Source organism: Brachycentrus maculatus, unplaced genomic scaffold (assembly GCF_059751285.1).
Source record: "Brachycentrus maculatus isolate JH-2025_06_01 unplaced genomic scaffold, ASM5975128v1 h1tg000479l, whole genome shotgun sequence".
In the NCBI taxonomy this organism is placed as follows: Eukaryota; Metazoa; Arthropoda; class Insecta; order Trichoptera; family Brachycentridae; genus Brachycentrus; species Brachycentrus maculatus.
In genome coordinates, this window is record NW_028281226.1 from 2,051 (window position 1) to 141,519 (window position 139,469).

At 30.6% G+C, this 139,469-nt stretch overlaps 1 protein-coding gene across 1 annotated transcript; it reads right to left on the reverse strand.

The window, feature by feature from the left end:
* Positions 1-10,990: 10,990 nt before the first annotated feature.
* LOC148302095 (uncharacterized) lies at positions 10,991-113,423 on the reverse strand. Its single transcript, XM_088272171.1, has 5 exons — positions 113,233-113,423; positions 82,117-82,328; positions 33,522-33,624; positions 29,054-29,175; positions 10,991-11,175 (listed from the first exon to the last, which is right to left on the reverse strand). The coding sequence occupies exons 2-5, from the start codon at positions 82,160-82,162 to the stop codon at positions 10,991-10,993; spliced, it is 456 nt and encodes a 151-aa protein (XP_088128297.1). The 5' UTR covers positions 82,163-82,328; positions 113,233-113,423.
* Between the last annotated feature and the right edge of the window lie 26,046 nt (positions 113,424-139,469).

Here is a 139,469-nt window from a genome sequence, read left to right on the forward strand (position 1 = left end):
TCAGGAATGATAACGAATGGAAAGCGTTCTCTCTAGAAAAGTGTATAGAAAGTTAGTACAAGACATTTGGTAAGGAGATATGATGGACAGTTAGCCGATGTATCAAGTGACTATCACCGGTTCCTACTAGCCCATGCTAAGGTCTTTGTCTCTCTCGCAGGACGACCGGCAGCTCCCCGCAGGCCAAGTCGCCGGGGGGCGACCGTGGCGGCGCGGGCGCGTCCGGCGCCGGAGCCGCGGGCGCCGGCGCCGGCAGCGGCGGCGGGACGCCGGCCGCCCGCCGCGGCCAGACGCAGCAGCCGGCCGCCGGCTCGGCCAAGGGCGGCCAGGAGCCGCATCCTTCGGTGAGTACACCAGGCTTGTGTTTATTTGCATAGATTGGCAGTGACAGGGATATTGAAAGCTTTTAAATGTTCCTGGTTCCAACTCTAATGTATGGAAGTGAAACATGGAGTTGGCAAAAGAAGGATGAAAGTAGACTGAATGCAGTCAAAATGCAATCTCTCAGAAGAATGTGCGACAAAACGATGTATGATAGATGTGCGAATAGTGAAATAAGGAAGGAATGCAAAGCTGAGATAAGCATTATCGATAAAATTAAGAAAGGTGTGTTGAGATGGTTTGGACATGTAGAACGAATGAGTGAGGAAAGAACGGTAAAACAAATTTATGAGGCAATTGTTAGTGGGAAAAGAAGCAGAGGAAGACCGAGAAAAACATGGCACGATCAGGTATGCCAAATACTTGGAAGTGGTCAGGTTAGGAGTCGTAACAATCGGCGGGTATGTATGAGGAGATGCGTGAACGTGGAAGAGGCGAAGAATATTTGCAGGGATGGAGTGGTGTGGCGTTCTATTCTCTCTGCCTCCCCTGCGGGGAAGCGGTGTGATGGTTAGTTAGTTAATTAGTTAAAAATGCTTTGCAAGAGGTCTGTCAGGAGGCCTAGATGCTTCTGTATCAGATCTGGAAATGCGGTGGGACAGCTTTCAATGTAGTACACCCAACCAATTGCCAAACTTCTCCAATTAGTAGTTATTTTTGAATTTTGACATCTCATCAAAGTTGAAAAAGAATATGAAACTCTGGGTATTTTATTCCATATTCTTTTTCATATATCGTAGTCGTACAGGAGAAAGTGACCAAGTGCATTTGATTACAAAAACGTGATCATTTTCTATTTGATATCTTACTAGCTTAATATTTCCCAAAAGCGATTTTAAACTTGGAAATATAATATATTGACTTGTTTAAAATGACAAACTGCATTGATGTTTATTTTCTTGGCAAACAAAAGTGACTTAAATGGCCCTCCTGAACTATTTATATTTCTACATTTTGAGTGTGTCCAAATACTTGTTCACAAAATCTGGATTATCTCCAATTACAGGAGTTATTTTCATATTATTTTTTGACAACTCATCAAAGATAAAGAAGAATATGGAAGTCTGGGCATTTGTGGGGCTGACGACCGTCATAGGCTGGTTTAAGTGTTCACTTTACATACGTGTAACATTCACCAATTCTACCCATTATTGACAACCACACTACTCAAATTCTTGGATGTTCTATATATATGAACAAATTTAGAAACCTTGTTCTTGAATCACTAGAACTTCACTAAAGACATTTATTGTTGTGTAAAGTGATCACTAAACCAGCCTATGACGGTCGTCAGCCCCGTAAATGCCCAGACTTCCATATTCTTCTTCATCTTTGATGAGATGTCAAAAAATAATATTTATATTTCGTTAGTTGGTCACTTTCTCCTGTACGACTACGACATGTTGAAATGTCAAATCTTAAATTTATTTTGATGTATTTTCATATTGGTATTTTTACCAATTTGAAATATTGAACTAAAATTATGGAAGACTTAAATGAGCTGAAGTCGTAGCCTGAAAGCGATCCCCCTGAAAGAACACTTCCTCGTTTGTATTTCCTGTAACCTTGGGCTAGGCGCTTAGGGTTAAACCCTTTTAAGGCAATACATCATGTTACAACCCTGAATAAATTCAGCCCATTCGGTCACAAATACATAGATCCTCCAAATAATCATGATTGGCTATAAATACCCCCATTTGGGGTGAATATTTATTCATTTCCATAGCGTGCGTAAGATGTCGGAAAAAACTTTTGAAAAGGCCAACGTAGTAACCATGTAAACAGTTTATTGCGACCACTCAAGTTTAAGGAAACCAATTATTTATTTTATTTATTTATTTCATAGATACATACATTTTTTCACTATATGTATAACGGCCCTTTAGGCATGGCCTGTGTTGAGCCGAAATACTTACATATTAATACAATTTTTTTTTCTTACACTAGATGTCTTTCGAGGAAGATCCATAGCAGTCACCTGGTTTACAATACATCCAGGTTCTCTACGTCCTATGTGCCCAAACCATCTCAATTGCCTTTCCTCTACCTTACTATTGATGCCTGTTACAGCCAGGCTTCCACGAATGCGTGAATTCTTTATTTTGTCTCTAAGGGACACTCCAGCTGACCACCTAAGCATTCGCATTTCAGCAGTTTCTAGTTGCCTAGAGTAGGCTTTATACATCGTCCAGCATTTGGAGCCAAAGAAGATTGCGGGTGTGACAATTTTTAATTGTAATATGTTATTATATGTTTGATTAGATATAAAATTAAATAATTAACAAATACAATTATTTAGGGTCTGCCTCCGTAGTGTAATGGTCAGCACGCTCGGCTGCCGTTCTTGAGGTCCCGGGTCCGATTCCCAGGGGGGGTCAAATAAATTCAAGTGATTTTTTCACTGTAATATTTATTCAATATTACCCTGGACTGGTACCTGAAGCGGAGGCCTGATCACCTTTCCTTCATCTGTAAACGATCAAGACAACACTGCGTTATATGAAGCAGTGCCCTATGCACCATTGGGGTGCGGATAAGGGTTTTAAAATTATTATTTATTTATTATTATTTAGGGTGTAGTTCAATGTTATCAAACCTTTTCTTGTGTCCACATCGCAAGTAAGGTAAAAGGGTGGTTTTATTATAATTAAGAAGGGTGTATCGTTGTTGCATTGGCTTATTTCAAACAACCCTTTTCGTATATGCGATATTTTACTAGTCGCTGACTCATAATTCCATAAATCGTCGATTTAGGACGGAGCTTATCCCGAGTGTTCTCATTATCGAATTTTAATAACCCATTAATATGGAAAATTTACTCGCTTCTCCATATTTGAGGTTTAAATTCGGATATTTAATCCATATTTTATAAACGTGTCTAAATAAATCTTTTGAGGGTGGAAACAGGGGCGCGAAGTACGTGATATTTATTTGGGGGCTATTTTAACACAGAATTTATTTTCATAAATTACGAAGATTATTACGTAGATTAAAATTGAATGTGAGATTCGCATGAAATTAAGTTATATTTTGATGTCTCAACAAGAAGGGCTTGTGAATTGTCATAGGCTGGTTAAGAGATCACTTTACACGCGTGTAACATTCGTCATTAACATAAAATACTTACGTAATCACTTTTAATTTATATATTATTTCGAGAAATAAAAATACTTTGTGTTCTGATCCACTCACATTTTTATTAACCAACTAGTTTCGGCAACAACCTGTTGCCCTTTTCAGGGTTACATTTATTACTATTATTTATTAGTAATAAATGTAACCCTGAAGAAGGCAACAGGTTGTTGCCGAACTAGTTGGATAATAAAAATGTGAGTGGATCTGAACACAAAGTATTTTTATTTCTTGAAATAATATATCAATATGATCCACAAAGTTAATGCTTTCAATATTCAAAACTTTTAATTTAGATGAAATATGAGACGTGCATGAAATTAAGTTACATTTTGATATCTGAACATTGAGGAACGGTTTATGACCTGTTATAGGCTGGTTAAGTGAACACTTAACACAAGTGTAACATTCACCATTCTACTCATGATTGACAACCACTCCAAACTAATCAAATTTTTGTAACTTCCACATATATTGTAAATCTTTTTACGTTTTATATGTCAGTTCAATGTAGCCATCTATGGTTGATTTGATAAAGGTTTTCCATTTCAGAGATCATTTAATAAAGATTTAGACACACCCAATGCTCTTTGTATGGTCTTAAAATTTGCTTCATTCATAAAAGAAAAAACAGAATGTTACATATTACAACTCTTTTATACGGAAGTGAAGCATGGAGTTGAAAAAATAAGGATCAAAGTAGACTGAAAGCAGTTGAAATGCAATCTCTTAGACGTATGTGCGGCAAAACGATGTGTGATAGATGTTCGAATGATGAAATAAGGAAATAATGTAAGGCTGAGATAAGCACTATCGATAAAATTAAGAAAGGTGTGTTGAGATGGTTTGGACATGTGGAGCGTATGAGTGAAGAAAGAACGGTTAAACAAATTTATGAGGCGAATGTAGCTGGAAATAGAAGCAGAGGACGACCGAGGAAAACTTGGCACAATCAGGTATGTCAAATACTTGAAAGCGGCCGGGTCAGGAGTCGTAATAATCGTCGGGTATGTATGAGGAGATGCATGAATGTAGAAGAGGCAAAGAATGTTTGCAAAGACAGAGTGGTGTGGCGTTCGATTCTCTCTGCCTACCCCTGCGGAAAAGCGGCGTGATGGTTAGTTAGGTAGTTAGTTTTTTTAGGTTTAGAGCATTGCGCAGTTCTCTCTCTAAATTAATGTATTAGACATAAAATATTGCGAATCCGACCATTATTTTCGATGTACTATTAAAATATGTATATCGAATTTACTATTGCATCACTCAAACGCTTTGATGGAGCGCATTTTATTTATAAATTTAACTTGTTCATAAAAATAAAAAAAAAATTAATCAACTGCATTCTAACATACTCGTAATACAAAACATGGAAAATATTCAATGAAGTTGAAAATATTACTTTTTTTTAATTAAAAACTAACTAACCATCACGCCACTACTTTGTAGAGGTAGGTAGAGAGAAAATAACGCCAAACCAATTTTCACCTTTTCCACATTCATGCATCTCATCCATACCCTACTTATTTATTTACTATTAATTATTATTTATTTACTAGTGCTTACTACTTGTTATTTTATTTTTTTAAATTATGATTTTATATTATTTTTTGACATCTCATCAAAGATGAAGAAGAATATGGAAGTCTGGGCATTTACGGGGCTTACGACCGTCATAGGCTGGTTTGAGTGATCACTTTACACACGTGTAACATTCACCAATTCTACCCATTATTGACAACCACACTACTCAAATTCTTGGAAGTTCTATATATATGAACCAATTTAGAAACCTTGTTCATGAATCACTAGGACTTCACTAGAGACATCTATTGGTGAGATGTAAAGAAGCTTTTTACTAAGCAGAAACTCATATATTAGTATGTGAGATCCGAATCCTGGATTATAATCACACACATGAGAAACGCCAGAAAATACCATTTTCATTTTTATTATTAAGCTTATAATTTGACCAGATAATTTATTTACAATGTAAATAAATTATGATTTTATGTTATAAGACTATTTGTTACAAAACTTTTCGTTTCTTATTAGTGTACTCATTAATGTATTTTTTATTTTTATATTAGATACTGTATATATGTATTATCTTTAAGGCTTCAGCCGTTCAATAAATAAATAAATAAATATCCGCCAATTATCCCTTCCTTAACCACTTCACCACTTAACCACTTCCAATTATTTTAAAAACTCAATCAAACCAGGTTTTCTTAGCTCTTCCCCTTCTTTTATTATCAACTTTATTCACCCCATAAAATTTTGTCTTATAATTTTTTTCTTCACTCATTTGATTCACTTACCCAAACTACAATTATCTCAACACACTTCTCTTAATTTTATCGATAATGCTCATCTTTCCCTTGCTTCCTTCCTTATATCACCATTCGAATATCTGTCGTCATACATCGTTTTGCTCATATTTTGAGTAGATAGATACTACTTTCTTCCTTCTTTTGCTAGTTCCATGTTTCATTTCCATTTATAAGGGGTGTAATCAGTACTCCATTGTATACTTCCAGTTAAGCTTTTTGCAAATATATATTTTTATTAAAACACTCTCCTTATCATGCATCGTTTGCTTTGTGTAATACCACTTTTATTAACTAAATTCTGTGGACCATTCATTCTGTTACCAGCATTCAATTTCCTGTCTATATCAATCTTTCAAACTCTAGAAAACATACCTACTTCCTAAATATACGAGATTTAACCTGTTCCAAAATCTCCACATTTTCGACTATTTTCCATTCAGATATTTGTACATCAATTTCTTTCAAACCATGACATTGGTATCAGTATTATAGAATAATTTATACTTAATAAATTTTATTTTATTTAAACATATTATAACTAATTATCACGCCGCTTTCCCGCAGGGATAGGTAGAAATAATATAACGTCTTTATACACAATCATCGCCTTTTCAACATTCAAACATCTTCTCATACACACACGCCGATTATTCCAACTCCTGACATGACCACTTTCAAGTATTTAAAATGTTTTAACTTATACAAAACCTCATATTTCTTTTAAATGTTCTCTTTTAAGCCTCATATCTCGTATCTCTTTCAATAATATTTTTGTTTAAATTTAAAACAAGAAATTGCATGCCACGTGTTTATCTTTCTCACATTTGCATTCTTTTAAGTTGTTTTCACGTTTTATGAATATTTTGTTTATGCACTCTACGACCCAGATAGCGCCGTATTAATTGGATCACACGAGTCTCGGCGGGAAGAAAAGTTGGTGAAGGCATATGAAAAGAAAAGGTAGAAAATGTACGCCGAGTGAATATAAACAACTTGACATTTTAGTTTTTCATTTGCAGTGGAGTTATGAATGCGGAAAAATAGAAAATATTTTTTAATCAAATGAAATGTGAGGAGAACCAACATGTTCACTTGAATTCATATGAAAGAACTGTAATATCATTTTATTTGGTATAAATAGCGAATGTGGGTTGAGTTAAATTTAGTATTCATACTCTGCGTGTAGTTAATGCTATGGTTCATCAAATTAACCTTTCCTATACATCCGAAATTATATGAGATCCGAAGCGGGGTACCAAAAAACCCCCGTTCATATTTGTATGGAAATCGTAGAGTCACAGATTCTACATCCTTTCCAGCGCGCAGCCGAGTGCCGACTGAGCGAGAGAATAAGCGAGAGGCCAGAAATCGAATCAATTGAAAGCTGAGTTTTCTTACCTTTTGGTAATATCACATTTATAAGAGTGAAAGAAAGTACATAGTTATTTTCCACATATATTTTATTTGACCAGTGACCGGGTTTCGTCGTTACTGACATCATCAGACTGGTGGGAGGAAAGACAAAATTTCATGTTTTATACACAACTGGCAGGGGTTGAAAACCATATTTTTTTTATCAAACTTTCTGACAAAATGAATTTAAATTGAGTGAATTTATGGAATCTAAAAAAATCCTGAAAAATATAATAACGCAAGCTTTTAATAATGGAAATAAATTATAATTTATTTTATTCGATATGTAAGGTGGTGGGTCAGATGATATGGAGGCGGGTAGAAAAATATTGTGATATTCAGTCATATCATCCATCAGCTCACAATTTATGAAAAACTCGTAACTAACGAGTAATAAACAACAATTGTTAAATGTGCATTCGGAAAAACGAAAATAACGTGTTCAATAGATTTCAAAACAGATATTAAAAATCAATAATTCAATAAATATTATTTACATCCTAAAGGGACTTGTTCCCATTTGCAGTACCTTTCATTAGCCCTAATGGGTAGAGGTATGTAACTCCGAGTTCCCGTTCCATTGCTCTAAATATAATTTTTGATAAGGGTAAGAAACAGAAGAAGAAAATAAACAATTTTAAACATGAATTCCTATTTCGGTGAAAAAAGACTTTCTTGTTTAATAATATTTATTTCTTATTTTAATGTATGATGTATTTTTTTACACGTGTTTCAAGTTGGCAAAAAAGTTTCACAAAGCAAAAATATTATTTAATTGCCATTTTGTAATACCCGTATTACTCAGAATTTTGTTTACTCAAAGATTGTTTTTTGGAACAATTTTCAAAGGAATAAAATATTTAACGGGAAGTCAAATAAATAAAAACAAGATGCTACTCTGACATTTAATCGTTTATTTTAGTACCTGCTCAAATTGTAAAATTTACATCTACAAGTTGTGGCGAATCAGAGTCGAAACACATGACTAAATTATAACTTATACATTCGTTGACATGATTGTATTTATATTTCATATCCCCAATAGATGTCTCCAGTGAAATTCTAGTGATTCAAGCACTATGTTTCGAAATTGAACTATACACAAAGATGTTTCAAGAATTTGAGAAGTGTGGTTGTCAATCGCTGGTAGAATTGGTGAATGTTACACGTGTGTAAAGTGATCATTTAAACCAGCCTATGACGGTCGTAAGTAAATGTCGGTCGTAAATAAAAAAATAACGGTCATAAATGCCCAGAATTCCATATTCTTCCTCATCTATGTTGAGATGTCAAAGAATAATTTATGAAATGATGTAATTGACAAAAAATCGTTGATTAAATTAAAGCATTAATATATTTTTTTACAAAAATTATATTAATTATATATCACTCACCGAGATTTTTGTCTAATGGTTTCGAGACGAACTCGTCTCTTCGTCAGGACAATCATTACGATAGCATGCAAACAATACTACACGTCACTGCCAGAGTGACGTGTACTATTGTTTGCATGCTGATTTTATGATTGTCCTGACGAAGAGATGGGTACGTCTCGAAACCGGTAGACAAAACATCTCGGTAAGTGGCCATATACTAATATTACGAAAACTTTTGTAAAAAATATAAAAGTAAAAATTACTAACCACCAAGAAAATGCTTTAAATATTAATAAATTGAGAATAAATTAAAACACGGTTGTATTAAAATGCAACATATGGTAATCTAAGAATGAAAATAAAGAAAAAAAATAGAACAAATTGTATAATCAACAAACATAACTAACAAGTGTAAGTACCTCTCCAAGCACAAGAGCTCAGTCTCTTTATTGGAGAGAACTTCGTTTTTAATTATAACATTGAAAGTAGAAATGTTTAGAAAATTAATTAAAATTATTTTAAAGAGTTGTGTTACCATATTGAATAATATTTTTTTAAATATATTTTTCAGTCTTCTGGAGTGCATTTTATATTGTTTATCGCAAAATTTCGGGTTTGGAAAAAAATTATGATTTACATATAAAAATTAAATACTAAGTAACACAAGTCCACCTCCGTAGCGCAGTGGTCAGCGCGTTTGGCTACCGTGCTGGGGGTCCCGAGCTCGATTCCCAGGGGGCTCAAAATAAATATATGGCCGATTTTCACTCTCATATTTATTTAATATTACCCTGGACTGGTACAAGAAGTGCAGGGCTGATCACCTTACCTTCATGCAATTAACGATCAAGATTAACACGGCATCGCTACGATGCAGTGCCCTTTGCACCATTGGGTGCGGATAAGGGTAAGGAGGAAGTAAGACAACGTTTCTTTTTTATTAATGTAAACACGACTAGTTTCGAGAATAACAGATGTTCTCGAAACTAGTCGTTTTAAGATTAATAAACTCAAAAAGTGGTAAATTTATAATATTAAAATCATGTTTATGCATGTGTACATTAATTATGTTCTTGTAATTGACAACCTCAGTAGATAACTTTATCTTATAATAGAAATATAAAGTTTTGACTAAATTACGGTTAAAGTTTTGATGGTGTTCGATATACTGTGACCCTTCATATATTGATTTATCGTAGGCTTCATTCAATATCTTTGATGTTTAATCATTCTATAGAAGAGATGAGAACAACGTTATTTATACATCCAATAATTACAACGATAAGATTATTATAATAAAACGTTATTCTTCCATCTTTCTCGACTTTCTGCCATCTTATTTTTTATATTGTTATTAACATTTGTTTGTGTTTGTGTATACATGCGTTTATATTTATATCTTTTTTATTTTACATGTCCGCCTCCGTAGTGTAATGGTCAGCACGCTCGGCTACCGTTCTGGAGGTCCCGAATTTGATTCCCAAGGGGGGTAAAATAAATACAAGAGATTTTTTTTCACTGTAATATTTATTCAATATTACCATGGACTGGTACCTGAAGCGGAGGGCTGATCACCTTTTCTTCATGTGTAAACGATCAAGATAACACTGCGTTAATATGACACAGTGCCCTATGCACCATTGGGGTGCGGATAAGGGATTTATATTATTATTATTATTATTATTTTACATTATTTAATATAAAACTTTTTTTTTCCTTTTTTTTTCAAATTATATTATTATGTTATTTTATTTATATGCCATATGAATTTTAGATGGTTATGCACTTCACTTTTTAAAATTTTTAGTTATGATTTAAAACAGGTTTTCAGACATAAATATTCACTTAAAAAACAGATTACAAAATTAAGCAAGAAAATACGTAATCTGAAAACATGAAAATCAACTCAAAGTAAGTAAAAAGTAAACATTTGTATTTTTCATTATTCCTAAATATGTCTCACCTGTACTTTGCAAACCTATTATTTGCAATAAAATATTATACATATATTATAAATATTTTCAGCAAAATAAAAAATAAAAACAAATTAAAAACATGAAAATAAGTCTAAACAAATATAAAAGAAACCTTTGTCTCTGTTAAAATTTCATAATATGTCTCACCCTGTACCAGGAAAATCTACTATTATTTATTGTATTTAGTAACATATTAAATATAGTTGACACATTTGATTTTAAAACAACTAAGTGAAAAGTTTAAATAATGAATGAAAATTGTTGGGACACACTTAGATAAAAAAACTTTTATATGAAGCAGGTGGGAAAATGTATTAACAAAGTTATTTAATTATTCTGGATTCAAAACCTTTTGCCTCATTATATTACGAACTAAATGTACTCACCTGTTTCTGACGTTTCGCATCACACGAGTGTTGGAATTTTCCGATTGGACGCAGACAGCCACCGGGTCCAAACTTTTCTCGCCAAAAGGAATAACCGCTTCCGGTGGGACTCGCTCCATTTCCAACCCTTTCCGGTTTTTTATTTCCGTTTTCAGTGCCGATACGACAACTTTGGGCACGGCTGAAAAAAATAATAATGTTAGCGTTTGTGTAATTTATGTCCTTTTAATGTGTTTCCGTTTTAGGATCTAGGCAAAGGAGACATTAAAATATGGCGGAAACGGATGAATAAAATATGTAGGTACGTTTTTGGCTTATGCTAGTCCTTAGAACCGTTTTAGTGTGGTCGTTAAGGTGGGCATCCCGTAATAAAAATATTTCGGTAGTTTTTTGTCGTGTTCATTAAAAATTAAGCGTTATTTCATCGCAAGGAAACATCACGAAAACATCGTGACGTAGGTACATGTATGACTGTTAAATTGGGGTTAGAGATTCGATTGTTTGCGATGAAAATGAAAAAGGTAATTTTATTAATTTATTTGGCAATTACATTTTGGTAATATCAATCCATTATTTATTTTAGTTTTACTTGATAAATACCACTATTTTTTTAAAAATCTATTGTGACACGTGTTTCGATGTATTTTGCATCATTTTCAATAATTGTTATTGAAAATGATTTGTATATTAAAACGATGCTGAATGCATGGGAACATGTGTCACATATATGTATTTAAAGAAATAATGGTATTTACTATGTAAAATTTAAGTAAAAAATTAAGAATTAGAAGATTTATTTGCAATTTTCTATGTTATGTTTATTCTCAAATTGTTCTTGATTCTCGATTTAGTGTTTTTTTCCTCTTATTTCCCTATTCTTATTTTCTCCCTGCAGAAAAGCCTTAAAAACACTCACCCAATGGTGTATAGGGCAGTACATTGCAAAGATACAATACTATAGGGTGACATTCAAAAATATTTAAGTGATTTTATTTCTTTCTGTCCTCTTTTACATATGTTTATACTTTACTGCCATATTCACTATATTCCTTTTTAACTAAAAGTGAATAAATCTCTTAGAAACATACACATAAAAATATACAAAATTTCTTTCAATTATTGATTCGACAGTCTCATTGTGGTACTATGGTTACTACATTGTGGTAACTACCTATCGCCTTTCATTTAAATTTTACTTGATTAATAAAACTTTTCAATTAAATGTATTGTGATACTTGTTTTGATTGTAACATGATGCAGAACGGATTGAAACGCATGTTTAAATAAGTTGTAATAAATAGCAGTTTTTACCAAGTAAAAACAAATTATTATTTTAACTACTTCAAAGTATACCCCATCAGATCGAAGGGATGTTACTACAATCGATATGGTTTTTTTACGAATCTCTTTGAGTTAAGTTTTGCTAGCCATTTTTCCAGGGAAATTCAAAAATGTTCTATAAATAGAGACGGAATAACCCCATCTCCCGTTCGGATGATAAACAAACTCCACACCATCGAAAATATCGGATGACAATGAGGTGTAAATAATGTCACACGATACTTTTGCCGTAAGCCGGGGGATATTTTTCTCTCTCGTTTCTAACGGAACTTTTAGTAGACGACTTGTGCATATACAATGTACATATATATGCATATGAACAAAAACCATGTGTTATTTAACCTATGATAAATCGTAAACCTTTTGAACACAAAATATTTTTCAGTGTAATCGATTGTAAGGCGATTAACGTAGACTCACTTAATAAATTTAACCATTGATTTTTCTCCCATTAAATGTACCCAAAGAACAGAAATCAAAACATCGTAAATTCAGTATAATTTGTGTTTCAGTCTTTTTAACCTTAATCTCAAAATCAGTAATGGAAATTACTCATCGGGAATATTATATATGTGACTTTTGTATGCAATTTGTTTTAAAATAAATATGCAGTGTTAGCTCGATCGTTAAACACATGAATGAATGGTGACTAGTCCTGCGCTTCATGTTCCAATCCAGGGCAGTGATAATTATATTATTAATACCCTGGATTATATATAAAAACAAAACGATAAATGTTTCATCTCAAGTTAAGATACTTATAATAAAGAAAATTATTTATGTGCAGAGTATAACATACAAGTGTCAACTAAATGATTTAGTTTGTGGAGAATGAAAAAAAAAAGCTTTCATTAGAACCATGTACCTACTAGTTTATTCATGTTATTCCATGTATTAGTTTCAACAATACAGGCAACAATGACATTTAGTGAATATTAGCTTGAAAAATCACATATTATTTTGAACTTCCTTGGAATCGATCGCAGGACCTCCATTATGGTAGACATATGCGCTGATCACTACATGAGTAAGCAAACCTTTGAATGATACTTATTATTATATTGACTTTGTATTGTTGTTAAATACTTTGTATATTTATTTTTTACTGTACTGATTTAAAGTTTATTATTATATTGATTTTACGGCTCTTGAAATATAAACAGAATAAACTGCTAAACTGTTTTACTACATACTATACAAAAAAAACTTCATATAATTCATGCATTGAATTGATTCGTTGTTTCTAATTCGCATGAGATAAATGTGATTAATCATATATGTACGAGTTCCAAAATTTGAGTAGTGTGGCTGTCCATCATGTGTAGAATGATGAATATTGGACGCATCTAAAGTAATTACTTTAACACCCTATTACAGAACATAATCCCTGTAAATACCCAGACTTCCATATTCTTCTTTATTTTTGTAGAAATTTCAAAATGTAAAAAATAACTCCAAATCTATGAACGAGTATTTGGACAGTCTCAAAATGTTGTTTTGTATTTTTACTTTATATTCCTACTTTAAAAATCGTTAAATTAAATTATTTTAAATTAAAATAATGTTGTTTTGAGACTTAAATAAATAAACACGTTTTTACAGCTTTTAAAACAAGCTTTAAAAATGATAAACATACGGTATTAAAATTAATTTAATGAATACACTGAAATCTGTATACCAGGAAAACAGCATATTAAAGAAGGTAAATCCATTTTCTGAAAGCCCATGCATTTATGAAAGGATGGTGGTATGGAAGCACGGGGAAGGATAGAGGGTGGGATAGGGATGTAGTGCACTCTGCCTTTTCTCACCTGGGTAACTCTCTTATGAGTTCCCTTAGAGATTTCAACCCTGACGTGATCCATATCGCGAGATATGAGACGTTGTGCATTTGCGGGTCGCCTTTTTGAACCGGCTTTATAATATTCAAATTTGACAGACTGCAGCCTTGTATCGTGAATATTTTTCAGCGAATTTCAAAGAATATAAAATCTCCTGAAGGTTTTAGACGATTTAAAGCTTTCGTTTAAAACTTTCAGAATCAAGAGAAAATGAAATAACATGGTAGAAATTTACGTAAACAAGAAATAAAGAAAATTATTTTAAAAGTTCAATTGTGTGTATATGTATGTTAAACAATAACTAAAAAAGTTGATTTTTAACCTTATACCGCAACATTGTAAAGATAAAAGAACTTTTAAGGAAAATATTTTGTTAATTTGGTTCCTAAAATTACTACATAGAAGGATCGCTGAGTTGAGATCGCTGAAGTTGATAAATGCTGACGGGCGACGACAAAAATATTTTCAAGTTTTGTAAACTGTTAATAATTATATTATCATTAGAAACAATATTTACCATTTCAAAAAATACATTTCATCATTCATTTCAAAATATTTATTATTCAATATTTAAATTAGTAAATGTACTGCAGATTTTAACTTTTTATCATTTAGAATATTAGTTACCCTAGTGAGATGATATTTAAAAATATGTATGACAAAAAACAACAAAATTTAGAGAAAAATTACGAAAATCCAAAATTTAGAGAAAAACTACGAAAACAACATACTTAAAACTACAATAAAATAAATTTTGTAGATCATTGTTTACGCGCACTTAAAATCAATCATTCGTATTGTTAAAAAATAAAATGTTAAAAAAAAAACATAATTCGGAAGTCAGTTTGTGTTAATGTTTTCATGCTTGTATCCATTTCAACATGGAAAATACCACTTTTTATTATTGACAAAGTATTTTTTTTTAATAAAAATCAAAAATTTTGTATGATCACTTATAAATACGCAATAAAAGTCATTCGAATCATATTTAAAATCTGTCGCATACATTTTGCAAAATCACCTTAAGGGGACTATGATCCTTCAACCCTTATCAACTTAAGTAATGATAAAAATATAGTGTACTGAAATATACAATATGATAAATAGGTTAAGATGCGATTCCAAAATTCTGGTTGAGATTTCCGATCAGGGCTTGGTATGTAAAATTTTACCAACCGGAGACACCGGATTCAATAAACCGGAGTCGACTATAATATCCTATTAAAGATCGCTTTAATTCCTATCCCGAAACCATGTAGGGTAAACCACCCATTTATTGACACCTTATGGAGTTTCCATACTTTGTTACTGAATAAGATTATAAAAGATGCTTACTTTTAACTGTATCATTACTAAAATTAATTGATAGATTTATATTATCCACTGACACTTCGTGATGGAATTGCATTTTTAATTTATTATTAGATTAAAACCAATATTTTTAGCTTTTCCACTTTTTTATTTGACCAGCGACCGGGTTTCGTCGTTACCGACGTTTCGTCGTTACCAGTCTGATGATGTCGGTAACGACGAAACCCGGTCGCTGGTCAAATAAAAAAGTGGAAAAGCTAAAAATATTGGTTTTAATCTAATAATAAATTAAAATTAATTGCTTATAAAAAAAAATATCCACATCAATAAACTTTCCAAAAAATGTAAAACTGTCATATGTCCTATTATTGACACTGTTATCGTAATATTGATACGGTGTTAACCATATATTGATACTGACGCACATAACTAGTATTTTATGTGTTTTAATTTAAATCTGTGGATAAATGTATTGAATAAAACATTGGCTTTTAAGATTCTTTTGAGTTTCTTATTTTTTTTACATATAAATATTTTATACAGAAATAATATAAATTTTTTGTAATATGAAAAGTATAAAAAGGGACAGTAGTGTTAAGACAGCATTATGTTAAAAACATAATGCTGTCTTAAATAAATACTTAATTTTATTAATTTTTTGGGGTAAAATGTTGTTATGTTATTGAAATTGTGAATATGTCAATAAATGGTTAAGTGTTAAGATTAGGGTGCTTTACCCTATATTCGCTTGAATCTGCGAATTAGAGCGACACGTACGAATTTGCAATTTTGCAAGAATCTTATTAACCTGAGTGGAGGCGGTGGCGTTGTTCCGTTTCGGTATGATACAACGCTCAGCCCTATTTCCGATTTAAAGAACCGCAAATAAATCGAGATACGAATCTCTCGATTTGTTCGCGGTTTCTCGGAGTTAACCTCAATATTTTCCCAGTCGTACCCCAAACATTACAGTAATTTTAGATGAAAGATATACAAAATGTAATACTTCTTCCATTTTTAAGCCTGTTTATTCATTTTCTGAAACAAATGCTATGGTTTTAAAGAACGATCCACATAATAAAGGTCATATCTAAATTTAGTAAACAAAAAATTGATATCTTTTGAGTTTGCTAAATACGTTTCAGGGATTTATTATTAGGCATTACATTTTTCTTCATATTTTATAATAATTTTTATGTTATTGTAAAGATGTACAAAATAAAATACTTCATTTCTTATTAGGCTTGTATACTCGTATTCATTTCATGAAATAATTGTAATCATTTTATAGAACGAATTTATAAAATAATACAAAATTAAGGTAATATCAAAATTTAATGTTAAATCTTCGGATATTGATATCTTTTAGCTCTCTAAATACATTTCAGGGAGAAAATCCTTGATTTTGAATTTCTGAGTTTTCAATTTCGTTATTATTTGTATTTTTGTTTTAAATTAATGATAATGAAAATGTTATTTTTCGTCTTCTTCTTTGTGTGTCATGTCAGGTCTTTTCGATGCCAATTATCATCTGAGAGTATGTTTTTTCTTAATAACACCTAAACTGATTCTGATCCCTGTCCAATCTCGTATATTCCAGAGCCAGATATGCCTTTTGCTCACACTTTATCATCCCTCTGTTACGTGCAATAGCTCTTAGTTCTCTCCTTTTGTAAGATACCCCATAAAGGACACCTTCCGGACCCTGATATCAGTCAGCAACTGTCGTTCTACTCTTGTTCTTTGGAGCACATTTGAGTTTCTGACCATATCAGTGCATGAATTGCGTAGCATTCTACGATACAAGCACATTTCGAATGCCTAAAATATTTTATTGTACTAATCTTGAAGGTCTACGATACAATTCCGTATGGAAAGATTGAACAAACAATTTTTCGACATCTCATCAAAGATGAAGAAGAATATGGAAGTCTAGGCATTTACGAGGCTGACGACCGTCATAGACTGGTTTATGTGATCACTTTACACACGTGTAACATTCACCAATTCTACCTATTATTGACAACCACACTACCCAAATTCTTGGAAGTTCTATATATATTATATAAACCAATTTTGAAACATTGTTCTTGAATCACGAGAACTTCACTAGAGAGATCTATCGGTGAGATCAAAAAAATAAATCCTATAATTTGATAAAATCTAGATTAGTGAACAAGTATTTGGACACACTCAAAATGTTGTATATTGAACAAACATAAAACCACAAATGTAAGTTTGTTCAATATTTTTAATTTCTAGGTGCTTTGAAATTTTTTTCTCAACGTTCCATTAGAATACGTGCGTGTTTTAGAATATTATACCTGTGTTACATATTTTCAGTGTGATGGTGAAAAACATATTTTTGATTGTAATCGCAGCACCATCTTTTGATCGTAACATCAACACACGTTGAACTAAACATTAATAATAGAGGACAAGGTTTTTTTGTCAGCTGTTGTCACTTTAAACAGGTTTTTCAATATTTCAACATTGTTGTTTATACGAAATATGATTTTTTTAATTGAAAATACTGTGCTTTAAAGTGTGTTTTACTCTCATTTCATATTTTGATAACCCTTTTGTTTTTTTGTTGTTGTTAAAATTGCAAAAAGGAGTAAATAAAACATTAACAACATTCTTAAAAGACACTTACATTTTTCATAAACCTATTCGGTCTACATGCAGTATGAATTTCCATGCCTTGCGGGCACTGAGCTTTCCGAGTACAATCTGAATACGTAAAAAAAGCTCTGAGTAGCGTCCACTTGACTTTTCCGAGAGAAACGTACAAATATACGAAGCATAGCAAATACGACGAGCTTTGACTAACTTCTCAAACCCGTTTTGCTTTAAATACTCCAGAGAATATGTGCAAACAATTTCAACCTGAATAGAAGTACGAAAACTTTTTTTTTCAAATATGGTTAGTCGCAATGTATCTTTTTAGGATACAAATACAATCATGATTCGTACTCTTTTAGTTTCAAGACGTACATCATATTTAACTACACGTGACGTTACTTCTTCAATGACAGCTTTGTCGATTTTTTTATCTAGTATCATCCCATTTTTTTAGGAAAATATGATGTTTTTACTAACATGATAAAAAACTGGCTTCTGTACAACACATTTGAATTTTGTGTTTAATAAACTGTAAGTATATTACAAATCTACATGAAAATATTTTTAAACCTGTTTAGTTGTTTTTTATATTTATTTTGGAAGTCTTTCACTCTCATTTTTATTTGATTGACCAGTACAAATGTTTTTTTTACTGTAATGAAATGTATATATATATTAATATATATATATATATATATATATATATATATATATATATATATATATTATTAATATATATATATATATATATATATATATATATATATATATATATATATATATATATATATATATATATATATATTTATATATAAACATATATATATATATATATATATATATATATATATATATATATATATATATATATATATATATATATATATATATATATATATATATTTAAATTTATTTTGCGAACGGCTATAATCAAACTCATGTTGCCAATTTCATATTTGTCTACCCAACTAAGCCATGGCGCTTTTCATTATTGATTCAATATTATAAAAAATGTACCCGGAGGACAGGAGCGCAGGAGATCGTGGCGTGCGAGGGACAGTTTTGAAAATGTTGTATTAGGGACGTTTATCCCAAGAGGAGCTAGTTAGAGTGACAGCGACTTAACTTTGTAAGGCGAATGTTTTAAGGTACAATCTTCTGAACGGTCTAAGATATTTGGAATTATAGGTGACAAACGTGACTCATATTAAAAGGGACGTAAGAAAAAGATAAATACATTTTTTTTTATTTAAAAAAAAATAATTCGTTTAAAAACTAAACAATAAACTAAGTTAGTAACCAACACAGGGTTTTCCTACAAGGGTAGGTAGAGAGAATAGAACGCCACACCAATCTGTCTTTGCAAACAATATTTTTCTTTTCCACATTCATGCATCTTCTCATTAATATTTGTGGATTATTCCGACACTACCTAACCTGACCACTTTCAAGTATTTGAAACACTTGATCATGCTTAAATTCTCTGGATCTTCCTTAATTTCTGTAGCTTACTAAGCTGGCCTTATAAATTCGTTTCAAAACAATAAATAACTCTTTAATTGTGTTTTAAGTGACTAAGTGAAGAAGAAAAGAAAGATAAAAAATAACACCTTCTTAGTTTTTTCCTCCCTTAGTTTTTTCCTCTACCTCATTCCCTAAACTCCCTTTTTCCTTTGCTGTCCTTATTTCATTAACTTGTAATTTATATATTTTTTATTATTATTTTCAAGTACTATCAACCTCAGATTACAAACAGCTATATATGGTATTAAACGTTTTAATCAATATCACTAGTCTGTTTTTGGTTGGTTGAAAGATATTGCTTTTTGACAATAAGCCCGCTAATTTACTTATTTATTTCCTGTTCATGAAGTATAAATAAATTAATAATTGTTACACAAGGTGAATTGAAGTGAAGATTTATCATTCATCAGTGTAATACTACATTAAACATAACTCGATTTTAATTTTTTTGTCACAAAGTGAACGATGGATGATATACAGAGTATTTTATTACCATACCACAAAGGTAAAAAAAGAAAATAAATTTGCTTTGGACGTACATTTCAAATTACTAAATATTTTCTTTCTTGCATCACGTTTTCCCTGAACCTGTCATAAAACATCCCCTGTGTGAGGGTTGGCGTGATACGAAGGTAACATATTCCACTCCCCACGGACCGGAAATGTTTTGTCACGCGAGCTTCAGGATGTTCGGATTAATTTGTCTGGTGGAAGATGGAAATATTATTGAAATCCCGAGCAATTGTTTCAGGTTTTTTACCTTCATCCTTTCAATGCTGAAAAAAATTCATATTCCGACGAGCGCTTCGAGAAAATTGAAAAATTTCAATGCCAGGATTGCAGCCTGCAGAGCATCGTGAAGGAATCGTTGCCAAGAAATAATATGGGGAGGTAGTCGCAAACCTGTTTTACAATATCTGTCATATTGAATTTATCGCGGTCGAGAGCTTTATTATAAAAACTTAATCTTAAAATAGATGAATCTTAAAATAGATGAAAAAAAAAGTCTGGGTATTCATAGGGCCAACAACATGTCGTTGGGTAGTTTAAGTGACATTCTACCCATGATTGACGGTAAAAAAAAATATATTTCAGAAGTTATATTTATGCTTAAATTCAATAGATCTTTTGTAAGCTACTTCTTAGACTCTATGCTTAAAATTAGATAAAACTTAATGCAAGGTTAACATTTCAGCAATGATGAATTTTTGATTTCTCAACATAGATGAAGAAGAATATGGAAGTCTGGGTATTTACAGGGCTTACGACCGTCATTGGCTTGGTTAAGTGATCACTTTACACATGTGTAACATGATCTTACACTCTTTTTATCATTCATCGTTTACTTCGTGTAATACGACATTAATAATTTTATTTTTATTATTAAGCTTATAATTTGACCAGATAATTTATTTACAACATTTTGAGTGTGTCCAAATACTTGTTCACAAAATCTGGATTATCTCCAATTACAGGAGTTATATTCATATTATTTTTTGACATCTCATAATTTTATTATACAAAATATAAACCAATTTCACATCTTCTCACAAATTCATGATTCATCCCTTAAAGATTTATTTTCTTATGATTTTAAATACAACGAAACACGAGTTACTTTATATTTATTCCCATGAATTTGTATTTACAAATTTTAAAATAAATTCTAACCCTTATCTGCACCCAAAGGTGCATAGGGCACTGCATCGTAGCGACGCAGTGTTATCTTGATCGTAAATTGCATGAAGGCAAGGTGATCAGCCCTGCGCTTCTTGTACCAGTCCACGGTGATATTAAATAAATATGAGAGTGAAAATCGGCCATATTTATTTTGACCCTCCTGGGAATCGAACTCGGGACCTCCAGCACGCCAGCCAAACGCGCTGACCACCGCGCCGCGGAGGTGGACAGACAGGTTTTTTTTTTTTTTTAATAAATACATCACTTATAATGTAAAATCGAAATTGAAAAAAAAATGTATGGTTATTTACTTCACGTACATATTTATTACGTATATGTATGTAATACGTAATAAATAATAGCGAAAAGTTAATGTTAATGATTTTAGGATGCAGGTATAGAATCCATTATTGACTTAACGATTGTCCCTTAAAGAATTGTTTCCCTTAAGGAATTAACCCCTTAATATAGTTCCCTTGTCAATTAAACTAAAAGCAGTTTGTTTCATTTTTTTTTAAGTATAAAACTAGCAAAACAAAATTTATACCATGACAATATTTAAACACCAAGAAACCGTTTTTAATCTCCCAACTATTCCAATACTGCAGTATTTATTCCGTCTTTACCATTGTTGAAACGTTCGATTATTATTATTGGAAACCTCCTTGCTTTTCTGGAGTATTTTCTACTTTGAAGGAAAAATGTATTTTTAAAGAGGTCCTTTGTGCGATTCCTGAATAAGAAACTCGCCAATTTATGTTTTTTTTTTCCTCAGCCAAGTTCATCTTTTCATCTAAATTTCAATGGTGAAAACTGAAATTTACACAGTACTTCAAAAAAAGTCTTTTCACTATACACAGTCAAGAGAAATTAAAAGAAATACATTATTTTACATTAAATTGAATTATTTTCCCAACTTTTTATTATTTTACCTTCTATTATCACCCTAGGGGTGAAAAGGGCATCTGATTAGATCGAAATAGAGTTAATTCTATTGTTGAATAAAATGAAATCATAGTGACAGATTTTTTAACGATTTGAAATCAATCGTATGGGAAAATTTATCAACACATTCTCAAGTACGATATTTTATTTTTTTACATAACTTCGATATTACCATATTTTCAGTTCTTATTACAATTTATTAATTTCAAAATGGCTTCGAATTCTACCTACGGCTAATAAAACACTGCTTATCGTCTTTTTTTATATTTATTTTATAAATAATATATATAGCCTAAGTGATAGTTGGTTTAGTCTTAATGATTAAATTTTTTACAATCTCATAGAATTCTTGAGTAAAAAATTCTTAGCAAAAACACTAGCTTTTATATTTTCAGTTGAAAACCTCTCCTTTTTATATTGTTTTTGGTTTACAAAATAATCGACAAAATAAACCCCATCCCTTCTATTCCCTTTCATATCCTTAACTGGATTAAAAATTTAATCGGTTATTTCATATAAATTTCAATATTCTTCTTCCAAGAAATTTCAATAACTAATTTGAATATTTTACGCAAGTTGTATGGAAAACGTTTTAAACTTTCTACGCAGAATATAATTCTGCAATAAATCAATGAAGGATCAATATTGTCAGAGCTTTAGAAATTTAACTCCATTATTAATTAACCTTCTCCTAACATAGCCCAGTTACTTGACATCATCCGAAAAATCCATGAAATAACATTAATTTATATTTAAAAGTATTTAATTTTTTGGTCAATATTAGAAAAGTTTGTTGGTAGTAAGAAACCAAGTTAGTTTGTCCGCCTCCACACTGTTGTGGTAAGGGTGTATGTTTACCGTACATAAGGTTCCAGGTTTTATTCCCATTGGAAGGGGGACAAAATTAAATGTAAGTTATTTTTAAGTCAGATATTTATTTAACATTTTTCCTGGACTAGAAGCACAGGGTTTATAATTTTTTAATCAAGATAACACTGTTTCTCGAGTATACAGTGCCTTATTATGTATTACATATTAGTACGATTATTTTCATAACATTTTGAGTAAGACCAAATAGTTGTTCACAAACCTGGGTTTAGTTCACTAAATAATAAGTCTACAACATTTTGAGTGTGTCCAAATACTTGTTCACAAAATCTGAGATAATATAAGAGTTTCTGCTTAATAAAAAGCTTCTTTACATCTCACCAATAGATGTCTCTAGTGAAGTTCTAGTGATTCAAGAACAAGGTTTTTAAATTGGTTCATATATATAGAACTTCCAAGAATTTGAGTAGTGTAAAGTGATCACTTAAACCAGCCTATGACGGTCGTCAGCCCCGTAAACGCCCAGACTTCCATATTCTTCTTCATCTTTGATGAGATGTCAAAAAAATAATATAAATAATAAGTCGTTCTTAAGAAATATAATCTTCATATATTGCATTTACGAAGTGTCAAGAAATTAAATTAAATTAACAAATATTCTTTTTTTAAAGTTGAGTATTTTAAATGTTTGTATGCACTCGTAAAAAATGTATTTTATAATTTTGACATCTTAATATAGATGAGGAAGAAAATGGAAATCTGGGTATTTACGGAGCTTATGACCAAGTCTTATATTGGTTAAGTGATCACTTTCAATTCGCACAACATTTACCGTTCTACCCATGCTTGACAGTCACACTACTCGATAAAATCGAGCACATTTATTTATTATTAATCTCGTGACACTGTACATATGAGTTCACTGGAACCATCTTTGATTGGATTGCAAAAGATTTCGTTTTCAATTTAAAATATAAAAATAAAAAAATTATCAGAACAACCCTCCATACCTTAATGAATATAAAAAAAAATTATAAAATATTTTAATGATTTTTCAAATTTACATATCAACTGGACTATATTAATTTCTCCTATCTTTATGCGCAAGACTCCATGTCGAGAGCAATCGTAAATCAAGAATCGGCATAATAAGTTACCCTGTTAGACTAATTTTCCCCGAACGATTTCGCAGGGACCCGTATAAGTAATAAGGGTCTTTGTGATTATAAAACAAAAATTGGGAAAAGTAATAAATTACAGTGCCAGCCGGAGCATTTATGCTACGTTTTGATACCGGCCTATTACATAAATCATCTATGTTTCGATACACTACGGCTGCGCTCAAAAATGTGTTTTATGACGCTATAAATATGTCAAATCATACATTTAGTTTTATTGTTACACCGAAACACGTTATTCTACTTAAGTTTTTGCATCGTAGAGAACATTCGCAATTATAGCAGGTAAAATGTATTGTACATTTCGCTCACTCCTTTCAAAAACGTCATATATCAAAAAACTTTAAAACAAAGTTTTAAAATATAGTAAATGTTTTTAAAATCAAGCCACTTATTGAACTTTTTACTGTGCAACAGATCTTCTAAGGTAAAAGTGTTTTTTTTTTCATTTGAAAAATATTTGAGATATTAAAAAAAATAATTAAACAGTACCTCTTCTTCAAAATGCAACACAACACTTTCTGCCCTCTAGCAGGTACATATTAAGTTAAAAATATGCCGCTTTTGCTGGTATATAGTACATTTTCTGGGCATTCTGAAAACATAGACAACTGAAAATTTATGATTTTTGATATACATATGACGTTGTTGATATATAAGAAGTGAGTGATTGGTGTATTCATATTGAAATTTAGTTATGAAACGGTTACGAGTATAGTTGCTATACAGCAGGATGTTTTATTCATCATGGTACCAACCTAAAATCAACTAAAATGAACCATTTATATTATTTACCGAAATTAGCCATTTCTAATATATGTATATAAATCAAAATATAAATGTTGGTTGGTTCAAAATCTTAAATATCTTAAAAGAATTCACCAATTGTTTCGAGTTTTTGATACAACGTTCCATTCCAATACACACATGTTTTTATACAAGTATGTTTTAACTGTGACAGGTAAAATAGTGTTTTTACTTCAATGGCAATGCGATCTGTTGAACATCACTGCAAGAGACGGAGTAAATACATTGTTTATGGCAGATAGCGTGCTTTTTGTCAGCTTCTATCCACATACACTTACACCCATACATGTATGGTACACTTGTGAGAGGATTTTTTACTCGTGACAAGCGAAAATATGTTTTTTTTAATAAAGTTTTTTTCCGTGGCCATTACATTTGTAGAACAATGTTTTGTATTGCGTATGTTGCTCTTATATTCAACAGATCGCACTGCCACTGTAACCAAAAAAAAAATTCAAAATGTATATTCTTAAAAAAAGGTAAAAACACATTTAATACGCGCATGTTCCAATTCAAGTGTCAAAATTTCAAATCAATCGGTCAATAACTTGAGAAGATTTCAAATTTTAAGAAATTAAAAAAAAATTACAAAGATATTTAAAATTATACGTATTACATTTCCATTCGAAAAACTAAAAATTGAGAGAGTTTTTTCGCCCATTTTTTACACCCAAGACCACGGACAAGAAAACATAGGGCTTTCAAGTAAGTCAGGGCCAGTTTACTTTCAAAAAGCACCAAACTGGTTCATACATTTTAAAATACAACAACCATAACTATGAAAAATAGCCGAAAATTCCGCAACTTATCTTTCATATTCAGGAAATTAAAATTCAGCAACCTTAGTAATTATGAAATAAAACGCGATGAATACTTTAAGTTATGAAGAAGATTCGCCCCGGAAACGTCTAGGATTAAATTCAATTTGAATTATAATTTTTCGACGTTTCCTTCTGGTTTATAAAACCAAGCTTAATATCTAAAGAACCTACGTGCCTTCTTAATATAAAAAAAGCTTGGAGATAATTAAAAGTTACAGCTAGATAAATCATAAATGATGGAGAAAAATACAGTATTAGATGGGGAAAGATTATGGGGGTATGGTAGAATTACAGTAAGGCGTGTCTAGAATATGTATTATTCTGAAATACCTCAGTTTACTGAAAAAAAAGTGAGATAGTGTATTTTTTCACTGTTTCCGTTTTGACTAATACCACGATTCAAATCTTAAATATTAATTAATGTTTTATTTTAGGTTAAATGTTTGATAAATATCTCTCGATAAATGTCTTTGACATATGAAAGATGCTTCATCTCAAGTAAAGAAACCTAATAATATAAAGTAAATATTTGATTGGTTACATCAATCGCTGCTAAAATTACTTTTCCAAACTATTTGCCATTTTTAAATTCTCGGGACCTACTCTAGATCTGAAGATATTCGTTTTCTGTATTTTTATTTATTTTTTTATTTTTTTATCAAGGAACTGTCAATGTCTTTGTTAAGATAAGCTTAGAAAAGATAAGCTTTGGATTAAGCTATCTTTTAGTTATTTTCTCTTTTCTTCATAGATTTTGTAGCTATCTTTTTTTTATTATTCTCATTTGCGAAACATTTTTTAGATGATCAAAAAAAAGAGAAAGGATTTGGTATATTTAAACCTAGAGCATCTCGTTAAATAAAAATAATGATAGTTTTAGATAATTTATTTTGTAATATAAGTAAAATACTACCTTAAAGACGACTTACTGTGATATTGTATAAAACATTGTCTGTTTATAATTTTGACATCTCATCAAAGATGAAGAAAAATATCGAAGTCTGGGCATTTACGGGGCTTACGACCAGCATACACTACTGCCAAATAAATAATTTTAACAATGTACACAGCTATTTTACCTCTAGTGTATTTTAATTTTTTTTAATTATATATACTGACTAATAAATAATTTAAAAAAAAACTACAGGTAAAATAACTCTCAAAGTATAGGAAGGTCTAATGTATAAACCAATTTTAAAATATTATTCTTGAATCACTACAAATTCACTAGTTACATCTATTGGTGACATGGAAAAAACTTTTTATTGAGCAGACATTGTTTGCTCTTCTTGCAGACGAATCCTGCAATATTTCGGGCATCTGGCCAGAAAATCTTGACAGAGAATCTTGTGGTAAACAGTGTGGAGAGTTGAAGACAAGAGAGAAAGATCACTTTTTTGGCAGAGTAACAACACACCGACTATTTTTTGGGGAAGACTTTCGGGAGTACAGGTTGTCGAGAATATAGGAATACTGTTAAAACAATCCATGATTATCATGGTCACCATTCATGGGGCAGTAACTAAGAATAAGAGCCTACTTTGCGCTTTTATGTAAATTTACGCTTTAAAAATAAAGAAATAACATCCATTATTTGGAACATATTTAAGGGAAGATTGAAAATTTAGTACCCCCGCGCTATCAACACCTGGCGGCTCGGAAAATTCTTTTGTGCATTTTCGCTACGTGTAATAGGAACAGAATTGTGCTAAAGTGATTTCTTATTGAAAATGCTAGTCTTGCGGAAAATACAGCCCGATGGCGGAATGGATATAAAACCAATATCCAACAGAATATAGTGACACCTAACTCGAACAAAGAACATAAAATGTATCGTAAACGTGAATTATGATAAAATCGTTTTTTTTTTGTATAAACCCTCGTATGATTTTTGAACGCCATTTTCCCACACACAGAAAAATATTGTATAAATTGCTGATTTCAAAATTTTCATTTAGTTTTTATGTGTAGAAGTCTTTGTTCACAAATTCTGGGTTTGTCTGTTCTTTCCACATACCTAGTTGTTTTTTTTGATAATCCTAACTTCAATGAAAGATAATATGAAAGTCTGGGTATAAGTCCATTTTTTTTAAAAGGAATAACCCGCAAAGCGTCTATTTTAGCTTATGCTTGTCTGCAGGTAGGATAGTAAGGATAGGGAAGGTTAATGTTAAAAATACATTACAAATACCCAGACCAATTATTTAGTGGTTTAAGTGGTTAATTTATACTTGTGTAACATTCACCATTCTAACCTCGATTTAACTCAAACTCGATCTACTTAATAACAGATTGTTACCCATATTAATGCAATATCTCATATCAATAGCATTCCTCATCTTTGTTGAGATACCAAAAAATATTGATAACATTATTTTTCACATTGATTTAATAATCCATATTCAATTTAAACTTCACTCAGGAAATCCCCCATTTCTTAAAAATCTTTTACATATCGCTCACTCCTTTCAAGAACGTCATAAATCATACAACTTGATTTGTCAGGAGAACGTTTTCAAAGATTAAAAATATAATACAATGTAAGCCACTTATTGAACTTTTTACTGTGCAACAGATCCTTTTAGGTGAAACCTGGAGATTTTTTCTCCTCTTGAAAAATATTTAGTATATTTAAAAAAATAATCAAGCAATACCTTTTCTTCAAAATGCAAAAAAAAAAAACACGTTCTACCCTGTAGCGGGTAAATATTAATAAAAAAATATACCTCTTTTGCTAGGATATAGTACATTTTCTGGGTATTCCGAAAACATGCACAACTGAAAATTGACGATTTTTGATTTATGACGTTCTTGAAAGGAGTGAGCGACATGACACATGTTTCGATGGATTTCGTATAATTTTAAAACAACGAAAAAGATGCAAAATGCATCGAAACACGTGTTAAAAGATTTTTTTAAATAATGGCATTAACCACGAGAGTATATTATTTATTTGATGTTATGATTCATGCGACAACAATACATTTAATGCATATTTTTTGTAAGATAAATAACATAAACTTCCTTTTTTTACCATACCACCTTGTTTAAGTTTCTATTATGGAACAAAAATATTGTTGTTGTTTCCGAATTCGAAACAAGGCCTTTTAAATTATTTTTCGTCGTGAAAACAACCCTTAAAATGGAAAGGTACTCACCATCTTTTTCAATCAATTTTCTCGTGTCGACAAATGTGTAGTAACAAAAATACATTTTTCCATCCGGTGTGTGTTCGTCAATGGTTGATACTTCCAATTTGTTATCGCTCGTCTCTTGAACCCTGAAAATAAAAAATGTAAATAAAATAATGTCGTAGTAAAATGTCATAATAAATAACTTTAAATTGTCAATAAATAAACTGTACTGTCTACAGGATTTGACATTCAAAATATTTTTTTTCGTCTTCTTAAACTGATGTTAAAGTTTTTCTCTTCTTCTTCTTCTTTCTTCTTGTAGATCCGAGGATATGTTTGTTCCATCATCCGTCTGTTGCGAAATGGACTGGATTATATGGTTTTTCAAAAGATATCGTTATGTTGACTGTTATGCGAGAAAGACGGCTTTAACTCCAGACATTGGAATTTTCATTTTATCTTGAGATTACAGTTAACATAAGTTTATTAATGTAATTATAATGATTCTAATCACCATGTGTTTCTTTTTAGAGTCCCTATTTAGTCACAATAAGACATTTTTATGTTAATTAAAAATCTGATAAATAAACTTAAAACCGCATTATTTAAAAATATCTTTGATTTTATTGAAATGTTTGAGGGTGTCTGTCATTTCCCTATAAAAAGTTGGCTCTTGATTTTACATGATGGAAATAACTTAAGAATCAATAATTATAATTTAGTTTTTTTTTTCATTACAATGATATTCCTCGAACTGATGTAATAATATATAAACAAAAAACATTTTCAACTTTTTTGAACAGAAAATAAACAGGAAGCATATCTGCTGAGAAAATTTGTTTCGTTGGTAAATTTATAATGAAATACAACAAAAATATTTTCTGGAAATTTTTAATTATTTCAAGCAATGTTTAAGGAATGAAATGCGTTTTTTCCGAAACGCTGAATATTATTTTTAATACATTTTCCACATAATTGGACAAATTAATTAAAATGGTTTAGATTCTCGAACAATCTCGATTGAAATACCAGAAGTTGAAAAAAAACCTTTAATTTATTTCGTCCTTTATCAAAGCATAATATTGGTACCCTTCTGACGTCATATTGAATCAAGCTACGTAAATATAAACATCAAAATATGTTTCTTTAATGTTCGTTTGTACGCGGTGAATTGATTAAATCATTATGATATATTTTAACTCAAGGGACTCGTCCATATTATTATTATTAAACTACATCCGCTCCCATATTAAACTATATCCATTCCCAACTCACTCAAGACAAGAGTGTTTAACCAATGCGTTCTACCCGTCCTAACCTATGGCGCGGAAACAATAACTCTGACCAAGCAATCCTCCCATAAGTTGCAAGTTGCACAGAGGAGCATGGAGCGAATTATGCTTGGAATAACATAAGAGACAAAAAAAGGAACGATTGGATCCGACGCCAGACACAGGTCTGTGACGTGGTAGAGCGAATTGCTTGGCTGAAGTGGAAATGGGCCGGTCACATAGCCAGAATGACCGACGACAGATGGACGAAACGCGTTCTGGTGTGGAGACCGAGGAACCAGAGGCCTCAAGGACGTCCACCGATGAGATGGGTGGACGACATCAGGAAGTTTGCTGGAAGACAGTGGATGGGGACGGCGCAGGATCGGGAGGAGTGGAGGTGGAAGGGGGAGGCCTTTGTCCAGCAGTGGACCTCAACATATCCGCTCCCTAGAAGGAGCATATGGAGTCTATAAACGGTCTTCAGGCTTTTTTATAGGCTGCCAGCTCCCTTGCATCCTCCCAATTCAGATCCGCGTTCCGAAGTTCTGGCGAGAACTGCTGACGAATTGTCAGTAGTTGTCGTTCTAGGCGGCGTGAACCTGATGCCTTGTAAAAAAGGCAAGCTTGATTAAGGCTCTCAGGAGGCATGCGGATTACATGGCCAAGCCAACTGAATCGCCTTTTCTCGATGACAGTTGTGACTATTTTTTCTGCGTCCTACGCCTTATCTCTTCAATCGTAACAAAGTCAAACCACCGCACGCCTAAAATTCTCCGCAGAAACCTATTCTCAAAGTTCAGTACACGGCTGGTCTGGGCCCTTGTAAGGTTCCATGTTTCACAGCCGTATAAGCCTTATAAGCTTGTCCATATTAGCAGTGCACAACTTCTAAAAGTTACCACGGGCATGAATATATAGTCCTGAGTTTCTTAGTCGGGGACCCTTTACTTATTTTATAATCCTATAGTACCCACTATTCCTCATATCTTAGTCATACAGGAGAAAGTGACCAAGTGCAATGTTTAACAAAAACGTGATCATTGACTATTTGCTATCTTTTTAGCTTAATATTGCCCTGAAAAATCCCAAAGGATTTTAAACTTAGAAGTATAATATTGACTTAGTAATATATTGACTTAGTAACAATGACTAACTGCATTGATGTTTATTTTCTTGCCAAACAAAAGTGACTTAAATGGCCTTCCTGAACATTTTCTGAACGTTTTGGTAGTTGGTCACTTTCTCCTGTACGACTACGATATATTTCCTTTCCAATAAAGAGGTAATGTCCTTGTCATTGAGCTTTTTCACGTTCGTCATCTGCTTGCTTCCTATGAATGCATCTCTCTTTATACCCATTAATCTGGAGAAATAGAAACATGCAATATATAAATTATTCGATAGCAAGTAATGTGCATATTAATATCAACAAAAGCTATCAATCCGCTGCTATAGTAGAATGGTAAGTGTGTTGAAATGAAACAATCTTTATTTCATTTAATTTCGTTTCTTTGCACATACAATGGATGTAATATATATTTGTATGTGAATGGGCGAAATAAATAGTAAAACTTCTTAGACGGTGATTCGATAATCAGTAATTGGACTAGAATGGAAAGGCATCACGTTTATTGGGCACATTTTGTGACGAGAGAGAGAAGAAAGATGTGATATTGTGAGAAGAAGAAAGAGATCTATACATCCTGATGCCACGGTAGAACAAAAGAAATCGACATGTACACAAACTATACAAAACAATAAAATAAGATAGTGTCGTTAGTAACGTTATGCAAACGTTATAGATGTACACGTCAGACGCTATATATGAACAGCTAAGTTATCTCGCGTTGTGTAAGTAACTTTTATCATTGTGTTTTGTGATTATTTTCATTTGTGTCCTGTGATTGTTTTATTTTTGTTAATTAATTAATAATTTTATTAATTAACTTGTATTTTTTAGATCCACAAAAAACATTCACGATTATATCTGCAAATTATTATAAGAGGACTATTAATTTCGGTAAGTGAACACAAATATCGTTTCTATGTATTTTAGCATGCACTGTTGATTTCAAATTAAAATCAAATCAAGGGGTAAAATATAAAGGGATGGGAAACGTTGGTATGCTTACAAGCTACATATACCTAATTTATGTATAGGCGGGCGAAGAACGTTTTTTATAACAAAAAAGAAATCCCCAGTCTCCAATCATAAATAAACAAGAAAATTTTCAGTATTAAGGAAAATGCTTACTTATTAAAAAATATTTCTCTTTTTCTTAAATTTAGTATAAGTAAATGGTATTACATCTTGAATATTACAAATAGTATGTTACAATATCAGAATGTTTTACATTAACCTCTCCGTCCGTATAGCCCAAACCGTGGGGTCATAAAATACAGGTCAGATAGCGTGCGGCCCCACGTCTGGACATAGTGATTATTTCAATTTCACAATATTTAATATGCATGGCATGTGTTGAAAATATTGTCTTTCAATTTAAAATTAATAAATCCAAATATTTTGATGACAAAGAGAGATGATGATCACGACCCTCAGCAGTGAAGACAGCAACGCAAAATAAGATCCTCTAAAACCATCTCACTCTTGTTGTGCCTAACTGCTGGTGGAGGAGGATTCCATGCCATCAGCCTCGATCGAAATGTGAGACGTCTATCAGCCAAGTCATCTTAAATGCACAGCTCTTTTTTAATTATGTTATGTATTTATTATTACTTCTTTATTATACATCTCCTTAGAGTAAACAAAACATTTATTTTTATATTCTCTCAGAATTTAATTCTTTCAGACTTTTTTCATTCTTTATACATTCAGGCATCTCATCATACATTTTCTAACCCTTATTCATTAAACAATTTTGCGACTCAGTTTTTTCAACAATGGCAGTCTTATTTTATCCTTATTTCTAGTAATGCTCATGACAATTTTTGTTTGAAACTATTTTATTCTTAAAATATTTTGGTAATTTATCGTTAAAAAATTATGTATAAAGATCAGCATATTAAATTTTAGTCTCTTTTTCATAGATAACCAGTTAAGTTCTCCTCTCTTTTTTTCTATATTATTACATCTTTTTTACTTAAGAACTCTTATCATAGCTTATTTTGTATTATTTCTATTTTTTTAAATTTCCTTCATTTGCTAAAATAATACTGTTGAGCAGAAATTTATATGTGGAATAATGATTGTAACTCACCCATGATATTCGTTGGCATCGGAACAGATGATCTCCAGTCTGAAGTCACTATTTATCAGCTGCTCTTCTGTTGATGAGATCAACAACGTTGCTAATAAAATATCTGAAACAAAAATAATTTACCATGTTATTGAAAACATTCAATTTTCCCAACACGCTTCTGCTACCCTTAAAATAAAAGGTCGAAGTAATGAATTTCAAAAACACAAATATTTTAATTTGTTAAGTATTATTTTTCGATATTTCATCAAAGATGAAGAAGAATATGTAAGTCTGGGCATTTACGGGGCTGACGACCGCCATCGGCTGGTTTACGCGTGTGTAAAGTGATCACTTTACACACGCGTAACACACACCAATCTACCCATTATTGATAACTATACTACTCAAATTCTTGGAAGTTCTACATATATGAGCCAATATTGAAACATTGTTCTTGAATCAATAGAGCTTCACTAGAGACATCTATTGGTGAGATGAAAATTAATTTTTTATTGAGTAGAAACTCTTATATTAGTATGTGAGGTCCGAATCCTGGATGATAATCATATACATGAGAAATGCCTGAAAATATCATTTTTTTATTTTTTTATTTTAGCTTATAATCTGACCAGTTAATTTATTTACAACATTTTGAGTCTGCAAACCTACCCCATACGTACATACATTTCAATATACGACGAAAAGGTTAGATGGTATATTTTTTATTCTATATAAATATTAATATAATATTAAATTGAAAAATATGAAACAAGGCACCTTAAGGGAATTACAAACCATATAAAATACTTTCTTGTAATGGGTAAGGATTCGGTCAAATGCTATTCAGAAATATATGAAATCTTCCAGGAATATACTATAGACCTTTAAATTCTATATTTTTATGGTTTTACGGTATAATTTAAGAATATTTTTATAAACGATTGACAATAATGGTTTGTTAAAACCTGAATGTGACCACTCTTATCTCAAATTTGAAAGGCAATCCAATCAAATCCATGTAAAAAATTAATTTTTCGTTCATTCAAAATCTTTAATTTCTTAAAGTAATCTACCGTTTTGTTGAAATTTTAATACAACGTTTTATTCAAATAAGCGAATTTTACTTGGTTTATACAACTGTCTTTGTTGTGACTCGCGTTTTGATGTATCCGCATCATTTTCGTTAAAACGGTGTTTGATAATGATGCGGAATGTGGAAAAAACGTGGTATTTACCTGGTGAAATTGAAATAATAAATGAAGTTATATTGCTAACATAAAGATGAGCTTTTAATTGTTTTTTTATAACGATTATAAAATCACAAAAAACGAAGCTTTAAGATTGATAATTTAATTATTTGGACAGTCTACGTCTGTATTTTCTTATCATGGATAATATTGTTATAAAGCTGCACGCGTTCTAGCAGTCGGACAGAATGCAATATTCATTTTAGAACTGTGGTCGTTCATTTCATGAACAAACCAACTCCATTAAATTCTCATTAGGTTCCTTGTGTACGCTAAGTAGAACTAATGTGTCTGCGGACAACTACTACGGAAACTAATCCGTTTGTGCATTCTTTACAAGCTTTTCTGGAATCAATTTTCTCAAGTCTTATTTTAAAACATATCATGAAGAAACACGTACCTTCATATAAAATGCTAGCTCTCCTAACATAACGTTTATACTGAATCGACGGGTGATATAACAACCATTGTCATAGATATTTGTGTGTGTGTGTGTGCGTGTGTGTGTGTGTTAATGTGATATTGTGTTTTATAAGTGCATTTGTTCCAGGAATATATCGTTTAAAGAATTTCGTAACATGTGTATCATAGCCAATCTTATATTTTATTTGATTCCAAAAAACATGTGTTATGTACCTACACTTTGCAATTTTTTTAGCTAAGAATATATTTATAAAAAAATATATATTCAACAGTAATAAAAATCTTTATCTTAAATACTTTAAGTAAATATTTACAATATAAATTACCGAACGCTGTAATATTTTCACCAATGTAGCATATAAAAATACACTTTTGACAGTTTTCAATCAATTACAGTTAAGGAGTTCATCTAGTTAGAATAAATATTACTCAGATACAAAATTTATTAATAACGGTTCATAATTATGTAACGTTATTATATTTAATTTTTGTTGGCATGTACTTTTTCTGTATTTTTGAAATAAATATTAACTTTGTGCGTACAAAAGAAAAAAAGAAATATAAATTATCATGTTAGGATCGTGAGTAAATTTCAGATTGCTGGATATCTAGAATGAGCCACAAATTTACAGAATCCTTAGTTTTAGAATTATATTTTCTAATTTATTGTGAAAGAATAGGGATAACAATAAAATGTGGATCTAGAAAGATCTAGTTTTCTTTTTTGGGATTACTACGATATAATAAATAATGGTTATGGTATATTATGCTTTCAATTTTTACTCATTTTAATTTATACATATTAACGTATTTTTAATTACATATATAACTTTCTTATCACTGGGATGTCTCGAACTATGGACACATTTCATGGTTAAGAAAAAAAAATTGCCAACCAACACGCTGATTCCCTGTGGTAGGCAGAATGAATTGAAGGCCACACTGATCTGATTTCGCAAATAATCTTTGCTCGTTCTACAAAAATGTATCTTCTCACATATACCCGCTGACTAATCTGACTCCTGACATGTGGACTACTTCTAAGTATTTGAAATTTTTGATTCTGCCAAATTCGTGTTCCTCTGTTAACATTTCCAACTTCATTCGCCTCATAAATTTGTTTCGCTGTTCTTTCTTCACTCATTCCCCATACTTAATTCTGTCGCTAATGCTTATCTTACTCTTTGCATCTTTTATCATATCACAATTCGAGCATCTATCACAAATTGTTTTGGCCCACGTTCGTTAGAGAGATCGCATTGTTTATACTAGGAGCAACAAACAAAAAAACCTAAGAGAACAGGTGATTTTTCTGTTATGTATTACGATATGATATGATTATATTGATTGATTTGCCAGACACTTTGTGCTAAAATCTATTCATTATTATTTTAAGTTTTACTAAGTAAAAACTACTGTTTCATAGTGGCATTTACAAAGTAAAACTTAATATAAAAATATATGATAGCTGAAGCCAAAATTTAGAGTCTCAATATTAATTTTCGATTTCATTTTGATGAAGTTATAATTTAATTATTTTCTAGATGTTATTAACCTCGAAGTGAATCTCAACTCAAAAACTAACTTGTAATATTAATATTGAAAAATAAAAACCAAATGTTTAGGATTTTTCTCCGAATTAATTTTTGACAAACGTCAGAGGCAGGAGGAGTCTTCAAAGAAAAATAATGCTGAACATAATTGAAAAATAAAGCGCCCTAGAGAAAGAAGGAGTTCTTTTATAAAATTACCATTCCTGGAGTTTCCTAGTAAGCTGACGGTTTATATTGGACGGAACAAAGGAATGATACGAGCTGCACCTAGGGATGCGACAAACTAAGACTCATTTTTTCTTTACTTATAAAAATATATAAGCATTAGTTCCTTGTACGGATATGAAGAGTCGAAACCTACGTGCCTTTTGATGTCAGATACGTACTGAGATATTATTTGAATCCTAAAAGATCATAGGTACTTGAAGAGAGAGATTTAAGGCTCTAATAATAATCCAGTTCCTTGAAAGCAAACAATTTTACAAAAGATAATTGGATATTTGTATGTATATCAATTTGTTTTTTATTTTGTCAATCCCTTATTCGTAAGAAATACTTATGAGCATTACACTAATTTGAAATGATTCTTGGCTTATGAAAGAAAATCGACTTTTTGTATAAATCTGTATTATCTCCGTATATATATATATATATATATATATATATATATATATATATATATATATATATATATATATATATATATATATATATATATATATATATATATATATATATATATATATATATATATACATATTCTAATATCTTAATTAACATCCATCAAGCCACTTTTCCGTAGGGGTAGGCAGAGAGAATATGGTTGACTTCCGTACTACTCTCTCTTTGCAAATATTCTTCACCTAATCCTCATTAATGCACATCTTTATGCATTCCTGGCTGATAATTCCAACTTCTTACCTGACCGCAAGTATACAAAAACTTGATCTAGCTGCTCCTACCCAAATAACTCCATGATTTTTTCGACATTGTCTCCAATATATTATGACAATGTCGAAACATTTTATCGAATAACATCTGGTAAAAAAAAAGTACTTGCACAACATGCAAGATCCGAAACTCGGATTATTTTAAATATTGAGAGACGCCTGAAAACATGATTTTTTTGCAAGTTATATATTTTATTGGATAGTTTTATATTTTATTTTATCATTTTTTGGTGTGTAAAATACTTGTTCACAAATCTGGGTTTCTCTAGTAAGGAGTTATTCTTACATCTGGACATCCCAAAGATAGAAGAAGATATTCTTCCATATTTTTGTTGTTGTTAAGATTTAAAAATGTAAATAGTGTAATATTTGGGATTGAACATAATAACTTTATATTCTAAACGCAATTTGTTCCTGATTGTCTGGGAAAATCTAAAAAGCTGAGCGATAAAATACATTTTATTTTCACTGCGAATGACATTGAGATATAAAGGAATTGCTATTTGTGAATATTTTGATGAAGGATTTTCACGTTACACAAATAGATTTAAAATTGAACAAACACTGCCGATATTCTTCAAATATTAAAAATATTGAAAAAAACCTTTTACGTTTCCAGATTTGTGAAAATGTTTACACAATTCGGTAAAGAAGGTGGAAATTTAATTGAATTTCGGTTTAAATCAAATTTTGTTTGCCGATTGGGAGAAAATTGGATAATACCTACCCACCCAATTTTTTTATATTTCGTTATGATTACTTCTAGAAAGCACAATTTTATAAAAAAATCTTAAAGGTACTTTATTAGCCAAAATATGACTTATTCATATGATTGACTGCTCTAGCACGATTTGTTTTTACTACCAATCAACTAAACAATATTGAAATATGAGTTTTATTTATTGTTTCGGCATTAACTTTGTGGTAAGACATGTTACAATAATTAAAGAAAACACTTTGTTTTTTACCACTTGGGTTTTATTATAGACTACATGTTTCTATAATAAAACTCAAGTGGTAAAAAACAAAGTGTTTTCTTTAATTATTGAAATATGAGTTCATTTATATAAATGACATAATGAGTGTTTTTGCCTTTCATCACTTTACGCACGTGTTACATTCACCAATTCTATCCATTATTGACAACCACACTACTCAATTTTTTGCAAGTTCCATATATATATATATATATATATATATATATATATATATATATATATATATATATATATATATATATATATATATATATATATATATATATATATATATATATATATATATATATATATATATATATATATATATATATATATATATATATATATATATATATATATATATATATATATATATATGAACTAACTTTGAAACATTGTTCTTGAAGCACTAGAACTTCACTTGAGACATTTTTTGGTGAGATGAAAAGAAGCTTTTCATTGAGCAGAAACTCTTTTATCAAGTATGTGAGGTCCGAATCCTGGATTAAAATCACATTCATTAGAAACGCCAGAAAATGTCATTTTCTTTTTTATTATTTTAGCTTAAAATTTGATCGGTTAATTAATTTATTATTTTTAATTAATTGACTAGATAATTAATTTAAAAAATCATAAATGAGTTGTTTTTTATCACTTTAATTTATCTTAACGACTAGTTTCGGAAGCTACAAATGCTTCCACCTACGCATCCATACTGAATATAAACTATATTACATAAAGTGGTAAAAAAATAAGCGTTTTCATTTACTATTTCATAATAATTCATGTTTTGAGAAATTTTAGAAAAAAAATAAATTTACCCGATTTTTCAAACAAATCGTTATATGGTTTTTTTTCTCAAAAGCATACCGCTTACGACGCTAACGCTGAATAATATTCGTTCTCGAAAATTCTTTCAAAAGCTTTTCGCGAAAAACGTATCGTTCAGAATCTTCACAAAATTTTTGGATAACCTTCAGATTATTTAAAAAGAAAAAGATTCATTTTCCATACGTTTATCAGAGTATATAGGTCCATTGAAAACGGTTGTCATCTTTAAAGAGGTTGGATGATAATATATTCCGCTCTCTCCTAATAAATCATATATTGGAAATCCTTTTCCCCGCAAACAATTCAAAAGCTTTCTTTATGAGCCTCGTATATATCGAGATTTCCTAAGGATGAAATGCGGATCATTTGAATGAGAGTATACTGTAGGATCGGGGGTGCGTACCTACGCCAGCCTGCGTGTATTGTAATAAAATGTACCACCTAAATTGAAAAATACGAGTTTTATTATTGAAACGAACTGGAATTCAAAGGTAGATAAAACGTACGTCCCTGATTTATGTATTTAAATAGGAATATATTGTGTCAACGTAAAGTACCGTAATTTAAGGATAAAAAGAATTTTAAATTATTTCAACATATTTAATTTTAAGGTAAGGCGAAATATAACCGTTTTTATTAATCAATGATTAGGTACCTACATATGTATATTTTCATAATTATTGATAACTAGTTCTACTCCCTTAAGGATTTCTATGACTTTATCTGTATAAACAGAAAAGAAAGAAAGGGGACAGCATACAATTTCTAATATTTTAATTTTAGTTTTACTTGGTAAATGCCACCATTTATTAAAATCTATTGTGACGTGTGTTTCGATGCATTTTGTACCATTTTCAAACACCATATTTGAATGTTAAGTACCATAAAGTGACTGCCGAATCAATAAATGAAATTTATGTGATAAATTTTACATTTCTTGTGGGTTTATAATATTTAATCAGCTCTCAAGAAACACTCTGTCTACTATAAGTCATGTTTAGTTTTGTATGTATTGACGTTACATTCAACAGATAATGTTGCCATTGAAGTAAAAAAACTATTAAAGAAACATGTTTTTACCTGTCACAAGTAAAAACATCTTAAGCAGAAATTTAAATTCAACGTTGTGTTAAAATTACATGGCTTTAAAGAATAGCTTTAGACGATATACGATTTTGTGCAAACCAATATTTATATAATTAATATTTGAAGCACTAACTTTGTGATCTTCTATTTTATGATTTAAATGTAACTTTGTTTTAAAATCACTGTAAAATTTTAAGTGATTTTAAAACAAAGTTCAATTTTAATTATAAACCAATATTTATTTTATTATTTTAATTGCTATACAAATATATACACGCATGTATTTAAATGGAAAGTTGCGTCAATATTTCAAACTAATCGATGGATAACTTTTGGAGACTTAAAATTTTTAACAAACGAACATCAAATTCACTTTTATTAACACAAGTATAGAATGTATTTTATTTTTTATATCATAAAATATATTGGATAGTTAAAAAAATACTTCTGGGATATGTCATGAATGTTTCCCGTTACTTTCTTTTTTATCTGTATAAAAGGGTGAATGGACCCTTAACGATAACTTTATCAAACGTTTGGAAGCTTTTGAGACGTGAATTTATTAGGAAGATCTCAAAATATATAAGCTAGGTTGATACATTTTTACATAACCATATGCTAATAAATAGAATATTATTAAGTAGAATTTTGATTTGGAAATTGAAATATTCATGTATGTTATGAGATAATAAGTTTTAAACGCTGCAACGAGACTAATTTTTAAAAATTTTAAATTCACTTACATTACCCCATTATTTCGCTAACTGCACTGGTTACGGTTTCCCGAAAGGGTTGAGTATAATCTCTGTATACTCATGTATAAATCAGGACATAACATGGCTGTATAGTATTTCAAAGAGCTATGTACTTCAGACGAATTGGTTGATAGGCGTCTTACGCTTCGATCAGCTACAACAAATGTTATGGGTAAAGTGATTTACCAGATCGCAACCAGCGCCTCTAAATTTGGCGAAGGTATTTTTGCTGTAGTGGGGCCGATGATGTAAAATACTCTTCCAACAGTGATTAAAAACAGTAAGAGTGAGATGATCTTTAGAAAGAAATACTAAAAACACATTTATTTACCAACTAATTTCCTCAATCTCCTTTACCCCAATAAAATCACAATCAAGCGCCCTAGAGGTAGTATTTTTCGAAAATGGTGATACATAAATTGTGTAAAATTATTTTTATTAATAATATTGCATATGAACGTGTCTCAAAATAGAAGAGCATATTTTAATTAAATACGAAGGGTAGATGGAAGTCTGAGCATCGCAAGGTACTATCAAAACATTATCATCTGTTAAGTGAAAATTCAAAATCTAGTTAATAAAATAAATATATTCACAATATTTTTTGATGTGTTCAAATCCTTGTTCATAAAACTGGATTTCTCCACTAAGGAGTTATTTTTACACTTTGACATTTCAACATACAAGTAGATGAAGGAGAATATAAAATTCTGGGTATTTCCAAGATTGTCAGTTAATTGATAATTATGCCTAGTTTAAGGTAATCTCAAAAAATAGAAATTAGGAAAAAATTAATGAAGATCTAACTATAAATTTATTTTTATTTATTTATTCAATAAAGTTACATTTTTAATACAATGTCACAAAATTTTTATACATTTATAAATATTGCAAGCTTATAATTTTAGTTTTGCTGTGCCCCTCCAAAAAAGAGACAGCTCTTGTGCTTAGAGATGGGTTTACACTCAATAAATAACCAATAAAATTTGCCTTCAAATCCGCCTTTGAAAATATTCCGATTGTGATTCCTTTATCATCTTTTTCTCTCTTTCAAATTATAATAAAAAAAAATAAAAAAAACTAACTAATCATCACGCCGCTTCCCCGCAGGGGTAGGCAGAGAGAGTAGAGCGCCACACCACTCTGTCCTTGCAAACATTCTTCGCCTCTTCCACGTTCATGCATCTCCTCATACATACCCGCCGATTGTTACGACTCCTAACCTGACCACTTTCAAGTATTTGGCATACCTGATCGTGCCATGTTTTTCTCGGTCTTCCTCTGCTTCTTTTCCCGCTAACATTCGCCTCATAAATTAATATATAATAATATGTATAAAAATTTGAGGTTATATATAAACAAGATACCATAGCGATTTCACTTTAATCCATAGTTGACCTGATAATTGAATAGTTATTCTGAAATCGGTAGTCGTGAAGTAGAGTTTTAAGTGGTCTTAGACAGAGTTGACAAAGACTGACAAGGAGAGTGTTGAAATAAAGATTTGTTACATTAATTAAAAATGAAATCCACGTTCTTCTTATTTAATTTTTTTCGGATGGTATTTTTTTTTCGTGCTAGTAACGCCAGTTACGTCACTGTGCGTATGTATTAAGTGGTTGATTATTATGCATGAACGGCGTTCAGAATTAATGTGGACAAATTTAAAATGATAAACATTTAATAAAATTATACCTAGCTTCGAACATAAAACAATATCACACGGAGGCGTATATTGTACATATGTTTACATGGTTTTTATGTTTTACCATAACTATAAAAGCTTCCCAAGTTTCACAGAACTCGGTACAAGAATGCCGTTTGACCAAAATTTACGAAACATATTTCGCAATTGTTATTTTTTATTAGAAAAATTGTAGGAAACAGTAGGCATTCTTTTATGGGGCAGTCAAAAACATACCCTTTCGGTGAAATTTAAGCGACAGCATTATATAGCTTACTGCTTCCGCATAAAAAGCTCATAAAATTGCTTGTCCGTGCCTATACAGTGTATTCTTTCCTAGGAACATATGTCGTATATATTAAATATATATATGTTGGATCTCAAATATAGAAAATATATTCCACGTTTACATCTGCTATGCATTGCTCTATGCATCATTGTTTTTTTTTTAGATAGGAGCTTGCATTTTTTATTTACCTTGCTTATTATGTACCTACAAGGTTTAAAGACCATTTTAGTGGATTGTTCTTCTAGCATAAGAAATGTCCTATTTTAATATCTATTAGGAACAAAAGAGATTATCTGCAATAGGGCTAATCAGGAATTTCTTAGCATTTGCTCATTGCTGGGAAAAAAATAACTTAAAACTCCTCAGAAGCCGGACTGTTGACTGTCGTCAGCAGGCCTTCCATTCCACTAGAAGAAGCTTCTGAATTTTGTTTCCTATCATGGTTTATGGTACTAATGTTCTGCACTATTTTTATCACGTATGTTTTACTTTTTATGATACCACCTCTCGTGGCAGTTCCTCATGAACAATCGCGGATCCTCAATCCTGCATCCTGATCCTAGATCCTAGATTCTAGATCATTGGGTATGGATAGGATAAAAACAATAATCAATTAACTGTTTTATTATTACCACTTTATTTGATTGCCATGTGAATCTTAGGGTCAACGTTTTTATTAAACACGATTAAAAAAATAATAATAAGATAATTAGCAAGTTAATAATTGAGAGAGTTTGAATGATGGATGAACAAAATAATGGATTTGGGGTGTGCAAGGTGCTTTTGGGAGTGGACAAGGTTGCAACTTTTTGCTCTACGAATATGATAGGGAGAACAGAATGAGATAGTAGAAAAAGACTTGGCTCGCCTCGGAACCTAAAATTTGATGGTGTCAAAAGTCTGCGTAATCGAAGGGCTTGTATGACTAGATGTATGGATGTTAAGGAATCTAGAAGTGTATGTCAGGATAGAAGAGTGTGGCGTTCCGTCTTTTTTGCTCATCCCTGCGTGGAAACGGTGCGATGTTAGTAATAGTAGTTATATTATTTCCTACATGTAAATGAACATTGTTTTTATTTGAAAAGAAAAATGGATTGTATTTTCGAGAACAGTTACTTTTTTCTATTTCAAACGATGGTATTATAATATTCTTAATCAGAAACTGTTATTATGATTTAACGAAAATCTATAAAAAATTCCATTCTTTCTTGTTAATTCTTTAATCTTTTCAATATTTTAAAAGCTAAATTTTTATAACTTCCACTAATGCTTACGTTTGACTAAATATCTTCTACACAACACATTACTTTACGTATTATTGTATTCCTTTCCCAAATACATCGTTCACTTTCTTAATAACAGTTCCATTATCACTCCCTTCCTCTGTATATATTCCCTTCTTTTATTGTTTATTCTTTTTCTCCATCTTATCTATTATTTCTAGATTTATTGTCCATTCAGTCTCGATAAATCGGAAAAGAACGAACCCGAAACCTTTCTTATTTCTTCTCGTAAGATTAATGTACCTAATTTATTTCGGTAGAAATTTGGCTCGGCAAAAGATACCGAATTGAATAATATGTGACGCAAAATTAATTAAAGTCAATAAATGTGACTACTATTGAAACTCGGGTTCTAGTTGACTGATGCCAAATAAATCGTTTGAATTGTAATTACTTTGGTATTAATCAGTTAACTGAGGTTTGAATAATACCGTAATAAATTGTTCCACTTTTTTTTTATTCATTTGCGTAGTAAAATATTTCAAAATGACTGCTTCTGTCAGGATTTAATAATGATAGATATTTCATTGCTTGACTACCTTTTATCAATATTTTATATCTAGTATTATTACAATCGGTTTAAATAAAGACATTATTTGTAATATTTTTATGAAATTAGTGGTCTTTTCATAGAGACATTATTTTAATAAATTAGTGGTTATTTTATAAAAACAATTATTTTCATAGAAAATGAAATATTTTAAAAACTATAAAAAGATAATGTCTTTTAAATTTCTTTTTTTTTTAAAATTTTTAAAGCAAAAATAAAATGAATGAGAAACTATCATTTCTGTTAAGTTTGAGGCTCGAATCAATTTTATGAAAATATAACGTTATTTTATTTTTTTGGCTATTTATCGTAGATTTCCACAAATTTACGTAAAACATCCAGAAATTGAACCTTATATTAGATATTTTCAAATAAAACGTAAGGAATTCTCTTTGCATAAGACCGTAGACTAGGTTTCCCGCGAAATTCCAATTTCTCTCGAGGTCCATTTTCAAAAAATAATTTATGCTATATCAATCGCTTTTTTTCGAGCGAGGTCAAATATTTGGCATTCTTTATCGCTTTAAAAGAGGGCTTTGTTATATTCAATAGAACCTTATTTAATGTTCGGATGCGCGTTTGGTTGGAAAAATCGAATAGGATCACAGAGCGTTTGGGCTTAGCCATAAAAAGAACGAAATTTATGCCACAGGACCATTTCAGTTATTATCTCCAGATGAATAAATCTTTTATTCTATGGCGCGAACGACGAAGAAAAATCATTTGCACATAAAAAAAACTAAACCTGAAATGAAAATGGGCTGAAAAACAATATCTGATTAAAAAAATACTATTGAAATTTAAAATAACGATTTCACTAGATTTAAAAATTCACCATATCAATAAACGCATAAATTTAATCATTTGAGGCTTCATCGAGAGTTTTTTTATACCAAAAACAATTTCAGTTAACTTTTGAAAAATTTGAGCATTTAAATAGATTTTTCCACTCTTGTTATGGTTTTTAAATTTGAAACTGTTATTTTTTTAATTCCAATTTGAAATTCCAGAAAAATGAAACTTAATATATCGATTATTATATTATATAATGTCTTATAAAATAACGTTATATTTATGGTAAAATATTTTAACATTAACAGAATCCATACAATTAAAAATGAGCTCATATTTGTCAACTGAAATGTTTTTGGTATATATTTTTCTAATGCAACGTCTAGTTACATTTTATATAGATTTTATCTCTATTTAAGAGTTAATAAATGTATAAAATAAACATATTGTGATATTTTTCTTAGTATTGGATCTTAATATTACAAAAAATCAGGTTGACATCATACGTAGTTGACAAAAAATGGAAAAAGGAGAGATTTGTTTTTTTAAAACTAACATTGAATTAATCGTGCGCCTCGCGGAAATTAAATAGGGTGTCGCAGATTTTCCAGCGAACGTTACAGAAGAAAAATGGTTATCTATTCATCTGGATATCATATTAACGGTTCATAATACCGTTTTGTTCCAAACAAATGAGTCTCCCTGAGCTCCAACTCCTCCGTGATTAAAAATTCCCTGAAACGCTTCAATAATAAATGTTTTATCATAAATAAATCCAATCTCTGTCAGGTTTAATCATGACGTACGATCGACCATTTTGATTCTAAAATATTAAACACACACAGTGTAAAACTCGCTCAAATAACAACACACAGTATGTACGAGTATTCTGTACCAAATCGTATTAATTAATTATTCGAATGTCAAACAGAGAGGGCTTTGTTCGCCTTTCACATACATAGCAACAAATTCACTGGTGTTTTGTTGAACTGATAAAGTGTGAATTCTCACTTTTTGCGATAAAGGAATTCGTGGGATGAATTTTAAAAATATGTGTTCAATTTACCGAGTAGATTTATCGCTGTATCGGTATTGTTTCATTTTGGCGTTATTTGAGTCAACTTGATTAATACCAACATTCGTTTTGCATATTGTTGATTTTGTTGATTAAAATAAAAGTCGAACGACAAACACTGAAAGGTTAATGTTATAAACATAACCCATCCATACTTTCAGACTACAATAACTCAAAAAATTATGTTTTAAATTAAGTACCATCCATAAATACCTACAATATAAAATAAATATTCAAAACATTAAAAAAATAATAATTATAGATTTATAAGGTAACGATTTTTAATTTTTTTTTGTAAATTTTAATATAAATATATATATATATATATATATATATATATATATATATATATATATATATATACATATATATATATATATATATATATATATATATATATATATATATATATATATATATATATATATATATATATATATATATATATATATATATATATATATATATATATATATATATATATATATATATATATATATATATATATATATATATATATATATATATATATATATATATATATATATATATATATATATATATATATATATATATATATATATATATATATATATATATATATATATATATATATATATTTATATATATATCTATATATATATATATATATATATATATATATATATATATATATATATATATATATATATATATATATATATATATATATATATATATATATATATATATATATATATTTTATTTATTTTTTTTAAATGATACACATTATATCTCAATACAGACAAAAGTAAAAATAATATTAAAGTCAAAGCATTCACATTATAACTTTGGATGGATTAAATGATTATTATATTATATACTTTGAAACTTTTACAATCCTGGCCATTAGTGAACATCCATATTCCATTTAATATTGAAAGATGCATATATGCATTGTCATAAGATTACCTTTGTATGCTGGGTTTAATTTTGATAGATATAGAATTTTGGCTGACGGTGGTGCCCTAAGTTGAAATTTTGTAATACCTACATAGTTTATTTGGTATATTAAAGGGTGTTAAAAAAATAGATTTTAAATATACATATACAAATTGTGCTTATAATTATGAATTAATAATTTAAAATAATCAATCATATTAATTAATTAATAATAAGTAACCGATATATGTCTTCTGTATATTAAAAACATTGTTTTTGTTGTGGTATGGCAACATACACTCTCCTTTTCATTCATCGTTCACTTTGTTAAATACCACTTAAATAAACGCTAATTCCTTACTAATTAGTCATGAATTAGTATTTTTTAGAGTGGTATTACACTAACTGAACGATGAATGATAATGAGAGATTTATAACCGATAAATGATTCACGAATAAAATATATATTTTTATAGACATGTAAGGCATAAAAAAATGTAACTAGGTCTGCTTATTGAATATGTCTTTCGTACTGTATATTAAACCAAGTGGGGCGATTAGCGGCACAGCCTTCCGTAACAAAGTAAGCGCACAAGTCCAGATCAAAGCCTTCCGCTCTCGGAAAATAATTGCATATTTGCTACAAAGTTATGAAGTCGAGAGCCAGTCAAAGGGGTACAATTTTACGGCGGGAATTTTTCCATCCGCCGGACATACAATTTCATGAGCCACTTAACTTTTAACTGCCAGGGGTGGAGTGTTCCGGGGAGATAGCTGGTGGGGAACGGCGAGGCCGTGTTGGTGTCCGATCGTACACTGTTCTGGCCCATACCTCCTGCTCTATTCTGAACTCCTGGCCCCGGATCACTAAACGCGACACCTGCCATTTTATATTTTCACGTAGAAACTTTATGTATTCTTCAATATAATGGAATTTTACATACTCACATTATAGAAAAACGGTTAAATGACTTGATAATACCATAATTTTTACTAGCTATAAATATTTATAGTTGTGTGATAAGTTAGTACATTTTTCATATCTTTTGGAAAATGAATGAACAAAAAGATGATTAAATCTATCTTTTATGGCAGTGTGTATTGCGTAAAACACATACAATTTAAAAATACTCGTACGTTTACAATTAAATTAAATTGTTAATGAATACAGTATTTGTCCTTCTCTAGAGTGCAGTATAAAAATAGTCTTTGCTAAACAATAGCTTTATCAATCTTACAAAGATGGCTGTTATGAACTTATACGTACTGTGTCATGAGATTGATCAGCACATCTAGGAGTTCCGAAAATTTTAGTAGTGTCGTTGTCAATCATGAGAAGAATAGTGCATATTGCACTTGTGTAAAGCGATCACTTTACCAGCTTATGACTGGTCATAAACCTTGTAAATACCCTGAATATATTTTTTTTCATCTACACATGTTGAGATATCACAATGATCAAATACTGTATTTGCAAGTGCATACAAATATTTAGAAATACTGTAAATTTTTAAAAAAACAATACAAATTTGTTGTAACCACTTTTTTATTTTATTATTATTACACTTTAACCAACCGGTTTCAACAAGAACATTGTCATCATCAGGGTTTATTAAATTCTAAAACATTAAAATACTCATAGTTAATTACATTCCCTTACCAAAAACTTCCGCACACTTCGTACACCATATGAAAATATGATTTAAAAAATATTAAAAACAAAGTAGTTTAACTTTATAAAGTTTATAAAATGTGCCACAAAGTATCTGCGAAAAACATTCTTTTTGTTTTTATTTTATTTAATGATTCGGCATTATGTAACTTTGTGGAATGTTGATAACTTTTATTTTTATTTTAAAAGTTTAACTGTTAATATTTGTTTCTTTTTTTAAATTTCTAGACACTTCACAAATGCAATATCTATAGCAACAGAACATTTTTTTAAGAATGACTTATTATTTCATTTCAGTTTAAATCAACATCAAATTGTTCTTCTTCATCAATACTGAGGTATTAAAAATCTTTCATTTTCCCTAACTAGGAAACCATGAGTCGCGAGAATAAGTCGTGGTGCCATTAAATACTGCGCCGTATATCGAGTTTAATCAGACAAAGGGTTGTGGAGTGGTAATCCCGATAGATACTTAAACGGTACAACCGTGGGATTGTGTATCAATTAATGGTTCTGAAGTACCGACGAAATATACGTTAAAGACCGGGTTCGTTTCAGATACGCTATTTAAAATTAAATTTTTAATTGGATTCGGCTGCCAAACGTTCGACCATATAATGCGTTTTACAACAAATCGTCATTACATTTACTTTTGCTTACAAAAAACTAATTTTGACATTAAAAACAACAAATGCGTTATAATATAGATACATATAATTGTTTATGAATTTAAAAGGTCTACATAATATTTTTTTTAAAAACATTTCATTTTATATTATCCATTCCAAAATAATGATTACATACAATTACAACATTTTGAGTGTGTCCAAATACTTGTTCACAAAATCTGGATTATCTCCAATTACAGGAGTTATTTTCATATTATTTTTTGACATCTCGTCAAAGATGAAGAAAAATATGGAAGTCTGGGCATTTACGGGACTTACGACCGTCATAGGCTGGTTTAAGTGATCACTTTACACACGTGTAACATTCACCAATTCTACCCATTATTGACAACCACACCATAGGCTGGTTATGGCTATGACGGTCGTAAGCCCCGTAAATGCCCAGACTTCCATGTTCTTCTTCATCTTTGATGAGATGTCAAAAAATAATATAAAAATAACTCCTGTAATTGGAGATAATCCAGATTTTGTGAACAAGTATTTGGACACACTCAAAATGTTGTAAATAAATTATCTGGTCAAATTATAAGCTTAATAATAAAAATGAAAATGGTATTTTCTGGCGTTTCTCATGTGTGTGATTATAATCCAGGATTCGGATCTCACATACTAATATAAGAGTTTCTGCTTAATAAAAAAGCTTCTTTACATCTCACCAATAGATGTCTCTAGTGAAGTTCTAGTGATTCAAGAACAAAGTTTCTAAATTGGTTCATATATATAGAACTTCCAAGAATTTGAGTAGTGTGGTTGTCAATAATGGATAGAATTGGTGAATGTTACACGTATGTAAAGTGATCACTTAAACCAGCCTATGACGGTCGTAAGCCCCGTAAATGCCCAGACTTCCATATTCTTCTTCATCTTTGATGAGATGTCAAAAAATAATATTACATACAATATTTTGAGTAAGTCTATAGTTATTTTCACAAATCTGGGTCTCTTGGGAAGTATTTATATTGACATTTCAACATTTTGTAAGGTTATTTAGTTAATAAAAAGCTTTCTCAACCATAAATGGTATCGAGAACTCAAATGATGTAGAACGTGTTAATTTTAGAGAATTAATAAATTCCGTTTGAATAGTGTGGATTTCAATCATGGGTAGATTGGCGAATTACAGGTGTGTAAAATAATCATTTAAACCAGCCTATAACAGGTAGGAAGTGTTGAGATGATTTGGACATGTGAAAGGTATGAGTGAGGAAAGAACGGTTAAACAAATTTATGAGGCAAATGTAGTTAGAAATAGAAACAAAGGAAGACCGAGGAAAACTTGGCACAATCAGGTATGTCAAATACTTGAAAGCGACCGGGTGTGGATTTATATATATATATATATATATATATATATATATATATATATATATATATATATATATATATATATAAACGGTATATTTTCCGTTATTTCAAGAATATATCAAAGAGTTCTGAAGGTGATGTGTACGAAATTCCTTTTGTATGGTATTTTAAGTAAAATCCCCAGACTTTATCGTACAAATAAAAAATAATACAGATTACATAAATATTTTTTTCTTAAAATACTAAACAAAGAGAATGTGAAGATTGTGTGCGCTGTACCTTCAAAATTCTCCGATATTCTCCCTAAAAGGCGGAACAGATATCTTCGCATCGTGGATGCTGCGACAAATTTTCTAGTTTTATGACCTGATAAAGAATGCTTTGTGTTTCCTTTCAACAATTCCGCCGGCCTTCCATTGGCAGCCCCTGGCGGCGGTCCCAGTGGACATCCACAACTATACCGGTCAGCGAGCAAAGCCCATTCCCATTATTTATGTGCCCAGTTGCATTCCTCTCGGTGCACTTTTGCCCGCGTCTACAGTGCTTGAGGCGCTGCCGAACAGTTCCCGGGGTGACTGAATAATGAAAATAGTTTAGGAAACCGAACAGCGTTATTTTTGCAGCATATTCAAGCACTGTCCTCGTACAATTTTAACTAATTATGTATATTTACTTATTGATTTAATTCAACCCCATAGTAAAGTACACTTTTCCGTTTAATCATAACTTCTTTCACTATGTTATATATATATATATATATATATATATATATATATATATATATATATATATATATATATATATATATATATATATATATATATATATATATATATATATATATATATATATATATATATATATATATATATATATATATATATATATATAATATATATATATATATATATATATATATACATATATACATATATATATATATATATATATATATTATATATATATATATATATATATATATATATATATATATATATATATATATATATATATATATATATATATATCCAAGCTATACTTTTATTTCTAGTTCTATATTTCTTGTAATATTATATTTTCTTGTTTATTTATTATTATTTTAATTTATTGCATAATAAATATGACTGTATTGCATAATAGATTGAAAACACTTTTGCTTTTTAGTAAGATTTTTCCCCAAAGCAATATCATAAAATCTTCAATATATATATTTTTTTAAGTACATTATATTGTTCTTAAAGTTTTGTTCTGACATTAATTAAGTGTAACTGCATTTTATATAATGAAATATTTTATTTTTAGATTTTATATAATGCAATTTACAGAAGATGTTACGTGGTAAATGGAAAGGTTTAATATCATTGAAAAAAAACGCAAGGTAGGTACTAGTTGATTTTTCAATTAATTTTTCAAATTCATTCAATTCACCGTTTCAGTTAAAATATGCGTTAGTAAAAAATACCGTTTGATGTTATAAAATAAAACAACAACCATATTTTTTTACTCATATATTTTATTTGACCAGTGACCAAGTTTTATTTTTGATAACATCACCAGTCTGATGATATTGGTTACGACGAAACCTGGTCACAGTTTAAATAGAATAAAGGTAGAAGAAATCATAAATAATAGTTTCTATTTAATTGTACGTATATTTTACAATATCGCTAATATAACAAGAATAGTTCAAATTAGAAACTACTGAGACATTCGCAATAAAACCGTCAATAAGTTTTTTTTAAAATACATAATTATACTGTACATTCATGATGTTTAAGGATTTTTTCTCAGTTATAATAATTGTTTCGATATCCATAATGTTGTAAGGTAAGGAGACGTGGATTATAGAGTTAAAGAAAGGATAGAGAAGTAACGCTATGGGGATGTAGTACTAGAGAAGGATGCTGCATGAATATTATAAAATAAAAATCCCACAAATATCTGTATCTCTATCAACACTTTAACCTTCTAATACTAGATTTGTGACGTAGTGAGGAAAACAATCCATCGAACGATTCGTTGTCCAAACCAAAGTTGCGTGATCGCTCTCCCATACGATAAACGGATGAAATAAAGCTAACATATTCTGTCTTGAATTAATGAGCAAGATAGAACTTGCAGCGTGTTCGAGAAAGTTTTGTCTACAATGAGGACAGATGTTTGGCCACGACACGGAAAGATGAATAATTGACTTGAAAATGCGATTTCACCTCATTAATATTAAAATATATGTAACTTAATTTCAAAACATTATTTTGGCATCAAAGAAAAAAAATTCGAGGGTAGAGAAAATATTTAATTCTGCTTTTAACAATAATTTGCATTTTAAAAAATACGACTTTGATGATTTTGTCCAAATACTTGTTTACAAATCCAGATTATGTATCTCCGATTATATGAGATATTTTTCATATTTTTGTATGTAACACGTGTGTAAAGTTATCACTTAAACCAGCCTATGAAGGACGTAAGCCTTCTAAATGCCCAGACTTCCATATCCTTCTTCATCTTTGTTGAGATGTAAAAATAATATTTAAAAAATACATCGAGGTTAATCAAATAATTGATTTATGAAATAAATCAATAATTTTAAATTATTTACTGACGTCTCATCAAAGATCAAGAAGAATATGGAAGTCTGGGCATTTACGGGGCTGACGACCGTCATAGGCTGGTTTAAGTGATCACTTTACACACGTGTTACATTCACCAATTGGAGATAATCCAGATTTTGAGAACAAGTAATTGGACATATTCAAAATGTTGTAAATAGTTTTTATAGTACAGAACGTTGGTTAACTATTAAAAACATTTTTGTATGCTTTATATCTAAAATGCACTTCAATAACTGCATAATTGTGAGACCGGAACAAAAGAGGATGAATCAAATGATTGTAAAAATACGAGCTTTTATCGTATAAAAGCGCTTTCTGTTAAAGCTGAAACTTTTTGAATAAGCCGCTGCGCGCATCAGAAATGTTCCTAGTTTTTCCCGTCTCGTAGTTCGCAATACACTTTCCGGGCGCTTTTGGAATTACGAAATATGAAGCAACAAAATATGATTGCATACTTTATGGGTTTTAAATTTTCATTAATTTCAGTTGGAACGACTCTTGTGAAATTTTCAATAGAATGATAGCAATTAAAAGGGTACGAAAGGATATTTCGAGTGACTTGAAAGGGTAATTGAGTAAAAATTTATATCCTTGATGAAATAAATGGGGTTTTCAACACTGTGAAACTGGTTATAAATTTAGTTTGTGACACCGAGCAAGGGGTAGGGCTATACCAACTTAACGCACCATTGGACAAAAGAATTAAAGTATTTTGGAATAAATGCTGATATTTCTAAAGGAAAGCAAGCGATTTAAGATGTTAAATAAATGTTTGTATCGCTGTACCGAATTTATACTGAGGGTTAAGAAATTCAAATATAAGATATAAGGATATATCCTTATTTTTAAAGTGAGTTATATTTTGATTTAAATAGCTAATAACAGTTTTTAGTACCAACTTTATACTCATAATTTTCATTAGTATATATTCAAAACCCTGTTCATTTATATAAAAGTTACTTAAGGGAAAAACTATGAGACCCTAATTATCTTAAAAGGTATATGTTTATCAATAATATGTACATTGAATGCATCACTGGTTCATAAAATATGTTTATTAATCCGTTTTAGTGTAATACTCTGTTTTACGATATAATTATGTAATAAACTTTTGACGGTATTATTAATTCTTTGCGTATAAAACTCCTCTATCCTCCTTCGAAGCATAATGTTTAGCGCGTTTAGCCACAAACATTAGTGTTTTTGCAAACTATACTTATTTAGAATGATACCTGAAGTGCATTAGTCACATTGCATTTATGTAAGTAACGATTTACTGTTAATACAGTGCTTTGTAATATTTACCACTAGGTTCAAACAAGGGTTAGAAGAAAAAAAAAACATATTAAATAATTTTATACTAAGTACAAATTGATAGTCAAGAATCAGTGTTTTTAGAGTGGTATTACACAGAGTGAATGATGAATGATAAGGAGAGTGTTAATTTTATGCTATTTACAAAGTTTAGAGTTTTGATAAAAAAATGTGTTCCCAATTTCGCAGTTTAAAATATTAATTGTGTAGATATTTTATTTAATATACGTTCAAAAGTAAAAAGGAAGTACTGTAACTTTCAAGAAGTCCCTGTATCCACGTTATATGTATATTCTTTATTAGTTCGTAATGATAAGAATTATAATTCTACGTGCACCAAAGCGTTATGGTTTAAAAGCGTGAATTTCCCAACTTAAGTCATATTGAACTCCGCAAACCTCAGCTTCTAGAGAAGGGATGAGGGTAGGTGGTCGCAGTACGTACTGTGGTAAGAATAAGTTTAGGAAGTTATTCGACACTTTGATCCAGATAGAGTTGTTATATGGAACATTGTTTCTCGGGTCAAATAAGTGTATGCGTGTTCAATGAACAATACACGCAAGGGATGAATATTATATGACGCTAAGCAGGGAACGGGAATATATTACTGAACTGAACTGAACAATATTGAAAACTTTACAATGGAGATTTATATCTGATGGTTTCCTGATAAGATTGAGTAAAGTCAGTTGTTTGAAAATTTGTAAGCAATTGTGTAATAAAACATGCCAACATTTATCTCTAACAACTGCTTTACAGAATTTAGGAATTTCGTTAAGAACTTTACACACATACACTCTTCCCTTATACATTTAATTTAATTTCTTAAACTAAAAATAATTTTAATAAATGAATGTTTTAAGCTTTGTCCGCATATATTGTTGCACATGACTCTGCACCCTATATAAGCTGTTTTTCTTTGATCGTTAAATTCATAAACAAAAGATGATCAAGTACCCTGCGCTTTAGGTACCATTCCAGAGTAATATTTTTGTTTTGAACTTTGTAATATTAATAATTTAATTAATGTGGTGTTTTCTTCCTTCTTATAAATAATTGTTTTCTAAAATTAGTTATTTTTTAGTTATACAGCTAAAACAAATTCTTTAATTAAAAATCCGGTTTCACCAAGAAACGTCAGTAGAAAACATTTAATCAACCTCAAATATACTTTGTTAAGAATTTTGAGATTCAGGTTATGAGCAGTTTGAAAAATTATTTTTTAAATGTTATAATAAACAAAAAAAATAGAAAAATTCATGATGATTACAATGCGCAATGAAATACGAGTATGTATTTGGGGCATATACAAACCAGAAAATAAATTATATTTTAGTATATATTTAAAAAATGTGGACTTCGATGTAACTTAGTTATAGTAATTACCCCACGAGGAAAATAAAAACTAGACTTTATTTTTTTGACATCTTAACAAAGATGAAGAAGAATTTACAGGACTTACAACCTTACAGGACATTTACAGGACTTACAACCGTCATAGGCTTGGTTAAGTGATCACATGTTTTAAGTGATCACTTAACCAAGCCTATGACTCAAAAGTTGTAAAAAAAACAAAACATTTGGTCGAAATAAGAAATTGCTACAACGGTTTACCTTTAAGACATTTTACACCATAAAAGCATTTATTCGCTTTTCCTAATAATTTCCCCAAACTTTTACATTAATAAAATAAACGCGTAGTTCTGATAAGAATCCGAAATGTTTATAGAAATATATTCCAACTTTGGGTTATTAATAGGATTGTCGCTAAAGGTAAGAAAGGACTTTTACCTAACAGTTATTCTAACGAGTTTGAACATTACGTCCACGTTAAGTTTGGAAAACTTCTGAAATTCACAGTTAGAGAGATACTCCAACCACCGAATTCCAGGCTGTTATATCTGACTGTTTAAAAGCCTTAACCCAGATAAGGTAATTCTCAATTACTCCTCTCAATATAATAATATAATAAAACTGGAAATTAGATTTTGATTTTATTTTATGGTAACCAGAAGAGCTTTTATTTGCCTAATTTGTTGAGGGGAGAAAAGAGAAAATAATTTCAGTTCTTCGTTTTCTTTATGCGTTCTAGGAACTCACCGGCATATTAATCACAACAAATAATTAGGAATTTTTATAGTTACCTATTTGATATTTATAAAACTTTATTTTTACCATTTCGTTGATCTTATTCGTTGAAAGTAAGTTTTTTGCCTCACACGTGACCTAATATGATTTTGTATATAAAGGTAGGTACACATAAACTTTTATATTCGTAATATGCTAATAAAGAAAATTCGTATTTAAAAAAAAATAAAACTACTTTGTTTTAACATTTTTTTATTGGTACACTTTTTCCAACCGGTTTCGTCAAGAACCTTGTCATCATAAGAGTTTATGTACTAATTCTAAAACATTGAAATACCATAGTTAGGTTATAGTTCATCACCCTTCCCTTACGATACCAAATACTTCCACGCACTCCGTACACCATTTCAAAATGTGATTTTTTTTAATGTAATTTTATAATGTTTATAAAATGTGCCCAAAGAATCTGCGAAAAAAATTCAAGAAGTATTCGTCTCATACTGACACTTAAAAATAGTATCTAGAAGAGAACTTTTTTGTTTTTCGTTTTATTATGCGTTTTAAGCTGATGGGATTCTTTTCACATTTATATAAAGCATAAATTGGAAATCTTCTTCCATCAACTGAAATTAATACAAGCTCCAATATAAAATTTTACATTTTAATTAAAGTTTCACTTTGTAAATACCATTATTTATTTCAATGTGTTGTGACGCGTGTTTCGATGAATTCCGCATTTTTAAACACTGTTGTTCAATACGGATTCCAACACAGGTCCTTCCACGCGGTAGCTACTAGTCCAATATTATGGCAGATCTGTTTATGTTAAGAATGTATAAAAACATTATTTAAAACACAAAGTTTAATTTCAAAGTGAAACTGAAATATGCTCTACTTGTCAATAATATTCTGTTTATAAAATGGTTTTGATCAAATATTGGTTAACCTCAAAATGAGGAGAATTTCATTAGTCGGAAGGAAATCCTTGTACGGAACTACCTTTGCAATAATAAGAGAGGATTCCTTGCTTATAAAATACCAAACGAATTGCCCTCATATTGACTTCCCTCTCAAAGTGAACTACGAAAATACCTTTTGATATAAATTCAAGTACACTTTGAAATAAATTCTCAAATTTTGATATTTAAGTGGGATATCGTTACGTAGATTGAAAACGAACAAATAAGTTATATGTTTCGTGTCATTATATTTTGATTCATCATAATATATTTTTAATATATTCCCATCCTCATTATTACCTATTCCCTTTTACGTAATATGTTATCATATTAAATAATTGCTTATCTCTCTCTTCGCATTTTTTTGTAATTTTTTTGCAATATTTAATAATAATAATAATAATAAAACCCTTATCCGCACCCCAATGGTGCATAGGGCACTGCTTCATAGAAACGCAGTGTTATCTTGATCGTTTACACATGAAGGAAAGGTGATCAGCCCTCCGCTTCAGGTACCAGTCCAGGGTAATATTAAATAAATATTACAGTGAAAAAATCACTTATATTTATTTGACCCCCCCTGGGAATCGAACCCGGGACCTCCAGAACAGTATCCAAGCGTGCTGACCATTACACTACGGAGGTGGACAAAATAATCATAATTACGAATAAAAAAATACAATAAAGATGTGCTGGGTTTTCCTTTGCCAATTGCGCATATAACATTTTTTTAAATAAAATTATACGAATTTTTTTTTTTATGTCATGCAATCAAATAAGATATGGCCAAAGGATTCGATCTACTTAAGATCTACCCACCTCCGTATTACAATTATGTATAACTCTGTTGTATGCAGTTTCGTTGTTAAATGACTTTGTGGATAATGGAAGCAGATTGTACAACTGTATTGTATAATATTCAAAGTTCATTTGACCAAAAAAGGTATGTTAGGTTTTATTTTATATGTTTCAACAAAGTGTGTTAATGATGATTTTGTGGGAGTTGCTTTATTGTGGTTTGCGTAAGTGATTCTTAAATGCATGTGAAAGCGCAAAAGTAAAATATTAAAATATCCCAAATATTTTTTTAAATATGTAAAATATGTTTTACTAATAAATTCATGTTTATTGATAGGTGACATATTTTATTTTTATTAACTAACCATCACGTTACTTTCCGTAGGAAAAGGCAGAAACAATAAAACATCTCACCAATTTGTCATTGCACGTAGTCCTCGCCTCTTCTACATTCTTGCATCTTCACATACAAACATGCCGATTATTCTAAATCCTGACATGACAACTTTCAAGTATTTGAAATACTTGATTATGCCAAGTTTTCCTCGGCCATCATTTGCTTCGCTTACAAACCGCATTCGCCTCATATTTAAAACTATCCTTATCATTCATCGTTCACTTTATGTAATGTCACTTTAATAAACACTAATTAATGACTACCGGTTTCGGAATTATCATTCAATCATAAGGTCATTAAAATGAAATTCTTGCGGTCTGACATTAACACAAAAATACAATTTTGAAAGAGAAAAAAAAGACAAATGAATCACAATGGAAATATTTTTTCCAAGTGGCCTTGAAGTTAAATTACACAAAGTGAACGATAATCGATAAGGAGAGAGTTATTATTATAATTTTTTTAATTTAAATATTTGTGTTTTAACCATTTACAAAAATACTTCAATTTAATATTATTTTTGTGGTCTAAGTAGCTCATTATTAGAAATAGGTATCGAATTGTATTAGAGTAGTTTCGAACCAAAAACTACCATACAACAAAGTTAAAAATGCAGTTAATATACAAAATATACGCTACATATATTTTTTATCCAACTCATGAAATTATTCCTCAAAAAAAATATTTTTCAAACTATCTTAATTATTGAAAAATCAAAACTTGATTCTCTCTTTATTCATAAAGCTATCTTTGAATATTTATTACCAGTCTTGAAAACTTCTAAACTCATAAACAAATTAGTTCTCTATTAGTTAGTGTTTTATGTGTATTTTCTCCGAAATCAACTACAATTCAATCAATAATATAAAGCAATATCTCGAGCGAAGAGACTCCCGAAAGTTCCTAAACTAAGACTATCTGTCTAAGAGCCATAAAACCGGTAGTGACCTTTTGTTCGGCAATTTAACGACCCGGCAAGGGGGCAGTAGGAAACAGATATTTGTGCTTCCCAGTTGGCTGCGATGCCGATATTTGTATGCAGGATTAAACAATATAATATTTAAATGTACGTAGCTTCCGGACAATACGTATCCCAATGTTTCCTTGTATAAATTAATGAAAAAACAACATAATTTCTTCCAGAAGTCTTTATTGAAACTCAATATAATGTATTAACCCAGGCATAGGCTATGCTTTCCTGGGATTTTAGTATTTATCTTAAAGTTTATTTTTTATGTCCGCCTCCGAAGTTTAATGGTTAGCCTGTTTAGCGTACTTGAAGTCCCGGGTTAGATTCCCAGAAGAGGAGGTGATTTTTTTAAAATAAAGTAACTGGTCAAATTATAAGCTTAAATAATAAAAATGAAAAAGATAACTTCTGGTGTTTCTCATGTACGTGATTATTATCCAGAATTTGGATATCACATACTAATAAAAGAGTTTCTGCTCAGTAAAAAACCTTCTTTTCATCTCACCAGTAGATGGCTCTAGTGAAGTTCTAACGATTCAAGAACAACGTTTCGAAATTGGTTCATATACAATATATATAGAATTTCCAAGACTTTGAGTAGTGTGGTTGTCAATAATGGGTAGAATTGGTGAATATTACACGTGTGTAAAGTGATTACTTAAACCAGTCTATGACGGTTGTGAGCCCCGTAAATGCCGAGATTTCCATATTCTTCTTCATCTTGGATGAGTTGTCAAAAAATATTATGAAAATAAATATTAATGATATTACACTCCAATATTTATGAAATTAACTCTGCGTCAATACGAAGCAGTGCCCTGTGCACCATTGGGTTTGGATAACGGTTAAAAGTATTTTGTATTCTACCAGACTATATATATACTAGAGTACATTTATTAAAACTTACTAAAGGATTATTAATATCTGTTAAAAATGGCTCAATCACGCTTTTTTCCTTTATATTTAATATTATTTTTACCTCCGTGGTTAGTTTTGCCATTCCCAGAGAGGTCAAAATAAAAAATAAAATGTGTGTGAATATTCAATTACATTTATATCACTTATATTTATATCACTAATATTTATTTAATAGATGGCTGAACTGACTCCTGACGTGTGATACTGAATAACTTCAAAATTTTAACGATCAAGATAACATTGGGTGCAAAAAATCGATTGGAATTTTTATTTTATTTATCTGCAAGTTATCTTTTCGCCAATCTTATGATTTTTTTTAAATTTTCAAATACACTACACAAATCGAAAAAATTACCAAAACAATACATAAACCTTTTTTTTAATTAAAGAAAGCTTGGCCATAGTAAAACTGGTACATTTACCGTACTACGAGGTATAATCACATTACATTTAAGAAGGAACAACGAAGCGATAAAATTCAAACTTAGTTATCTGCACGGGACCTACATAATATACGCGTTGTAGGTTTTGTAATAGTGAGTACAGGTGTACCACTTACAACATAGGTACACGAACGTACATTATACATGTTTGCATAATACATATTACAATTACGGGATTTTCAGCCTTAGTTCTGTCATTTAAAATCCCAATTTTTTTAAATCTTAACACTTGAAATTTTATTTTGTTGTTACATTTTATGTAGTTATAAGTGTGTGAATAGTGATATGGTAGTGACGTGTAGTATCATTTGAGTGTTTCATAAACATTGTGGAATGAAACATATGAGGAATCTGTACTTTCTTTTCTATTTAACCAGACAAAGCCACAGTTTTGCTTTTCTGGGTACAGATAGTTGTTGATAAAAAATAAGATATTTGAAACGATAACAATGTGTCCTTTGACTGCTAAAAATAGCACTTTTTTCCAATGATCCTTATTTTAGCAGATACAAAACGATATTTACCTGACTTAAATACATATATTATTCCAGTTTAAGGGTATGTAAATACATATACGATATTCATCGGGTATATATCGGTAACCTTATTTTAATAATTCACATCCTTATTAGAATATTTAAGAGGGTTTTCATTAAAAGAAAATGTCAGAAAGGGATGAATTCAACGGCACGATCACGTAATGTTGAATATAAACATTATTTAAACAAGGGTTGAAATAATGATATTAAAAGGCACCGAAATCGTTAAAAATAAAATTTGACTTTTCTGTATTTTTCAACACCCAAAAATAATATTTAATACCTGAAAAAATGTTGCCCAGTAAATTTAAATTATATCCCATTTTCAGAATCTCATCTTGAAATTAATCGGAGTTTTCCCGGTGGAGTCTTTCATTATACGGGAGCGTTCTCTCTAGAGACTGATGAAGAAAAATACTCATATTTTATAAATTTAATTACATGTTCCTTTTAGAATTTACTGGATGCGGTGTATTTATGCTCCATTCACAATATCCTGGCTGTAACAGTGTTGGGGTCCGCGCGAGCCGGTAATATTGGATAGCTGGAAAGTTCGCTGAAATCCCATTACACTCCGGTTGACAGGTGAAATGAGGCAACCGTGATGAGTGTGTCATATACAGGAACGATCTGACATGTAGGAACTTTAGTGTAAAGTAAGTACAGTGTATGTGTGAGCGTGTAGGGACAGGCTTGGGAAAATTCATTAAAAAAATATACAATTTAATGACGAAATATTATATATCGATTCCTTTCAACAACGTCATATATTTACAACATTTTGAGTGTGTCCAAATACTTGTTCACAAAATATGGATTATCTCCAATTACAGGAGTAATTCAATTCCAAGTGTGGTTGTCAATCATGGGTAGAATTAGTGAATTTTACACGTGTGTAAAGTGTTCACTTAAACCAGCCTATGACGGTCGTCAGGCCCGTAAATGCCCAGACTTCCATATTCTTCTTCATCTTTGATGAGATGTTAAAAATAACGTAATTTTTCATAAAACTAGGTTTTTCAGGAGATCGTTTTTAAACCTTTCAGGACAACTGGTTACTGCTGCCAACCACAAATTTAAAATAAATTGTCTAAGCGACTACGGGTTTCTAATTAAAACCATAGTGCAATATGCGTTGCCTATGTAACAGAAATAGTGCTTATATAGAATTCATGTTAGTATCATTGTCTTGGAGCTGTTTTCGACTGTTCACTGTGGAGATGTGCACATTTCGGGATATTTAAAGTATATGTGTATCTTGGTTTATCAATTTTGTTAAAAAATATAATAAAGTGTTTTAAAAATAAATATCAAGCCACTTATTGAACTTTTTACTGTATAATAGATCTTTTTAAGTAAAACATGAATGTTTATCCTCCATTTGAAAAATATTAAGTGTATTTAAAACAATAATTAAACAAAACCTTTTCTTCAAAATGCAAAACCAACACTTTCTGCCCTGTAGCGGGTAAATATTAAGTTAAAAATATGAAGCTTTTGCTGGGATATAGTACATTTTCGGGGCATTCTGAAAACATGCACAACTGAAAATCGTCGATTTTTTATATATGACGTTGTTGAAAGGAGTGAGCGATATGTAAAATATTATTAGTGTATCCAAATACTTGTTCACAAATCTGGATCATCTCCTATTATAGGATTTATTTATCATATAATCTTTTGATATCTCAACATAGATAAAGAAGAATATGGAAATCTGGGTATTTACGGGGCTTTCGGCCTTCATAGGCTTGTTTAAGTGATCACTCTACCGCAAATGCCCAGACATCTTTTATGAGATGAAACAAAAAAAGTATTGCTATCTTTAGAAAAAGTTTTTAGCGACACTGTGTCAATGATCGATTTTACAACCTGAAAATATTATTATTGGAAATACCGGAATGTCACTTTAACCCCTACCGCATAAAGCAATGTTATTTAAATTATCAAAAGTTAAATTTCCTTGTGCCAACCCTGCCTTCGGAAAATTGAACTCCAGGCGCTGAAATTGAAATATATAACTTTGCCATCAGTACGGAAACAATTCAAATTTTGTCAACGCAAGTAATTAGTGTTTCTCAACTTGGACTTTTTAAACAAAACACTTCTGAAATATTGGCGGGGGAAGTGAGCTTCAGGACAAATTATGTTTGCTATTAACAGTTGAGAGAATTTACCTCATAAAGGTTCTGTTTACCTATCATTTTAGATTCCAAAAGAACCTTTAATTCGACCAAGTTTCATCACACTGGCAACTGGTTAGGAATTAAAAGGTAGAGGTAGTAACGGAATAAACACATCAATCGTGTTCTTTATTACAACATCTTAATTGTAACAATTTTCTCATTTTTCTAACCGCACCCGATGGTGCATAGGGCACTGCATCATATAAACGCAGTCGTATCTTGATCGTTAACACACGAAGGAAAGGTGATCAGTCGTCCGCTTCAGGTACTTACCAGGCCAGGGTAATATTGAATAAATTTAAGAGTAAAAAAAAAACACTTATATTTATTTAACACCCTCTTGAAAATCGAGCCCGGGACCTCCAGTACGATAGCCGAGCGTGTTGACCATTACACTACGAAGGCGCTTATCATTTTTTTTTAATTATTCCTGAAAACCTCAATGCATCTTTATATCTAAATATTCATAAAAATAATAATTATCCCATACTAAACAATATGACAACGACTAGAACTTCTCCCTATTGTCCAAGTTCTCATTGATAAAAAAATCTTAGTGAATATATTTTTTCAAAAGAAATAATTACCTTTCAAAGCCCCAAAGACACTAAACTTAGGGTAAGATTCACAAGCGGTATTTAAAAGTGATGCGCAATGCATTGTAATACGCTTTACCATAGACTTTAAGAAATAGTGGTATTAACCAAGTAATTTTTAAAATTAAGATGGATAGATATCACCACAAAGTAACTGCTGAATGTTTAAAAAAAGTTAAATAATTTTGAAAAGGTTTTATTTTTACTTTAAAGACGTAAAAGAATCACTTCTGATGATTTCAAATGGAAGCCAATTGCTAGAGGCATTCTTCAATTCCGAATGTACTAGCTATTATTATTATCTAGAAAGCTCATTACGAATTGTCTACCGGCGCTACTTGCCCTCCAGTTGGGGCAGGCAAAACTCTGCAGCTAGGAGATCCCGTCTCTAGACGTCTCGAGCCTAAATGAGAGTGCTGAGCAAAAACGGAAACGCTTATATCACCCGTATGAATATCGTGAGGGCAGTACGAGTGGGTAGGGTGGAAGGCATTTCAGCGTGTTTCCCGCCCATTCGATCTGTAAATTACCAGGAAACCCGCCCGAGGAAGTGCCAGGGCGGCCGCGGCATCCGCCACCCGCCCCACTTGTCGCCGCGCTGCCACATCTCCACATACCACCCTTCTCTGCACCACTCCCACCCTATAGTATACACCACCCTACTCTACACCACCGTCTCTCTGCTTCACTTCCCTTTCTGCCGACTCGACACCTTTGTGCAAACACTCTCATTTCTTTTACTTTGATTGCATTTCAGACATTGTTGATAAGCTCTCCCGAGCCACAATGAAATTTGAAAATATTAAAATCTCGGTAAGGAAGTTCTTAAATGCATTTAAGCTAATTAAAATATTACACTCGCCTTATCATTCATCGTTCACTTCGTGGAATACCATTTTATTTAACACTAATTCGTGACTAACGCTTTCAGTGTAACCATTTCATCATAAGCTCATTAAAATGAAATTGTTAAAGTCTGACATTTTTAGAAAAATTAAATGATGAATGAGAGAAAGAAGATAAATGAATATCATTATAAAAATGTAACTTTGTTTCAAAACCACTGTAAATATTTTATTATAACTTGATTATAATGTCTACCGGTTTCGAAGCTAACCGCTTCTTTATCAAGACTGATTAATACTAATAAATGAATTACAATTGAAATATTTTTAAGAGTGGACTTGAATTTCAAATTAGTTGGTTGTCTATTATGGGCAAGTCTTTTAAAGTGTTATATTATCATACCACAAAGTTAACAATGCTTTGAATTTACAAAATATAATTAAAACGTCACTGAATTGTTATCAGAACCATTACTTACGGAAAAGTTTAAAATTATTTTTTATTATCAAAATATTATTATATATCAGTCTCCGTGGTGTAATTATTAGCTGTGCTGGAGGTCTCGGGTTTGATTTCCAGGTTTGAAGGTCCCGGATTTGATTGAAAATAAACATTAGTGATTTTACGCTCCAATATTTATTTAATATTACCCTAGAATGGTCCCTGAAGCGCAAGAGTGATCACCTTGCCTAGATGTAAGTAACGAACCATTGGGAAGAAAATAATAAAAATAATATGAACTTAAAAATGGGGCACATCTAATTATTCAATAAAATAATTCAAATTTTGTATTATATTTAATTAAAAACCTATCACCATTGAACAAATAATGAATCAAAATTATTATTTTCTCAGTAATTTGAGGTACAAAAATAATAAAGTTATAATAAAGCGCTATGGTGTTCTTTAAGGGACTGGTACGATAAGCAGTGTCTAAATGACACATGCCGATGCGAGAACGGGTATGCAACCACGAGTGTAGGGCCATGGCTACTTTTATAGTTTCGTGCAATTCTTTTCCTCGCTCCCGTTCTCTTCCAGGTGTTTTTACAAATGTGCTATTTTGTAATTGAAAAAGTACTCGATTCTTGATACTCAAATATGTATATAAGTTAATATAACTTATTTCTTAAATTCCCAAATAAAATTTTAAAATATACGTTTACATACATTTCAAAGAGTCTATTCTGTTAAACTATTATTATGAAACACATCAAACAAAGTCATGCACATTTAAAGTTTGGTCGAACGAACTTTTAGTATATGCCATTAAATCTCTATAACCTATAACTTACTACCCATAAGAACGTTAATGAACAGAACTATTCATAAAGCGCTATTAATAATTGGATAATGGAGCACTAAAGATATGATCATCTGTTATTCCATGACTCGTGAAAGACAAATATCTAACGTGAATTAACTAGACAATTTTGAATAATATGCATAGAATTATCCGTAGATGATATGTTATTGAAAATTTTGAATTTTAAGTAAGTACGTAAAATGAAAAATAAATACTATTGTATTTTTTGACATCTCATCAAAGATGAAGAAAAATATGGAAGTCTGGTCATTAACGGGGCTAACGACCGTTATAAGCTGGTTTAAGTGGTCACTTTACACACGTATAATATTCACAAATTCTACCCATAATTGACAACCACACTTTTAAAATTCTTGGAAGTTCCATATATATGATCCAATTTCGAAACATTGTGCTTGAATCACTAGAACTTCGCTAGACATTTGATGTGCTATGAAAGAAGCTTTTTATTAAGCGGAAACTCTTTCAATTGTATGTGAAGTCCGAATCCTGGATTACAATCACATACACGAGAAACGCCAGAAAATTTCATGTTCATTTCACTATTTTTAGCGTTAATTTGACCAGTTAATGTATTCATAACATTGTGAGTGTGTACCAATACTTGTTCGTTAATCTGTATTATTTCCAAAGATAGGAGTTATTTTCAATATTATTTTTTGACATCTCAACAAAGATGAAGAAAAATATAGAAGTCGGTGTTTATTGAAGTGTTTATTTATTACTTTATCTTATAGAGATGAATAAATGTTCATTGATAAGTAAATTATTTGGATATTAACAAAGCTAATATAACTTTATCTACACTCCATTATCCAGAAAAAAGTTTAATAATAAGGTAAATTCTAGCTGCATATTCACACTGCCATTTCTGCATTGAATTGTGCTTGAACATGGATGGTCCACACAAACAATAGAAAGAGAACAAGTTATATTATATGACTGTAAGCTTACAGTTACGATAATATGTAATCGTGGCTCACATGAATGCTACCTAGTGCCTAGTGTTAGCCAACAGATCACCCCATTACCTCTCTTTACATACCCCCGCAAGGGTGAATACCAACGCCAACCACTATATACTTTGCAGTAGTTAGGAGAGCTCAGTAAAATAATAATGAATGTAGCTAATGCCTACCAACTCTCACCGTATGTTATTAAAACCAAATAATTAAACTATATAACACTCTCATTATCATTCATCGTTCAGTTTGTGAAATACCACTTTAATAAACACTAATTCGTGAATACCACTTTCGGAATAACGATTCCATCATAAGGTCTTTAAAATAAAAAATTTATGGTCTGACATAAGCACAAAAAAAATTGAAACAGAGAAAGAAAGACAAATGAAAATTTCTCTCTTTCAAAATTTCATTTTTTTATAAATGTCAGAGAGTAATAATTTTATTTTAATGACTTGATGATGAAATAATTATTCCAAAACCAGCAGTCACAAATAAGTGTTTATTAAAGTGGTATTGTACAAAGTGAACGATGAATGATATGGAGAGTGTTATATTACCATAATACAAAGTTAACCACGCTTTTAATATACAAAACAAATTAAACAATAGTAAATTTTCTGTACCTTCGTGATTTGTATACTATAACATGTATGCTTATCTATAATTATTTATATATGTGTGTGTGTGTGTGTGTGATGTTGATTCTAGTGGGGACATACGTACAATGCAGAGAAGGATAGTTTTTAAAGATCCTGAGAGGACATTATGCTTACCATTCGACTTTTCAACATAGATTTTCCACTATTGAAAATGTCAACTTGGCTAAAACATGAGTTGTACTCACTAGCCATTCGAAATATAGGTAACTCCGCGCATAATTAGTTTGAAAGACAAGTACTCTGAATAAATATTGTGACGTGTGACGGGTACGGTAGCCAGGTACATTATACATAATTTCGGAAGTTAATATCAAGTATTATATGATAGGATAAACCGGACTATCGAGACGTTCACTGATTTTATCCTGGAGGTTCGCTTAATCCAACAACAAACGACGATCTTCAAGACTGAGTAATTGATGTTTTTTTACAGGAAGACGTATAGTTTATGTCTGTTATCCTGCATCTCTAATTTGCATCATCCAATTTGCATCTAAAACATGCTACAAATGTTTGTGTATGTGTGTGTTAAATCTCGTAAAAACCGTTTAACCGACAACGTATCGTATTAATATGTTACAAAAACTGTTTACTAACGGGAATAAGTCCGATTTTATTAATTTACAGAAAAGTATCTTTATATGTTGGAGAAATCCTATGTAAGGAAATTGTATTTCATAGATTAATTGAGACTTATTATTTTTCTTCATCCGATTAAATTTGGCGTAAATAGCCAACTCATTCCATCATGGCTCGTAATGAAATGCACCCCAAACGCTTCTACCAGGAGGAAAACTGTCTTGTATCCACGTCTCAATATTTCCCAAGGCGTTAGCGAAGATTTTCTGCAAAAATACATCCGTAAAAATAGGATTGAGCCAATTTCAGATTTCCCCCGTTATCAATTTGAATACATTTCTCACTTGATTGAATATCCGATGATTGAAAATCGCTGTTAATCATTCGGATCACAGATGACAGATTTCGCAACTACTCGATGTTATAAAAAATGACATATAAAGGGTTTACAAGGCGAATTCAGCATATTTAAGATCGAATCTCAGAAAAGATAAGTGTTTTGGCAAAAGTACTCCTTAGCACCCTAGAAAAAAGTAGTCTCTAGTCCTCTCAAAAATCTACCAGTCTATGAAAAAAATTGTCCTTCTTGAAACTAGTGGTGTGAAATAAAATAAAACACAATGCTTTGCATAATACAAGTGTTGAATTTTTAATAAATTCACCTAAAAAACCTTATTTTAACCAAGTATTTGAAAGAAGAGATTAAAAACAGATCCAAGTACCTTCTTCTATTTAACTTATAACTCATAAATATAGTATATATAATATTTGCTAACTTTTTCTTCATTTTTATATTTCTGATTATTTGTTTTTAGTTAAAATCGAATATTTGTGGTTTATATTAGCACTTTTAATCTTATTTTATTTCTGAAAATATGGTTTGTATTCTTGCCAGCGCCCTTTATTAAAACCTATAATATAATGTTTCGCTTTTATTATTTGATTCGGCATTAACTTTGTGGAATGACATGATTATTTTATTAAAATTTAACACTTGATTATACCACTTCAATGAGTTTTATTTTTTTACAACATTTCTAGAAGAATATGGAAGTCTGCCCAGACTTCCATATTCTTCTTCATCTTTGATGAGATTTCAAAAAATAATATGAAGGTAACTCCTGTAATTGGAGATTATCCAGATTTTGTGAACAAGTATTTGGACACACTCAAAATGTTGTAAATAAATTATCTGGTAAAATTATTAGCTTAATAATAAAAATGAAAATGATATTTTCTGGCGTTTCTCATGTGTGTGATTATAATCCAGGATTCGGATCTCACATACTAATATAAGAGTTTCTGCTTAATAAAAAGCTTCTTTACATCTCACCAATAGATGTCTCTAGTGAAGTTATAGTGATTCATGAACAAGGTTTCTAAATTGGTTCATATATATAGAACTTCCAAGAATTTGAGTAGTGTGGTTGTCAATAATGGGTAGAATTGGTGAATGTTACACGTGTGTAAAGTGATCACTTAAACCAGCCTATGACGGTCGTAAGCCCCGTAAATGCCCAGACTTCCATATTCTTCTTCATCTTTGATGAGATTTCAAAAAATAATAAGTTTTATTTTTATTTACAACTAGTTTCGAAAACGATAGATGTTTTTTAAACTAGTCGTAAATAAAAATAAAACTCATTAAAGTGGTATATTCAAGTGTTTAATTTTAATAAAATAATGTATAGCCACACACAGGCCTTGCTTTGTATTAATATTTGATGTATTTTTTTGTACTTGTAATTATAATGTATTGTGAAATGTAAAATAATTTAATATAAAAAAAAAAGAGGGCAAATTTTGCTTGTGATTTTTATTGAAAGAAATATAGCTTTGTTATTGAACAAATAATTACAATATTATTGGCATTTTGATGAAACTGTAAATTGATCAAAACAAGGAAGGCATAGGAAGTACTTTTAGATAAGGAATCAATAGGAAGAGGTGGAGCAACAAATTAAATAAGTAGAGTAGTTAGGATTTCATGGATAGATAAAAGTTATTACTCCCTCTGTAATTTTTAAAACAATCATAAACGGGGACCGCTATTCTAATCATATAAACATTACACATAATTTGAATCGCTAAATATTTTCCTAAAATATTAAATATAACCTAATAAAATGTTTTTTACTAACACTTACAATCCAGAGATTCGTGTGACGCACCCTTATTATCCACTTGATATTTTTCTGCGAATATCATGTAAATAATATATTTGAATACAGGTACTTCGACATCCTTCCTACATCCTGTCAAGAGATTCGTTTTCATGACAGTTAGTCCTAGAGTTTTATATCAAAGGGATAAGAAAAATCCGAGAAATATCTATTGTTAAGGAAATACAGCTAGAATATTATGAGTTGACAGTCCGCAATTTTGGCATTCGATCCCAATGCCTTATAGCGCTTATCCTATCATATAATACTTGATATAGACTACTACTACCGTTTACTTCTATTTCACAACAGCAAGTACCTTCGCTTATACAGTGAATCGACGCTGAACTGACAATACGACCTTTGTCAAAAAAATATTTTACGATAAGAAAATATTTTAGGTAAAATGGAACTATTTCCTGAAATATCTTAGATTATTAACATAAAAATGCTTTTGAACAATCGTTTAAGTATTTTTTTTATAATTTTCTTTTATATTTCTTTTTTCATACTTTATGTGTAAGAAATGCCTTTAATAACAGTTACAAAAAATGTACAATAACACTTAAGAATACACTAAAAATATTATCTTTAATTTTAAGTTTACTTGGTAAACACAACTTAAAAAAAAAAAGATTGATAATTTTTAAATACGGAGTTTGAAAATGATGCAGAATGAATGGAAACAGGTGTCACAATAGATTTAAAAAAAGTGGTTTACCAAGTGAAATTAAAATTAAAAATGGATAAATTCCTATTACCGCAAAGTGACAATAAGAGAATCAATAAATGAAAAATAAAGTTTAAATTTAATAAGTTTGATTTTATTGATAAAAAATAAAAATAATAAAAAGATTGCTCTGAAAATAACTAACTCTAGAATTTTGAAAAACAGATTTTTTACAGCATTGGCAGCGTAATCCATTGAACATAATAGCAAGACCGGCAGGGTATACAAAACTTACTTATGGCGGACAGCATGCTTCTTGACAGCAACTGTCACTTGTCACGGATTTAAAAAAAAATATTTATAGCTGAAGCATGTCGGTTTGTGGTGCCGTGGTTAGTGTCATGGACTTTTGAGTCAGAGTTTCTGGGTTCGAACCCACTCTACCACAATTTGATACCTTTTGCTAATAATAAGCACCTAAGAATTACATAAATAGTATAAAATTGAAGTATTTTTGTAAATAATAACAACACAAATATTTAACATAAAATAAATGCATGCATTCGATTTTCTATTTTTTTAACTCAACGAAAAATGAACTTCGTAGAAATAAGTTTTGGCATAGCAAAAATGCCGATGCGATATTTTGCCATTCCACCGTCGATATTTCACCAACTATCCAGTACTTACAGGCAGTAGAATTCAGCTATCTGCGAAGCAATATCCGCAGGTGATTCGGGCATAATCGAAATTCAACGTCATTTCGCATACCGTACTATCTCTATACGTACATGCTAAAACCTTATTAATGTATCTACGTTTTCGGGGGATAATTCGCACGTGCTAATATAATATCACTTACTAACGTTCACGTCAAGTTTAATATCACTTACTAACGTTCACGTCAAGTTTATTAATTTAAATGGAATTTAGCGACGATGGTTTGAGTTTAGTATCTATCGTAACCGTATAGCTTTCTAGCGTCAACTTTTTATTATACAAAATGAAATGTAAAGAAAATGATGATAATAAATAACAGTGTTTAATTTACCATAAACTAAGTCTTAGGGCGTTTGTACACAATACGGAATTTAAAAAAAAGTGTAAAATGCATTTTCATCAGGAAATTGCAGTAAAAATATTTTTCAAGAGGCTCAAAATCAAATCCATCACTATATGAATAAACAAATTTATATAACGTTTAAAAACAGATTTCAGTAATATTAAAAGGGAAATCTTTTATTAGGAATATGATTAAGATTCAATGACTTGTTATTTTAAAGGGTTTTTTAAATTTTCTTTCCATAACTAGAAAATGAAAACTGAGACGAAAGTTACAAATCGATACATCACTTATTACTCTCCTTTAAGCATTAAATTCGTAAATACGCAAATAGAAAATGTTTACCGCCATTTTATTATCCATTCTTCATTTCCGGATTAACAAACCATCAGGTTTTATAAAAAGGGTTAGCTACAGTAAGTTAAGTACTAGAATTATCCAAACTTAAGTAGCTGGGACCGAGACACTTGAGAAATATTATTCTTGTTGAGAAAAGTCGAGTTAAGTCGAAGGATTACCAAATATGAATAACAAAGGCTATCTCCAAAGGATCATTGTCTTATTGTACACTTTTTGGTTTTCCCTACTATTGTGCTTTAATATTGCCCCGCTCTCTTTTGTAAAATGAAGTCGGGAGGCACGAAATGAAATTAACTTTAAAAAATACATTACATCACACAAAGGACTTGAATTCTCCAAGAGGACTGAAAGAAAAGTTATGGGAATTGTTCCAGTGAGAAAATTGTATTATTTTGTTTATTTCAAGCGACAGTGTTTCAGGAAAAATGAATAAAAAATATTTTATGGGTCAAATTACTTTGAAACTAAAAACCGTCGCAAAATTTAAAAATATATATAATTTCTTATTAATAACTATGATCGCCACCAAAGTGTAATGTTCAGCACGCTCGGCTATCGTACTAGAGGTCCCGGGTTTGATTCCTAGGGGTTATATATATATATATATATATATATATATAGATGTTGAAGATGTTGTGCGATGGGGAAGAGAAAGAAGATGTTTCTGGAGAGATCATGTGAGAAGAGCGAGTTCGGATCGAGTGGTGAGGGTGGCAGCGGACAGCAACATAAGCGGGATCAGACCCCCAGGAAGACCACCTAAACGATGGAAAGATAGCTGGTCTTCCACCTCCCAGGAGCGACCCGAGAATGACAGGACCTAGTCCTAAAAGAAGAAGAAGAAGAAGAAGAAGAAGATATAAATGTATATATACATGTATACACATTTCTATCTTCCAAGTAAGTACCTATTCTGGTTCTAGCGTACTTAAAGGATGCTGTCAGAAAAAAGTAACGAATGTCTCAAGAGGCTGGTAGGATCGTATGAGAGAACGACTGGCACAGATAGACAAAACACAGACAGTAAAGGTTTCCGGTGCCGTCAACATGTCTTTCCTGATATACATATGTACACTTTACCTTTCTCAGCCTCCTATATCTAATTATTAATTTCCCTGTTTACGTTGGCTTCAGACATACTCGTACCTACGAGTTGTGTTATTATTTGTCCATCTTTTAAAATCTTTCTTTTTAATAAATAAATGTCGACTTTTTGTCGATGTTATATATTCTCATGTAAATAGTGAATTATTTCACAACATTTTGAGTGTACTTGTTCACAAATCTGGGTTTCCCACTGAAGAGTTATTTTTACATTTTGGAGATCTCAACAATAGATGATGAAAAATATATAAGTGTGGGCATAAACAGGGCTTATGACAGGTTATGGCTTATGGCAGACTGAAGTATTTTTATTTATAATTACATATTATACGGTAAAATATCCAATTATTTTTACATTCATATTGTCTGAATATTTTGATTTTTTCTCTTATTTAAAATACCATATGTGTGGTGAAATATTAAGCCGACAAACAATAAGCCAGAGAATAAATAGATTATGTTTATCAAATTATTTTAATATGTTTTTGAATGATTAAATTGTAACAGTTTACAATAAAATTTGATTTTTCTCGCTGTATTTATATACGGTTAACTGATATAAAATTTGGTTGAAATACGTTATTTTATTTGGTCGTATATCTGTTGACTCTTGCGCCAAATATCTGTTAATAATTCTGGAACCGAAATATGTTGCCCTTTCATTTTAAATACATGTTTGTTTATACAGCAACCTCATTGTGTTTTGAATTACTACCATTTGAAATATGTTATAAGCTCGTAATTAAGAAGCTTTGATTAGAAACATTGTTCTCCAGCAAAGTTATAACAAGTCTGGAAATCACTTTTCTAACTATCTTCATTAAAAGTTGGAAATCACGGATTGTTTACACCATTGCGTTACAAAATGTAGAAAAACTTCGGATGGAGCTTTTCCGCAAACCCTAATCACGTCTCGTGGAACTCCATCCCGACAGCAGAACTTGCTAGAAACTTCCTTACTCTCCTTGTGTACCGCACTGTCTTAACAACGGACTGTCAAGGAAGGATTTTTCATAAATACACTACCGACAGAAAAGTTTTAGTTTGAAAACTTTTAACTCCGCCTTAGCCGACAATGCTCCAGTCAAATCCGGTCCCTATAACGAGGGCTCTAGCGCATAATATCCCCGAGAAGATGAACTTAGGAAATCTCTTTTGTGAACTGATAATTATCTTTGTTTATTGTAAAATAAGCTGGAGATATTATGGAAGCTTAGGACTAGAATTTTTTTTAAATTCAGAATTTTTATGGCATGCTTATTTAATCCTAAAACGAGAAATGAATGAATATTGAACACCCGCAAAAAGTAGTCTTCATTTCGGTAATTTCTTTTATAGATTCGGCAGTCACTGTGTGGTAAAATCATTCTATGTTTATTTAAATTTTACAAATTAAATACCACTTTTTCTTCAAATCTATTGTGACACGCGTTTCGATGCATTCCGCCTCATTTTCAAACACGTATGTGAAGCTAATTATAAATTTTAGAATTGCGTCCTAAAGACGTTAAACGTTGAAGAGGATTTACAATACATATAAAGAAATAGTGGTATTTACTAAGTAAAACTTAAATAAACAAAGTGATTCATTTCGATTCCTAACAAAAATGGTATTGCAGAAATTAAACTATTTGAAGTTTAGTTAAACTCAGTCATTCGATATAAGATAAGCGTTGCTCCGTGATATAGTTAAGTGGACACTCAGTCGATCGCATTGCAATTGCATCGCAGGTTCGATTTACAGAAGTTGAAAAATTAATTAAAGATGGATTTATACTTTTTTTTTCGCACAAATGATTTTGAAATACAGAGGCGGTATTCATGCTTTGTTGTTGTTTATTATTCGAGTGTACCTGCTATGGCTGCCTTACATAAAGTCTTATATGTTAACATATTTTAAAAAAATTACTATTTAATTTTAAATTTAATTCAATTTTGAAACATTGTTCTAGTGATTCAAGAACAATGTTTCAAATTGCATCAAATATGGAACATCCTAGAATTTGAGTAGTCTGATTGTCAATAATGGGTAGAATTGGTAAATGTTACACGTATGTAAAGTGACCACTTAAACCAGCCTATGACGGTCGTCAGCTCCGTAAATGCCCAGACTTCCATATCATATAAAAACGTCAAAAAAAATATACGAAAATAACTCCTGAAATTGAAGATAATCCAGATTCCCAATCCAATCTCCCCGGATTTTGTGAACAAGTATTTGGACACACTCAAAATGTTGTAAAAAGCATTGTATTTGTACAAGTTAATAGTAATAAGATACATACATTAATAAATTGGAGGCGTGACTCCAAAAAAAATCCAGAATGTTTTAAGCCAATGTAATAATTGATTAATACACTTATTCTTCTACGGTTTGTTACAAAACAATACAATTTAAAGGTAGAAAATTTACAAAAAAAAAACATTTTCTTCACGCGATATTTTGATGTTTTGGCCTCGGTTACTACGATATTTTATAAAGAAAGCTCAGCAAAAAATACCAACAACAGTAAAACCTCTTACTAAGTTGAACAGGTGTAACAAACGATAAATAAATAAAACAAGGAAGCTTTCTGCGATCATCAAAGCTATTGATTTTTTTGAAACAAAGGTGTTTCCGTTTTATCCTAAAAGTCTATTGACATTTCGGAATGGCGTGTCTAGTTCGCAGAAATCCCCCCGGAGCGTACATATTACATTCCATAAACTTATTTTTCAAGCTTGACGCGGGAAGCAGCGCGCAAGACAGATGTTCGCGAGTGTTCAGAAACCCATTCAAGAAACTTCAAATTGCAATTTGACGAGAGCTGGAGCTTGCTGCCATTGTTAGAGAGATTCCAACTATACGGGCACAACAAGCAGATGCGGCAACATACAAGAGAGATATTAACTCCATTCACATTTAACTTGCAGTCTCAAAAAAAAAATGGGTGTCAAAAATTTTGTTTGAAATTTCAGAATTTGCTCTACTTACGATTTGAGATTTTTTTTAATAAATATGAATATTTTTTATCAAATTTTCAAAAAACATTATGATTAATTCAAATGACTTTTGTCAATTAAAATATTTCTTTATTTATCTTCTTCTTCATTTACATAATTCCAAATTACAATATTGTGACATTACTTAATTTTCCCGAGCCGATATTAATCCTCTACCGTGCCAAATATGTAGGTCTGGGGATTTAAAGGGATTGCGACATGTTTTTTGCTGGTTTAAGTGATTTTACCTATAATTGTCAAATACATTTTAGCATAATCGATAAAATTTCGAAAGGCGAGATGAGTTTCTTTGGGAATGTGAGTCGAAAAAGTGAAGAAAGAATTAAAAACCAATTAAAAAACAGAGACGAATGTGGTTTATAATATAAAACAGAAAAAAACCGAAGAAAACCTGACAAAATCAAGTATTTCAAATATTTGGGCATGGTCAGATCAGGAGTCAGAATAATAGGCGGATATGTATTAGGAGATGCATGAATATGAAAGAGACGAAGATTCCTTGTGAAAATATTGGTATGACGTTCTGTTTTCTTTGATGAAAAGCGGTGTTATGCTCTGTTTGCTTGTTGGTTAAAATAAAGCTTTTTTTTAATGATTCGAATTATGCTACAATGCAGTGAATTAAAAAAAAACGAAAGATGAAATATAAAAATTTGTTTATTTAAATGAACGAGTATCTCTTTAAAACCTCAAACTGTTGAATCTGCACGAATGAAGTATGCAAAAACAGTTCTATATTACCGCTGCAAACTTAGTGGAGAAAAGGAGATCGCGAGTTAATGAATGCTGCAAAAGCATTCATCTAGAAATTTGTGCGAACGACGCCATCTGGCGGAAAAAGGAAAGAAAATTCCTGTCCGTTATTTATATAGCGCCTGAAGAGACGTGCACAATTTGTTGTTGTTTTAAACTGCAAATGAATAATTAGTCGTCCACAAGAAAAATATTCTAAAGTGATTGCTTTTGTAAAATGTCTTGCAATGAAATAAAAGTAACAGATATAACAATTATGTATTTTCTGTAATTCTTAATGTTTTTATTCACTCGTAAAAACAGTATTTTAACATCTCAAAATAGGTAAAGAAGAATATGGAGCTTTGGGTATTCACTAGGCTTATTAATTGGTTAAGTGATCATTGTATACACGTGAAACATTCACCATTCTACTCATGATTGACAATCATTCTACTTAAATTTCCGGAATCCTAGATATATTAATCAATCTCATAATGAATACACATTTTATCAAAGAGTTTTACAAAAGAAGAGAAAATGAATCGAACATTCATTTCATAATGCGATAAAGTAATTTAGATTTTCCTACAATATATCGTATGTGCATAATATTTTAGACCATGAGCAGAGAGGTATGCGAAAGGAGGCTCGGTTAACTTTTTTTATAACCTTTGCATTTTTAAATATTTTATTATAAAGATAATTAAAATCAATGCGCTTTAAAAAAATATTTAATGATATTTTGAATATATATTTTTTGAAGGAATCTTAGCCACTATATTTTTGTTTTATTAGGTATAAATTGTATAACACAGTGTTGCGTATGACGTATCTGTCATTGGTATGGGGGTTATTATTTATTACAAACAAATAAATCAAACAAAAAAACTAACCTTTTTATAGCTTGTTTTGGATCTATTATCGTACATTTAATTTAAACATAAATATCGCGTGTGTTTGATATTTTCAACAAGCAAAACGATATATTTTTTAACGAATATTCATCAAGGATGGCAAAATGTAAAGCGAAATTCAAATATTTTCACTAATAACAATACCAATTTCCAAGCTAACGTTTCTAGCAACGTTTACGATTGAAAACATAAATTATAGTTTTAACTGTATGAAGGTATGATATAGGAGGTGAACATTGGCCTAAATATTTTTTAATGTGTTTTCCGTTCAATAATAAGTATTACGATTAATCTATATGAGATTTGATGAGAATCGAATATAAAATTATATTTTTACGTTTCTATTTCATAAAAAATATTACATCAATTTTCTAGTTTATCATACATTTTATATATAAAGAGTTATTGATAAATAATTACAAAATCTACTGTTAAAATGGCTTTTGAACACATGGTTTAAATATCAATTAAAAATTATTCATCGAGTTGGGATACTTTAGTTAGTGTCTTGGATTTTAAATAAGAGTCGTAAGGTTTGAACCCACTTTACCAAAACATGATACCTATTTTTAATAACTATCAGCTTCGAAGACTTATTAAAATAACATGTTTAAATATTTGTGTATAAATCATAATCTTCTTATAAACTTTTTCAGCACCCAACGGTACGTAGGGCACTGCATCGTAATGACGCAGTGTTATCTTGATAGTTGCACTTACTCAACGGTACTCATGCGCTTCGGGGACCAGTCACTTACACCACGGAGGCGCACATGATATAAGCAACATAAATATTTTATCATTAAAAAATAATTATTAACTTTTATAATTAAAACATAACTTTGTTTTAAAGTTATTGTGTTAATTACAAATTGTAAATTCACAAAGTTATTGCATTAAATATAAATAACATTATCTTTTAAACTGAATTAACATTGAGTTTTTTTTTGTAAATATTTTAAAACCGATTATTTTAACGCTGAAAATCTCATCAACATCTCAAAAGCCAAGGGTTAGAAAAACCTAATACAATATTTAGCTCCTGATCTTTATTTCCTACTTCCCCAGGAATTCAATTTCCTATTCAAATATCGGGAAGCGTTTTACCTGAAACCAAGTTTATATTATAAGCCCCACAATTGAAAGTCTGAAATTCAGGCGCTGGGTCTGAAGTCTGAAAAATGCGAGAAATTCACAATAACCTGCCGACGTAGTCGTTTTTGGAAATTCAATACATTTCGTGAAATCCATTTCCCGCATCTCAGAAACATGTGCCTCGCTATGAGGTAAATGTTTTTCAGGCAGTGAAATTGTCAAGGAGTTTGCCATCTGTAATATTTCTCGAATTCTACGAAATTCAATGAAAACGCAACCATTCGCATCGTATGTTAGATAAAACGGAGATAAAAATATTTTTCCAGCTATCTTGATTTTAATATCCTCGTGATCATAATTCAAATAAAATATTGCGATACATTAAAGAAATTTTCGACATTTCGAGCACATTTTAACAATTTGTTTTATTGGTGCTCATTGTCGATATTCCTATTATAAATAAAACATTTTACGAAAAAGTATATTTATAGTAGTCAATTATGAAATATCAACTCATTTTTTTTACTTATGTTCATTACTAACTTTAAACAACTATGATTTTTATACACTTTTTGAATTAAAAACAATATTCCTAATCGATTAAACAATTAAAAAGGAAAAAATATTTTAATTATAGGTTTTCCTTAAATTTCAACGTAAATCCTTGTTTTTTTTTAATATGCTAAATGGTTTACATTATACTATATTTTTTTACTGTTTATATAATATTCTAATACTTATTCGTTTTTTAACCACTATCCGCACCCAATGGTGTATAGGGCACTGCATTTTATAGGTGAAGTATTATCTTGGTCTTTAAATACACGACCAACTCTCAAAGCAATCCAAAATAATTATAAGAGTAAAAAATCACTTTAATTTATTTTGACTCCCCTGGGAATCGAGCCCTGGATCTTCACGGCGGTAACCAAACATTCTGACCACTTAAGTACGTAGGTAAATAAGTATCGGAACATAATTGTAAAAATATTCATGGATATAATGATTGGTAGTGTTTAAATATAAACTCATATCAAAACAGTTTGTCATATTAGTATACATATTTATATTAGTAGCTAATCATCAACAAAACATTGTTGTTTTCAAAAGTGTGTGAATACAATCCTTTTAAAAATCGTAGGCAATTTTCAATATTCACACTCGGGTGATTTTTCCGCAAGATGCGGTAAGGGCGTGAATGAGGAAGCAAGATAACTCACCAATCAGGAACAAATGACTGCCGCGCCGGAAGTTCCGTGCCGCCATCTTGGCTCGTTCACTTCCGGTTCCGTTCAATGGCGACGAAAGCACATTGATACTTCCTACTCTATCGGGTATTCGCGGAAGTTGTAGCAAGGATGTGGGGCATCATACTGGCTGGATGTGTCATTACTAGTTGGTCCTTGTCGATAAATTCTCTCAATACGTTGATCTGTCAACAAAAAGAAACACAATTTGTGAATTCACATTTTTACGATGTGTACTAAATTTCTGTTTTTACTGATGAAGGGTATTTTTGGGTTTATCTAAAAATATTTATATTCCTACTTACATTTCAGCCACACTTGCTAGGTTACAAAGAACGCTCATGATACAAAATTTATTTATTATTAAGACCAACAAACACTTTGAAATAATATCGAGATTTGCTTTTTTTCGAAGAAGGTTTTACACGCTGTAAGTCTTTGAAAAAATCTTAATAAAGTTCAATCTCAAAGTATTTGTATTGAATTTATTTAAAAAAATAATTTAATAAAACCACATAAAGAAAAATAAATCTACTTGGTAATTATAATATAAAATGTATATATTGTTATATTATACTTGTATAAAATGCAGTTATGTGTATATACTTGTATAAATGTCAGTACAATACTTGATCTTGGTAAAAAAAACTCGTTTGTACACATTTTAATGAAACCATGTTGTAAGATTATTACCAGCATTTTTACCCAAAAGTTATATAGTAAACTAGTCAGGACTCTCTTCTGGCTTGATGATTATGCTTTACAAGTATAAGTCCTTGAGTAAGTAATTCCATGCGGTTGTACTTACTAAGTACCATGACAAAGGACTTGCTCTCAACCCACTGTATCTCCGTACTACGTAGTTGAGAATGCATTTCCTTTGCTTTACTGGCAACTTCGCGTAGAAACCACCGAGGCAGTATAACGTAAACGTATAAAACAAGTTGTTTACATGTTTAGTTTTTTTTTATATATCGATATAAGTTTGTTTTACTTCACAGTAATTTATAGTAAAGTATTTTACATTTTATTACTATATCCCCTCTATATTTATTGATTTCATTTAATAAATAAATATCGTTGGTAGAAATGGTAACGTGTAAAATGCGTTGTTATGCTTATACATTTTACTATTTTGAACTTTTTTAAATTGATATAACTTCGTCATACTTCACAGTTATTTAAATTAAACAACTTTACACGTTATTAATAGTATGTACCTATATCCTAATATATTTATTGATTTTATTTAAGTAACATATAAAATGTGTTGTTTATACATTTTAAATTTTTATGTCGATATTATCGTAAGTTTATTTTTTAAGTTGTGTTTTTACACAGTAATTTACAATTAACATTTTTTTACAATATTACTATATCCTACTTTATTTATTTATTTTATTGAATGAAAAGCGTTGGTAGACAGGGTAATGTATAAAACACGTTTTTTATACATTTTACATTTTTTTACATTTTTTAATCAGAATAACTATTTTACAGAAAAATCTCCGAAGCATATTTTTGAGAAGCTTGTCAAACTATAAACGTGTACTTTAGAGGCAAACAAGTTCTGTATTTTAAGGTATTATATTCTATGAACGTACTTTGGACAAACATAATAATGTGTTTTACATATTTTAGTAAATTACCATTTGTTGCAGTTTGTCTAGTTACAAATATTTAGGCAGCAGAAAAATGCAACAAAATATCAATTATTAAATGCCGTTACTGAAACAAATATAGCATAATTGACAAAAAAAATGTTTCGTTTTCAGAATACTCATCGAAAACTGTTTGTTAAAACAAAGGATGTAAACCAAACAAACCAACTTCGTTTGGGCTATTTTATGAATTTTACCTTTGTAAAGCTTTAATTCTATTGTTACACCTTTTTTATTTTGAAAAAAAATGTTTTTCTTCGAAATTAATATAAAATTTCGAAAAGAAAAGAACAATTTAAGCAGTTAGGTGTTTCAAAAAAAAAACAAATTCAATAAACATTTTTTTATTCGAATTTTACCTTTGTAAGGCTTAAATTTTATTATTATTTAGCCGTATTTAAGGCCAAACGTTCGATAAATCGTGACCTTTGTAAGGCTTAAATTTTATTATTATTTAGCCGTATTTAAGGCCAAACGTTCGATAAATCGTGACTTAATTTTCTCAAAATCCAGGTAAAATTTTACATAATTGAAATTTTTATAAGAAACAGTTTTTATGTATGGAAAAAAATTGTTTTTCTTCAAAATAAAAATTAAATTTTAAAAATGAAAGAACAATTTAAGCAGTTAGGAGTTTTTAAAAAAAATCGATATTCTTTTTTTTTGTTTTGTATAATTTATATTCTTCAAAAAAAATGAGCGCAGAGAGACGTCTAGCCCTCAGCATCCTTATTTGAGCGTTCGAGGTCTCTGCCTTAAGCATTGTTAAATAAATTAAATTTTAATTCGGTTAATATTTTATTCGTTAGTCTTTGTCTCGTTTCAAACATTTTGCTACCAGAAAAAATGCAATCCAACATCAATTATTATTTCACCGTAACCGAAGCGAAGATAGCATCATAATTGGCAAAAAATGAGGCTTTGTGCTAACAATTCACAATGCTCGTCGAAACCCGTTCGTTAGAACAAAGGACGTAAACAAAATAAACCAACTCCATTCGACGATCTTTCCTAGTATCCCAATTTAATCCAGAACACTCCACTGCTCTGAAAACTATCAAGCGCTTTACTCTATCGACTGCTGCTTCTGAAAAATGAGATAATTGCCTCATCCTCTTTATTTTGCAGCAAAGCAATATTGAACTGGAAAGCTTTAAATAAATTAAAGTAATTCCGAATTATTTTTATTTATTCTATCACAAACTGTATTGTCACCCTACACACACAAATATTTATATATATATATATATATATATATATATATATATATATATATATATATATATATATAATTATATATATATATATATATATATATATATATATATATATATATATATATATATATATATATATATATATATATATATATATATATATATATATATATATATATATATATATATATATATATATATATAAATATAAATATAAATAAATATTATATATATATATATATATATATATATATATATATATATATATATATATATATATATATATATATATATATATATATATATATATATATATATATATATATATATATATATATATATATATATATATATACATATATATATATATATATATATATATATATATATATATATATATATATATATATATTTATATACATATATATATTTATATATATATATATAAATATATAATTTATTATTTGATTAAAACCAATATTTTTAGCTTTTCCACTTTTTTATTTGACCAGCGACCGGGTTTCGTCGTTACCGACATCATCAGACTGGTGAGAGGCTTTACAAATTTGTATGTTATATATAAAAGAAGGCAGGAGTTGATAACCATGATTTGATATAATTTTATGAGAAATTAATTTAATTTTAGTGAATTTAAGTATTGTATGATATTTTAAATATTTTTTTATAAAGGTTTTTTGTATTGAAAGCACTATTTTATATAAAGTTAAAATAGATTTGTATTTTTTGTGTGTTTTTTTTTTTTTGTTTTTTGTTTGTTTGTTTTTTTTTGTATACTTAAATTCACTAAAATTAAATTAATTTCTCATAAAATTATATCAAATCATGGTTATCAACTCCTGCCTTCTTTTATATATAACATACAAATTTGTAAAGCCTCTCACCAGTCTGATGATGTCGGTAACGACGAAACCCGGTCGCTGGTCAAATAAAAAAGTGGAAAAGCTAAAAATATTGGTTTTAATAAAATAATAAATTAAAAATGCAATTCCATCACGAAGTGTCAGTGGATAATATAAATCTATATAAATATATATATATTTATATATATATATATTTATATATATATAAATATATATATATTTATATATATATATATATTTATATACATATATATATTTATATATATATATAAATATATATATATATATATATATATATATATATATATATATTATATATATATATATAATATATATATATATATATATATATATATTATATATATATATATATATATATATATATATATATATATATATATATATATATATATATATATATATATATATATATATATATATATATATTTATATATATATATATATATATACATATATATATATATATATATATATATATATATATATATATATATATATATATATATATATATATATATATATATATATATATATATATATATATATATATATATATATATATATATATTTATATATATATATATATATATATATATATATATATATATATATATATATATATATATATATATATATATATATATATATATATATATATATATATATATATATATATATTTATATATATATATAATATATATATATATATATATATATATATATATATATATATATATATATATATATATATATATATATATATATATATATATATATATATATATGTATATATATATATATGAAGACCGAGAAAAACATGGCACGATCAGGTATTCCAAATACTTGAAAGTGGTCAGGTAAGGAGTCATAACAATCGGCGGGTATCTATGACGAGATGCATGAACGTGGAAGAGGCGAAGAATTTTTGCAAAGACAGAGTGGTGTGACGTTCTTTTGAGTGAGTTCATAACTGAGTGATTTCAGTTTTAACATTGAATTAAATTTAATAATAATAATAATAAATCCAGTAAAGAAAGGTGTATAAAATTGCGCAAATTACAGTAAAAATACTTTTTTATTCCCGTTTACCGGTAACTGTTGATAAAACAATAATTTTATGCCAATCACTGATAAATTGATGTAGTAGTTTAGAAAATTCAATTCCATAGACACACAGAAGGCTTCAAAATTACTTTACATGTAGGAGACAATAGAACGATATTGTTCGCTTGCGAAAATACCTTATTTTTGTAAGGAGAAATACGGACTGCGTTTTAGGACTCTTCATATTTCAAAAAACTTGATATATGACTGTTGACATACATATTTCCGCGTGAGCCGTTTGATTTGTGTTCTGCGGTAAGAAAAACATTTTACTTTTTATTTTTTAAAGTTAAAATTTCTATTTATTCCATTCGATATTTTCATTGAGAAATTTTATATTTTATCGTTTTATTTCCAGATAATATTAAGATTTGCAAGATGCATAAACGTGAGTGGTGTGGGGTTTTATTCTTTCTGCTTACCCCTGCGGGGAAGCGGAGTGATGGTTAATTAGTTAGTTAGTTATGTAAAATCTCGTGTAAACATTAGTTCTATTAAATTAAATTCGTGTAAAAAGTAGTGTGAGCTTAAAAAAAATAATAATAAAAAAATTGTCTTAGTATTGTTAAAAGGGGATACATGGCTGCTAGCATAAATTACAAAGTACGAAAATCCTTTTATTTATATCGTCGAATCGATAATCGAGTTTCATTAATAAGGTTTCTCTTTAATAAGCAATATGGCAGCTTCGTAGAAGTCGGGTGTTTACTTTTCAATTTCACAGCCAAACTTTTCTTCACAACTTCTAACAACAGCCCCGTCTCCCGTCGAAACTCCGATAACGTGTCATTTCATATGAACTATATATCATAAAGTTTCCCGAATTAGGGCTCGCGTGGGGAGTTCGGTCCCCGAGTGGTCTCGAGCCAAGGAAGTGTACTTAAGTTTGCGCCAATTCGGACTTGGAAACGGAAACGTCAGAACTTGTTCCGGTCTGGAACATGTCCGAAACACTCGCCTGTCGTCGCTGAATCCACTCCAAACATAACACATCCCCAACTAGCCAAACTATAATTACTTTCCCGCGTTTATCTTGCGGCGTCTTGATCACTCGGAGTGACATATTCTCCACCGAATGGATGTGGGGATGATTGAATACTAGTTTAAACATCCAACCCCTAAATTTAATTTAATGTTAGCGCCTACTGCCTATTCAAAGTATGGAATCATGGATAAGAAGTTTATCTCTATTGACGTTGACATATTATATTATTCTCTACTTAACGTCAATCAAAATTAAAGAGGTATTTTGAATTTTGAAAAAATGTGTATTGAAATGACCTTTATTTTTAAAATGTTGTTGTGCGATAATCATGAATATAAGTAATTTTTTAATCAAAATATTAACAACTTTACAGTTGACAAACCATCACATTTTTTTCCGTACATTCAGCATAATTGTGAAACGGTGTTTGATAGATATTTTTTTTTAATTTTGAAAAGATAAATTCTCATGTTTTTATTATTTTTTAAAAATCGTACTATTTCTGTGAGCTTAAATAATTTTTTTTTTTAAAATAGGTATTCAATTATGGTAGAGTGGGTTCGAACCCAGAATCTCTAGCTCGAGAGTCCTCGTCACTAGTCACAGGACCACAACCCGACACTTAATCTTGCTGAATGTATCGAATCACGTGTTACAATAGAATTTAACAATCAGTCGTATTTTCCAAGTGAATTCGAATTGAAAGTCAATTTATTATTGCTGTGTAATTAAAACCTAAGAAAACTTATAAACACAATACAAAAAATACAGAAGCTGTTAAACAAAACGATGTATCCCTTCTTTCTTTGTTTTTCTTTTAACATAGCACTTCTAATCTACGCTTTGTATCTACAAACAACCCCTGGAGCGTATATAATTAATTAACGTTTCGTAAATAAAATTAACTTTACTTTCACACCTGTCAAAGAGGGGGACTATTCCTTCAAAACTACAGTAGCGATGGTAATAAATTCAAAGGTATATGCGATCATAACAATGTACTTAATTTGTAAGTCCAACACCATTCTTGAAATAATAAACGTACCTCAGTTCATATCACGTTTATTACGTTTAAGCTTAATTGAACTCCGTAGAATTAAGAGCTTATATTATTAATTTAATTGCAGGAGTTTACTTATCAACATCTTAGAGGTTTTGTGCCGTAATTGAAACATAACTAGAAGACGTGTTCACGAACTTCTCTAACGTATAAGCCACAATTTCTTACATAGGTACACGAACTTACAGTGCTGCTTTACTGGTATTTGTCCAATACGAAAGCTTTAACTTTACTAAGCGCCGAGTATACCCCGACTGAAATTTTTAGAATAACCTTTTTAAAAGAGAATTTAAAAGCTCTTACCACTAACATTGCAGGAATTTATTTGAGGGAAAAAAACACATTGCATTTTGCCTTATTTTTGGGTTCAAATTCTGTTTAAACTAAGTCCTTATTTTACGAAAAGTACCATGACGGATAACTAGAAAAAAATTGTGTTATAATTTAAAAAAAAATCAATGATTAAAAATTATTTCAATAAAAAAAAAACACTTGAGTTTATTAATGCAAACCCGACTTATTTCAACAAACCACAGATATTCTCATTAAGGGTGAAAATACAAACTGTAACAAATACTAGTTTTTACAGAACTACACAGCCGTCAATTAAAGCCAAGAAGTAAATTTTAGCAACATCCATCGTCAACCATGATTTTCAATTACGTATAAATCAATTTTCGTTGCAATATTTTCGGTGTGTTTAAATCATTCTTTACAATTTCTAGGTTTGTCTCCACTTTTACGTTACATATTTTAAAAATCTTATCAACATAGATGACGAAGAATATAAAAGTCATTTTTAGGGATTATGACTCGTTATAGGCTGGTTTAAATGATCACTTAATACAAGTGATTACTCAACTATTCTACTCATGATTGACAACCACACTAGCCAAATTTCAAAAGTATATTTATGCTTCAATTGAACGTTCTTTTACACGTAAGTTCCTCAACACCATCTTTAGTTGGACTAATTAGGTATTTTAATAAGTGGAGAGTATTAAATGTAAGAAACCAAATTATTTTACACACTAATAGAAACCTGAAAATGTCCTTTTCCATATTTTAATTAATTTTTATTTTGACCAGTTATTTATTTAAAATATTTTGATTGTAAGATTTAGATACTTAAGAGAGCTTTTGACAAATTATTTATCCTGTCAATGCCCAGACTAATTTTTTTTCTTCATCTTTGTTGAGATATCTAAAAAATCTTTATATTTCGTACCCATCAAGAATAATAGGAAGACAACAATATTGTTTTGCAAATGTTTTATTTCCATTTACTTATTATAAGAACTTCTTCTAGGAAGTAGGGGTATATTTTATTATTTACAGAATGTCCTCTCTTTGCATAAAACAGTTTTGTTGAGTAAAGTTCGCAATAAATCTTATTTCTTATCATTAGTTTCCCTAATGTATGAATATTCCGGTTACAAAAAAAGCTCCATTTTATCGTCTTGGACTAGTTCCATTGGTATGAGCGTGAATATAAAAAAAATCATTAATTCTGAACGTCAAAAGCAATAAAGGCAGTCATTTTTATTTTAAAATAAAATAAATCGGTTCAAATTTTACCATATTTATTTTCATTAATTATATTTTCATCATGCATCTAATTAAAATTTCAAATTGCAATAATTTGCCTTCACTAAATTTTCCCGTGCAGAGGACATTTTTAAAATACTAATTTATAAAACTAACATATAAATTAACCATCTCACTACTTTCCCACAGCGGAAGGTTACATGTGTTAATTATTTGAACCCTTATCCGCACTCTAATGGTGCATAAGGCACGGCATCATATAAACGCAGTGTTATCTTGATTGCTAACACACGAAGGAAAGGTGATCAGCCTTCCAATTCAGGTACCAGTCCAGGGTAATATTGAATAAATATCAATGTGAAAAAATCAATTTTATTTATGAGACCCCCTTCTGAGAATCGAACCCGGGACGGTATCCAAGCGTATATATATATATATATATATATATATATATATATATATATATATATATATATATATATATATATATATATATATATATATAATATATATATAAAAATATATATATATATATATATATATATATATATATATATATATATATATATATATATATATATATATATATATATTTATACATATAAATGTATTTATATAAATTTCACCCAGTTTGGGATAGAATCGTCAGTACAATGCTTTAATTATAATACCGTAAGCGCTGACAAATTTTAAGGAGAATATTTATAGTTTGGTTTCATTAAAAGTTTTCATTATTAAGATGAGTTTTGAATTGAATCATTTCGATAATCATATTTTCATTCACGCTTCGTTCTTCGGTTGGCTGAAATTTAATTGAAATCCGAAAATATTGTTAATGTTTCATTTTCGCGGCGACAGGGCGTGAAGAAATTTATTTAGTCAATTAATGAATATTTTCCCGCCAGCCGCCCGGGCCGAAATGTTATTAAATTTCCCTCAAAGGCGCGCAATGCCTTGATAAATTTGTTTTTTTATTCACCGCTTCAGGTGAAAGTTTCGGGCTTCCATAAATTCAAATGGCTTTATCGGATTCAATTAAAGTTTCTCTCCTGCCTCCGCTCGCGAGTTACCGAAACATATTTGATTCGAGCCAACCGATGTATTTTGCTCGGCGTTTTCTTCGCATTGTACATTATTCTGGTTTGTTTCGCCTGAAAAGGTCATGTTTTCTTCTGAAAAAGTTTTATGCTCAAATATTCTTATTTTACTGGCCACCTTTCAAGCGCATGAAAAATTTTCAATATATATTAACGTTATCGTGAATTAAAAATTATAAGAATTATTTTTTGACATCACCTCAATAAAAATAAAATCAATTTTTTTATCTGAAGTAAACCCAGATTTTTTACCAAGTACATATTTACATAGATATAACATTTTGAGTGTTTTTTTAAATACTTGTTCACAAATCTGAATAACCTTAAAATAATAACTAGAAATAAATCCAGCAATAAAATAAATTGTAGGAGTTATTTTTCATATGATTCAAGCACAATGTTTCAAAATTGGATCATAAATATAAAACTTCAAAGAATTCGATAAGTGTGGTTGTAAATCATTAGTAGAATTGGTGAATGTTCCACGTATGTAAAGTGATCACTTAACCCAGTCTATGACGGTTGTTTGCCCCATAAATGCCCAGACTTCCATATTCTTCTTCATCTTTGTTGAGATGTCCAAAAATAAGTATTAATGTATACTCAAACTGTTGTAAAAAATTAAATTTAGACTCTTTTATGAAGATACTAAATAACGTTCTAATTATTTATAATAATACCTAATTATTAATATTTGAAGCAATCTCTTTGTGATTTTCAATTTTCTATAATTAATTGATTTTGCGAGAACTTTGCGGAATAACAGAATGATTAAAATACTAAAATAAGACTCTTGCGTAAGATTTTTTTTTAGTTTTTTTTTTAATGTAAAAACGACTTGTTTCGAGAACTACAGATATTCTCATGTACGGGTGAAAATACACATATTTTCATCTGTTGATGATAACATCTGTAATCATCTCAAAAATGGTCTTAAATAAGTGTTTAGTAAAAAAATCAATTTATTAACTTACATTGTGTTATAAAATCAGTAATAATAACTTAAAATTCATTCGTCAGTCACAGTCTCTCATTTGACATTCCTAGGACAAAATAAAAATATGAAAATTACAACACCCAGACCAATAGAAAAAATATATTTCATTAATTCATTTTTGCGATTTGGGGGAATCGAACCCGCGATCCCTTTTTCGCAGGCAACCGTCTACCTTACCAAGCCGCGATGCCTGTAATTTGAGTTTAAATAAAAATGTAAGTTTGTTCTAAATCTTAAAACCTGTGACAGAAACAATTTGTTTTTTATAACCGTTTTTGGACAGCAACTTGTTGAACAACAAATTACAAACGCAACATGAAACATTGATCATGGCGGACATCGTGTTTATTGACAGCTTTTGTCATTTTACGTTTCGAATATTTTCAATTGCATAGTTGTTTCGCAGATTTAAAATGTCTTTATTACTTCATGGGTGTTGTATAATTATACGTATTAGAAATGTGTGCTTTCTATTTTTTTGTATTGATTTAACCAAGCTGAGCCACAAAAATTCGTGGATACGTATAGCTAGTTAAAACTAAGATAAAATTAAAAATAATATCAAAACTTGTTGGTGTGGTTTAAGCATTATAATACGAACCAAGAACAGGATATGGCCAATTTGACTCGTCAATTAGAACGAACTCAATCATTCATTATTTTGAATGGGTTATTGTTGTTAGAAGTGGTTAAGATATTGGCAGAAATACGTTAATGGAAATGAAATGAGGCTTTATGACAGACGAACCGCGAAGCTTTTCCTTTGTGAGCTTTAATCTGTCTACGGGATTATCAAGATGGCCGTAACAAATTGATAGCTGTCAAATTGACGGAAATAAGGGAAATAAGTATCACCATTGATTCGATATTTCGTAACAATGTCAGAGCTTTTATTTCTTCATCCTTATTTTACATAAATTATACCAAGGTTTTTATTTCATCACATTGTTAATTTAAATTTATGAAAATTTGCTTTACACAATTAGTCAATTTGATCAAGGTGAATAAAGAGAGTTGTTTGAGTAATCAAATATGCGTAATTTTATTTTTATACGAGTTTTACTGGGCACAGTCTAGCTAAATGATTCAAAATAAGAAGCAAATTCTAATATATGTAATTTCTATTTAAAGCACTAACTTTGTGATTTTCCATTTTATAATTAAAATGTAATTTTGTTTTAAAATCACTATAAATATTTTATTATAACTTAATTATAATGTCTATTATTATTAATTGCCTTTTAAATTTCTAATATTTCTGAGTAATCTAATTTAAGTCCTCTTTTGCATGTGTGTAATAAATTTAGACCTTTATTTTTACCTAATAGAAAATAATTACTAATTTGAAATCACAAGTAAATACTGTATACGTTTCCAATCACTCGTCATCCCTGATCTCTTTTGACTGTGACTGCCAGTCAACAAAAAAATAAAGCCACTTGAGATCTACCCAAGCTCCTTTGCATAACCGTCAAAATATTTTGAATTTTGTTTAGTAGATAGTGTTTTAGTATTAATCAGTCTTGATAAAGAAGCGGTTAGCTTCGAAACTAGTAGACATTATAATTTGGTTATAATAAAATATTTACAGGGATTTTTTAACAAAGTTACATTTTAATTATATTTAATTTCATATTTGTCCATTTTACGCAATGTCCTAACCACCATTAAGTACAGGTGAGAGTTAGAAAGAAAATAAAGTCCTATTAAAACCATTCAATTAGTTAAAAGATAATTTATAAGAGTGCATTTATATTCAGGGACGTGCATTCCGTATAAGAGAAAAGCAGAGCTTATCCTAACTTACCCGTGAACATATAAAAACGCAATCAGTACCTATCTACCCTACCTTACTAAGTAGTACCTAGCTTACCTTACTACGTACCTTTTCTGCCTACCTTAGTAAGAAGTACCAGCCTACATTAGTTTCTACCTCTACTGCCTACACTAATTAATTATCTGTGCACTACACTGTATATATTGCTCATTTACGACATTTATTTTTTGAAGTTTACGATTTTTTATGGAGATGCGCTTAAAGCTCTTTTACTTTGTTTTATAGTCTTATCCATGCATTATTTACAATTCTGGCCTTTATAGTGTTTGCGGTAGCATAACATGGTATTGTTACATTTTAATTATACTGGTAATCATAATGAATTATAGGTAAAGGTGATTGTTACAATTTTTATAATTTACTGTAGTAAAAAAAAAATACAAAATTTTATATGCGTAATTGAAAATCTAAAAAACACTCTCAATAGTTCTTTGCAACATCGACATTTGCAATCAACGAGTTTTCCTTCTACAGTCACTATGGTGGCATTTTGATCAAGTCTTTTACTCACAACAAATATTTAAAGTAAGTACCTTTCTTATAATTTGGTGGCACTTTTAATCTCGTACAGTATCGAACAGTAGAGAACAGAATCAATCTGTTCGATACTGTAGCTATTTTAAATACCTTATTTGATGACTGAATGGACGAGGGGGTAAAAGGACAAAAGTTTATATGCTTTTCTATAAAAGATAAATAATTATGTTTTTTTACTGTTATAATAAATAATTTTTTATTTAAATTTGTTCCTCTCCAAAGTAAGGTAATGAACACGTTTGAAAAATCTAAAATATGACGTCAACTTCTTAGTGACAGTATTTTTTTATGTAAACGTTTAAAAGAGACGTCACGTAACAGTTATTACGACAACGCTTGCAAAAGGTATTCTTATATCATTATGCTTTTTTCAAATATTACTTAGGTAAAGAATATCTCCAATTTTCTTCATTTTTAATATCCCCTGTCAATAATTTCGACATCCATAAAATTAAACGGTTCTAATTTTCCTGCAAATTTACTTTACGGGCGCTTATTAAAATTTTTATGAGAGTTAATTTACAGGTAGACAGTATTAAAAAGTTTATTACGCAAAGGTTTGTTACCAAAGAAAACTTTCGTTTTAATTCGGGAAAAGTCGTTAATAATATTTTAATTACTCCGAATATTGACCCAACAATCTGTCTGCCTCGTCAAAAAAAAAGGACAATCATAAATTTTAGTCAGGGAAAAATATTTTACTGCAGAATAAACCGGATATGGTGGCTAGTAGATATTTTTATCTTGCAGCTTTATATAATACCTATTCCGAACTTTTGAATATCCTTTATATCCTACCTAGTAGCATTTGAGATTTTTAAAACAAACGAAATGTTTAAGTGCATAACGATAATACACGATTTACCCACAACGATAAAGGTAATAAGCCCTCCGCTTCAAGTACCAGTCCAGGGTAATATTGAATAAATTTTAGAGCGAAAAATCACTTTTATTTATTTGACCCCCCCTGGGAATCGAACCCGGGACCTCCAGAACGGTAGAAGAGCGTGCTGATAGTGCGGCGCCAATAGTGGTATTTAATAAGTTGAATTTTCATTAAAAATGAAATATTTGATATATTTGCTGATACTATTTCAATTTCATTGAATGATGTTCATTCATGATTATAATATATTTTTTACTTTATTCGTTTATGATTATGGTAATTACTTTTTCTTGTGTAACTAATCATTTGATAAAAAAATATTAAAATTTGCGTATGCTTTTATAAATATTTCTTTTAATTTATGAAATAAAATTATTTTTCAAAGAGAATTTAAATATAATTTGTATTTCGCTGAAAAATGATCACGCCTTTGGCAAACACTTTTCCATGAAAACTCATTTGCTAGAACCCAGTTTAGTTTGAAAGAATATTTTTTTCGTTAATCTTTTTGCTTTCAAAATATCTATTATTCTTTGAGGGGGTAAAAGAATTCTTATTGTCTTTGGAAAATTCTGAAACTGAAAAGCTGAGACTCTTGTGCTATAAGCTATGTGAAAGGTAGGTTACTACCACTGATATAAGGGGGGTGTCTGCGCATATCACTATTTTATTGCGTTTTCAATTTGAATCTACGCAGTCAAATAAAAGGAAATGGTTTCACGTGACAATCGTAAATAAATAAAAAACCTATTCTTTACCTTTATTGGTCATATAAAAAATAATATTCTTATAAGCGTATGTTTATATATAAACTCAAAAATTTAAAGAAAGTATTGTTTTTTTCTTACTTTATCCAACTGAAGTTTATTATGATACGTATTATTTATTATGATTTAAAATAATTATCAGTAAAATCTCCTAAAATGCACAAGATTATAAAAAACGAATATGCATCCCCGAGTCGTATGGCATTTCTGTTATTCTCCTCTTTCTGTAAATTATTCATCCTTCTCTATCCCTGTCACTTACGTATAGCTATAATGTATTTTAAACTAAACTCTCTCACTCTTGTGAGATGAATCTGAATCCATCAAAAATATATATTCTTCTCCTAGTCGTAAAAATCTGAAGAGACACATGAACTTATCTTCATATAATTAACGATCAAATTGACTCCCTGGAGATCCAACGCGGTGCTTTATGCACTGTTTAAAGGCTAAGATAAATTATTATAAAATATTTGTTTAACCATGCTGCTTCAAAAGACAAAATAGCTGTCTTTGCATTTTAAATGGTGAAAAATTATATTATTGCCAAGTGTGTTTGCTTCGACTCCATATTTCCACATTTCCCGTACTTTTACCATATATATTACAACATACTTTTTTATTAGAAAAAAAGATTTTTAAGATTTCAGACATCCTTGATACAATTTTTCACTTAAATTTGCTTCAAACGCCTAAAGATATACTTATAAAAATATTTTATTCAATTATATTTCTACCGGCTTACATTACCTGTTACAATGCTATGACTAACTTAGAATGTATGGCGCTATTTCTACTTCTCTCTACGTGATGTCGGTTTTTTCTTTCATGTAATGAAATATACCTTATAAATGTGTCGCGTCGTTAAAATTTAACTCTGAATTCTTGTTCAATTATCGAATCGCCACCTAAAAAGTCTTAAAAAAATACATTTCCAACAAAAATACCCACAGTTCTCACTAATCCAAACGCGCTGTAATTCAAACACTTTTGCATACCTGTCACATGCTTGCATGCATGTCACATGTAAAAACTCGAGAGAAAAATCTGACAGCCAGTTTCGAATATTCCACCTTCTAAACAAAGCTATCAACTGGGCTGAAAAATTCATCCAAAATTTTGAGGAATTGATGGTTTCACAATAAAATAGCTGATTTTTCAAGCTGAAATAAATATTTCTTTTTTTCTCTTTTCTCAAAACACTTAGCAATCTGAACGATTCCATTATCCAAACGACCCTCTGCACGATTTGAGTTCGAATCAGAGAACTGGCACTGTATAAACAAATATATTTAAGTGCAAAAATCGTTTATATTGTATTAATAAAAACTTATTTTTATACGTTTACGTCAATTATTATATTTGTTTCATAAATTCGAAGAGGAAAAACAAAATAATAATTCTCAAGCAAAACTCACTTCATGCTTTCTCTCCGAAACATAATGTAATAAAAATATAACCAATCATTCGTAATTGGAAATATTTCTCTTACATTCGACAATCTAGGCTCGACATTAGGGGAGGCTAAAATAATACCCTTCGGGGAAACAACACAATATTTACTGCCTAACTTATTTCTCTATAAAGCTCCAATCGCATTGAAAGGCTCGAAAAAGAAAAGCTCGCAGTGAAAAGCGTTCAGTCAATCCATTTTCAGATTTCCTAAAGGATTTTCCATAACAAAAAATCCCAAACAACGGGGCCTTTGTTTTTTCTGAGTGCGCCCGATAGAGAAGGATAATTAATATACTTTTTTTCGCATAATTGAAAAAATCCGAAGCGGAGACAAAGACTGAATAAAAACAAAGAGAGGACGTACTGTAAGTGAAGATACGATTAATAAATGATCTTATACACAGTTTTAAAAAAATAATCCACAAAAAAGCGGCCGACTAAAATTTCAGCTAACCAAATTATATTGTCTGCCTCTATTGCGAAATGGTTATCGCGTTTGGCATCATACTTGAGGTCTCGGGTTAAATTTAAAAAGAAATATAAAAAATAATATTATAAATAAGCCGCTTAGGCTCACAGAAAAAAAATGCAATTGAAATATTTGTGTTAATAATAAAAACACATTTTTTTAAATAAAATAAAAAATAAAACCTACATACTTTCTTACATTACATGCAACTTCTTGAGTTGGCAATAGAAGGGTTGAAAGGGTAACTGAATGTGACAAGAAGCACGCTGTCCGTCATAAGCATTTAAAAAACTTTTTTTAATGTTAACAATGAGGTTTACTTATTTGACTAAGAGCCTTTACTATTTTATTTAATTTCACGCTTACGTATTTAGTACCAGTTCCAACCCTTATATGAAAAAATAAAGCATCGAGCTGATAAAAGAAGGATGAAAGTAGACTGAATGCAGTTGAAGTGCGATATCTCAGATGAATGTGCTGCAAAACGATGTATAATAGATGTCCGAAGAATTCTAAGGAATACTGCAAGGCTTTATCAACCTAAGTTTTTATCAATAAAATTTTTAAAATGTGTTGAGATAGGTTAGGGCATGAAATGAGTGAAGAAAGTAAAGTTAAACATATTTATAAGGCGAATGTGATTGGTAACAGAAGCAGAGGAACACCGAGGAAAACTTGACATGATCAAGTATTTCAATAACTTGGGCGTAGTCATGTCTGAAGTCAGAATAATCGGTGGGTATGTATGAGGAGGTGCATGAATGTATAAGAGGCGAAGATTGTTTGTAGAGACAGATTGGTGTGGTGTTCTATTCTTTTATCGAAACGGCATGTCTTCACTCCAATATTTGATGTTTAATATTCCCCTGGACTGGTATGTACCTGAAGCTTTAGACTGATCAACTTCCATTCATGTAATTAAAGATTTTAATTACACTTTATATGGCATATATTTCAAGCAGTGCCGTACGCATCATTGGGTGCGGATAATTTTGAGATTTTATTTATTTACTTAAATGTCTACTGAACTGCGTTTAAAAAAACGATTTAAACAACAACCATATAATATATATATATATTTTTTGCTGGTATTAAAATAAAATTAACTATAAAATAATTAATAAATTAATAAATAATAATCTCATTGAAATAATGAAATCTCCTTTTAAGGAATCATTGGTTTCATCAATCATTCTATTTCCTCAAACCATAATATTTTTAAAGCTACATTTGTTTTTTTTTGGCACAATATTTCTGAATTTTTATTTAATATATCGTATTCTCCGATTTTTTCATATTAAATATTTTATTTTAACTATCACCATTCAAAAAAAACATTTAAATATTTGCTTTTAAATATTATTTTACACGTGGGTACAATGTCAATATTAGCATGATGTAGATTGTCTATTTTATACCAAAACAAAAACTGAAACATTTCACTTTTCAGTTGAAGCAACTTTATGGGTGCTTTCCATGTAAAACGCAGAAATTTATATGTTCTAATTATTTCTAGTAAATTTATATATTCTAATTATTATAAATTACAAAGCATCTTTTTTTTAACTCTAGGGTATATTTTTATTAAAATCTCATTTTTAAGCTATTTTTAAATTAATATTAAAGTCGGGATGATGGAGCTTTTATTTACATATATGCATATTATTTTTTGACATCTCATCAAAGATGAAGACGAATATGGAAGTCTGGGCATTTACGAAGCTGACGACCTTCATAGGCTGGTTTGAATGATCACTTTACACACGTGTAATATTCACCAATTCTGCCCATTATTGACAACCACACTACTGTGAAAATTTTAAAATTGTTTGTTTTTAATCTTTTTCGTTATTTTTTGTGTGTATAATAAAAATATAAAAAACAAGTATTATTTTTTTATTAAAATACATAGAAAAAATAATAATGAAACGTATATAAAAATAACTCAACTGACAAGACAGTCACTGCATAAAAATAACGTGTTAATTATGTTTATAAATTTGAAAAATAATGTATTTATATGAATATATGTATGTGTTTTAAAAAAATATTTTATTTTATTTGATAAATATAAGTTTTTCAAATTAAAAAAAAATGTGACGCGTGTTTTAACACATTCCGCATCATCATCAAGTAGCGTATATGATATTTCGTTCGAATTATGTATTATAAAAATATTTTTCTAATATATAATTCCTTTCCTAAAGTTTAAAAAGGTTCTTAAGAGTTTTATCATGAATAGATTTGAATTGATTTCGTATTTTTTTTCTCTAATTAAAATCGACAGATTTTTCTTGAAACATTAAAAAAGTTGAGACCGTAATATATAATACTCCCAATCTATCATTTAAAAAAAGCTTTCTGAAATCCCTCTTGAAATCAAATTGACACATTTAAAAGGTTCCTGGAAAATTCAAGACTTTTCCATTAAGTATGCGATTAGGTTCAATTCTGAAACAATTTGTGTTTCATGCAAGGGGGAATTTCCGATAAAAAGTTTGGCCAACTTTGGTTCTTTAATATTATGGTAATGTCAATCTGATTGGTTTTCTCCGCTCGTGGTTAGAAAGCTTTTTTTTATAATTTAAAACGTCTTCTGCCCATTTATTAATAAATCGAAAAGTTAATAGCCTGGCGTCTTGCTAGAAGGTCACTATGAAATGAAAGTGATATTAGTCACTTAATACGGTTTTTTGGCTTTTTACTTTGAAGCCAGCGGTATTAAAATACGCCTACAAGTTTAAAGCCTTTTAAAGCTAAAAGCAATATGGCAACTTTATTCGTTAAATAATACCGAGTATTACAACAACAAAGAAAAGCTGCAAAATAGGATTTTGCCTTTTGTATTGTCAGCATCTCGTGTCAGCTTCAATTTGGGATAAATATGCTGATTTCGCTTTAAGACTTTTGAAAAATATGTTTATTTTATACAATATATGTATATATGAATACTTACTGTGACTAGAATTTAGTTTAAATTTTAAAATATTTACTTTTTTTTTTAAATAAATAAGGTTCAAGTGTCCAGTCTTCCAAAAGACGATTATTGCAAGAAGAAATTGACTTCATAAAAAAATTGTACATATTACGTTTAAAAGATATTAACGCTTTAATGTATGTATATTATCTTTTTAACTTCGCTGTGTAATTTTTTATATTTACAATTTGTGAAAAGTCTTTTTTTATCCACATGGGATGTAAAAAAATCATATACATGTTTTAAAATGAAGGAACTATTTGCTTTCTACGATATTAGTGAATATTAAAAAAAAATGTGTTCGCCATGAATAATGACTAAACCAATGATGATCCGACGAGCTTCTTATGTCAAACTAACCAAGACGCCGCTTCCCAAAAAGGGAGGGCAGAGAGAATAGAAAGCCACACCAATCTGTCTTTGAATACAATCTTCGCCTCTTCCACATTAATACATCTTCTCATACACATTACGCCGATTATTCTGACTCCTGAGCTGACCACTTTCAAGTATTATGTTACTTATAAAAAAATATGAATTTTGTTATGTGAATGAAAAATGGAGCCTTCAAGATAGGTTTTAGTGTAAATTATTGATTTTATTTTTTATTTAAAAAAAATTGTTTTATATTTTCAATCGTTACCTAAGTTAATGAAAAAAAGGTAGGCGTACAATTTGTAACTATTGATTGAATAGATAAAAGTTAATTCACACGCCATGGCTCGCCAGTCGATATTTATGAACCCGTTATTATCCGATATCGCTAATTATGCGATGACAGATAATCATAATGATTCAAAACTTGAATTTATTTACCAATCACCTGTTAAAACATTCAAATTGAGTTTGTGAACATAACAACGAAATGTTTTAAAATGTAAGGAAAAAGCGCACGCATTTTTGACCGAATTTAAAAAGGGTATGCATGATTCGTTGCTGAGTGTCTATCTGATTTGGCTTGTTACATAAACCCTAAAAAGACACGCGCACGGATAATTCTATCTCTAGACCGCAATTTTATTATAGCAGTTCTCTCCTTATCTCAGCCAATTCCCCGACTCTCTTCCAAACAAATTCGAAGGAACCCGACGCGACGCCTCGAGAAACAACGCATGACTTTGAAATACTTTTTTCATCAGCAGTTCCCAAACTTCAAATGTGACTCAATCAAAAAGTAAATTGAAATGAACAAAAACAATTTGGGGTGCCTTTTTTGGATTCAATTTGCCGGCCTTTGAAGGGAGTTGGTGTGATTCGGGTGAAGAAATATCTTCGTTCGTTCCAGAGCCGCGGCACAAGAGAGAAGTTTTAACCTTTGTGTGGACTTTGTTATGTAGCTTCGTGGGAGCTTTAGGATTTTGTGACCCTTTTTTGTTGAGAAGTTTTCATTTTCCGACAGATTTAAGAAGAAGGCGACCGGCGTGCCGACAACCGCCAGCCATTTATGTACAAATTGTCCGTGGAAAGGATTATTTACTCTTTATTGAACTTTACGTATTTTGCGAGTAGGGTTCGTGATATAAACTTGATGAAATACAAAGTTTACTAACCCATTTGGAGTTTCAATGATAGCTTGTAACGCTTCAACAAAGGATTTCTTGATAGGATGGTTATGAAAATAGGCTTCGCACTTTCTCTGTTTTTGATTACATTCTCGATACTTTGGTCTGGAAAATGTTCACAAACTTTTAGGGCAACATTATTTTAATGAAATGCTAAAATATTAATGTAAATAGAGGTAACCCTATATTTACACTTGGCCTTTAAGGCTTACTTTACTCGATAATCCAGGGTTGTTTAGCCAACTTTTTTTAAGGATATATAGCGGTGTAAGTAAAATAATTATCTCAAACCGTAAGCTCTAAGTGAAATACGCGATGCCAAAAATGGATTAAGGCACCCTAAGTTTTACTTTAAAAATAATCAAATCTTTTTAACAGCTATTTTAAGTGTATTTTATCAGCAATTTTATACATAAAAGTCCATTGATTTTAAAAGAGTTTTGCCATAATTTTTAGTCCAATATAATCCTCCTTTTTTATGAAATAATATTTGTTAATTATTTTATTAACTGATTCGGCAGCACTTTATAATTATATCATTCCATTTTGAATTAAATTTTTTGACACCATAATTTTTTTTTAAATTAAAGGATTTTTATTTTCTTGGAAGATCCCACTATTTTTTTAAATCTATTGTGGCATGTGTTTCGTTGCATTCTATCGATAAAGTGTAATAATGATGTTGAATGCAAAAAAATACGCGTAACAATATATTTTATGAAACTTTGGTATATCCAAGAAAAATATAAACAAAAAACCGACTGCGAATCCTTCAAAGTTCAAATATCGTTAGCATATAGCGAAAGCTGGCAAACTCAATGTTTACAATTTTGAAATAAGTTGACATAAGTATATTAAAACTCTGAAAATTTTATTGTGAACTTGTTTCTCAAATTTAAATCTAGTTGGAGGTTACAAACAATTGAGGAATACTTACAATCTAGTTTGAGAACCTTTTTCTGAATTTGAAATTTTTATAAAACATGCATTTGGTTATAAAATATGTTTGACTTCCGACTTTTTAGTATGCTCTTGATATATAATACATGATGTCATACTGAAAGTATCTGCGATTTGTTGCCAGTGTTGATGCCTTTATATCGGGCAATACTCAACCTATTGTCTCAAGCAAACATGTGCTTAAAAGATGACATTTCCGATTGCATTTGTCGTAAAAGTTACCTAATTTGTTGCTTGTATAAAAAGTTACATATATTGATTGGAAAATAAGTATAATATCATAATATTTACATTTAGATCTGAAGATGGAAGATAAGCTTCCAAAACGAGTGTTAAAAAAAAAGTGTTTTTTCCAATAATTTGAATATGTTCTACCACAAAGTAAATGCCGAAACAATAAATAAATGTATAATATCTAAAGAAATACGCTTCATGATGGTTGTTTACAACAAAAAGGAAAAACGCTGCAAAAACATGCCGAAAATTTTGTGAAGTGTACGACGAGAATGTTTTGAGTATACGAAGTACCCTGCTTTCAAAGATGCACCTGCTCTAGTCGGTCAGTTACTGAAAAAGACGATGAAATTTTGCAATTGGTGGGGCAATACCAGCACAAAAGCTGTCAAGAGATAGCGGAAGCACTAAACATTAACCACATTATAGTTTGGAATCATTTGAAAAGAGCAGGTTTCAAAAAGATGTTAAATGTTTGGGTGCCACATGAATTAACGTGAATAAATTTTATTGACTGAATTATCATCAGTGATATGCTACTAAATCGGAACGAAATCGAACCATTTTCATGCGAATCATTATAAGCGATGAAAAGTGGGTAAAATACGAGAATATCAAATGCTCATGGTCAAATTTATGTATTAATTTTTTAACTAAACACAGATTTTTTCAGTCAATTAAGTTAATTTTTAAATCAAACACAGATTTTTTTAATCTATTGAGTATACTTAGTAGACTCAAAAAATCTGTGTTTGATTTAAAAATTAATACCTACATAAATTAAAATGGAGTTCTACAAATTGAACGCCAAATCAATAAATAACTCGTGGTCAAAGGCTTGGTGACCCTCCAAAAACGACTTCAAAGTCTGGATCATCGACAAACAAGGTTATGTTGAGTGATTGGTGGGATTGGAAGGGAACTGTCCATTATAAGGTGCTGAAATTTAGCAAAATAATCAACTTGGTACCTGTACTGCGCACAACTCGAACATTTTAATGAAATAATACAGAAAGAACGACCAAAATTGGCCAACAGAAAGAGAGTGGTGTTCCATCATGACAATGCGTGGCTACACTCATATCGCTCACTCCTTTCAACAACGTCATATATCAAAAATCATCAATTTTCAGCTGTGCATGTTTTCGGAATGCCCAGAAAATGTACTACTTCTCAGCAAAAGTGGCATATTTTTAATTTAAGTTAAAAATATTAATATTTAAAAATAAAAATATTATAAAAATATTAATAGTAAATATTAATATTTACTCGACACAGTGTTGTTTTTGCATTTTGAAGAAAAGGTATATTTAATTGTTTTTTTATACACACTAAATATTTTTCAAATGGAGAAAAAACATTCAGGGTTAAAATGATCTGTTGCATAGTTTAAAGTTCAAAAAGTGGCTTGATATTTATTTTAAATACAATTTATTACATTTTTAAACTTTTAGAACGGCCTTCTGAAAAATCAAGTTTTTCGATATATCGCTCACTCCTTTCAAGAACGTCATAAATCAAAATACTTGATTTTTCAGGAGAACGTTTTTAAAGTTTAAAAATATAATACAATGTATTAAAAATGAATATCAAGCCACTTACTGAACTTTTTACTGTGCAACAGAACTTTTTAGTTAAAACCTGAAGGTTTTTTCTCCATTTAAAAAATATTTAGTATATTTAAAAAAAATATTATACAAAACCTCTTCTTCAAAATGCAAAAACAATACTTTGTGCCCTGTAGCGGGTAAATATTAAGTTAAAAATATGCCGCTTTTGCTGGGATATAGGACATTTTCTGAGCATTCCAAAAACATGCCCAACTGAAAATTGACAATTTTTGATTTATGACGTTCTTGAAAGGAGTGAGCGATATGACGTTGTTGAAAGGAGTGAGCGATATTTGCTGACTCTAAACAAATTAACGGATCTTGATTGGAAGTTCTGATGCATCCACTGTAAAGACTATCAATTGGCTATCAATTTATACACAGTGTAACCACAATTCAATGAAATAAAATGATATTTAAGCAGATAAATGCCAACACTTAAATTTGTGTGTGAAAAGTGAAACGTACTTGTCGAATGGAATACATTAAGTCGAGTCATAAATAACTTCCGTTCTTTCCAGTTCATTTTTTTTCCTCGTGAAATAATAACATTATGTTAATTTATTATGTATTCACCGCTATCATGCATGATCTTCTCATATCTTACCGGCAGGTTTTTCTATTTTTTCCCCGTGAAATTTGGTATGTTTGGACTAGAAGAAAATTTCGACAGCCTGATTGACTTGCTATACAGTATAGAAGGTTTTTCTTTTCTAAAAGTTTTGTATGAGGCAGAAACCATGTTAAAGGATGGAGAAAATACTTGAGAGTATAACGGCCACCATACAAGTAAGAATTCAAGACTTGTATCTAAAGTCTATTGAATTAAAGGAAAAAATATTTGTGATTTTTATCTTTCTTGGTAAATACCACTTTTTAAAAAACTCGAAGTTTAAGTAGTAAATTTATTCAACAATGGATAGAATGGTAAATATTTCTCAGTATGTGTATCAAGAATATTCTAAACCAGCAAACGAATCGTCTTTAGCCTCTTCATATACATATCTATATCTTTTATTAAATACAGAGATATTAATAAATAAATCCTAATAAAATCATTTTTAATTTTGTGTACATAAATTACGTTCTGGAGGTCCCGGGTTCGATTACCAGGGAGGTGAGATAAATACTAGTGATTTTTTCACGCTAACATTTATTCCATATTACCCTGGACTGGTACCTTAATCGGAGGGCTTTCACCTTTCACTGCGTTTATATGATGCAGTGCCCTATGCACCATTGGGGTGCGGATAAGGGTTTTAAATGAAAAACATGAAAAATTACGATAAATAATTTATTAAGAAATTATAGTTTATCGATAAAATATGTAACCGGGACTATATTTATCGTATTCTACATTTAAAATTAGACACTGCCGGAATATCGCTAAATAAAAACATTCCTATTCCAATCATAGACAGCTCTACTGAATTCACATGCACAGTTTCTTTAATTTAAATATGTACAGTGTCTTTAAATTAAATGTACGAGTTACAAAAAATTGAGTAGTGTGCTTGTCAATCATCGGTAGAATGGTGAAAGTTACAAATATGTAATAAAATGACTTAGCCAATCTTTGATAGGTCATAAAATCTGTAAATACCCAGACTCCCATATTCATCTTCATCTTAGTTGAGATGTCAAAAATGTAAAATATTTTCGTTTAAAACTCTCAAAACATATGGATATCTGATCATTCTTCTATCCAACAGAACATAGCCTTCAACTCTCTATGTGATGAGAATCTAGCTATTAAAGTTATGGCCAAACACTCAAAAATATAGTACTGTTAAATTCTCACGTTGAGTTAAAAGTCTCTATTATGTCTCTTCGTGTCTCAGGTTGAGATTAAAGTCTCTCTGACTAAAAAGTTCTCGGATTTTAAAGAAGATCTTTCTCGCTATTTCCAACTCAGACCACTCGGGAATGGTCCCACTGGTCATTAAACCAACAACCCTGATATATATTGATGGACTCTTTCCGCATATTACCTCAATTCTGAGGTTCCTATTTTAGAGAAACAACCGGCAATTGTTTAGTTTTTTATCCAATATTTTTTTGTTTTTGTTTTTTTTCTTCAATTATTCTTTTTTTACGGCCCATATTTACAACATTTGAATGAGTGGGCTCAAATTTTTGGTCATATATTCCAGATTTAAGGATCAGGAATTATTTATAGCAAATCTTTAATTTGAGACTAAAAAGAGTTTGTGACCAAAATTTTGGACAAATGTCAAGTATCATACGTTAAGAGCATAAAGCTTTTGGGTGATTAAGCGCCCTTGAGGCGATTTTTTTAAGAAAACAGCGCTTAACAAATCATCAAAAATAAGTATTTTATCAAAATATAGCTTATAAGAAATTGGTCACAAAATAAGTTTTTTTTTTTAAATTATATTTCCAGGGGTCTCCTTGTATTTTAAATAGTTCAAGAACGTTTCTGCAAGTAAAAAAAACTTTAAAGTGTACTTATCAATCATAGATATTGCCAACGAAGTAGCATTTTCATCTTTTCAATTGAATAAAAAATACTTTTTAAAATTATTACTTACATGATTTAAGAATCACATCAAGAAATATATATATTTTTTTAAAAACAATTATTTTTTTTTTTCAAAATACTAATCTGAAATTAATCGTCAGGTTGTGGTCCCGTGGTATGCATCACGGATTCTAATTCAGAGTTTCTGGGCTTGAACCCACTTAACCACAATTTGATACCGTTATTAAATAATAAGCCACAAAAGTTCATGAAAATTGCCCCGTGGCGTAGTGAAGTAGTTTCGCAGTCTACTCGACTGCAAAACTGGCGTCGCAGGCTCAAAAAATGTTTATTTTAAATGGTCTGGGTAATTTTTTAAATATTTTTTCATATAAACCTTCCCCAATCTTGCTATCCTACCTGGGGACAAGCCTCTATAATAGAGGCTTTGAGGGTTATTCCTTTAAAAAAAACATTAAAAATCTTTGAATAAATATGATTTTACTGAAAATGCCTAACTGCAAAATTGGCATCGTGGATTTCATTCTTATTCGTAGTTTGCAAGGATAATTTAAGGAGATTTTGAAAATATCAATTCGTGTATAACGATACAACTTCCATCATTTCATTCTTCGTTCGTTCTAGCTTGCAGAGAGTTACTCATTTAAATACTCGTTACAACGTTGCATTAATCTTCTTGATTGAATTATGGAAAAGTCATTAAGAAAATGGGAAAATAGTATTTTACGGCAGGAACAAAGCATTTTGTTTGCGATAGAAAATCAGTTTTAAATTTGCGCACGTGAAAGTTAAATTGAAAAAATAACCTGATACGAAAACTTCGTTACGTTCCGTTCTTCTTGCGTTGTGAGGGAAAGTTTTGGGAACAAAATTTTATTTACGTATCAAGATGGAAATTTCTCAAACTTATTCATGTTCTCATCATATTTTATGGAAAGTTTGGGAACAAGACCATATTTAGGATCGAAATATCTACACATTGTTTCTGCTAACGCTTCTGATTTCCTAAAAAAAAGTATGGACAAAAGAAAAGTTTTGTATTTTGTTCAAAGATTGAAAAACTGAAATCAAGCGTTTTGGTGTGAAAAACGGTTATAAAACTACTGAATCTCTACGGAACTTTGTGGTGGTATAATATGTGAAAAGATTTTTCATCAACACAACGTAGTTCACTATACATATAAAGAGATGATGGAATTTTCGTGATATTTATCCGATGTGTGATGAATAAATTTATTGAAAAATGAATTTACGAAAATTGGTAAAAATTGGTGACAGAAAATTGTATTCAAATGAATCGATATCATGCCGTTTTAAACTAGACTAACATTTTTTTTAATTTTCTTTCATTTCATTGAGTTTTCTTAACATATTGATATACGAGTATTTACAAAAATTACTTATCATTATTGTTATTTATTCAAAAAACATCATATCAAGTATTGCACTTATTATTTCAAACAGCGTTTTTTAATTTATCAAGTTTTTTATCAACACGGTGGTGGCGTACACGCCAGGCGCGTACATCTGACCTTTCCTCGTGCGGAGTAAGCGCTAGGCGTGTTTGGCTGATAACAATGAGTCAAATGTCATAATAGTATGATTGCGTAGTTGAAAGTATACCCTTAAAGTCTTGACTCAAATTTTAAATCAAAATATATAAAGAATTAAACAATGTAAATAAAATAATCGTGAATGTCTAATTGGCGAGCATATTCCTCATAATAAGTCAGAATTATTCTACTCGACCCATATTTATACTCGCTTGTTTCAAAGTGAGAATAAAGATGAATTGCGCGTGAATGCGACATACAAAGAGAACAGTGTATGTTTACTAGCATCTACAAAAATAAACTTCATATTATTTCATATTTTTAATATAGTTTTGACATTTTGAAATTTTATCTTTAGTCAGCATTTCGTGATTGTTTATGATATATTCAACGCAATGAACGTGATATAACACACAAAAAACCTTACTTAACACAACAGTATTTTGGAATAACGTCTAGCGTTCTTAATGATCAATTTAACATAACCTACAGGTGACGATAAAAACAGAATCGATACACTATTTGTATAAATAAGTGCAATTTTGAGTACTCAAAGTCAACATTTTTTTTATTATTGATTTTTTTTTACAAAATACATATTTAAATAATACAAAATAGTTGGTTACTATACAAAACATTTTAAATATAACGTTTCCACCTCTCTAATTAGAAAGATACTTGTGTTTAGAGAGGGAGTTCGTTTAACATTTAATTTTTATTTTTTATAAACAAAGTAAATTAAAAATAAATAATGTAAATTAAAAATTAAAATAAAATATTTCTTGGTATGGAGTATAGGTAGGGGTGAGTCTAATATGTATTTTAAATTTAGTTTTAAAGGTTTGATAATTGTTTTTAGATTTTAAGTTTTTTTTACATACGCACATGTAATGGTTTAATGTTGCTGTTTTTTACATCTGTGTAATATTAAATAATTAGAAAATCTAGAGTTACGTGAATTTTTCACATCAGTTGTTTTTTCATTAAAAGTTCGTAAGATAGAGGCTTTATTAAAAAATTCTTCAATTGTTGATACATTAAGTTCTTCGAATACTTATTTTGAATGGTGAGCTCTGGGCTTTTTAAGAATTATTATTGCAATCTGTTTTTGAATAATTGAGAGTGATATTAAATTTGTCCTATAAGCTCCTCCCCAGCCTATAATTCCGTACTGCAGAATCGATTTAAAGCATAATTTACCGTTTTTATATGTTTTATAGATAGAATATTCCTTAGTCTAATAAATATATAAATCAGCTTCGTAATTCTTTTAACCATAGCGCTTATTTGCACTTTCAACTTCAAACTACTATAAGTATAATGCCTGGGTATTTAATATTATCCACTTTTTCAACTGTCGAGCATATGTGGGGGCAAGAAGTAGTATGACATAGTTCGTAAACCAATTCAATCTCTTCGCGTACAGAGTAACTGACGTTTAGTTTGCCATTAAATTATAATTAATGATCACGTTAGTGTTATAACTGATATTCACTCGCAAATATCCTTCTTCATTATTTGTAAAGTTATACTTGAAAGTTTCCATAGTGCATTTGTTAACTTACTCACACCCGGCGAATAAAAAAATAATGATGTTCTTTTACCAACTAACGTTAAAAAATAATTACATACTCGGTTATTCAATATAAATAAATAACCGGCTGGTGATGTAACTGATTCCATCATTCAATGTTCCAGAAGTTTGTATAGAAAAAAAACCACTTTGAAATATTTCATAATTTGTGAAGGTTTTTCATAATTTGTGAAAGTTACGTCCGCCTCCGTAGTGTAATGGTCAGCACGCTCGGCTACCGTTCTGAAGGACCCGGGTTCGATTCCCAGAGTGAATTTTCACTGTAATATTTATTCAATATTACCCTGGACTGGTACTTGAGGTGGAGGGCTGATCACCTTTCCTTCATGTGTAAACGATCAAGATAACACTGCGTTTATATGACGCAGTGCCCTATGCACCATTGGGGTGCGTATAAGGGTTTATTATTATTATTATTATGTGAAAGTTTGGACTGATAAATGGAACACTTTAACCCTCAATAGGCGTTTAAGTGAGAATAATCAAGAGCCCCCAACTTAATTGTCTTAAAACCCAGATAACATTTAACGTAAGCGCATTTTTTGCTTAAAATACCGATTTTGTACTGAAATAATATGTTTTTCATAAAATTAATATATGGGTTTTAAAAGAAAATTATTGAAAAGTAGGGAGTAAAGAAAATAATAAATTATATATATTCGCCAAATTTCAATATACGAATATATTTAAAAAATGTGCGCGGAAATACATGCGGCTTTTCACGCAGCCGGTTGTTTTCACCGCAATGGCAGCGTCATCTATCGAAATTAACAGCACTTGTGTTAACACAAAGCTTAGTTTAAAAAATACTCACGTATCGGCTTTAATGTATACTTAAGATTTTAGTTTTAAATCACATATGAATGTAGAGTGCAGCTTTCCCGAAACTATTAGTTCAAAAGTCTTCTTCTTCTTCTTCTTACCCTCATCCACATCTGATGGTGCATAGGTCACTGTATCAAGTTGATGAAATGTAAAGTTGGTTGTTTGATGGTTACGTGATCAGACTTACGCTTTAGGTACTAGTCCAGGGTAATAATATTAGAGTAATAAAATAGTGTAAAAAAAATAACATTATTTTAACCCCCCCTGGGTATTAAACCCGTGACTACCAGCATGGTAGCCAAACGCAGAGAACAATACATAATAGAGATTGGCATTTTCATATTTTATGCAAAAATAATGTATAATTATGGTTTCATTAATTGAATCCTTAGGAAAAATAATCCGTAAAATTTTTTGACAAGAATTTTTTTTGGATATATAAAAATATTTTTTTTATAATCATAAATTTAAGTTCGTAATTTATATTTCATTTAATATTAAATATATGTTTACATTTAAAAAATAGCATTTTATAGAACTTGACATAATTTTTAATAAATTTTAATAAATTGGAATGACTCAAAGTGTCAAACAAAAAAATTATCTTGTAAATAAAAATATAAAATTACTCAAAATAATAAAAAAATCATTTTTGGGTGTATTTTTTTGTGATCATATTTTGTAGTAACTCGATAAATTTTATTGTATTCTCAAATAACACCATTAAAATAAAATCAAAATTAACATACCTTTAAGAAAAATCCAATAACAAGTTGACTCCTCTTTCACCTTCAAAGTTCTTTAAAAAAATAAGTAACTGAAAAACAAACTGTTGATGTAAATGTTCTAATAATTCAAATATTTGAGATCGCAAAATGTGAGAGCGCGCGAAAACTTTTCTTCGGTCGGGAAAGTGGTACAGCACATCCTCACTGCGTCACGTTTTGTCAACGACTGAATATTGTTAGGGGTAGCGAAGGCATTACGTACTACAAAATGGCAAGTAACGCAAAGCCACATAAGAAAAAGGGCAAATTTTCATTGAAAAAAATCTAGTGGTTGTAACAAATGATAGGATATTTTGATTACGTGCCTAATTTGCTGAAAATTCTAATGATATTATTGTTACCAAAGCATACGCGTTGAAAGTTTGATTGAGGTGAATAAAATTAATGTCTAAAAAAAGGAATATTCTATATTTACGTTTAAATTGAAAGCGTCGTATTTTTGCAAGATTTCTTTTACTAAATTGCACAACTGGGTGATTTTTTTCGGGAAAACAATTCCGCGCGTTATCCTTAATCTAGATTATCTCACTACAAATGATTTGGGTAGCATAAAAATCGCCTTTCTTTAAAAGATTTATTTCGAATACAACGAACAATTTGCGCAAGAAACAAAGGCTTTTTGTTGGAGAATTGAATTTCACTGTCTAAAGGAGACAAATTGAATAATTGTTTTCATAAATTGATTTCTAAAAAGTTATTTAATAAAGGGTGGGAGAAAGGGATGAGATATTCCTGGTAATGGGTTTTCCTTTATGTAATAGTTTCAATCATTATTTTCTCCAAAAAACTCCGTTTTATTCATTGCCTACCATTCATCTCGCGGAGATGGGGTTTTTTGTGCGCGCCTACAAAATTTTATTCTGAAGCTTTTGTTACAAGTCACTTTAAAAGGAAAATTACCATAATGCATTTCCTGAATTTTTCGTATTTTTCACTGGATATGAAATAAAGAGCGACGTTTTTATCGTGGAATGTGAGTTTTTTGTAGTATAAACTTTTTAGTACTGCTAGTATATATAGCACAATGAAGGATATAAAATTGACTTTTCTTGGAAAATTGTTATTTTATCTTATTTTACTTAATGTGTACGCTTCTCCGCCTAAAATATTATATTAAGTGTAATACAAACACGTTAGTTATATAAAAAGTTTTATTTTTAAAATATGATCTCTGACCCTATTAACAACCAATAAATACCTTTTATCGCTATGTTTTATTATGTAATAAAATTTGAATAGACATATCTATGAAAAAAATGAAACACGACAAAAAATAGAACTAAAATTAAATATTTCGGAGTAAAATAAGACAGAGAGGTCCTTTGTCCGAGGCTAAGTTTTCTTAGCTGTGAGCGTTGGATCATTTAGGATGTAGGCTGATAACCTTGCACGCCAACCCTCCTGCTTTCTAATCTGGACTTGGGACCACCAATGGCGGAATTAATTAGAATCGACAATTGGAATCCGATAATTGGAATCGACATCACAGGAGGCTAATCCCTCTTAAAAACAGGCCACATTGCCTACACGAAGAAGAAGAAGAAGAAAAATGAGATAGTTTCGAAAAGCAATATGAACATATTTCGATTGTCATCTCGTATATCACTTACATTGAGCTTGCTTTATTACTATTTTTTGGTATATCGTATATAACGAGAATTCAAATTGTATTTGATACATCGATTATTTTTCAGAATAATTCACTGGAAAAAATAAAAAACACTAATTTTTTATTTATCGTCGTCGGTTGAATTGAGTTATTCGTTTTTTCACCCAACCCTTATTTACATTTGATGGTGCATAAAGCACTGCAACAGTTGAATTTCACAAATGCCATTATGTGGTTATATCTATAATTACTAAAATGCTATACTATTTCATAAGTGAACGTTTAATATAAAATAAAAAGTAATTTGGTAAAAAAAAAACTTAAATCTGCATCAAATAGTGCATAGAGCATTGCATTGTACCGATACAGTGTTACCTTGATCATCAAATATGTAAAGGCATAGTGATCGGTCCTGTGCTTCAGGTACCAATCCAGGGATATTTAAAAATCTTTGACATATATTTTAAGCCCTCTCTGAGAATCGAACTCTGTACTACTTGCCAAGTACTATACGAAAAATAAAGGAAAGTAAGAGTATATGAATATATGTATATGTAAAAACTTAATCATGTATGTACCACGTATATGCATACTTATTGTTTTAGCAATATTATTACAATAATACAGCATATATAATAATTTTATATGTAATATGTATGTATATGTATAAACTTTGTAAATTCTGTTGTTATATATACAACATGTATTTCGAACCATCATTTTTTACGGGTACATACACATATAAGTATGTATAAACCATACATATGCATACTTATGTTTTCAGTAAGATCTTACGATGATACGCCATAGATAATGGTATTTTCCCATTAATTCTTTTACTGGCTGACGTTTGGAAATTTCAGCGCTTAAATACATTCCCCGCAAATGCCGCGATTTAATCAGTTAATCGAATGACAAAGAACCGCTTTGCTCGAAATAAATTTTCCCGGTTTTCCGACCGGAATAGCCTGCTTCGAGGAGATAGGAGCTATTAGAAATGAGCGATCTCTAAGTTTTAGTTACAGCAACAGGTAGCATCCAGTATGAAAGGGAGGAAAGGTGTAGTGGAAGTCTGATATCTTTTACCGAAGCTTCGAGCGGTAAAGTTTTAATTAGAAACGGAAATTGAAATATTCGGCGGCGGGAAGGAGGAAGTGGTCTTTGGTTGGCGAGATTGGCTCGCGTCTGGATGTGAAAGCCTCAGTTTGGTTTATGAGGTTGGCTCACTGCCTGCTAGAGAGAGCTTTAACGCGAGGGAATAACCAACAACTCCAAGAAATAAAAGTTTTCTAATTATGCGTATGTGTGGATCAAGTTTTTTAATTAACTTCGACACGGAGGAATTTCGGTTTCATTCGCATTTTAGTATTGTATATTCTCACTTTTCTTTTAGCAATACGCCTTTATTAACACATGAAGTCCATAAAGTCTGATGAAAGAATGAAATGAAAATTAATTAAAATCCTTTGAAAGAACTAACCTAGATATTAAGATTTTTTTAAATAAGATGTAATTTTTTGACGAAAATCATAAAATCAGTTTTTTTCGTAAAACGATTTAATTTTTGAAATAATGAAATTCGATTTCAAATAAAATTACTAAGGGCATTTTTATTGTGTTACAAATGTTCATATCACAATAAAAATAACTAGAGTAATTTTGATTAGTTTCAATTAAAATACAATATTTAAAAAAAGCTCAAAAGTGTCTACTAAAAGTGTTTTTATTATTTTATGCCTACCATCTGATATGCAACTAACCTATTATAGTTTATTTTGTTTTCAATAAAAATAATCTTCAATATTATATATTACATCAACTGGTTGAGTTGACGCTAGGCTTACGGCAAGTTTAATTAAATAATGTGAAGTTTATAAAATTAAAATAAAACTAACTAACCATCACGCCGCTTCCCCGCAGGGGTAGGCAGAAAGAATTGAACGCCACACCACTCTGTCTTTGCAAACATTCTTTGCCTCTTCTACATTCATGCATCTCCTCATACATACCCGACTCCTGACCCATCTCTATCTTTATTGTAACTCACCGCTCTTTCATCTCAACTGGTTCATCATGGTTCATATCCGTCTCACTCGCTTCCTCCATGTCTAAATATCATACAAAAAAAAGATTAGTGAAAATCAGATTATGTTTCAATTCCTTTTGAAAATATATAGTCGATAAACCTTTGGGAGGCTTGCCTGCACGTAGAATCGAGAGGATATGGAAGAAGGATACAAAAAATATTTCAGGAATACCCAGGCCAATTGAAAATGAATCTTTCATGAATTCATATCTTGGAATTGGCGGAATTTACTCAGCGACGCAAGTTCAACATTCGAAAGTCCACAAAACTACGTCACGACGTCTATACAGATTACATTTATTTAACCAACTGGGAATTTAAAAATATAAAATTATTTTTTATTTAAGAACTTTTTGTACCCGCTGTTGCTGTAATCTATTCTGTGTAAATAGAAAACAAAATGCATTTATTTTTAATAAATTATGAAAATATACATATATAATATATTACTTCAAAATGCTTGGAGATTCTAAAATATTTGAAAATATTAGAGGAAGAAAAAATTTCAATCGTAAACATTATTTAAAATAAATGACGGCAGCGTCAAGTTTAAGAATGTCCGCCATGAGCAATGCGGAACAAATACACACATGAAACAAATACACAAGGATGTCCTCCATGAGCAATGTGGAACAAATAGATACAATGCTCGAGGCGGACATCCTTATTCGCCCATGATTGACAACTTAGCTGTTAAACACTTTGGAAGTCCTACGTTTATTCTAAATCTCATAACGCTTAACGCTTTAATAATGTTGTTGTCAATCATGCATAGAATGGTGAATGTTGCATGTGAAGTGATCACGTAACTATCCTTTGACAAGTCGTAAGACTTGTTGATACCCAAACTTCCATTTTATTATTTATCTCTGTTGAGATGCCAGAATACCACTTCTATTTTATAAATATAATAATTTTCTTTAGCATATAATAAAACGAGATGATCTTAAATTGCTTTCGAGATTTATATTATATTACACAATAATAAAAAAAAACCTCCTCACACAATGTTTTTATTACGACAAAAAATATTTTATAGACGAAGTGCTTACGTCTTGATCAATACAACGTAAAAATTTGCTGAGCAACCTTCAATAAAAGTTATGAATTTTTTATATATGAATACACCATTTGTTGGATATTTTATAGCCCTTATAAAATTTGGTATGAAGTTTTTCTAGTAGTCTTTTAAATAGAGATGTTGCGATATTGCAAAAGTTACATAAGTGAAAAGATTTTCGATATAAATATTTTTTACCACATTTTGAGTGTGTCCAAATACTTGTTAACAAAATCTGGATTATTTCCAATTACAGGAGTTATTTTCTTTTTTTTGACATCTCATCAAAGATGAAGAAGAATATGGAAGTCTGGGCAAGTGCCCATTACGGGGCTGACGACCGTCATAGGCTGGTTCAAGTGATCACTTTACACACGTGTAACATTCACCAATTCTACCCATCACGGGTATGACGGTCGTCAGCCGCGTAAATGCCCAGACTTCCATATTTGTATACACCTTTGATGAGATGTCAAAAAATAATATGAAAAAACTCCTATAATTGGAGATAATCCAGATTTGTGAACAAGTATTTGGACACACTCAAAATGTTGTAAATGAGCTTTTATAATTTTTGCCAAGGAAATTGAAACAAATAACCTAAGACTGATATAATACAAACAATTCAATATTAATCTTCTTCAACTAACGGTCTTCATGTTGTCGAACTATTGTGATGTAAATAAAGATATAATAAAGGTATTTAACATGTTTTCGGTAACTAAATAAGGGTATTCAACACGTTTTTCGGTAACTAAATATGGGTAATTAACGTGTTTTTCGTTCTAATTTTGTGTAATGTTTATACTATAAAAGGGGATGACAGTTTTGTATTTCACTGTTTGTAGACCCTTTTTAGTCCAGACCTCTGTCATTATTACATTTAGGAAACATGTCATCTTAATTTGGAATCCAAAAACTGTCAAATCCTATAATATGCATATTGTTATACAATTATTATTTCTTTTTTATGTAAAAATGCAAGGAATCATTGCTTCAAGTTAAAATAAATAACAAAACCCTTATCAAGTAAAAATACATACATATAACGTGGTAATATTTTTCTTTGTAAATTGGGTGTAAATAATATGTAAAGTGGGTGTATAATAATAAAATAAACAATGTGTTGCTTTGTAATTAAAGAAACGACAATAAAAGTTTATTCTTAATTAATCTTTACAATAATTTTTATATCTATCTGATTCTGACAGTTCATAATATTATATTTTTTCTATCGGATCTCTTTTGTTTAATTCTGTGCGACGCATGCGACATCTGGTGGTAGAACTGTTTTATGTAGGTACTATTAGTAAGTACTTAATAAAATGCATAGGTAGGTACCTAGGTATTTTATTACATACATACCAAAACCTTTATCCGTACCCGATGGTGCATAGGGCACTGAATCATATAAACGCAGTGTTATCTTGATAGTTACACATGAAGGAAAGGTGATCAGCCGTTCGCTTTAGGTAGGTACCAGTCCAGAGTAATATTGAATAAATATAAGAGTGAAAAAATCACTTTGATTTATTTGGCCCCCCTCTGGATATCGAACCCGGGACCTCCAGTACGGTAGCCGACCGTGCTGACCCTTACACTACGGAGGCGGACAAAATACACATTCTGACAAAAAAATATTAGCTAGTTACTAAATATCTATAAAGTTATTTCATATTATAGTACATGTCAAATTATCAGCGCACATATATATTATAATATGTGTATAATATGAGCTAAATTCTGCAACAGAAATACATATTTATATATTTTGAACTGAGCCGAGAAATATTCTGGCACTAGGCAGGAGATATTCTGTTTCCTTTAATATTTGCCAAGAAATAAATTACTTATCCTGGAAGCGTCGCATCACAATGCTTCTGGAGATGTCTTCAGCGACGTTTTTAATTTTCGGAAATATTAATAAACAGAAGAAAATAAAATTCCCTTAATCACGAAGAAAGTAATGCGGAATATTCGAAAACAACTTGAGCTTTAATTAAAATCATAACTCAAAGCTTAATGTCCTTTTGAACAAAGAACAGCTTTTAAGAAAAGTTTAATAAATTTGGATTGGTGACCAGGAAAAGGAATGGATTTCACGATTTACACTTTTGTTTCATTCCTTTGTATTCAACTTAAGTATAAACCATAAATTATGTTTTTTTTTCATTTGCGAGTTATATTTTAAATTATTATTTAGGACTACCTTATGTAAAACGTTGAATAATTCTTAGTAGATTTTGAATGGATACTGAAAGATCTTGTAAATATGTTTTTGCATTTCAATTATTGATAAAGATCTGATAAAGAAGCGGTTAGCTTCGAAACCGGTAGACATAATAATTAAGTTATAGTAAAATATTTATACTGATTTTAAAACAAAGTTACATTTTAATTATAAAATGTAAAATTACAAAGTTAGTGCTTCAAATATAAATTATAATTATTATTATGTTATAGGTATCTCAACTTGAGATGAAACATCTATCGTTGTTTTATATGACAGAAGATGATAATCTGAGCATCTCCAGGCTTGCGACCTGCCATTTAGCTGACTTAAGTGATCACTTTACATATAATTTATTATTAGATTAAAACCAATATTTTTAGCTTTTCCACTTTTTTATTTGACCAGCGACCGGGTTTCGTCGTTACCGACATCATCAGACTGGTCTGATGATGTCGGTAACGACGAAACCCGGTCGCTGGTCAAATAAAAAAGTGGAAAAGCTAAAAATATTGGTTTTAATCTAATAATAAATTAAAAATGCAATTCCATCACGAAGTGTCAGTGGATAATATAAATCTATACTTTACATATACACTTGTGTTGTGTTCACTATATTGGCCAATATTGAACGTTCATATTGCCTTAATTTTTGGAACTTGAACCCTTTCATTTTAATATTTTCTTTCATTTCAATTAGGAAGTATTTATATAGTTTGCTCCATTTAAACATAGATTAGATTAATTCCAAATAAGCTCACATATACTTTTTAAAAGAAAGAGTTTGAAAGAACAATTTTTATATAGCTTCAAAAATTTATATATTTTTATTCCATCAAACGTTGGATTATTCGCCCATAGATAGGATACGATTATCCGTAGGGTGAATAATGTCTGATGGAAAAAATCATAATAAATAGTACGAATTACGTTGTTTTATTGCGGTTAAAAAAATAGTTTTAAATTTTTGAACTAAATTAACATTTTTTTATTAATTTTATTAATTAATAATTAATTAGACTTAAAAATTTAATTAATGAGATTATTTACAATGAATTTTAGCATTTTTCTTCGAGTAAAAAGTATAACTAATGTTACTTTTGGAAGAATATCCGAAAAACGAAGTATTCTTGATACTATTGAAATTGAGAGAGGGAATTTAGTGGGCCATTAAATAAGACACAGCAATTAAAAGGAAATGTAACATGTATCTTAAGCCAAGTGGAAGCTTTTTCCGCTAAAAAATCAATTTCGCGTTGTGTTGTATAAACAGGTGTAAAAGCTGCCAGAGAAAAGAGACGTTTGGTTAGAAATTACTATGTTCTATGTCGCAACTCTAAAACGTAGAGAAAAACGTAGAGAAAATAGATATATTGATAGCGATTACTTCCTTTTTATGAAATAAAAATAATTACTTATTAATTGTACTTACTTGATTAAAATCTTAAAAAATAAATATTTAGCAAATAGTTTGCCAACTGTTCGAATTATGACAAAATAAATAACTTTATTGATTTTTTTTTTAATTCCGCCTCCATAGTGAAAGGATTACAGCGATTTTCTACATGCTGAAATCGGGTGTTCGATTTCCAGAGGGGTCAATATATCTTCTTCTCCTTGAGTGATCACTTTACACACGAATCACATTCACCAATTCTACCCATAATTGACAACCACACTACTCAAATTCTTGAAATTTCTGTATATATGGTTTCATTTCAAAACAAAGTGCTTGAATCAGAATTTCACTAGAAAAATCTATTAGCGACCTGAAAAAAACATTTTTTACTGAGAAGAAACTCTTACATTTATATGTGAGGTCCGAATTCTGGATTGTCAGCCCCGTAAATGGTCAGACTTCCATATTTTTGTTCATCTTTGTCGAGAAGTCAAAAAATAATATGGAAAAATAAATTCTTTAATTGGAGATAATCCAGATTTGTGAAGAATTTGGACATACTCAAAATATTGTTAGCTTGGTATTTACTAAGTAATACATTATTTTAAAATGATATAACCTTATATGTACTACATCATATTGCATGAAAACAAAATCGACAAAACATGTTCTTAAATAGTAAAATATATTACATACCCATATTGACTTGGCAAGCATAAATAACAATCAGATAGGATTTTATCAGGAATAATTTCTAGATTTTTCTTGGTATAATACGATTGTTTCTCATTGCCTTATCTTTCTCTTTCCGATCATGTATAAGAAACATGATATAAATGGGATAATAAAAGATGTATCAAATTATATTCTGAGAATTGAGACCGTTGTTAGAGAAATAGTGAGTGCTAAATCTTTTATTTTTTTTTTCCTTTATCTATATTTATCTATTCGAAATATAAGCTTCGTTTTCGACAAAGAAAGTTTCAGGTTATTTGCCTTTCCTCACTCATTTTCTGGGGGTACGCAAAATAAGTGGAAGATATCGAAATAGGTATATTTTGTAAAGGCACTCATTTCTATCCCGGTGATTATATATTTTACGAAGCATTTTTTACTAAAACGGTTGGAAATTCCAAAATGTAAGTATTTTTTGAAAGTTTAAATACGCTACAGAAAAGGTATAATAGACAAGGTTAATGCTTAAGTAAAGTAGACGTAAATTTTGAAAAAAGCTTTAGAATAATAAAAAAATCAACTTTTAGTGTTCTTCTTCTCCGTCTTAATCCTCATTGCTGAGGGTTGTGACCCTTGCAGAAGCAATGACTCTTCTCCAGTTATCCCTTGACTGCGCTGCACGTAGCGCTCCAACCACTGAGGTGCCTGCTGCTGCCTTAATTTGATCGGTCCATCGTGTGGGGGATCTTCCTCTCCCTCTCTTTCCCTCCAGGGTACCGATCACAACTAGTCGTTCCAGGCTATCCTCGTTGCCACGCGCAACGTGTCCAAAGAACTGGAGAATCCGTCGGGTACAGATATTGGCCAGAGACAAGCCATCCAAGCGTAGTTCCTGGCGAATGGACTCATTGGTGCGTCTAGCTGTCCATGGAATTCGGAGCATGCGCCTCCAACACCACATTTCGAAGGCATCAATTTTTCTCCTTTCTGCTGCTTTTATAGTCCATGTTTCAGCAGCATAGAGAAAAATGGAGTGGACCAAGCTCATGACAAGCTTCATCTTGGTGTTGTTACTCACACCCCGGTCTTTCCAGATTTTGTCTAGCTTAGACATGGCACTTTTGGCGATGGCGATACGACGTCTAATCTCTCCTTCACAAGTTCCTTCATTGCTGATTTGATTTTAGTGTTAATTATAAATAAAAATTTCAAGAGAACACGACGTCAAGATTTGCAATCATTTAAGAACATATTTGTTTGTTCAAAACATTTTGAGTGTGTCCAAATACTTATTTACAAATCTGGGCTTTCTCTATTTAGGAGTTATTTAAAAAAAAAATTAACATCTCAACATAGATGAAGAAGAATATGGAAGACTGGGTTTTATGTGGGTTAAGTTTTACACTTTTGTGACATTTAACATTCCACCCATGTACCTTAATTTTAGAGGCAAGTCTAGATAAAGATAAGGAAGGTTAATGTAAAAAAGTACATCGCAAATATCCAAAGCATTTAAAAATAATATTTCTTTAATTTTTGCCATAGGCAGGTATCGAAATCGTGACGTTAGTTTCGCAGTCGAGCATCTGCCCAACTACGCCACGGCACTTGTTGATTTATGTTAATTCATGAAAGATGTATATAATACATACATGTGCACGGTTGATGGATTTCATTCGCATGTTGGTTGTTATTTTGTTAAATGTAGCATTTTGTCTGATGCTCCATCAAAACATATTTAATCACATGTAACTTTTATCTTTACTTTGTACATATAACAGTTTTATCCATTCCTATTAAGTTAAAATAAACATTTTTCTTTTGACACCTTATTTTGTTTCTCGATCCTCAATAATAATAATAATAATAAAACCCTTATCCGCACCCCAATGGTGCATAGGGCACTGCTTCATATAAACAAAGTGTTATCTTGATCGTTTATACATGAAGGAAAGGTGATCAGCCCTCCGCTTCAGGTACCAGTCCAGGGTAATATTGAATAAATAATACAGTGAAAAAAATCACTTATATTTATTTAACCCCCCCTGGGAATCGAACCCGGGACCTCCAGAACGGTAGCCGAGCGTGATGACCATTACACTACGGTGGCGGACGATCCTCAATATCTGTATATATTTTTATATCTTGTAAACCTTATTGGGTATAACACCAATTGGGTATCATTTCCCAAATTGAACACACAAATACCATTTTATATGTGTTCTATGGAAAATTCGTGCACTCAGAAAAGCCAATACAAAATAGCATTGTGGATATTCCCAATGAATAAATTCCAAATAAAAATACTATCCAAACGTGGAGGGTGATATTATTTATACATTTGCATAATATATTTCAATCTAAATACACACACATTTGTTCGAAATCTTAAATCTCTTAAATGTATAAGCCGATTGTTGTGAAATGTTTGTACAACGATGCAATCATGCTTTTTGACAAGTGGTACACACAAGTGACAATCACATCGTGGTTCTTAGATTCTTAATAGTTTTATTGCTTCACTAGCATTGTGAAATGATACCGATCATGTCAGACTGAAGCTAATGTAGTTGGTAATAGAAGCAGAGTAAGACCAAGAAAAACTTGGCATGACGAAGTTTTTGTTGGTCAGGTCATGAGTCGGAATAATCGCCCGGTATATCAGTAATGAAATGGAAGAAAGGCACAAGTCTATAACACATACCACAGACTTGTGCCTCTCTTCCGTGTCACCACAGATGTATGAGGAGATGCATGAATGTAGAAGAGGAGAATTTTTTTTTGTGGCGTTCTATGATCTTTACCTACCCCTTAAAAAGCGGCATAATATTTAGTTAGTAGTTAGTTCACGTCAGGCAAGTTCTATTTAAAACGCGAGTGTAGTATAATTTAAACATTTGTACAACACGCACACACTCACACGCGTGTATGTGTATATGTGTGTACGTGTGTGTGCACGTGTGTGCGCGTGTGCGCGTGAGCGCGTGTGCGCGTGTGTGTGTGTGTGTGTGCGTGTGTGTGTGTTAATATTTATGTAGAATTTTATGTTCACAGTATCTCAGAATATGTCTATATCACTTGAATTTATCCGAAGACAGCCGTTAATCTAAAACTAACATTATTCCACCCAAGTTAGGGGAATAAAAAAAGAAGTATTTCTCTTTGAGGTAGTAAATTTCCTCAAAGGTGTTAACAAATCGAAAAGTATATCCTTTTGTGTCAAAAGAAATCCGGTCCTTTAGAACTGTTAAGTGTAAAGTTTCATCAGAATCCCTTGCCACGTAGTCAGGTGAGGAGGCGGAAATTTCCGTCAAGTATGAATCAAACTTTTTATTCAATTTGGTAATATCGTCATTCTTATTCATAAGACGTGATACTATGAATGTATATTTAACTCGTAGGAAAATAATTTCATTCAGATAATCTTTTTTAACAATAGGTACTAAAAATAATTTCATGAATTAATTCGGCTGCCGCTTGTGGTAAAATCTATCGTGCTTATTGTATTTTGTGTTTGAAATAAATAAACCCGTATTTGCAAACTACAAGACATTGATTCTCAGTATATAACATAAAACAAAACATTTGTATTTTTTTCAATCGTAATAAAAGGTTAATTAATGAATTTAATTATTTTAAAAAAACATTCAGTTCTTCAATAAGATTCGATTAGTAAATGTAGACATTAAACCATATTAAAAGTGCAATTTATTTTCTACATAGAAGTTACATATAATTATTTAGCTTTTCATTGAATTTTACTTATTTTGTTTTTTTTTTACAAAAATGTTAATAATATTAGTATACAACCAATCACCGAGAGTGATTGGTTATATACTAATATTATTAACATTTTTGTGAAAAAATAAATAAGTTAAAATGACTAACTATAAACTAAACTAAACATAAACAAAATGCTTTAAATATTAATAATATTAAGAATATTTTAATTTTAGTTTTACATAGTAAATACGACTTTTTCATAAGATCTATTGTGACACGTGTTCCCGTGCATTCCGCATCATTTTCAAATACCGTATGTCCGTATGATCTAATGTGTTTGACACGTGTCACAAATGATTTGAGGAAAATTTGATTCGGTGGTAACTTTGTGGTAAAATCTATCTATTTCAATTTAAGTTTTACTTAAATTTCAGAGGTATTTATTAAGTACAGCTTAAATTAAAAATCAATAAAACCATTTAATAACTGTACTATTTATAAAAAAAATGTTTATAATAAACAAATACTCATTAAACTATTATCGCCAAATGTACCTGGGCACGGGATAATTTATTAAGGACATATTATTGTGAATTTACGTAAAACCATAATTTTGTGTTTGAAATAAATAAAACCTAATTTGCAAACTTAAAGATAATGATTTTCAGTAAATTACATAAAACAAAATAATTTTGTTTTTTTAATCGTAATAAAAGGTTAATTAATAAATGTAATTATTAAAAAAAAAAACACTTTTTTTACCATCCAGTCCTTCAGTAAGATTTGATTAGTAAATGTAGATATTAAACCATATTAAAAGTGGAAATTTATATTCAAAAGAGAGGTGATCCTTAATAAGCTTTCAAAAAGTTGTGTTCGAATAATGAGGCTATTTAAAAAGATCAATAATACCACCTTTTCTATTTATAATTGAGATTAAGATAGATTGAAGAAGAGGAAAACATCGAGAAAAACTATTTTCTTGCGCTCCGTTTTTTGGTAACAGATAACGTTTCTAGAGGTAAAAGTCATCAATACTATCGACATTCTCAGCAAATAGTCGAGTTTGAAGGTTAATAATACATGTGAGGGAATCCCCATAGCAAAATTTTCGATTATCAAAAAAGCAAAAAGTGATTGGAATTTTAAAATACTAGAAATTTCCATAGGAATCGAACCCAAGACCTCCAGCAAAAGTGGCTTAACGCGCTCACGACATTTCTAGTGGTTCGTCTAAAATGTGAAGAATTATAATGGCGTTCTACCTTTTTTCTTCTTCCTTCTGCGAAAAGCGTGTCGTTTGTTTTTTATTTAATTTAGCGAATTGGCAAACCTGTACAAATCGCAAATAAAATTAAAACGTTCAACATTTTCAGCTCTGAGAAATACAAAATACTAAACTTTCGTTGTAAACGAAACGTAATTCTGTAATAGGATTGAAACGAATTTAACTTCACGACCCCCTAATTAACTCCACCGTTCAATTGGTCCCAAAGAAGCATACGTATATGTTATATGTAACAAGTTACGTTCATATGTGTAACATGTAACATTCGCTTCCAGTATACAGAATACGCTGTGTATAACATTCAACTCGACACTCTGTAACATTAATTCAATTTGCGAGTGTGTTCTCGAACTGCCTCAAAGCACTTACACTCTCATATACGAGCAAATGTAGGCTTGTGGAATCCGAAGTTTTTCGACGCATTATCGAGTTACGGGGCCTATGAGCTGGAGGCTACACAAATGTCGGACGGGTTGACCCCTTCAATCCGGCCCACCGCCTGCTTCTCCACCCCCATCCCCGGAGGCTTGCCGGCAATTAACCCTTGGCGAATGGATACCGTGTTCGCAATTAATTGACTTTGAAGGAAGCTAGAAAAACAGGCCTTGAGAGGAGCGGAGCACCTACCTCGCCATAAAAAATCAAGAGGTTTAGATCAAAGCTAAAGATTAATCGCCAAAAATTCGTTTAATTTTGTGACTGGTCGGGGATCGAGGTTTCCACATTTATTATTCTTTTGATATGAGAATTCAGAGAAATGCTGATTTTTCACTCGCCTTTCCGTTTAAAATGGAAATTGTTATGTGAAGAAATACATTATTTAATATTTTTTTACTAGTAACTGGGTAGCTTATATTTTAATTCATTCATACACTAGGCATTAAAGTAAAATCTTTCAAATTTAAATTGATAAAAGCTCTTGCTAAACACGATTAACATTGTGATACAAATTGCGTCATGCAATATTATCACCGCCTGAATGTGCGACAATCGTAATCGAATATATGTTTTACAGGGGAGGCGATTAGAGTGAGTTTTCGTAGTCATTTAGTAGTATTAATAAATGATCTTCTTCTTCTTCTTTTTGGCTCCATCCCAACTTCTTGTCTTTGCAGACTGTTGGAATCAGCTCTCCTCGTCCACAGGTTGTAGGTCCTTCTATCATATACAACGAATTTAGCCTTAGAATCATGTTATCTTTCCGTAACATCGATGAATTTTTGGTCTTCCTCTAGATATCTTTTGAGGAAGATTCATGGCAATAGCCTGGTTTACATATCATCACGTCTTATGTGCCCATACCATGTCAATTTCCCTATCTCTACCTTACTATTGATGTCAGTTATACCCAGGCTTTTACGAATGCTTAAACTCTTTATTTTGTTTCTAAGAGACACTCCAGCTGTAGTATTTATAATACATTCGTTGTCATTATTCTTATATTATATGTGCAATATAATACAAACCATATATTGTCGTTTTTTATTTTGTGGATAGTACATATCGCTCACTCCTTTCAAGAACGTCATAAATCAAAATACTTGATTTTTCAGGAGATCGTTTTTAAAGTTTAAAAATATAATACAATGTATTGAAAATAAATATCAAGCCACTTACTGAACTTTTTACTGTGCATACATCTTTTTAGGTAAAACCTGAATGTTTTTTCTCCATTTGAAAAATATTTAGTATTTAAAAAAAAATAATTAAACAATACCGTTTCTTCAAAATGCAAAAACAACACTTTCTGCCCTGTAGCGGATAAATATTAAGATAAAAATATGCGTCTTTTGCTGGGATATAGTACATTTTCTGGGCATTCCGAAAACATGCACAACTGAAAATTTACGATTTTCGATTTATGACGTTCTTGAAAGGAGTGAGCGATATTTTCTAATTATAATAAAATGATATAAATATCAACAATTATGAAAATCCAATCACAAGATACTCGTATTACTTAAGTTGACATATTTAAGATTTTTATTTAAATATTCTTGATTTGGCCGTTTTTATTAAACATATCGGACTTCTTTTTTCAAATAAGAAAAATTTTAATAAAAAAAAAAATTCCGATATGTTAAATAAATACTTTCATTATATCCCGATCTTGCCTCGCTTATTTCGAAACAAAATAAATTCCAAGGCCGAACCCAAAGTAATGACAAGTCAATTAACGCGAAGTCGCTAATTAAATTCAATAAAACATTATTAAGACCACCTACTCAGAGATAACATCACGAATTCGCCATTAGTTAATTAAAAAATATTGTTATCTAAAAATTTATATACGAACTTCAGTTACGATGAACGAATTAGGAAGTCAGTAAAAAAAACACGTGAAAATGTCTGAAAACACAAAAGGATATATGTAGGTTTATATATTATCATAATGAATAATTAGAGGGGAAAATTAGTGAAATAAATTGAGCAAACTTCTCACGTTTTAGTAGTTACGGTGAATTAGTTAATAACTCATTATTACGTAGTTTAATAAACTCTAAACCAGGCCTGGCGAGCCCAAATTGCACCCCGGACCGCGTTGATAACCTACAAGTTTTCCTAGGGCCGCATATGTACATTAAAAAAAATTATAACAACGAATTTCATATATAATATAAAACCCTTATCCGCACCCCAATGGTGCATAGGGCACTGCTTTAATAAACGCAGTGTTATCTTGATCGTTTACACATGAAGGAAAGGTGATCAGCCCCCCGCTTCAGGACCAGTCCAGGGTAATATTGAATAAATATTACAGTGAAAAAAATCACTTATATTTATTTGACCCCCCTGGGAATCGAACCCGGGACCTCCAGAACGGTAGTCGAGCGTGCTGACCATTACACTACGGAGGCGAACGAAATTCATACTTATTGATTTTTTGTAAGTATTATAAACAATTTGAACGCAGAGGTAATCAGAAAGTACAATCAGGGTAGTTGTGAAAAAAAACATTGCTACGATCAGATTTGAGAAAGAAACAAACATTGAACCAATAAAAAAAAATCTGTATGGTAATAAACTTTTTTAAAATTTTTGACAGTCAAAAATGTAAATTAGGACACACAAATCAAACAATATTGCCAATTTTATTTTAAATAAAACCCATTTATCAATGTCCAGTCAGTGCGAGATTTCTATTTCTTTTGAATTTTTTTTTAATTTTTCTAAAGCTATGTATTTCAACAGTTGAAATTGCACCTTGACTGGTTTTCGAGATTTTTCGATATTGCCTTAAATTGACGGTGCTGAAAAGTGTGCGAACGGATATTATAGTTCACTGTTTTTATAACACCATGCATGACTTGGCTCATAGATAATACTCGAGCGCATAAATTTTGTTGATATATCGAACAGTGTATCACATTTATATCACTGGTTTAAAAATATGTTCGTCATACATGACCGCGGGCCGCAGGTTGGCCACCCATGCTCCAAACTGTATCCTCATCACAAAGGTAACTAACTGTATACTCAACCCTTGTCATAAAGAATAGGAAGAACAACCCAGGTAACAAATTATACTTTCAAAAATATTCGATGGTTCAAATATTCATGATTACAGTACTCTCGATTTATCGGGATCGGTTTAAACGGATGTTGTAATAATTTCAAAAAGGAACCTAATCATAACCTGACCTAACCTAACCCAACCCTTGTCGTAAGGAATAGGAAGAACAACCCAGGTAATAAATTATTTATTTAAAATATTCGAAGATTCCAATATTCATGACTCTCGATTTATCGAGATCGCTTTAACCGGATGTTATAATAATTTCAAAAAATGATTATTCATGTTTGTTCCGGCCAGTAAAAACCAACAACACAACAATGTTGACAGTTGTTTTGTTCTATTTAAATTTATAAAAAGTGACTGGCGCTGTTCTAGCTACCTATTATGTTTTTATCCACTCATCAAGAAAAAAACGAGACGCTTCAAATATTAAAATTTTATTCAACAAAATATTCTTCTTAAGCCTCAGTTTAAGTGAAAATAGAACTACAATTTTGCTAGTAACATAGTGTTTTCAATTAATCCCTCTAAATATAAAGTATTTTATATTACCATGTTTTTTTTAAATTTGTTAAAACTAGCGATTGGCGACTCTAACGGACTCGAGCTACATATACACACGTGACGAAAAAATTTATCAGCCAATCTTACGCTTTACCTAAAGCAATATAAAGCTTCTACTTAACTTTTGTTTTTTCTTTTTTAAAGAGAAATATTTGTGCTTTTCTTTTTTATCTAAATACTTCAATTTCATATTATTTATGTGAGCCTAAGCAGCTCATTATTAGAAATAGTATCAAATTGTGGTAGAGTGGATTTGAACCGAGAAACTCTGACTCAAGAGTCCGCGATACTAACCACGGGACTACAACCCGACACCGTTATTGTATTGTACAATAATAAACAATGTATTAAACATAAAATATCGCAGTAAAACGCCCTCGAGGTAGTATTTTACGATAGTGACATATAAATTATCCAAAATTACATTTGTTAACTGTATTTCGAGTTGGATTTATATGAGCTGGTCATATAATAAAAGCTAACTAGAGCCCTCGAGACGTATAAATCGGAGATTTTTAGTATGTTTTTCCGGTAACTTTCATGCACCATTCTATGTTATTTTCATATACAAAACAGAAAATCATAGCCTAGGAATTTAGGACTTGCAGGCACATTAAACGTATGAAGGGTGTCTGGAGATCAAATTTATACTCAGTGAAATCCAAATGTCAACTATATAATTCCTACATTATTCCTCTTATACGCATGTGAAACATAACACGGCTCAAACTAGCCATCTAGACTTCTCAGCTTTGAACTTCATTCCACATCATTTTCAAACACCGTATGATGTGGAATGCATCAAAACCCGTATCACAAAAGATTTCTTAATATGTTGGTATTTACCAAGTAAAACTTAAATTAAAAATGGATACATATTACCACAAAGTGACTGCAGAATCATAAACAAAAAAAAAATGTTGAAATTACTAGTGAATTTGTTTGGTAATGAATTTTTTTTCGTACATTTTGGTAAACAATAATCATTGAATACGAAAAAAAGGTATTTTTTTAGCGTCAACTCGTTTACGAGTGATTTTAGTTCTAAGAAACAAAATACATTGTAATAACAATAAATAAAGGATATACATAAGAGAAGATAGAGAAAGCAGCCAAAAAAACCACAATAATAATAATAATAAGGCATTTGTATAGTAAGCTAATTTAAACAATGATAAAATAAAACATCTCGATTATTTACTTTTAAAATTTTATTTAGAAAACCCTCATTTCTCGCATCTAATAACGTGTTCCCGGCTTTTCCCAAATGACTTCAAACTGCTTTCATCTATTCGCTGTCTATCCCAATTATTTAGATATATTAGACTCCTTGCTCCTTGGATATAAGTATTTTACAAGAGAGAGGTACCTATTTACAAGCCCTGGAACGGCAAATCGGAATTGATAAAAGAAAAATTCATATTGCGAGCAAAATAAATATTTATCAACTTTTCACGAATAAAGCCGGCAAATACTTACCAACGTAAAAAGTAAATATATTTTTTTTTACATTGTAAGAAATTCATTAAATTACGAATTTCAGTATAAGTTCCCACAGAGCTACGAATTTCTCTTGCGTCTTTAAAGAAAGTAATAAAATATTTACTTCGAATGCTATAAAATGGCCTTCAAAGAGTTAGTACTTAAGTAGAAAACGTTATTTTATATACTAGTATGTATTGTATATAAAACGGCATGGCGTCAAAACTGTCTAGCTCCAAAACGGCTTGCGCCAAAACGGTGTTGCGCCTAAACGGCCCTGCGCCAAAACTGTCTGGCTCAAAACGGCCTGCGCCAAATCTGCCTGGTTTCAAAACGACTTGCATTAAAACGGTGTTGCGCCTAAACGGCCCTGCTCCAAAGCTGTCTGGCTCAAAACGGCCTGCGCCAAATCTGCCTGGTTCCAAAACGGCTTGCATTAAAACGGTGTTGCGCCTAAACGGCCCTGCGCCAAAACGGTTGCCCCATATAGGCGGCGCCAAATGGTATCATTCGAAGTGATATTCTTGAATGTATGTATCATCATGTTACTTCATTAAGTTAATGCTTAATCAGCAAATCAGACACTGGATTATTCACCTTACGGATGAAATATCAATATTATTAGTGCATTAACATGAAATAAAGCATTTCAAATCATTTTTATGTTCAATTTATGTGCGCTATATACTTGGTGAATTTTCAGGTATACATGTTTTCGGAATGTCCATAAAATGTACTATATCCCAGCAAAAGCGGCATATTTTTAACTTAATATTTACCTGCTACAGGGAAAAAGGTGTTGTTTTTGCATTTTGAAGAAAAGGTATTGTTTAATTGTTTTTTTTTAATATACTTGATATTTTTCAAATGGAGAAATAACCTTCAGGTTTAACCTAAAAAGATCTGTTGCACAGTAAAAAGTTCAATAAGTGGCTTGATATTTATTTTAATATATTTTATTATATTCTTAAACATTAAAAACGATCTCCTGAAAAATTAAGTTTTTTTATATATGACGTTGTTGAAAGGAGTGAGCGATATATCAAATCATAACCTGGGAATCTAACCCGGGACCTCCAGCACGGCAGCTGAACACCTTTACTATCACACCGTGGAGACATACTACTACTAAGAAAGAAAAATACAAAAACAAAATAAAGCCAGAGAGAAAAGTTAATGATTTGAGTTTTTTTTTCTCCATCATAATAGTTTCTGGGGCTACCCTTACCATATAACAATGTGTAATATGGCTGTGTGCATGTACAATAGTATTATATACCCTTGATCCTCGTCAAAACACTAAAGCTTGACCAATAAAATTAACAGCACACTAGGCGGAGATCTCGTAACACAAAAAGCCTACCTAACAACATAGCCTACATAGTAGCTACAAATTATATATGTAGGTGTATCGCTCGTATCAAAGCAATAGCTCGTACGGTATAATAAATCTTTATGGACCACTAAGATTTTTGCTCAAACTAACTTTTCATCAAGCCGCTTTTCCGCAGGGATAGACAGAGAGAAGACAACTCCACACAAATCTGGCTTTGCAAATAATCTTCACCCTTTTCATATTCATGCTTGATATATGTACATTTTTTTTGCGCGTAATCCTACCTATTAGCGTTAAGTGAAGTTATGTACATATTTTCTCCTAAAATCAATATTAATTTTCTCCTATAATTGAATATAATGGAGTTGGTTTGAAACTTAGTAAAAACTAAATAACTAACAGGTAGGGGCTAGAATGCTCTACCAATATGTGGTTGCAAACAATCTTCCCATTTTCCTTGCATCTCCTCATACATATCCGCCAATTATTTCGACTCCTGACCTAACCACTTCCAAATGCTTGAAAAACTTGACCATGCCAAGTTTTTCTCGATATTCCTCTGGTATTTCTAACTACATTCGCTTCATAAATTTGTTTTACTATTCTCTCTTCACGCATTCACCAATTATTTCGCCAATTATTTCGACTCCTGACCTAACCACTTCCAAATGCTTGAAAAACTTGACCATGCCAAGTTTTTCTCGATATTCCTCTGGTATTTCTAACTACATTCGCTTCATAAATTTGTTTTACTATTCTCTCTTCACGCATTCACGCTCAAACCATGTAAACAGATCATTTTTAATTATATCGATAATGCTTGCCTTACATTATTTCCTTAAATGACCATTTGAACATCTATCATACATAGTTTTGCTGCAGATTAGAGAGATGGCATTTCCACTGCATTCAATCTACTTTCATCCTTCTTTTGCTAACTCCCAACTTCGTGCTTCACATCCAGTTATTTTTTTAATGGTTAATAAGTTCAAGGGAAAATCCATTCTTTAAGGAATTAAATTAAGTAGGACAAATGACCTTCAAAGATCGCGGATAAAATGAAACTAATATTAAAAAACATGTGCTTTTTGAAATATTATATTCCATAATTTTTTTTAATGTTACCAATTTTTGGGATACGAGGTATTGCTTATCGTGAATAATATGTTGTAACAGTGCGAGGTATAACTAGTTAGTTGCGAGGGTTTACTTTTAGTTTTGTTATTTCAGGACTTTCAGTTCTGTTAACTGTATCCAACCCACAAAGTTAACTGTATATTAACGATTGTATACCTATACCAAAATTAATTTACAAATACGTATGAGTAAAATTTTATTTTTTTATACCAAAACAATAGAAGTTGCCTCAGGCGATGCCTGAAATAAAAAGGAACATAGCAACATAACGATGGCTGATGCAAATACCAAATATTTTTCAGGAGAAAAATCTTCATAGTGCGGTTAAATGCATTTTATTTCGTACGATTCTGATATTGGTTATTTGTCTGCCTCCGCAGTAAAATGGTAATCGTGTTTAGCTATAGTGCTGGAGGCCCCGGGTTCGATTCCCAAGGGGGTCAAAATAAATGAAAGTGATTTTTACTCACATATATAGTAGATCCACCATGGTCTGGTACAAAAAGCGCAGGACTAAACACCGTGGCTTCTTTCCACAGTCTCCCTATGCACTATTGGGTGTGGATACGCGTAAGAAGAAGTTTATTGTATTCTTTACTTTTCTTTACAGATGTTTACTGTATTCTAACGAAATCTTAATTAAAGTTAAGACAAAACGTGAATAATCCCGTGTCAAACTTATATGAAATCATTAAATCGCACCAGAACGTAACAATTTCACAAGCTAGAATTCCTGATTACTTAAAATGATTTATAATGGAAATGTAACGTTTTGGTGGGGACCTCCACATATATGTACACTGGTTCTCAAACTTATCGTGATCGCTGGCGCATTTGATATAGAGGAAAATCATTTATAATATTTTCCTTAACATCAATTTGAAAGGGGTATTTTTTTGTTCGCAGGATACCCCTTAGTCGGTATATCGAATCATTCCGCTCCGAGAACACCACTCAGTAATGTTTATTCGTTTTGACAGTTCGCTTAGGGGATTTGTTCCACATTTACCCGGTGCTTAGGATTACACGGCAAAATATTATGAAGTTGTTCGCTAAATTACCTATCCATTAATAGAACGGTTGGAAGCAAACCCGATCCCTAGAGAAATTCCCAACATTTCTAGCGGAGCGGAGTAACGAAATAAATGTGTTAATTTGGAAGTCGTTCGTACGAACGTTTACTGATTAGATAATGCTTTCTGGCTTCACATTTTGTTACGAAATTACTCGTGAAAAAAACAGGTAGACATGAAAATTAAACCTTGTATCTACCTTAGTCATCCTCCGTAATGTAATGGTCAGCATGCTCGGCTACCGTTCTGTAGGTCCCGGATTCGATTCCCAAGGGGGGTAGAATAAAAATAAGTGATTTTTTCACTGTTATATTTATTAAATACTACCCTGGACTGGTACCTGAAGCGGAGGGCTGATCACCTTTCCGTCATGCGTAAACGATCAAGATAACACTGCGTTTATATGACGCAGTGCCCTATGCACCATTGGGGTGCGGATAAGGGTTTTATTATTATCTACCTTAGGTACCTACGGACTGTCTTTATTATATTTTGGTATATATTATACAGGATGTCCCATAATCCAAGGTATTCCTTTTAAGGGGTGTTAGGTAGAGGTGGGCTGCAGGGGGCTCGGAGGGGCTCGCGCGAGCCCCTTGTTAAATTTGACTTGGGCCGGCGAGCCCCTTGTTAAATTAAAAGAAATCAATATTCTTCGATTAAATCAGTAATCTACCATAAAAAGTCATTTTGTCACTTTGTCGTTTGATATGCATTTAAAGTGTTTTATCTTATTTTTAATTATTATGTATTTTGGATAGTTAAAACAAAACCATGCCCTCCCCCTCTCCCCACCACCTTCGCCCTTCACCTGCAAGCCCCTTGTTAAAAAATTGGCAGCCCACCCCTGATGTTAGGCCAACTCATGACTCACCAAAAAAATGCAAGTATGACCTCAGTAAATGTGCCTTAGTTTTCGAGATATTTCCACTTTTATGAATTTTCCGAAGATCTACGCCTTAGATCAGTTTTTTGAGTGCCACTTCTTCAAATTTGTATATTTTAGGATTCCAATCGATGTATTTCATATACTTTTTTTGATATTTCACATATTAAACCTTGGATTATGGGACAAACCTGTATATTGGATATTACTAACAAACTAAGTAACTAACCATTCCACCACTTTCCGCAAGGGTAGGCAGAGAGAATAGAACGCTACACCAATCTGTCTTTGCAAACAATCTTCGTCTCTTCCATATTCATGCATTTCCTCATACATACTCAACAACTATTCCGACTCCTTACGTGACCATTTTCAAGTAATTGAAATACTTGATCATGCCAAGTTTCCTTCGGCCTTCCTCTGCATCTATTTCTTACTACATTCACCTCATAAATTTGTTTGACTGTTTTTTCCTCACTTATTCGTTCTACATGCCCAAACGCGTGAGAGCGTGCTATGTCAATATTAATTTTTCTTCTTTTGAATCCTGTTCTCACCCAAATAGTGCATAAGACACCAGTTTGGAAGGACACAGCATTAGCTTTAATCAGTTAAATATAAAAGAAGACTGAAGTATATTTTAGAGGATACAGATGACGTAAGTGATGAAACTCAGGGGGAATAATATTACTTCTTTATTGGAAAGAAAATGGGGGGAAAGAGTTGGCTATATTAGGAGGAAAGGGATGATAGCAGTTATAGCAAAGTCACTCGGGATTGACTACTTGTACTCGTATTTCATGTGAGTAGAGCGAGTTGTTTCTCAGTAGGTATTTACATATTGCTCACTCCTTTCAAGAATGTCATAAATCAAAAAAAAAAAATTTTTCAGGAGAATGTTTTTAAAGTTTAAAAATATAACACAGTGTATTAAAAATAAATTTCAAGCCACTTATTATTGAAGTTTTTATTGTGCAACATATCTTTTTATGTAAAAGATTTTTTCTCCTTTTGAAAAATATTTAGTATATTTAAAAAATACCTTTTCTTCAAAATGCAAAAACAACACTTTCTGCCCTGTAGCGGGTAAATATTAAGTGAAAATATGCCTCTTTTGCTTGGATATAGAACATTCCGAAAACATGCACAATTGAAAATTGTCAATTTTTGATTTATGACGTTCTTGAATGGAGTGAGCGATTTGTGCAATGCACACTTGTTCTCACACAATTAAATTTACCAATATCTGGTTTTCAGTTTTAAAATCCAGTTTTTTTTTGTAGAGGTTTCTTCTAGAACTGTTGCCAAACTATCTTCTATACCACCTCGCATGCGCAAATAAGTTACTGTGCATATTTCAGTACGCACATAATTTTGTAATATTATGATATGAGAATCTTTCCATTCCTTGGGATGGTGACATGAGTGAGACAGACACGCTCTTAGGGGCAAATCATGTCACACACAGTACCCACACATCAATGTGACAAGTTAGCGTGGCTATCTCGGGTAATTCAAACGTAAATGTTTATATAAATATGAGTTGAAATGAAAATATGGTGATAAATGTCGATTTAGGTGTAAGAAGACATAATGAAGCATAGGATTGAGTGCGCTAGATGGATTTTGTTGCTGAAATTGATTTGACTATGAAGATATTTCTTTATGGAAAGATATTTGTGTTAGTAATTTGTAATATTTTCTCATTTTTTTAACTTTAAACATGCTTCCTACCTTATGTTTTTTTATGCTTATTTACTGTACCTTTCTTCTTCTCCGTCTAATTCCTCATTGCAGAGGGTTGTGACCCTTGCAGAAGCAATTACTCTTCTCCAGTTATCCCTTGACTGCGCTGCACGTAGCACTCCAACCACTGAGGTGCCTGCTGCTGCCTTTGTTTGATCGGTCCATCGTGTGGGGGATCGTTCTCTACCTCTCTTTTCCTACAGGCTACCGATCACAACTAGTCTACCAGACTATCCGCATTGCCACACGCAACGTGTCCAAAGAACTGGAGAATCCGTCAGGTACAGATATTGGCCAGAGTCAAGCCATCCAAGCGTAGTATCCACTGTACCTTTGATTGCTTTATATTTTACATTTTGACAAGTGTATTCTTATTTGTTTTTCGGT

Excerpts from the sequence above, each read along its gene's own strand:
- LOC148302095 (XM_088272171.1), bottom strand. The coding sequence starts at position 82,162 with ATGGCGGCACGGAACTTCCGGCGCGGCAGTCATTTGTTCCTGATTG. Across the intron at positions 33,625-82,116 it reads CAGTCATTTGTTCCTGATTG|ATATTTTATTAGCAACGTTG; the intron begins GTGAGTTATCTT and ends TTTTTGTTTCAG. Across the intron at positions 29,176-33,521 it reads GATGCCAACGAATATCATGG|GGTTCAAGAGACGAGCGATA; the intron begins GTGAGTTACAAT and ends TTTTATTTTCAG.